The sequence below is a fragment of the Orcinus orca genome, chromosome 11, assembly GCF_937001465.1.
Source record: "Orcinus orca chromosome 11, mOrcOrc1.1, whole genome shotgun sequence".
In the NCBI taxonomy this organism is placed as follows: Eukaryota; Metazoa; Chordata; class Mammalia; order Artiodactyla; family Delphinidae; genus Orcinus; species Orcinus orca.
In genome coordinates this window covers 84,111,221-84,255,399 of record NC_064569.1, presented here as the reverse complement: position 1 = coordinate 84,255,399, position 144,179 = coordinate 84,111,221, and the positions used below count along the sequence as shown (strand labels likewise).

The 144,179-nt window shown below is 43.6% G+C and overlaps 2 protein-coding genes across 2 annotated transcripts in view; one reads left to right on the top strand and one right to left on the bottom strand.

The window, feature by feature from the left end:
• The window catches only part of ASCL1 (achaete-scute family bHLH transcription factor 1), a 2,772-nt gene extending 2,350 nt beyond the window's left edge, over positions 1 to 422 (bottom strand). Inside the window, exon 1 of the mRNA XM_004269451.3 lies at positions 1 to 422. This exon is cut by the window's left edge and continues 891 nt beyond it. The gene's annotated coding sequence lies outside the window, so the exon portion shown is untranslated.
• A 24,438-nt stretch (positions 423 to 24,860) lies between these two features.
• Positions 24,861 to 96,134, top strand: PAH (phenylalanine hydroxylase). The gene is made up of 13 exons (XM_004269452.3): positions 24,861 to 24,999; positions 32,372 to 32,479; positions 46,303 to 46,486; positions 61,842 to 61,930; positions 75,069 to 75,136; positions 80,155 to 80,351; positions 82,528 to 82,663; positions 83,721 to 83,790; positions 87,294 to 87,350; positions 89,694 to 89,789; positions 90,318 to 90,451; positions 91,849 to 91,964; positions 94,029 to 96,134. Exons 1-13 carry the CDS (start codon positions 24,940 to 24,942, stop codon positions 94,070 to 94,072), a joined length of 1,359 nt encoding a protein of 452 aa, XP_004269500.1. The 5' UTR covers positions 24,861 to 24,939; the 3' UTR covers positions 94,073 to 96,134.
• Positions 96,135 to 144,179: the final 48,045 nt, after the last annotated feature.

Here is a 144,179-nt window from a genome sequence, read left to right as displayed (position 1 = left end):
GGAGACTTCTTAGGGTGGGAGCAAGGAAGGTGCAACTGCTTCTCCTCCTCCCCCCTCCCCTCCTCCCTTCGCAGGTTGGCTTCGGGAGCCTCGCGTGGCGCTCGCGTGTGAGGCTGCCGCTAGCGCCTTCTTGTTTAAAAAAAAAAAAAAAACCAGCAGAAGAAGCAAAAGTCGGTGGTGAGCGCGCTCTGCTGAGTCTTCTGTTCCTCTCCCCTTAGGGCTGCGCTCTCTTGCGCCGGGTCTCGGTCTCTCCAGCCGCGGCTCGGGCTGTTTGTATTATTTTGTTAACCCCCTTTCTTTCTTATTTCCTTCTTTCACTCGCCCTCCTTGGCCGGCTCCCCGTCGCTGCGCCTTCCACGTTCCCTGGCCAGAAGTGAGAGAGTGCTGGGCGGCTGGAGTGCGGCCGCCTTTTCAATGGGACACCCAGCCCCACGCGCAGCCCTGGCCCCGCCTCGCCCCCCACTCCCCGCTGCTGCAGCGAGCGGCTGCAGCCCCCCCGCCCCCCTCCTCTTACCTCCTCTTCCCACCCCCTCCCTAAACTCCCCTCCTCCCCTCCCCTCCCCCCGCCCGTCCCCCGAGCCCGTTCCTTGCAAACTCTCCATTCAGCCGGGTTTGTTGTTGCAGTGCGTGCGCCTGGCGCGTGCCGGACTCCCGGCTGAATAAACAGGCGGCGCGCTCAGGGCGGGCGGCAGCCGGGGGTGGTTCTAGAAGGGGGGGTGGGGAGGGGGAGGGCAGCGTCGCCGACGGGCCAATAGCTCTGGAAATTGGGGGTGTATGGGTGGAAAGGTTTGGGGTGAAGTGTCCCGGGATTCTCCTGAGAACTTGGGGAAAATCACAGGGAAGGGTTTGGGCAGAAAATGTGACACGGGGCGGTGTGGAAGTTGGGGGCAGTGAGGCTCCATTTTTTCCTGTTTTCTTCTCCTACCCCACTGTCACTCTCTTGGGGGTTTTCGATGCTCTTGGGAGCGGAAGGAAATTTGCTACTGAAGTTCAGAGAGATGGGGAGGACTCCGTGGGACTGTTAAAGTACTGTTAAGACTTAGGTTCTGGTCCCAGGGCATCCTCTCACTAGCTCCGTGACCCTTAGTAAGTGACATCCACTCTGAGCCTCAGTTTGCTCGTCTGTAACAACAGAAGGTTGGATTAGATGGTCTCTAACGTCCCATCCAGTTGTGAAATCTAGGATATGCCCCCTACAACTGAACAAGTGTGGAGGAGGCCAAGAAGAAGGGAGGTGATCGCTTTGAGGGGTGGTGGTAACCAGAGCTGTAGGGAGACAGGTGTGTATGGCCGGGATACTCTTCCAGGATGACCTAGCTGCCTATAGCATCACCGCCGCGCCCCATCCCCCCACAAAAAAAAGATTATTTCCGGACCGGCTAAGGGGGTGTATAAAGAGAGGAGCTCTTTGGGGTATTCCCAGGGTGGATCTGAGAAAGGAGATGGGGGGAGGTGATGGAGCTTGGGGGTGGGGGCGGAGCAGCTTCGCTGGTTGTTCGGCGCCGCTGCAGGCATCTCGGCGGCCTTGGCTCAGCCTCCATCCCGCCCCAGGCGTGTGCCCGGCGGGCCGGTGGCAGGCGACTGGGAGCCGAGCCCGGCCGGGCCGCGTGCTGGCGCCGCGAGGGAGGAGGAGGCGCTTGCAGCCGTCGCTCGGCCGCTTGGACGGCGCCCACCCAGGCGCCCTTCCTGGGCCCTCGGCCCTGGCCCTGTCTGGCCAGAGCCTGGTCCAGCTTCGGGGCTCCTTGGGACGCGGCGCTGCGGAGAAAGCGGACGGAGCAAACGGAGCAAACTGTACCGCTCTGGTGGACGGAGAAGAAGGAGACTGGGGCGCGTCTCAGGTGGCGTCTACACAGCCGGGAAAAAGCAGAGTGTCACCATCCGGTTGATTTGTCCACTAGAAATAGGCAGTTTGGGTTAGAGACCTGGGTACAGGGATGCTCGTTTTGACTTATCCCAATAATTGCTTCTCATTGAACTTCCCTTTGTGGAGATGGGTCTCTCTCTAAAAGATCGTGTGGGTGACCGGGGAACCTCCTCTGGTATGGGCGAGTGCTGTCGGAACAATAGTGGTGGTGAGGGCAGTGGTGTCGGGGTCCCGAGGTGAATCACATCTCAGCCTCAGTTTCTTCTTTTAAAACAGATGTGTTTAGGAAGCATAGGACTGAATGGGGCCAACAGAGATCAGTTCTGTAAACTTCCCACCCACACGGCCCCCTCCCCTACAGTAGCCTATGGCCTGCTGACCCCAAAGGACCGGGGTGAACTCCGTGGGATTTACACCTCTGGCCTCTCCCCCCGCCCCTCCCCCACCCCAGGAAAGGAGATGAGAGGACTCCCGATTACATGTGTCTCCTCTTCCAGGAAGTATAGGAGGCCGTGAATCCTAAAGCAGAGTCGCATTACCCGCTTTCCAACAGGAGGAAGCCTCAGACCACCTGGCAGGATACCGCTATCAGGCACATTCCGCAACCAGCCCCAGCTGTGCGCCCCGGGTGCGGGCCGCTAGGAGGCATCCACCCTCCTGAGCAGAATAGGGGCTGGGGTGGGGGGAGCGGGGCGTGCGTGGCGTACGGGGCGGGTCGTCAATATCAACGCATCTAAAGGGCACTTTCCTTCACATTAAGCTGTATCCCTTCCAATTCAGACTCTATCCTTCCACACTTTACAAAGGCCCATAATCCTGGCTCTACCACCATTTCGCGTTGTAACCTTAAACAACCGCTAAGGCCCTCGGTTTCCCCATCTGTGCCAGAGCGGCGTCCGCCAGCTCATTTCGAACCGTATCTGCGAGCGGGGGAAATTTGCTGATGGCCAGAACGTGTTCTCAGTATCCTTCTAGGATGCGGGCTCCACGGGTGCACAGAGATGCTCCTTATCAGGGACTTCAAGGCCAGAGCCTACTCCCAACCACACACACACACACACACACACACACACACACACACACACACACAGGCGCGCGCCATGTAATGGGCGTTCAAAGAGAAGGGCCAACTAGTGAAGCCGCGCATTGTAGCGGCCCTACGCTTTGGCCTCCGCCCAGGAGAAAAGACAGCGGGCGCTGGGATCCTTCCGGCCAAAGCCACGGAACATTTGTCCTTATTCTTCCCGCCCCAGCCCCGAGCCAAAATCCCGTCCTCACCCTCCCCACTCCCACATCCTCAGCCTATTTCCTTACATGCTTTGCAGAACCTCCAGGAACCCAGGCTTTCTCTTCCTCCCACTCAACACAAAGAGTGCTCCCAGCCAGACGCTGTCCTCTCCACCTTCTCCAACCCTAAGGTAGAGCAGTCTAGAATCTTTTCTTAGGGGCTTAGCCTCGGCCCTTGGGGACTGTGCACTATCAAGGGTAGGTTTTTTTGGGGTTTTTTTTTGTTGTTGTTTGTTTGTTTGTTTTGTGGTACGCGGGCCTCTCACTGCTGTGGCCTCTCCCGTTGCGGAGCACAGGCTCCGGACGCGCAGGCTCAGCGGCCATGGCTCACGGGCCCAGCCGCTTCGCGGCATGTGGGATCCTCCCGGACCGGGGCACGAACCTGCGTCCCCTGCATCGGCAGGCGGACTCTCAACCACTGCGCCACCAGGGAAGCCCTCAGGGGTAGTTTAACATGTTCTTCCACTGAAATTGGCGTTCTGGTTGTTACACCAATTTGGAGCAAAGGACTGAGGCTCAAGGGCCAATTAGCATCCTGCCTCTGATTCTGTGACCTACATTTGACCTCCCCAACACACACACTCACACACCTAAGAGAGCTGCCCCACACTCTCCCAGGCCCAGGGAACTCCGGACCTTATACTAAGGGATAAAGCAGAGGCTAATTCGCTATCCAGGCTCTGTTACTTCAGAGCTGGGAGTTTGAGCAAAGAGCCGACACTCTGAGTTTCGGTTTCCTCATCCTTACATGCCCATGGTTATAGCACCTACCTCCAATAGTTGTGAGATTTCAAAGAGATGTATGTGGAGCTCTCAGAACTAGGTCAAATGGAAAGGGATTAACAGGAATGGCCTTTTCCAAAACGAGGAGGAAGGCCCTGCTCACACAACCCACCCAGGAAGGGTTTTGTGGGAAGAGGACGCCTGGCTGTCAGCTTCCTGGAACCGCACTGTGCTAATTGCTCCAGCCATTGGAGATCAAATGCCACCCTGTCCCACTGTCCTTTTTGGAATTACTGGGTAATTCCTGTCCTTTTTGAGGAATGGTGGTGATGCTTGCTGGCAAACCGGGGTGATAGAGATAGAAACCAAGTGTTTGTTTGTTTGTTTTAAACACAAACAGTAACAAGTCAGATGGAATACAGACAAGCTTCATGGCTGGCAGAGGGAAAGGGCTTCAGCAGAGCCAGTGGCCCTGCCCTCCAGCTGTCTGTGGCTCCTTTGACACCCAGTGGGCCTGACTCTGAGCAAATTTCCAGGCTTTTCTTGACCAGGACACTCAAGGTCCCATTTATCTAGAAGTGGAGGGAGAAGAAAACAGCTCACAAAAGGAGGGTTCCATGCTTTCATTCATACATGGAGTAGTGGCACTCCCTTTGCTTATCTGTCAAGGCCTGCAGGAGAATTAAATCTTTTGTTTTTTGTGAATTCATTTTGCAAATTCTTCCACACGTATCAGGGGTTACCATTCTTGTGATGGGGAGGCAGGACACTCACCCTCTTTGGTGTGTATTACCCATACTATAGATATCCCAGAAAAATGGGGAGGTTCCTCTTTCTCCTCCAGTACAATAAAGGCCTCAGTTTCTGCACCTTCAGACCCCTCTTCTATGTTAGGGGATCCTGAAGCTGGACCATACCTTAGATTAAAACTACATTCAACACCAGGATCTGCGTGGGGAGATGACTTTCCTAGTGATGCTTAGCAGTCGGCTGCCCGGGAGACCTGCGGTGCTGAGGCCCCAAATCTCCCGCCACTTTCTTTCCACCCGCAGCTGAAGGCCAGGCCACCTTTGCTCACAGGCTACCCTCAGGCTCCGTAACTGTGCACCTTCTCTCTGCGGAAAGGAGATAGGCCTCCTTTCTAAAAGTGCCTTTGGTGCTTTTTCTCTGGAGGGAGGGGAGTTCATACTGAAAGTGAAACTAGGTTTCCCATTGAATGAATCATTTAATACAATTATATTTATAGTGGATCCTGAATAAAAGGCAAAGGGAGTATGAAGATGAACGCAGGCCTCAGAGCCTTGATTTGAACAGGAGATTTTTGCTGCAGACTTCAATGTTGGTGAGTGTTAAGCCCCATAAACCCGGGGTTCTTTGAGAAAAGTGCGCGTGCAAGGAATTCAGAGCAGACACCCACCTCCAGTAGCTGTAACACAGGGCCTCTGTCCTGGGATGTATGCGGCTCCGAGCCTGTGCTTGACACTGTCTTACCCAGGGGAAATGAGAAGTTCATTACTGTGAGGTCTGCTGTCTCCAGTACACCCTTCCCAAGGTAAGTTCGGAAGCGGCGCTGCCCAGCCTGGGTTGAGTCTGACCAGCCTGGGATGGGCTGTTGCAGTCGGGGGCAGAAGTACACAGACCAGAGACCTGGCTGAGCTGCTTGGTCACAGCAGCCAGGCCTGCACCTGCATTAAGGAATCCATGCTCCAAACCAATGTATTTGCTTTTTCCATACGCCTTACAAAGGGGGGGAAAAAACTGGAAAAAAAAACAAAAAAAGCACAAACTATTATTTTCTCGTGGCTTTTTGGTGAAGGAGGGGAGGTCGGGAGGGGGAGGGGGTAATTTGCAGCCAACCTCACAAATCCTTTTGAAGTTCTTCAAATAAGGAGAAATAACGCTGCTAAGTCTTTATATTTTTTCTAAAGCCCCATTTACATTATGATTAAATACCTTCCTCGGATAAGCATAAAGAAAGTCGTTAATCTATATAGCTCTCCAAAGAATCAATACATTCGAAACTTTTGTAGGATTTGTTACACCCTATTTTGTTACAGTAGACCAGCTCCTCTCTGTCTAGGCACATGGCTCTCCTTCCCTCCCCCCTGCTTCCCCACCTCCTCCAAGAAAGGAAATAAAGTAAAGGTCTTTCACGGTAAACAAAACCAGCTGATTCTTCACAGAGAACCCATGAATAGCTGGAGAAGAAAAAAAAAAACTTACAATAAATGGTGCATTTTTTCTCTGCTGGGTATAGTATTCAAGGATCAGGGCAGTATTCAAACAGAGGTCCATTTTTTGCTCAGCAAGAGAGTTTAGAAAAGGAGCGTGGGGTCCATTCAGCGCTTTCCCCCCTTCACAATCGCCGGGTTCCATGAAACCTATCTTCCATGCCTTGTCGGAGTGTTTCTGGGGACCAATTAGTGCTTTGTTGCACGGCTTCTTTGCTGAATCTTTGAGCAGCAAGAAAAAGCGCTCTCGACTCTCCCCTTATTTTGACCATTTCAGTCATTACTCAGTGTAATAATTAATATGACAACTGGACGCTCCAGTTTGTATAGAAACACCTCAGCTACAGGAGCGAGCGTGCAGTGGGTGGTAACGAGCCCTCACATCAGCCGGGGAAGCCACACACACAAAAAGGAATGAATGGCCAGAGAGAAAGAGAAGGAATAAAGATAAAATAGTTGGCAGAACGCAGAGGAACATAAAACAGATGAGAACGGAGAGACGGAGGGGGAAGGGGGGACAATTAGAAAGGGAGGGGGGAAAAAAACACCCGATGGAGGTTAACTTATTTTGAAACTGTTTTCTGAATAGGACCCTGGACGTGAGTGGGCCGGCTGTCAGCCCAGCGCATTCCCCACCCCCACCCCCGCCCCCCCGCGACTTTCTGAACTCTCTTGGAACTCGGTGGGGAGGAGGGTTGGAAGGAGGACTCCTGCAGCCTTTGGGCTCTCCCCGAGGTCCTTCTAAAGAGTGCACCCAACACACCACCCAGCTCCTAGTTTGCCTTCCAGTTTTGCAAAAATCCTGTTCCCCGTCGCTCCAGCTTCGGGTGGCAATAGAGAAGATTGGGCGCGAGTGTAGACGAGAGTTGAGTGCTGCATCAGCTCCCCGCGGGTGAGTTTTGGGGAGAGGGCACTTCTGATACACCCCAACAACTCTGCAAAGCTGTCTCGTGGAGCAGCGCCCCGCGGGGCCCTGGCGGGGAGGGTCTTTCCCGGTAGCGCACAGCCAGACTGCGCGCTGCGCCCCGGGTCCCCGCAAGTGCGCCCCGGGGTGGCGATGCGCCCCGGGCTGGCGACCCGCTCCGTGACGGCATGATAAATAATTAGAGGGTTTAAGCGCGTTAGCCACAGCTCATGCTAATGAGCCAGATAAAGGCTCAGTCCAACCCGAAGTGACAGTTTGCATATAGCAGGGAAGAAAAAAAATCCGTTTATTTTTTCCGTATCTTGATTGCTTCTTCTCAAATGCAGGCGTCCCCAACCCCCTATTCATCCCCCTGATTCCCTCTCCTCACAGCCCCCCACCTCCTGCCACACACACAACACGCACACTCCACCCCCCTTTTGACCTTTCCTCTGTCACCCAGGCCCTGCCCGGCCGCCTGGTGACATCGCAAAATACCCGGGTGTCCCTATCTGACCAGCCGGGAAAGTTCACTCCCAGCGCGCCCTGGCCAGTCTCAGCCCTCAAGCGGAGATGGTTCGTGTGCCTTTCTTTACAAAATATGGAAGGCACCAAGGCTCGCATGCTGAGGGAAGGACTTTGGGGCTGAGGGTCAGAGGCCTCTGAGAGCTCCGGGGGCCCAGCAGGCCCTTGGGCGCCCTCTGCGCTCACCAGGGCGGGCGAGGGGCGCTGCCTGCTGGGGAGAGGAACGCAGGCGCCGCCCGGGGCCCTAGAGCTGGAGCTCCTGAAACGCTCCTGCCGCCTCCTGAAAACAGGGGCAGTTTGCCGAAGTGACTGAGGTCAGTCGTGTGTCCCCATTGTGTGGCCACGTGTCCTGTGTCCATCATCACCTCCCCAAAGTCCGAGCTCAGCCCGACTCCTTGCGGCGCGGCCGGGGAATGCTCTGGCCTATAAATCAGCCAGCGGCTGCGAGCTGTCTGCACCTCGGTGCAGACCTTGACGCTGGCCCCAGCCGGCCAAGGGGAAAGTTTGCTCGCACCAGGTTAGCGAGAAAGAGGCCGCTGCCAGGGCCCAGGGTCTACTTGGGCAACTGTGGGCCCCCAAAGTGGGACAGTTGAACTCTTTCCTCCCTGCTCCCCCTTCCCTAGACCTAGCATTTGCAGAGTCTTTTGGGGTAGGAGGTGGAGGGAGAGGAAGAGGGTAATTTCTGATACATGGTTATTCGTTGTCGTGGAACCTTAAATAAACAGCAACAAAAACAAAATTAAATGAGTTAATATTTGTAAAATGCTGAGAACCGTGCTGGGCACCGAGTGAACACTGTATATGCATTTCTCAAGTAAATATAAGCATACTGGAATACATCACAGGAGGTATGTGCTATTCATCTCAGATGTTAGAAAATATTGCTTTGATCCCAAAATGATCAAGGTTGACATGCTCACTGATTCGTCAAATAACTATTGAATATAATCAGAGATAAATAAGACAATCTGCCTTCAGTCAGCTTCTAGTTTAGTAGACAGAAAAGGAGGAGTATAAGACAAGAAGGTCCATTAAAACACAGTTTAAAAACAATGGCGAGCCCTCTGCCCTCTCCCCTCATGCTCTGTTAGTGTGTACTCTCACCCTCCCTCATCCTCCAGGTTACCCCCAAGTAAATACACGATCTAGGTAAAAAGCGGACTTGTTGATGCAAACACGTCCAACCCCTCTTCCCCAACCAGACGGTCACCCCCAGCTTCTCCTGTATGACAATAATTCATGAGCAGACACTAATGAAGTAAACACACCCACGCACACACCCGTTAACACCTGTAGTATCAAGTGCAGTGAAAAGGCAAGCCACTTGAAGTCAGACAGACTCCAGGTTCTGGAACTTTCTACCTCTGTGCCCTTGGGCAAATGGCTTACTCTCTCCTAGACAATTCTCCATCTAAAAAATAAGGGGACTGAGTAAAATGCTTCCCCTTCAGCTCTGACTACACAGACAATACAGGCACGACCACATGACCCTCTATTGGCAACAGCTTCCCTCTTTGAGCAGACAAACATCTTTTGCTGATCTTTACTGCAAGGACCTTCAGAAGGCACATGACCTCATACCGCTTCCTGATGGAGACCAGTCCTTGCTAGTGCCAGGATTATGGCTCCTAGGGGCCAGAGGCTGCATTATGGGGTCAGCATAACTTCAGCCCTGGGGGCCAGAGTAAGAGATGGGCCATTGGCTCATCAGGATTCACATGCAAAGAGAAGAAACTCACCACTCTGGCTAAAGGCGGCTTTGCTTGGGTCACAGGATTCCCTTTGACTTCCTGAGCAGTTTTTGGTTTGGGATTTGGCGGCCATGGAAGCTCGAAGTCCTCCTAGGTGGGTTGTATGAGTCTCTCGCCACCTGCCGGTTATTTCTTGAACTGCAGTGAGGACTGCGTGAAAATCTTGTAATTCCATTCATTGCAAGTTGATTTTACTAGTTCTATCCCATACAATTCACTTCAAGCACAGAGCACCGTGCTGTCTGTATCACGTCCACACAATACCTACATTAGAAATACATGACGTGCTGTTAATGTTCAGATTATGAAGCTTCATCCCAGACCCACCACGTCATAATCTGGCCAGTTGGCCTTTATAACAAGCTATGGAGTAGTCCTTTTGTACACTGAAGATGGAGAACTAGTACTCTAGAGGCATTTCAGGTGATAAGACACAGTCTCCATTATTCAGAGCTATGAAGAATTAATCTCTTCTGATAAAGAAGTTACACTAGTCTCGTGAATATACTTTCTCTGGGTTAAGGGGTGTCCTGCTGACTTCTGAAGGGGGTGGAGAGGATTGGTAAGTTATTAAGGGATGGTCTTTGATGCTGGCCCCGAAGAATTGGCAAAAATTTGCAGTGGGAAGAAAAGGGCCGTTGGAACAACTTACTGAGCACAGAGCCTCTCGTTTCCTCGACTTTTGAGACTCCAACAAACTTAACCTCCACTCCTCTTTGGCTATGCTCTTTCGAGGCTATATCTTGGGTGTTGTCTGCACTCAGAGAAGCTCCACCTTGGAAATCTTAACTTTCCATCGATTCCTTCTCATCCTCATGCTTTATTATCAAGTATATTCCTAACAAGGAAAGAAATTCGGGTCTTTTTTTAAATTGGGGGGTTGGGGGAGTTGCCCAAGCATATGATTATTTCCCCCAGCTTTATTGAGGTATAACTAATTGAGAAATTAAAATTGCATACATTTAAGGTGTACAACTTGATGTTTTGCTGTTCATGTCGCCACAATCAATTTAATTAACATACTTATCACCTCACATAATTACCATTTTCTTTTTCTTCTTTTCTGTGTGTGTGTGTGTGTGTGTGTGTGCGCACGCGCATGTGGTGAGCACACATAAGGTCCACCTGCTTAGTAAATTCCACACATACGATACAGTATTGTTAACTATAGTCACTTTGTTGTGCATTAGATCCCCGGAAAGGAAACTGTTTTGACCAGGGGCTGAAGAAAACTGGACACTTAGACCACACTCTCAAGGCTTCTGACCTCGAACCTTAAGACTCAGTGACCCAGGGCAGTGAACGGTAGGAGTGTCCCTGAAACACTTCTTACAGGCAGACAAGCAGCGAGAGCTATCCATGAAAATGACTGCAGATGACATAAATGCATCCACTAAATGCAAACAATTCAATAAATGTAACTTCATCTTAACTTCTCCTTAGCTTGATCTCAATGATGTCTGGGCCACTCTGCATGAAACGTATGATGAAGAGGACTTCAGAGTGGAAAAAGACGGCAGTCTTACCTGATTGTGGTTTAACTCTCTTTGGAACATTTTACAGAAATATATGTCTATATATGAACCATTGCTAGAGTCCCTCCAGGAGCCATGAAGGAGTCTATGTACGTGCAGGACCCTAATGCTTTAGCTTCATAAGCTCCATAATAAATCTGCCTCCAGTGCCTGTGAGTAAATGGTAGACATATATTGAATGAATGAATGAATGATTGAATGGCTGAAGTTAAGGAACAAGAGCATGGAATTTGGACTCAAGATAGCCTGTGTGACTTTGGACAAATCACTTAATTTTTTCCTCATTTTCAAAATGGAAAGAATAATTTGTATCTTACAGATAATGTATGTGAAAATACTCTCTAAATCAAAAAGTAAAATACAAAATAGAAAAATTGCTTTTAGAAACACCACACATAAAGGAAGGTCTAGGTTCTCCACCTTTAACTTAATATCCCAATGAGTTTCAGTTCCACAGGCATCTTTTCAATGGTTAGCCTGGAGAGCCCAACTCAATGGATCTCTTTGGTCTGTCAAGAGCAAACATGGAGCCGTCTCTGAGAATGGCACTCTCTCCATCGACTCAGCAGCCTAGGAATCATCTTTGACTTGTTTTTCACCCTCACCCACCATATCTAAATGGATACCTTCTAAGTCCTTATCAAATGCATCCTACTTTCTTCGTCTCTACCATCAGTACCATTCTAGTCCAAGGAACCATGGCCATTTCTCACCAGGACAAATGTAATCACGTCTTAACTGCTCTTGCCCTGCCCCCAACCCCACCTCCACTCTCCACACTTCAGCCAGAGTGATCTCGTGATAATGCAAATCTCAGAGAAACACCGTCTCATTACATACTTCAATGGCTTTGCAACTCTTTCGGCCTAAAGATTTAAAAAAAAAAAAAATCTTAAAATGGTCTACAAGACTCTGCATGGTCTGGCTTTCTCTAGCTCTCCAGCTGCATCTTCAACCACGGTCTCCACTGTTTCCACCACATACTTTTGCATATGCTGCTCCTTCTGCCTGGAACTTTCCAGACAGTTCCAGGTTCCTCCCTTCCTCTTTCATCTAGGTATGTTCTACTTCATATTCTGAGATCAAGAAAACCTCCTGGGGAAAGGCTCTTTCAGTATCATGTACATCTCCTTCATGTCCTCTGTGACAGCTGTAAATTTGAATTTATTCCTGTAATTTTATTAAGGTCCACATCCTAAAAAGAACATAAACTCAGGGAGGCAGTTACATCCTTGAATCTAAAACAGTGCCAGTATTGCAGCAAAAGCTTAACATACATTTTTAGGTTGTATGGATGAATCTCACTCACTTCTAGTCCCCCAAGTGTCTCCTCAACCTTAGAGTTCAGCCAGCTTCCCCCTGGTGAGACAGATGCAGAAGAATTAGAAAAAGAATCTATGTCTAAGATCATGCATGTGTTTTACCAAGAAACTGAGCATCCCATCGGTCTGGTAGGCTGTGGGCCTCAGTAGATGTGTTTCCCAAATTTCTCACTCAATGAGTAATGACTGCAGCCACCAAGAACCTAGCTTTCAAATGGTCAAACCTACCAAGGCTCTACAGGGAAGAGGGGTCTCTGAGTGGACAGGGGTGTGTATACCACCCTCACCTTCCACAGAGAGCTCTTCTGTCGCTCAAGAGTAAACAGGAAATGATGACGAGTATTTTTCTCAAGACTAACATCACCACCCCAGGTCTTTTGCCTCCTCTCCTACAAGACCACAATATCTCAGATTCCTCATCCATACAACGGGAATATTCAAAATCTCTCTCACTGGCTTATACAATAGAATGAATTAAGTAAGACAACCTTTGCAATATGCCTGATACTGAATAAATATTTAAAGGCAGAATAAATATTTGTCCCTTTCTCTTTCCAGAGAGGATGAGATGGAAAGAATAAAGCTGAAGGATAGCTCATTTATGTCTAATTAGAAATCCAACATGGCTTTGGGCAAGTTTTCTAGGCAAGCTACCTTCTTTCTTTGCAAATTTCCTTCCTCATAGACATTTAAATGGAAGAGATAACAACAAAGACAACCAAAAAACCTCTCTCCCAATCCCACAGTCTAAAGAAAACGCCTCTTTCTCATTCTTTTTTTTTTGTTTTTGTATTCTTCCTGACATATTTACACAATGGGGAATACAAAACTTTATATTTTACTTTTATTTGTCATGGGTTGGATTGTGTGCATTTTAAGTATGATAAATGTTTATGATTTAAAAAATAATTTGTATGGCTACTATGTGAATGAAATGTAATTTAATTATTTCCCCTGTTGATGAAGTTTTCACTCCCACCCCAAAGTTTTCTGACCTGAACATTTTTGTACATATTTTTCTACATTTCTGATTAAACTAATATGAACTGTGTACTTAGTATTATGCACCAGACACCATGCTTAGTCCTGGAATTTAGAAAGACTAAGATTTGGTCTCTAGTCTGAGAGTTCTTAATCTAGAAGGAGGAGACAGATAGTGAAAACAAGACAACGAGAGAATTTATGTGTTTAGTTACAGAAGAAAAGTCAAGATGCTATCTGAGTCAAGAAGGGGTGATGGCTCCCACCTGGAGGAAGTGCTTTTTGGAAGAGGCAGTACTTGCGTTGACCAGCTGAGCACCAGCCCTTGCCAAGCTCCACTATTGCGGCAGCTTCCCCTGGCTTTGACCTTGGATTTTTCTTAAACGGAATCTTACCCTGATCTGCTTGGATTTGATGCCATAGCTCTACTGACCAGTAGCTGAGCCCGCTCTGCCCCAACGTGTCTTCAATCCCTGACTGATATTGTTGTCCTGCCTCTGAGGCATCTGACTTCGATCCAGTCCTACTTGTGGCTTTGCTGCTGTCACTATTGTTGGTGGGATGGTGGTAAATGTTTAACAACCCACTGACTTCACCCCTGACTTGTAGTGTTTGCTGATTTCCATGGAGTAAACATTCCCACTTTGGCAGATTTCAAGCTATCAATGTACGTATGATGTTGAGAGGAGAGGTGTGGTAGCATATTATTATGTAGTATTTCTACCGCCCAGATAAAATGGGCATAAATAACCTTAAGAGCATGGATGATAAAATTGAGTAAAGTAATTATGAAATAATTAAATCTTGAGGATTTATAACCTTTGTCTTAAATGTAATTTATTTAATTTTATATAATTTAGTTTATAATCAGGGACGTGTTTAGCAACAGGCTCACAGAACTGAAGAATCAGCTCTCTCACAACTATACGAGCTGGCTTTAGTACCCCACTGGCTATAAATACGTGAACTGGTCCTGCCCACCTCTCCAGACTCAGCTCTTCCCTCTCTCCCCTTCCCTCTCTACTTCAGCCACAACTGGCCTCTGTCTATTCCTCAAAATATTCCCCTGTTCCTTGTATTAGAGATTTTGTGCAAATGTTTCCTCCAGTGGGACCCTTCTCCCCTCAAATCTTTGCATCTGGAGTGGCGCTGTCTCATAATTCAGTTCTCATTTCAAATATTACCTTGTTGAATAGGTCTTCCTTGTGCATCCGACTTAAATCAGCCTCTTCAAAACAGTTTATCTCTTTTATAATACCTCTTTTTAAGACTTGATCTCTTCTTGGCCATATCAGTAGTGAGTGTATCTTGTTTTTTTTGTTGTTGTTCTTTTCCTGTTTACTGGTCATGTCCCCAAATAGAATGTGAAATCAATGAGAGCATGGAATGTCCTGCTCATCACTGTCTAGAACAGTGACCAACACATAGAATATACTCAACAAATATTTATTTAATGAATGAGTGTATGAATGACAACACAGTGACTTCAATCTGATCGCCAAGAAGGATAATAAAGTAATGGCTCCAGAGTCTTAAGATTTTATATATGTACATTTAATAAATTTGATCAAGTGCATTTGGTTTACCAACTGATTTTATTATACCCCAAGGAAATGTCTAAGTTCTGCTAAGAATTCCTAGAATAGCCTGCCTTAATTTTTATTTTGATGAAAACCTCTTCATACATTAATTGTTAGTTTGTGTGGGCATTGATTGATAGCAATCTTCAGATTTCTGGGTTGTCTGTGTGGGAAAAGTTAGACTAAAAAGAATCAGAACATAGAAGTGAGGTTCTGAAGAAGCTCAGAGCCAGCTGCCTGTGCAGGGTGCAGGGTGGAAGGGTGGGATTCCTAAATTTTTCCAGTGAGACATTGCATTGTTCTTTAAATTCTGATAAGGAAAGAGTAGTGCTTGGACAGATAAATCCATCTTAAAGAACATCCCCACGTCTCTTCTATTGCTGGAAGTAGATTCAGTTGTGAGTGGCAGAAATTTCAAAATTATACATGGGTATAAACAAAATAGAAATAGAAGTTAATTTTTCTCTTATGTCAATGTCTAAGTCAGCAGTCCAAGGCTGCTGGAGTGATGGTCCATGGTGTCAAGAACCAGGCGCCTTCTATCTTGATCCTTCTCTATTTTTGCTCTGAAAAGCATGGCTCCCATTCCCACTTTTACCTCATAATCCAATATGGCTCCTCGAACTCCAGTCAGCATTTCTACATTCTGACCCGCAAAAAGGAGAAAAGCGAAGGAGAAGGGCAGCTTCCTTTAGGAACAATTCTTAGATGTTGCACAGACCACTTCTCTTTGCATTTCCTTGGTCAAATGTTAGACCTGTAATTACATCTAGCTGCAAGGAAGCCTGGGAAATGCTTTTATTTTGGGAGGCCTTGGGGCTGGCTAGCTAACATTCAGAGCTTCTATTTCCTAAGAGAGAAGGAAAGAAAATGGGGCAGCTCGCCACATATGCCACATCTTTGTTTCTTCTGCATCAAGTGGGTTGAGCAGTTCCCAAATATCAGTGTAACTACTAGGCCATGCCAAACTTCCAGAAATTGGCCAGTAAGGAAACAACAAGCCCAAATGAATTTAGGCAGTAAATTGCTCGGAGCAAAATAGGCAACATGTTTCAGGTTTACGTTGGCTCCCCTTGTCCCTCAAGTCCATGGGTGTCAAAGCAGAGTGAATCTGGGTGGGTGCTGAGCACACGCTGGATCTGTGTCACAACTGAGGAATACTGAGCTTAGGAAACTCGGGTCTTATTTAAGGGTTGATGGCAACTTTCCCATCCTCCTCTCCAAAGAGAGGCATTCTCTTTACCCTGGAACAACAAAAATCTTCTCTGGGGAGAGGAGAAAGATTTTATTATGATAGAATTTCTTCAGGGATGGAGAGGTACTCTATCTATTATGCTGATCAGGAAACAAATCTGCCCTTTGACCCAGAGGGAGATACTCTTTCCCACTTCCAAGGCTGTTTGCTGTGCAAATACCCTTGGAAAGGTAGTCCAAGACATGCAGAAATGCTGGGGAAATTACCTCCCAACATTCTCCTTTTCTAAATTCTACATAAATGCATGGCCCTAGTTACACACTTAAAGGAACATCTGAATTTGTTTGAGACCCATAGGCTCTGCTGCTACTCTAATGGTATGTTAAATGTCACGGTTTTGTGGTTGTTGTTTTGGAGTCTGAGACTCTTACAGGACACTCTAAGAGATGGTGAGGCCCATTTTGCAACCTTCAACTCATCACTCACTTTAAGGATTTATAAGAGGAGTCTAAGAGACCAACACAAACAATCGGAATAGAGAATTTTATTAGAGAGAGATTCGTTAGTGTGCTGTGCAATTTTTTCTTTCCATTGATAAGTGTGCTGTCACATTTCTCCTTTCTTTCCAGACATCTTTCCTCTTCACCTTATACCAAGTTAGGGTGGTTAAAAAGAACGTAACAGAGAGCTTGGCCTTTGTTCTCTGGAATTTGGGGGATGTAGGGACTATGCCTAACTCATGTATAAAGGCAAGAAACTCTCTAGCTTATTTGAATATTGAACATGGATGGATGGCCACAGTGAGAGCAAGCTAGACTCCACCATTGACAGGACAAAGGTATGTTTTACTTGAACTAGGCTGCATGGTGAGATGACCCCAAAGAGACAATTTATTGTGGGCTGAACCTCTCTAAGTCAGAAGCTATCATCCAGACCACAGAACCATGTTTAAAATCCCCCAATGGGAAATCTTCATGCTAAATACAAAACTCCCCCATTAAAGAAATAATCATAATTTGGATGTCTTTTGTGTGTGTGTGTGCCAGAGAACAACAATACCAGATTATAACTGTAGATGCTTCCATGGAGAACAGGTATCATCCACAGTGCAGTGTAACTGGGGCTGGGGGCAGGGTTTTGGGATAAAGCCCAAGCCTCTGTGCTGCCTGATGATTTAAAATGTAAAGGGCAGGGGTGTAACTCAAGGTATAAATAGTTCACAGAAAAGTAAATAGAAACCATGCTCAAAATAAAAGATATTTTAATTAAAACCATAATGAGTTTCTTTTTCCTCCAGATTGTCAAGGATTTTAAAATTTGTTAAGTGCAGAAGAGGCCTCATGGCTGGCCTAAAGGCCACATGTCTGGGTATCTAACATTTGTTCTGCTCCCACAGCAATAAGTTCATAAACGTTCTTGGCTTACGCAGTTTATATTAGCGTGAAGAGATTGATAAGTGGGAAGTTGGTTCTAGGTTTTGTGCTGTAGCGTCTTCATAAGCTTATGCAATGTATGGATGAGGTTAATGAGTTCTGTTTTTTTTTTCTCTTTTTAAAAGTTTTTATTATGGAAATTGACAAAAAATACAATAAAAGTGAGATAATAAAATAATTACCTATCACCTAGCTTCAGTAATTATCAATATTTTGTCATTCAATGACAGGCAAGGCTCTGTCCAGACGTGTTTTAGTCTCATGGTCATCAGGTTGGTGTGAAGGCGAGTGCCAAGCTTCCATGAGGTCTGATATGTCTCTCATTCACTCAGATATTACCATCCACGTGCGTGTACTCACTTGTGAGGGCTATAGCTCTGCTTCTCCCTAGATAATGTTGATAACCTTTTTGCTGTGAATCCTGACTCAGCTGATTTGTTTGATTTACTCAAGTGATGTCTGGTCTTTCTGTGTATCTGAACCTACTTGTCAAGATTTGTCAATACTGAGGTAAGCAACCTCATATTAGGTTGGAAAATTATAGGAAATAGACACTCTCACATTTTTCTGGTAGTATATAAATTGGTAGAACCCATATGGATTGGGAAACTACACATAATGATTTGCCTGGGATAGTTCCAATTTATATCTGTTGTGTCAGTGTAATTATCACTAGCACTCCTTTCACTATCAAAAAATTCCAGTTTGGATGATAAATTATATGGTTACCCTCTGGAGGATAATTAATAATTTTTAATATCTATTGAAGTGATAAATGTCCCACTCCTTTGACCCAGAAATTCTACCTAGAGTCTTTTTTTCATACAGACATATTCTAACTTATGTGTAAAATGATACATATACAAAGTTATTCATCACAGCATTATTTGTAATGGCAAAAGATTGGAAACTACAATAATGTTAATTAACAGAGTCCCAATTAAATTATGATAATTCATAGAAAGAAGTACAATGGAGCTATTAAAAAAGAATGAGGAAGGTATACGTAGTAAACAGGGTGATTTCAAGACATATTATTAAGTTAAAAGTTCAAAATGACAAGATATCATGTATATTGTGCTACTATTTGAAAGGAAGAGAAAGAATACATGTACACACACAAATACAAACACATATCTGCTTAAAAGTCTCTGGAAGAAAATAATAACATTGGCTGTCTTTGGGGAAGAGAATCTGGTGCCTGAAGGATATGGGAGTGTGACAGAATTTTCACTATTTATGCTTTTACTTTTGGATTTTTGATCCACATGAGTGTTTAACTCTTCAAACACGAATAGTGAAATTAAAAATCATATCTCAATGGAAAAAATAAATAACAGAGATAACCAGTATCTTAGTCAGTTTTGGTCTGCTATAATAAATATACCATACATAGACTGGGTGGATAAAACAGCAAATTTTTTTTTTCCTTACTGTTTTGGAGGCTGGGAAGTCCAAGATCAAGCTGCCGGCAGATCTACTGTTTGGTGAGAGTCCCCTTCCTGGTTTCCAGATAGCCATCTTCTCATTATATTACACATAGTGAAGAACAGAGAGAGAAGAAACAAACTCTCTCATGTCTTTTCTTATAAGGGCACTAATCCCACTCATGAGGCCTCTACCTTTATGACCTAATTATCTCCCAAAGTCTTCAGTTCCAAATACCATCACATTGAGGATTAAGCTTCAACATATAAATTTTGGGGGGACACAAATATTTCAGGTCATAACAATCAGCAAAGGAAAACAAATAGAGAGGATAACTTCTTAATCATAAGAAGAAAACTTGATCTATTCTTCTATAGAAAGGTTCAAAAGGAGGAAATGCAATAAAAGTGCAGGAAATAGAAAATATGAAATAAAATAGCAGAAGTAGGTCCTACCATAAAAGTTGTTATAATAAATGTAAATGGGTTAAACTTTCTAATAAAAAGATGGAATTATCAGATTAGATTAAAACACAAGATATGTATGTATACATACATACTTATAATCTATGTGTAAACGTTCGAATGTATTGTTTGTGTTCTACATCATTTTTGTCTGATTTATTAACTTCTGAAATGAGTATGTTAAAATATCTATATCTATCTATCTACCTATATCCAAGAAATAAAGAATACCTATTCTTTGCTAGCATGCCCGAACATTTACAAAAATTGACCACATGTGCTTGGCCACCAAGAAAGCTTCAATAAACTCCAAAAAAATCACAATCATAAAGACTGGGCTCTTTAACCATGATGTAATTCAGTTAAAAATTAAGAAATGAAAGTTAAAAATATCTCAAGTACCTTGAATTAAATAGTAGATTACTAATAACCCTTGGATTATTGAGAAAATTATATTCAAAATTTAGAACCAAACAATAGTAAAAAACACTGACTGTATCAAATTAATGAGACACAGCCAAAGCAGTACTTAGAAACATTTCATTTTAAATGCATTTATCAGGAAAAAAAGAAGGAAAAAACAAATAAGTGTTCACCTCAAGAAGTTGGGAAAAGAACAACAAAACAAGCTCAAACAAAGGCATAATAAAGAAAAGTGGGGAGAAACAATGAAATAAATGACAACACAAAAAATAAAGAGGAGCAGTCTTATGTAATGCTGACTCACATTGGACAAGTATCTGGCAGGATAAGAGAAGATTCAAATAAACAAAATACAAAATGAAACAGGAAAAATAAATGTAGACACAATAGAACTTCACAAAATAAGAAAAGAATGTTTTGAACAATAATATGTTAGTTTTATTGAGACCTTGACAGACTGAATTAATTTCTGAAAAAAATATAAAATGAGAAGAAACAGAAAACATAAATATGCCAATAATAGTTAAATAAGTTGAACTATAATCCATTACTTTTCCTGCCTCCCAAACTTTCAGGTCCAGTATATTTACAAGAGGTCCTACCCTACCAAATCTTCATGAAACAAATAATTTCTATCTTATAGGTTGTTCCAGAAATTATAAAAACAGGGAAAGTTGTACAACTCCTCGTGTAGGGCTACAGTAATCTTGATGTCAAAATAGGGTGATGATGGTACAAGTAATAAAATTGCAGTTTCGTTTCACTAATAAACAGAGATGGGAAAATCTTACATAAAACATAAGATAACCATATCTAATAGTGTAATAAAAATTAATATATCATAATTCAGGAAGGTTTATCCTAGTTTGTAAGAAGAGTTTAACATCTAAAAAAATCTACCAATGTGATTCATCACATTAATAGACTAAAAGGAATACGTCACATAATTTTCTCAGTAGATGTAGAAAAAGCATTTGCTAAATTCATTGCTTTATGATAAAAATAAGCCTCAGCACACAGGGGGCAGAGAGGGTTTCATAAACCTGATGATAGTTATAACATCAAAAACATACATTTAGCATAATATTGATGGAGAAACTTTGGCTGCATTCATAACAAACTGGGACCTAGCATGTACGTCTACTCTTGACTACTCCTGTTTAACACAAGTGTCCCTAGCTTAGCCAATACATTCAGAGTTAAAGCAATTAATGTCTCAGCTGAAATATGGAAGAATAAGTGTGCATTAATAGACAAATAAACTTTGGGAAAAAATACAATCAAGAAGGGAGACTTGACAACCAGATATTAAGATATACTACCAAACCATATTGTAATAATAAATGCAGTATGATATGGGCGCAAGAGGAGACATAATGCAATAAACCAATGGAATAAAATTAAGCTTTAGAGAAAGACTCAGGTATAAATGGCAATTTCATCTCAACTCAGAAAATTCTGACCTAAAAATTGGGGAAAAGTCTTTGCCCATGTTATTGAAAAACTGACTCATGATATGGAGGGAGAAGAAAAAACAACTGGGTGATTACCATATCCCATATACAAGAGATACAGAAAGATTAAAGATCTGACTGTGAAAGAGAAAACTCTAAGGATGACAGAAGAAAGAAGAGAATATCTTAGCAACTTAGGGATGAGGAAAGACTTCTTAAAAAGACCCCAATAGCACAAACCACAACATTATTTTAAGATGGATTTTTATTACATCTGAATTATATTTTTTCTCAAGGAAAGACATCAGCTGACAGTTAACTGAGAGTGATAGATTGGGAGATGGTATCTTTGTGACTTGAGAAAGGCATGAGGGTAATATCTAGACCATACAAATTATTCCTGCAAATCAAGACAAAAACCAGGAAACCCAACAGAAAAATAGGCAAAGTATTTGATAATGAACTATTGAAAGTATGGGAAATCTTGTGTGGCATGGTGTAGAAAGAGGTACTCAAACTCATTCGTTAGAGGAGGGATGCAAATTAAAAACAGCAAGAACATACCTTTTCTCACTGAGTAGACTGGCAAAGAATCAGACACTTGGAAAAAGCCAAATACTGAGGATACCCAGCAACAGGAACTCTTTTGCCCTACTTGTGGGAGTGTGGACTAGTACAAGCTGTTCAAAGGGGCAGTCTGGCAGTATTTTGTGAAATTAAGAACGCACGTTCCCCATGATTCAGGACCCTACCCTTCTATCCCAGAAAAATTCTCACACAGGTATATAAGCGGACAAGGATGAGGTTGCTTACTGCAGTATTGTTTGGGGTGGTGGAAAATTAGAGATAGCCTAGGTGTCCATCACTGGGGAATGGAGAAATCAAATGTGGTGGATACACACGGTGGAATACTCTACTCCAGTTAAAAGTACAAAGAACCAGTACATTCAGCAGCATGGCTACATCCTAAGAACATAGCTGAAAGAAAAAAGTTAGAAACCATGAAATCTATAGTACATGTATATACCATAGTAAATCTATACTACGACATCACTCATATCCATGAAAAATACATACACACTCCAATATTTCCCTGCATTTAACAAATCCATGGCTAAATATTAAAACATGTTAAGGATGTGGCCTCTGGGGTAAGGGAATGGGAGTGGGGAATGAAGATAAAAGAGAATGAATAAATAAAACAAGAGAGGGGCCTTGGAAGCTTTGATTTTTGGCCATGAACTCAGAGGTTATGATTAACTTACTTCTCTACCTGTGAGGTTAAATGAAAAGCGATTGATAACATGCAGTGATTGGGAAATCTTCAACTTCCAAATCAATGAAGGTCAGCCCTAAGTTTACCAGGTACACAACTGCACATCTTGCGACATGGTGCCCACCCCTTTCTGGCCATTCACAATAACTCAGTGGTCTATAGGCTGAATTCTTGAATGTTCCTTCTACATCAATTTTCTTAGGACTCAGCACTGCCCTTGTTCATACAGCAACACATTATATTCCATCCCAATTAAAATGATAGCTTGAAAATCATCTACAAAATTCATGTCACCATCAATCTCATCTTAAGTGAGTTTTTATCTTATTTCATGGATACGTTTTCCCTTTTTGCCAGAATAATTTTTAAAAGAAGCTATTAAGTGATTTTCTCTGAAGTAGCAGACAACTAGTTGCGCTCTCCTCCCAACACAGATCTGGGGCATTTTTATGTGAGAGGAAATTAAGAATTCCATTTTTAGTAGGTGTGAAAAGAAAAGAGAAGCGTGCTATTATTTTGTTGTCCTAAAAGTCAGTGTTGGTCTTATTTTAAAAAGGGAAGGAAGAGTATTTATGAGCCAGTGTCTTGGAATTGGGTGAAATGTAGTTTGACTTTGAACTACTTATCTAAACTTTCTGTGTCTCAGTTTCCTTATTTATAAAGTGGGGGTGCACGGTTCAAGTTTATGAGGGAAGAAATGAAATCATGCATGGGGAGAGCTTGGCAGTGTCTAACATACAATGTGCATGTAAGTAAGTAGCTGTTACTGCAGTTTTCATTCATTGCATGCCTGTTATATGGCAATACAACAGGCGCTGTCACATTCATTGCTCTCCTTGGTATGCCAGCAACATCAAGGGATGACGTGATGTTTGCAAGGCAATCCTAGGGTGCAGTAAAACTCTTCATTTCATGTCTACCACACTAGAAAACCACTGGAGTCAGATAAAGGATACCGATTCTCCTGAGGGTGGAAGTCAAGGTCTTGCCCTTCCATGTTCAAAAACACTGATCTTCCAACTTACCATGGAGAATATTAATCACACACCCAAGGACTTCTTTTGGACAGAAATTACACTTAACGTATATCTGTCTTCTTAGCAGCCAGTAGAAAGCCTGGCACATCACACAGGCTCAAAGAATCCTAAACAGCAACCCTTAAAGCCCCATTTTAAAGACAAAGAAACTGAGGCATGGACTTGACCAAAGTTAATCAGTGGTGGAATCAGGAGTTCATCTGTTTGTTTTGAATCCTGAATCGGAGATTTTTTTTCTCTTTTGGAAGGTGCTTGGTCATTCCGTCAAAGGATTATGGGAGGGGGGGCGGGTCTCTAGCAACCTCTATTATTGGCTTGTTTTCTCTTCGCCCATTGCCCTCTCCTGGCTAAATATTAGGCAGGCACTCAGGGTCTTGATGCCCTTGATATTTTCACATCCTTTCTGAACTTCTGACTCTGCGGTGCTCGTTTATATTTTGTTTTGCCTGGTGGCAATGAATGCCTCGTCTCAGTTCCTGGGTCTGAAAAAACGGAGGTGAATGACATTTTCCCGCCTACTAGCCCATCTCCCTATTTTATTTTCTTCAGAAGGCTTAGCTCTGCCTAAACTTATTTATTTGTTTGTTTTCTGTCTCCCTCCCAGAATGGCAGCACGGGTGTGGGCAGGAGGCAGGGTCCTCCACTTAATTCACTGCTGTATCCCCAGTACCACCTGGCATGCAACAGAGGGGTCCGCAGTAAGCATTTGTTGTTGCATACTTTTAAGCAATAACTTCTGGTTATGGAGTGTTTAACTATATGGCATGAACTGTACTAAGTGTTAAATGCATCACCTCATTCTTTCTCTTATCCACATTCTTAAAACATCCTGGCAAGACTGAGCTTGCGTCCTCTTCTGGGTGCTCCCAGCAGTGATGTAAACAGCTCCGGGACACATGGCTGCATTTCAACCCAGGTCGTTTATCTTATTATTCTCTTTGCTCCTTAGCCACTGTGCCCAGCGTTCACAACATCACCTATATGTGATGTTCTGAAGTCAGAGCACAAAAAAGGCTGTTTCCTTAGTGGTAACATAGAAAGGAATCCCCCCTCCCCCATCTCAGTTAAGATCTTGGCTCTGTTTCTTATAAAGGTTATCATCCGGCTGTCACAGGTTTACACCAATCTCAGAGAACCCGTGCCCAGGCTTCTGAGAGCCCCAAAAGTGCCAAACCTGTCTAATCGCCAGGGCACATTTGGCCCTGCGTTCTCTTGTTGGCCTTCCTCCATCCAAGGCGAGCAAACCAAGTCCGTACTCCCGTCACCAGCCACACCCTCCCCGGCCCGCTCCCCCTGTCCCTCCCCTCCGAGCGGTCCAGGCGGGGGTGACCCGGAGCTCGCCGCGTCAGGACAACGCCCACCGGGGGCGTGACTGTGGCGGGTAAGCGCGGCAGGAGACGCCTTGGAATCTCTCCTCCCTAACGCCAGGTTAAAAACCTCAGCACCACGTGCTGTTTGCACTGTTTGCAAACCCGCCTGCGACTGACGCTCCAGAGCTCCGGAGACCGCACGCGCTGGGAGCTAGCATGTCAGCCGTGGTCCTGCAGAACGGAGGCTCGGTCAGGAAACTCAGCGACTTTGGACAGGTGAGCCAGGGCGGGCCTTAGCTGCGCAGGGAGGGGAGTTTGGCCCCCGGTGGAAAGAGGTCTGAGGAGTGTTGGGTTTTCCTACTCCCATGAGCTCACCAGGAAGGCTGAATTCATTTGAAGATGATGAAAATGTCTAGGAAGTTGACAGATAACACGTGCTCAACAAATGTTTCCCAGTGAGAGGACATCTGTCCTGTGTGGCTTTCAGGGAAAGAGCACGGCTTGAGGAGTCAGGGAGCTGGCTTCCAGAGCTGCCACCAACTAGTCGCCTGTCTTTGGACAAATCACTGCCTGTATCTTCTGTAAACTGGTCCTTGACGATCTGGAGTGGCAGTTGGGGTCCATGCAGATCTGCTCTTCTTTGATGTTTATAACTGTTCTCAGCCAGGTATCAAAATGGCAAAATTATGAGAAATTGTAGCTTTTCTTCACCTTTGGGAGAAAATGGGGTATGAAGACGTCTCACACTTACTCAGACCTGAGGAAGAAGAAAATTAAAAAGAGGGGAAAATGCACAAGAGTTAGCCTTGGACTTGGAATGTAAGAGAGCCCTAAATGTGGCAGGGATAATGTCCAGGGTGTATTCCGTTCGCTAGAACTTTTGCCTTTCCCTTGAGGTGAACAACTGCAGAATACACTCTTTAATCGACTGATCACACTCCCAGATTCTGGGGTTCAGACTTAAAGCCCAGCACTGGGAGATAACGTGGGTCTAAGGCATCTGTCAACTGTAGGATTAGTGAGAACAATCTAGAGAACAGGGAGCCTGGACAGCAGAGGATGATTGATGTTTTAGTATAACTAGAGACTGCAGAACTTTGGACTAACTTTTTTTGAGTCCTGAAAGAAAGACTTCCTTTGAAAATGGTACGTAGGGCTTGGGAGACAGAACTTCGTGTTGAAGAGGGATGGCATGGGCGTCAGATCCCAGAACAGATGCCAGCTTTGCCATCGTTTAGCTTCTGTGCTGCTGGCCGTGGGGCCCCCGTGACTATGGCGGGAGGTTAGGGGCAGCGATCTGGTTAGGGAGCTCTGGGGACTAAAGTTTTATTTGTAGAGCACTTAGAAGATGGAGAACCACAAATTGTCACTGTCGATGACTGGGGGTAAAGAGGAGGGTTTAGAGAGTGCTCTGTAACACCCGTGTGTTGAAAGCAAGGGATTTAACTTTGCAGATCCTCAGATCTATTCATATGAAACATTGGAATAAAAATATGCACATTATAGAGTTAGTATGAGAATCAAGTGAAATAATGTCTATAAAGGTCTTAGCACACTTCCTGGAGCATAGGAAAATGCCAGGGGTGTCTAGCCAGAAATGATTTGTTTGTTCAACAAAATGCATCAGAACGTTGGCAGGAGGAACACACACTGAGTCAAGCACAGTGGCTGGTGGAGCTTTGCAGTGGTAAGATGCCAGACCTGGAGTTAGGAGTTGTGGGCTCTCATGTTCGGTTTACTGAAGCTATGTACTGGGAAGTCACCTAATCGGGCTGGAGAGGCTCAGTCTGGTATCTGTAAAATTGGGGGGGGGGTGCGGATTTTGAACTAGAATAGTCTTCAGGACTCCTTCCAGCTCGGACAATCTGCAAAAAAGACACATTTATGAACAGAACACACTAGATGTAATCCTGACATAAGGCTGGTCTCCACCTGCGAGCACAACAATCCTGCGAAAGATGTTCAGCTCATTCATCCACTCAACAAAGACTTACTGAGCACCTACTCTGAGCCAGGCACAGTAGAACCTCTGCCCTGATGAAAATTACATTCTTGTGGAGGAGACAGACAGTAAAAAAAAATTCACCAAATGAACATATACTTTCATGTAGAGATAAGTGCTGTAAAGAACATAGAACAGGGTGATGGATTAAAAGATTAAGGGAACTTAGAAATCACAGCTCTGAGTGGCACAAAGCCAGGGTTCAAAACCAGATGTGACTCCAACACCCTGTGTACTCCTCCACCACACTGCTTCCTCCTGTAGATAAATTCTGGAATACAGAGGCAGAGTATGTCCAAGGCAGGATGTCTGCATCTTGTTTTTGGGTGTCTTACACTGTAGATGTGTGTATGTATAATCACACATGTGAATACACACCTCCTCCCATGACCCCAAAAAGCACTACAATTGAAAGTCAGTGCCGCTGGAATATCCTTGCTGCAGATTAATTGCTGGTAATCGTGAAAACTGCTCTTCTCCAAAGATAACAGAATGTATTTATTAGACACAACCAAAGAGAATGTATTTCTATTGTTAAGGGTATTGCTCGGTGATCAAAATCCTTTCCTTCTTGGTTGCTAGTAAAGATTTTTCTCCCTGCTCTCCCTTCTTTTCTACTTTCCGAGCTACTTTTCTCTACCTTTATGCGTCCTGAGTGTACATGTCTTTCTAAGTCAACTCATATGTCTATTGGAAACAAATAAAGTATAGATTATGAGCCATTATAAACACGTTCTGGAAGAGGTTTGTCCAAGATCTCACGCTGATCCGCATAACAATGCTGGAATCAGAATCCACTCAAGGCCACACCATTTCACAAAATTCCACGGGCTTCCTTTCGTTTCAAGTCCCTCAAGCTTTGAAAAGGGGAGCTATTGTCCCAGTTGGGTCACTGGGGGGTGGATTAAAGATTTTGGAGTTGTTCGACCTGGGTTCACATGCAGACTCTGCCACTCGTTAGCTGAGTGTCCTTGGACAAGCCACTTAATCTCGCTGAGTGTATTCCTTCATTTTCAAAATAACAGCACCCATCTCATGGGGCGATTGTGAGGACTGAATAAGCTATTATATGTAAACTGTTTTTTTCTGCCAGTGCTAGTTTCTACCAATGGTGATGTTTATTAACTGTAAAAAGTACCAGATATGGCTCTGGGCACATGGTGGGTACTCAGTCATGGCCGGCTCTACTTTCAATATTAATAACAATAAAGAGTAGAGCCTTATGGTAAATGTGAATTTGCAGACACAGATGAGAAAAGTCATAATTAAAAAAAATAGGCTATATATTTATCAGTGGTTTCAAAATCTTGCATGGTTAAGAGTCCTCTGTGATGCTTTCGAAAATGCAGATTCTAAGATCCTACGCCAAATATTCTGATTTGGTAGGTTTGGGTGGGGCCCAGGAATCTGCATTCAAACAAGGAATCACGAGGTAATTTTGAAGTAGAGACCCAAGGAACACCCACTTAGAAACCCTGATCTAGAAAGTATATGGGGAGAATGACGAAAGTGAAAGGGGACAGACGTGGGTAAGGTATAGGCTGTTAGGAGTGGTATTGAGTAACCTTCTGGTGATTGGACCAGAGTACAGCCCTTACTATGCAAGAAACAGAGCCTTTAATGTGGACATTGTGTCTATAGCAGAGGGAATTCTATAGAATGAATGACATTTAGGAGCCTGAGTTCTTTTTTTGTTAATTAATTAATTCTATTGAAGTATAGTTGATTCACAATGCTGTGCTAGTTCCTGCTGCACAGCAAAGTGATTCAGCCATACATATACATATATATTCTTTTCCATTATGGTTTATTGCAGGATACTGAATATAGTTCCCTGTGCTACACAGTAAGACATTGTTTATTCATTCCATATAGAATAGTTTGCATCTTCCAATCCCAAACTCTCAATCCATCCCTCCCCCACCCCCCTCTCCCCCTTGGCAACCACAAGTCTCTTCTCTATGTCTGTGAGTCTATTTCTATTTCTTGGAAGTTCATTTATGTCATATTTTAGATTCCACATATAAGTGATATCGTATGGTATTTGTCTTTTTCTGTCTGACTTACTTCACTTAGTATGATAATCTCTAGATCCATCCATGTTGCTGCAAATGGCATTATTTCATTCTTTTCATGGCTGAGTAGTATTCCATTGTATATATATATATCACATCTTTGTGTTTTCTCCTTCATAACACTTCTTTTTTATTTCACTTTTTATTTTACATGGGAGTATAGTTGATTAACAATGTTGTGTTAGTTTCAAGTGTACAACAAAGTGATTCAGTTATACATATACAAGTATCTATTCTTTTTCAAATTCTTTTCCTAATTAGACTGTTACAGAGTATTGAGCAGAGTTCCCTGTGCTATACTGTAGGTCCTCGCTGGTTATCCATTTTAAATACAGCAGTGTGTACACGTCAATCCCAAACTCCCTAGCTATCCCTTCCCCTCACCCTTCCCCCACTGGCAACCATAAGTTCATTCTCTAAGTCTGTGAGTCTGAAATAAGTTCATTTTTTTTTTAGACTCCACATATAAGCGGTATCATACGATATCTCTCTTTCTCTGTCTGAATTTCTTCACTTAATATGACACTCTCTAGCTCCCATCCATGTTGCTGCAAATGGCATTATTTCATTCTTTTTTATGGCTGAGTAATATTCCATTGTGTATATGTACCACATCTTCTTTATCCATTCATCTGTTGATGCACATTTAGGTTGCTTCCATGTCTTGGCTATTGTGAATAGTGCTGCTGTGAACATTGGCGTGCATGTATCTTTTCGAATTAGAGTTTTGTCTGGATACATGCCCAGGAGTGAGACTGCTGGATCATATGGCAATTCTATTTTTAGTTCTTCGAGGAAACTCCATACTGTTTTCCATAGCAGGAGCCTGAGTTCTTAATCTGCCACCCACTGCCTGTGTGATGATCTCAGGTGGCCCATAGTCTCCCCATCTGAAAAATGAGAGTGTGGAACTAGACGAACTCTTAAGACAAGTCCACTTCTTTGAGTCAATTATCAAGTCCCATGTGGGTACCAGAGGCCAAATGGAACAAACAGATCAAGGAGGGATTGTTCACTTTGGCTAAGGAGTACATAGGTTTTCTGAGAGAAGTGAGACCCAAGAGGGCTTTTGAGGATGGGGGAGAGGGAGGAATGCAGTGCATTTACTCTAATGAGGAGTTGAAAGGGCAAGGAGGAACCAGTTTTCTGGAGGGGAGGGTCCTGTGGGTGAAGCTCAGGAGGTGGGGTACTAAGGGGACTTTTGAATATCACAAAGAGGTCTTGTATCCTGTTGGCCACGGGGAGACCCTAAAGAATACTGAGTGGAATAAGGACGCGAGCCAAATTCTGCTAGCAGGGCTCAATCACTGCAGATCACTAAGAGCTGGGTTATTGTGGTGGCAGTGGGAACCAAAGAAGGACCTGACCCCGAGAATTATTTCTGGAGAAGGTCAGACTGGACTTGGTGATTGGCTGGACACACACAGGAGTGGGAAAGTGGTGGATGACAGAGTTTCAAGCATGGTGCGTTCACGTCTGAATGGCCCCAGTCATAGGTGACACCATTGAGGTGCGTCAGAAATAGGCTCCCTTTCTTGGAGGCCAACAGGAGAGGAGAATGTTGCCAAGTGAATTAGAAATGGAAATCTTTTGTCATTTCAAGGAAACTGGAAAGAACTGAGGGCTCAGTGTCCTCTCCTAGGAAGAAGACTGACATCAGAGACTGCTCTGCGTGTCTCTGGCAGGGTTTACTAGAGACGGAAGGTAGAGCAGAGCCTGCAGGAAGCTGTGATTCATGGACAGCATGCTGGGATCCAGTGGCATGGGTTCCACTGCTAACCGTGCAACTCTGGACAAGTTACTTAACTTCTCTAAACCTTCATTTTGTCATCAGTAAAAGGGGCACTTGGAAAATAATAAAACCTACTTTCTAGATTGCTATCAAAATTAAATGAGATAGGGCTTCCCTGGTGGCGCAGTGGTTGAGAGTCCGCCTGCCGATGCAGGGGACGCGGGTTCGTGCCCCGGTCCTGGAAGATCCCACGTGCCGCGGAGTGGCTGGGCCCGTGAGCCATGGCCGCTGAGCCTGCACGTCCGGAGCCTGTGCTCCGCAATGGGAGAGGCCACAACAGTGAGAGGCCCGCGTACCGCAAAAAAAAAAAATTAAATGAGATAATCCAAATCAAATGCTTTTTATAATATCTGGGACATTATAGGGGCTTTTAATGTACGGTAGATTAAAATAATTTTTAGAAAGATAATATCATGGTCCATATAAGGATATATAGCAGTTCAGTTTTGCAATTCATTTAAGGCTTCCTCTAATCACACTTGCTGATAATTCTGGTTCTTCCCCTGCACCTCTGTTTCAGGTAAGGTTCTGGGAAAATCTGAATTAAAAGAATTTCAGCCTGAGGGTCATCCGTGTTCATACAGGGCTTATGATGCCAAGTTACTGAGACCCTGCCCAGCACAACCTTCTCATGGAGATGATGTAACAGCCATTCCACTAATTTCATTAACTTGCTTACAAGAGAGTAACTGTTCTGCATGGGTTGTTTTTCTTTCCCCCAGTTTTAGGTATATGCTGTTTATTTGAAAGCACACATGGAACTCTATGTATTATTGTAAAACTTAATTTAACACTTAACTTTAAAATTTTAAAAGATTTTGGCAAACCCTTTCTGGAATGGCAACCCTAGTCCCACCTTAATTTGCTGTCACATGCATGTAGAAAGTTGCTAGATCCTTGACATTCTTTGCCGTTTTAAGGCATCCATCTTCCAATAAGTTATATATGTGCTCTTATGTACTTAGTGACTCTTTTTCAACAATTGGTGTCTCAGACCCCAGCATCTGGGAACAAGTTTAATGTTCCCATGACATCTTTGCCAAAGGCCAAGAAATCATTCGTGGGTATTCTTAATATTTCCATCATTTTTACATATTTCTCTTAATATTATATTTAAACTATTTTATCTTTTTCATCATCTGAATACTGTTTTGACAGGGCTTGTCATGACTACAGATTAGCCTGCTTTCACACGTGAGGAAGTTAAGAAGCCTAAGCTATCCCAAAGTGTTCTGGTTGGTAAATGGAAGAGAGAGGATTCCAACCCATGTCTTTGGACTCAAAAGCCTGTGTGTGTTCTATTTTTAGTATTTTCCACCCTGTATTTCTCAATGTTTTCCTGGGACAATTATTGTACCATATTATACCACCTCTAAGATCTTTTTTAATTTATCTCGTATGTGTATGTATATTTGAACTTCTGATGAATGGGGCATCCTCTCATTCATCTTTGTTTCTCTCAGAGCCCTAATTGTACCTAGCACTTGGTAGGTGCTCATTAAAAAGGCAGTGAATCTATAGTGTAACTGGTGACATTTGTGAATAATTAGAGCTTTCTAAAGTTGAAGTCTGATCTAAGAGCACCACTGAACATTTTACTTCCCTTGATTTACTTCTTTTCCGCCACACATATACTTCTGTAGAGAATATATGTAGCCCATTGCATTCCAAGACTTAACCAGAAGAGGAAGTTCATGTTCGCCTCTCCCTTGGAGGCTTCACAGGAATGAATTGCTGAGCTGTGAAAAACATTTTACCCAAATGCATTTAATCCTGTAGGAAACAAGCTACATTGAAGACAACTCCAATCAAAACAGTGCCATATCACTGATCTTCTCACTCAAAGAAGAAGTTGGTGCGCTGGCCAAAGTCTTACGTTTATTTGAGGTAAGTGCTTTATTCATTTCCACCTTGAATAATGGCATAGCAGACTTCTGTGTTATCTTCTAGTTTGATGTAGCGAAAAGGACATAGGATCTGGAATTGGAAGACTTGATTCTCAGCTTAGGCTCATACGTGACCCAACTGTGTGAACTTAGTTAAGTCTTTCATTCTCTCTGAGCTAAGCCTTCTCCATTTCATAATTAGGATCATTCACAATCACTGGCTGCACACCAGGAAGCCAGTGTTGGACTCACTCTTCTTTCATCAAACTTTCCTTGAATTAATTACAGTCAAGCCTTCATGTTTGCGAGTCCTACATCCCTCGGATTCAACCAAAATTTCGATCTGGGTTTGGCTGAATCCGCAGGTATGCAGCCCATTGGTAGGGAGGGCAGACTGTATTCATTGTACCACGATTACCATCTTCTATAAGGGTCTTGAGCATCCGAGGATTTTGGTACCCATGGGGTCCTGGAACTGTTTCTGCATGGATACAGAAGGACACCTGTGCTATCCTCTCAGTGTTCCCGAAGCACTCTTTAACTTTTAACTGCAGCACTTATTTGCCTTGTGAAATGTATACATTTCTGTTTGACCCCAGGATAGTTTCTTCAGGCAAGGAGCCTTGTGTGAGTCATCTTTGTGTCAGACTCAGTTTTTTTTGGTTTGTTTGTTTTTCTTTTAACATCTTTATTAGAGTATAATTGCTTTACAGTGTTGTGTTAGTTTCTGCTGTATAACAAAGTGAATCAGATATATGCATACATATATCCCCATCTCCCCTCCCTCTTGAGCCTCCCTCCCACCCTCCTTATCCCCCCCACCAGGTGGTCGCAAAGCACTGAGCTGATCTCTCTGTGCCATGCGGCTGCTTCCCACTAGCTATCTGTTTTACATTTGGTAGTGTATGTATGTCCATGCCACTCTCTCACTTCATCCCAGCTTACCCTTCCCCCTCCCCGTGTCCTCAAGTCCATTCTCTACATCTGCATCTTTATTCCTGTCCTGCCCCTAGGTTCATCAGAACCTTTTCTTTTTTGTTTTAGATTCCATATATATGTGTTAGCATACGGTATTTGTTTTTCTCTTTCTGACTTACTTCACTCTGTATGACAGACTCTAGGTCCATCCACCTCACTACAAATAACTCAGTTTCATTTCTTTTTACGGCTGAGTAACATTCCGTTGTGTATATGTGCCACATCTTCGTTATCTATTCATCTGTTGATGGACACTTAGGTTGCTTCCACGTCCTGACTATTGTAAATAGTGCTGAAATGAACATTGTGGTACATGACTCTTTTTGAATTATGGTTTTCTCAGGGTATATGCCCAGTAGTGGGATTGCTGGCAGACTCAGTTTCAATATACATATTAAATGTTCAATTAAGAGTGAAATTTAATTTAAATATGAGCAAAGGAAATTAGACTTTTCAAAAACACTTTCGGGGGCTTCCATGGTGGCGCAGTGGTTAAGAATCCGCCTGCCAATGCAGGGGACATGGGTTCGAGCCCTGGTCCGGGAAGATCCCACATGCCGCAGAGCAGCTAAACCCATGTGCCACAACTGCTGAGCCTGCACTCTAGAGCCCACGAGCCACAACTACTGAAGCCCACACACCTAGAGCCCGTGCTCCGCAGCAAGAGAAGCCGCCGCAATGAGAAGCCCGTGCACCGCAACGAAGAGTAGCCCCCGCTCGCCACAACTAGAGAAAGCCTGTGTGCAGCAATAAAGATCCAATGCAGCCAAAATTAATTTTAACAAGAAGGTCTTTAAAAACAAACAAACAAAAAACGACACTTTTGCCTTAGATTTTAAGAAGGAATATTTTTGAAGCAAGTAATTTTTCACCCCTAGTACTTTAATTAAATTCTACCTGGTGACTGCAATGCATAAATAGATGGAGAAGAGACCAATCTCCCAGGCAGAGGAATGCCAGATAATTTAAGTAGATCCTCTGGAGTCAGAGAAGGAGAGCATAGCTCCCCACTCCTTAGGTCTGGGCCATGGAGAGTGACTTGATGAAATGGACTTTTCCCTCTGTGGCCTTCCTCCCCCAAACCCATAACCCCAGTCTAACCATGAGGAAAACATCAGGCAAACTCCAGTTAAGGGACAGAATACAAAATACTTGACCAGTACTCTTCAAAACTCTTGAGGTCATCAAAAACAAGAAGTGTCTGAGAAGTTGTCACAGTGAAAAGGAACCTAAAGGGATATGACAGCTAAACATAATGTAGTGTCCTGAGTGGGATTGTAGAGCAGAAAAAGGACATGAGATATAAACTGAAGAAATTCCAATAAAGTATGGTCTTTAGTTTGTGATAAGGTATCAACATTGGTTCATTAACTGTAACACTTGTTCCATACTAATACAAGACATTAATATTCGGGGAAACCAGATATAGAGTATATGGGAATTCTCTGTACTATCCTCTCAATTTTTTCTGTAAATATAAAATTGATCTAAAAAATAGTCTATTTTAAAGAAATTAAACTTGGATATCCAAAAGGAGGAAGAAAATGTCCGCCTGAATGAGAGCAAGACATGAGTGTACAAAAGAGAGAGAGTGCTGTCTGAACGACAAGCTGGTTGTAAGATAGAATATATCCGTAAAATGTAGGAATGTCACATTCTAGTCTTTGTGTTATACGGTTCATCAGCATTTTCCTCTTAAGAGGTCAGGCCGTAGTCAGGGTTAATAAATTAAGTAATAGTAAATTAACAGGATGTTTTCAACCTAATAAATAAGCCACAAGTAACTAAATTATGAGGATGAATGCACCCAAGGAGCATGGACTGTATGTGGGATGGTTGAATCCCAGAGTTCATTGACCTTGACCGGTTGTTTAACATGTGCGCCTTTGTTTACTCATCTATAAAGTAGGGCTAATGAACCATACCTCCCTGGGGCCATGAGGTTTTATGTGCTATGTGAGATGCATGGTATGACTGAGCCCACAGATGATGCTCATACGATATCTATTCCTTTCCTGTTTTCATGTGTGTTCTATGAAACCTATCAGAAATCTTTGAGAACATGTGAAGAGGAGAAAGATGACTAGAGACAGTCAAAAGCCTTGATTTAAACATTTTTTTCCCAAAAAAGTAAAAAAAAAACACCCCCAAACTTAGAATGAATTACTTAGTATATTTTGTGAACATTTATAGCAAATGGCAATGACCAAGAGTCAGGGCAGCGCCATTAAAGAAAAGCAGAGTAACTTAGTAGAACCAAGGGATTATGGTGGCCACAGTGTATCTGTGTACTTCATGTCTTTCATGGTATCTGAACGAGGTGGAGAAGTAAGTGTTAGATAAAATTACAAACAAACCCTTTAAACTGTGTAGTTGACACTAAACTTCTAGACCATATAAAATGAAATCAAAGGTAATAAATGGCAAAAAAAAGAAAGAAAAAGAAACAGGAAAAATCTAAACTACACTTTTGGGCAGTGTTTTCTAAGCAATATTCTGTTGAATGCCACAAGTTAGTAGATGTTTTACTAGAGAGTTACAAGGGTAAATATGGCTGGAAAATTCTGAGTCTAGATTTTGGAGAGCCATCATACCTGTGAAAATATTAAAGACCATGGAAAGCCCTGCAGAGTGGAAACCTTTTCAATGCTATCTTACTCAGAATTTCCCAGACATTTTTGGTCATGGAACCTTGTTCAAGAAAGACCTATTACCATTTTGCAGGCACTAGTGTTCCACTGAACTTATGCTATTTTAGAGTTAGGTGCTCCAGACTATCAGTTATAGCCTAGGTTTGGGACCCTGAGGAGTAGAACAGCATTGAGATTAAGACTATGTTGTCTGGAACAAAACTGTTTCGGTTGAAAAACCAGTTGTGCCACCTGTGAGCTGGGTCACCTTAGGAAAGTCATTTATCCTCTTGGTGGCTTATTTCCTCATTTATCAAATGAAGGTAATAATAAGCTTGCTTTATAGGGCTGTTGTGAAAATTAAATGAATTCATACATGCAAAGTACTTATTAAAGTATCTGGCACATAGTAAGAGCTCAATAAATGTTTGCTCTCATTATTTCTATGCACCATAATTTTGGAGAGTCATGGAGCATCAGAGACTCTTAAATTCTTAGCTCTATGAGAAATAGTTAAAGGATTAACGGGGTCTTCCCTGGTGGCACAGTGGTTGAGGTCCGCCTGCCGATGCAGGAGACACGGGTTCGTGCCCCGGTCTGGGAAGATCCCACGTGCCGCGGAGCGGCTGGGCCCGTGAGCCATGGCCGCTGAGCCTGCGCGTCCGGAGCCTGTGCTCCACAACGGGAGAGGCCACGACAGTGAGAGGCCCGCGTACCACAAAAAAAAAAAAAAGGATTAACAGGACTTCCCTGGTTGTCCGGTGGGTAAGACGCCGCACTCCCAATGCAGGGGGCCCAAGTTTGATCCCTGGTCAGGGAACGAGATCCTGCATGCATGCCGCAACTAAGAAGCCCACATGCCTCAAGTAAGACCTGGTGCAGACAAAATAAATACATAATAAATAAATTATTTAATTAATAATTTTTTTAAAAAAAAGGATTAAGTTTAATTGGCTTGAAGAGGGAAGATGGGGTGAGGAAACAAGAGGTTCATTCAAATGTTTGAAGGGCTATTGTAGAAGAAGAATATTAGTTATTTTTTATTACTTCAGTGGCAAAAGGGCAAAGCATAGAAATTATAGGAAGCATATTTCAAATCACCTGAAGGAAACATCTCTACTGTAGAAGGGTGCTGGAAGCCATTGATTTCAAGCATTATTACTATCAAAACAGCTAATAAAAGGCAGGGCAGAATCAAAGCAAAAATTATGGTATAAGTAAACTTACCTTTCCTTAATAAAGACAGAAGATAAAAATCTATTCCAAGGATTCCCTGGTTGTCTAGTGGTTAGGATTTGGGGCTTTCACTGCCTTGGCCCAGGTTCAATCCCTGGTGGGGGAACTGAGGTCCCGCAAGCTACACAGCATGGCCAAGATAAAAAAAAAAAATACATTCCAGCTCCTCCAAGATTGGCAATGGAGGAGAGACATTCCATATGGGAGAATCACCAGCTCTCTGTGAGTCCCTTGCTAAGTACTCCTGCAGTCACCTCCATGCTTAATGAGCACTGCCGTCTTTTCCTTAGATGATTAACACCAAAGTCATCATCCCATTAAGGGATGATGTTGCCTGCCAATGGGCTTGTGGTCTACTAGACTTCAGCTAGTAGCAACATCAGAATGCAACACAATAGGCTTGATTATTATAATGAAGATACAGATGTATGGTGTTTACATGTATTGGGTGGGTGGTAGGGACAGTGAAGCAGATGGTTTAGTGAATTGGGGCCAAACGATGAGAAACATACCCAACCCTCTATCTGCCAACCCACAAACATCCCACTGTCCTCAGCAGATTCATCTCTCAATTCTCTGCATTTTCCATACCTCTCTATATTTTTAGCTTCTACGTGCTCACATCCCACACCTTCTTAAAACAGTAGTCTCCTGAGAGCCTTTACTGCGAGTGGCTTAGTAATAGGCTATAAAATTAGAAGCAGGCTCCTGGGGGAAGTTGCAAAGAAGAGGTCTCCCTTCCTCTGCCAGCACTCCGCTAATCGTTTTACCGTGAATTCGCCAGGGGAGGGAACAAGCAAACAGGCAGATATACAGAGATCTAAAGTATCAATACATGGGTGTGTTCAGTTGTCATCATTTAATTGATGGAGACACACAGGTTCAGACTAAGCAAGCTGCCCAAGACTAGACACTTAGAGGTAAAAACTGCTTCCAAGTTCACCTTCCATTTTCATGGTAGATCGGTCTTTTGAAAACAAATCTATATATTTGTGTATAGTCTAAATGTGACATATACAGTCTATGTTTGTCGCATTCACTTTCTATGTGTGACCTCTGCCCAGATGACCCACGCCTTCCCCTCATCTGATAGTCAATGAGCTCTTATTTTCTCATTTATGCATTCAATTAACGCACTTTGAATATTGGCTGGGTTTTGTTTGTTTGTTTATTTGTTTGTTTTTATTGGAGTATAGCTGCTTTACAATGTTGTGTTTCCACTGTACAGCAAAGGGAATCAGCTATGCATATACATATATCCCCTCTTTTTTGGATTTCCTTCCCACTTAGGTCAGCACAGAGCATCGAGTAGAGTTCCCTGTGCTATACAGTAGGTTCTCATTAGTTATCTCTTTTATACATAGTATCAGTAGTGTATCTATGTCAGTCCCAATCTCCCAATTCGTCCCACCCCCGTTTCCCCCCTGGGTGGCCATACATTTGTTCTCTACTCTGTGTCTCTATCTCTGCTTTGCAAATAAGATCATCTATACCATTTTTCTAGGTTCCACACATATGCGTAAATATACAGTATTTGTCTTCCTCTTTCTGACTTACTTCACTCTGTATGACAGTCTCTAGGTATCGGCTGTTGTCAGACCGTATATAGGTGCTGAGGAGACTGCGAAGAGCCAGGCAGTCAGTCTCTGCCCCTTTAGAACGTGGAAGAGCTCAAGTTTCCATGAGCTTTCTTAATCCAGGCTTAGGGCAAAATTGGCCAGGGGAGGTTTCTTGCAGATACAATGTTTAAGCTGAAACCTAGAGGGTTGGCTACGGGAGAGGAAGGGGGGACGTACACTCCAGAATGAAGAAACAGATGACTTGAGTTGAGAGAATAAACAAGTGGCCAGGTCACAGAATCCTCAAATCCCCTTACCATCTACCAACCTCAGTGTTCCTGGAGATAGAGGTGGGATCGCAGAGGGGACATTCGGTCAGGTACAAGATGTTTATTACTCTAAAGTTTGGACTTTAAGGTCCTGCCTGTGACCCCTGCGTCTGGTGAGCAGGACAGAATCAAGAGTGTATCACAAGGGTTGCTTTTGGCCTTAGGTCCAGGGCAGTTATGGCAGTAAAATGTTTACAGGGAACATTCCATCTTTAATCAAAATAAGAAGAGCCTTGAGTTCCACTGGGGGGAAGAAAGTACTTACAACCCAGATGACTTTTTCATCTTTTTTAATCCCCCAAATATAGATAATGATATAAAGAACGCCCATGTAACTCACTCCCTGCTTAAGAAATACATCATTACAGAAATGACTACAGTCCCTGGGTATCTCTTCCCCATGCACATCCCTCCTCAGAGGTAGCTGTTAATCTGAATTTGACACATACTATTCCCATGCATCTTTTTTTTTTTTGCGGTATGCGGGACTCTCACTGCTGTGGCCTCTTCTCCCGTTGTGGAGCACAGGCTCTGGACGCGCTGGCTCAGCGGCCATGGCCCACGGGCCCAGCCGCTCCGTGGCATGTGGGATCTTCCCGGACCGGGGCACGAACCCATGTCCCCTGCATCGGCAGGCGGACTCTCGACCACTGCGCCACCAGGGAAGCCCCCCATGCATCTTTTTAGACTTTGTGATACAGAGATATCCATTAAGATATACAGCATGGTTTGGCAAGTTTTGTTTTATTTTTTTGAGGTATAGTTGATTTACAATGTGTTAATTTCTGGTGTACAGCAAAGTGATTCATTTATATATATAAAAGAATATACAAATGAATAAATATATAAAAAATATATATATATTTCTTATTCTTTTCCATTATGGTTTATCACAGGATATTGTATATAGTTCCCTGTGCTATACAGTAGGACCTTGTTGTTTATCCTGCAAGCTTTTAATCTTCATAAAATTAGAATCATACTGTAACCATCCCTCTGCTGTTTTCTTTTTGGGGAGAAGGTGGGGAACATTGTTTTGATATTGCACATATATTCTTGCTCATTTTCCCATATCTTCCATCGTGTGACCGTATTTCCTGTTGGTGGACGTTTAGCTTCCTCCCATTATTTGTCCATGCAAATGATGCTACCCTAAACATTTTGTGTAGGTTTGATGATCTAGCTATTGAGTAGAAGAACCTCAAATGGAAAACTGGCACTGTTTTCAGCTGCTGACCTGTTCAAAGCTGGGCATATTTGAGAAACAGCAACATGGAGCTGACTTTCTAAACTTTCATCATGAGGTTAGATCCCACGCCGTGGAAATGTAGACAGAGTGCTGTGGTCCATTGATGGTACATGACTTGTGATTGTGCATCAGTAGCCTGGACTGAAACAGGCCACGGGGCCATTTTGATTTTCTCTCTCCAGTGGCAAGAAAAGGGAGAAAGGGGAACTTGGGACAAAAAAGCTCATTTCTCTAAAGCCTTGAAAAGAGCCCGGATTAAGCTGCTAGCCCGGCTCTTCCCCAGGAAGGGGTTCCCTCCGAGTTGGACACAATCCCGACCACATGGAAGGGAGGGTGGGGGAAGAAATAACCTAACAAAGAGGGACAAGACTGAGGGAAGAAAAGACCAAGAGATTACAACAGAGACCCTTCCAGGAGAAGCAAGAGTGGGATCCCAAAAGATGGTCTCCAGGGCGTGAATCCTTCTGAAAGTTCAGCTGGAACCTGCCCAAGAACTCTCCTCCACGGTAGAGTGGGAGATGATCTTGAGCTCCCTCTAGAATTTAATTGTGCTTCTTCTGCTTTCCTGTTCAGCCCAGTGGGTTTAATTTTCAGACTCCTGGTCAGCTAGGGCTGTTGCTGGCCCTCTCGTGAGCAGAGATCAGTAAAAATATACAGGAAGCCCTGCCTGTACTTCCGTGAGACTTATCTTTGTAGTTACCATTTCTCACCCCAAATGTTGACGTAGTCCCCACACTGTTTCTGCCTTTGTCCCACAACAGTCCGTTCTTCTTCTTCTTCTTCTTTTTTTTTTTTGACTGTGCCATGCGGCTTCTGGGATCTTAGTTCTCTGACCAGGGATCGAACCCATGACCCCTGCAGTGGAAGCGCAGAGTCCTAACCACTGGACCGCCAGGGAAGTCCCCAGTCTATTCTTAAAATAGCTGCCAGACTGCTCCTTTGAAAACATGAGTCAAAGGATGTCTCTCTCTCTCTGCCCTATTACCTCTCATAGTTTCTTAATATCACTCCAAGTGAAAATTAAAGTTAAGATAACGGCCGATAGGTCATTCTTGGTTACTCCTCTGCCTCATGTCCTATTGCCTCCTGCCCCGTGCTCACTCTGCCCCTGTCACACTGGCCTCGTTGATGGTCCTCAGTCATATTGCACAATGTCTGACCCCAGAACCGTTGCACCTGCTGTTCCCTCATGTCCTACTCCCTCATTGACCTCAGGTCTATGCTTACATGTCACCTGTTTATTGTTTGAGGACTTCCTGACCCCATTGTTTAAATGGCACTTGCATTGAACCCCTGGAGTATTCTGTCCCTCTTTCCTGCTTATTTCTGTCTGTTCCGTCTGAAGGCAGTATATTTTATTTATTTATCATAGTCATTGTTTGTCTCTTCCTTCAAGAATGTAAGCTCCAGGAGGGCGGGGATTTTTCCTGCTTTTTTGTTTTTGTTTTGTTTGTTTTTCTTTTTCTTTGTTTTTACCACGCCATGCGTCATGTGGGATCTTAGTTCCCCGACCAGGGATCGAACTCTCACCCCCTGCATTGGGAGCATGGAGTCTTAACCACTGGGCCACCAGGGAAGTCCCCAGGTTTTTCTGGGTTTGTTCACTGTTGTAGCCCAGCACCTAGGACAGTGTTTGGCACAAGGAAGGTGTTGGATCGGCTGAGTTATGAAAACCTCCTGTCCGTTTGCTTGAGACCAATGACGTGGGACATCGTTTGTGACTGTCTTTGATGTTGCCCCCAGAAAGCTCTGAAACAGGCCAGGACATAACTTCATTTGCACTTATGCCAAGGCAACAGCATGTAGGGGGTCCAAGAAGCTCCCCCTTTCCCGTCTAGTCTCATCTAACAATATGCTCAGCACTTCCTTCTCCTTTCTAAAACATGCTCTCAGGGAAAAAGCTGAGAAAAGTTTAAGGTAAAGCAAATATGAAAGGGTAAAATGACTCATCAGCTTAATGTGTTTCAATTCCCAGGGAAATGTGTCTCTATACCAGGTTGAGAAAGGTAGTGTATAATGAGTTCTTACTGAGTATCTGTGAGCGAAGCCACAATTGTGCTAGGTACTTTCCCTCTTTTTAATTCTTATTAAGCTGCCAGGTAATATTATGATTTTTATTTTAAACACAGACAAACAAAAGTTGAGAATGGCCAACTAAAGTATCCAAAGGTAGTGAGTAGCAGAACAGAATCTGAACTCAGATTAGTTCCAAAGCTCACATGCTTTTCGCTGTACCGTTCTTCTTTCCTCGAGGAATGAAACGGAGGAGGAGAGGAAGGGGCCCTAAGCTGGAGGTCAAGAAAAGGTCCAGAAGCATGAATCTGTTTTCCACAATTCATCATATTCATTCTGTGTATCTATAGCTTTATCCACTTGTGACGAATCCCCTTTTAGAAAGATTTCCTCTTGGATGGGAGCAGAAGCGGGTTTCTGGTCAATCCTTGTTCAAATAGACTGTTCATTCCACTTTGCTTTTCTCTGGTCCCCACACTGTCTGTTCAAGAGTCCTGAGTAATCAAGTTGTTGCTCAGCCATCTTGTACACAGAAATTAAGTACTGGACAAATTGTGAAATTGTCTTTGGAATGTCTAACTCTAAACCTTTCTTGCCTCTGCTAAGATGTCCACGTGTATTAACACAAAGAATTCTTTCTTTATCCCTCCCCCAAGATGTGGTGAGTGTGTAGGGGTCAATTTTTAACCTGCATAGAGCCCTTGTTTAAAAATAAAAATTCATTTACTAAAAGGTAACTAAGATCATAATCAGGTTTGGAGGTTGGTTTCTAAAGCCTCCTTAGCAACCAAAGTTATTAGTATCTATCTAAGAATCCACACTATTAAACTGGAAAAACTCCACTAAGGAAATTGCATGCCAAGCTAGAGAGTTAATTGTTAACAAATTGATTCAAATGGGAAAGAAGTGGTTTAAAAAATTTGGCTGGATATTCTTAGCCAGAAATTTCACTCACATTTAAAAGATATAATTTAATTTTCATTATATGCGTAATATTATAAGACATTTGGCAAATAACTAGAAGATACACATAATCTCGTCATAACTCATCATGATGCATTTCATTCTAGCCTTTTTTTCCTTGACCTGGGCATAATTTTTTAAAACATATTTTAATGATCACATATCTATATCCATCGTATTTTCCCGAGTGTCTGTCATTATAACCATTTAAGAGACAAAGTTAAATTTTCATTATAAAAGTAATAAATGTTGTTTTTAGAAAAGTTGAACTGTGATAAAAAAGAAAATAGAAAGGAGACAAAAATCACCCCTAGGCCCATCATCTAGAGACTATCACTCACATCTTGGAGTGCTTACTGGCACTGTATTTTATGCATGTTGTTGTTGGTTCCTTTCTAATAGTTGCACAATCTCCACTGAATGATTACACTGCAGTCCACCTAACCATTCCCCTATTATGGGAATTTAGTCAGCTTACAAATTTAGGTAAAAGTTTTTTCCCATAAGTTAGGTCTCCAGAATTATAAAGGCTGAGTCACGGGGCACACATTGTCTTATGGCTGTTCCCAAAGTGCGAGTCTTCTCTCTGGAAGTGCTGTCACATCGGGAGCGGTGCGGTATGGGTGGGGAACATTATCAGCCTGTAGTCTGCCTGCCAGCCTTTTTTTCACTCTACATCCTTTCTTACCTCCTACGCCACCCGCCCTCCCACACTGTCTCGCAGATAACCATGCCGAAGGTGTGTGCACTCCTGGCTCTTGGCTTTGCTGTTTTCCCTGCTCTACACAAGGCAGAAATTGGTTATCTCTTCATTTGAAGTTTCAACTTAGGTAAATAGCGGGCGGAGCGTAACCATTCTCTATCATCAGGAGCCAAGAAGGATGACACTGCTCTTGGCTGCATTTAGGAGGTCACCTCTGTTTGCATAAAAAGCTTTGGAGCAACCGCTATCTCTCTGGCCTTCTCTCCTCCACATACTCTCTCTCTAGTCGGGACGCCCACATTGGGTTACCTGGTCAGGGGGTGTGTTCTCTGCAGCTGGTGCCCATAAATAATAGCTCCATCATGTACCCCTGAAAATCATGAGGAAGAAAGAGCAGGAAGGGTGCCTGCGTAGGAATGCTTTTTACTGTGTTTACTATACCCAGAGGTTTCATTTGGGGGGGGGGTTGGCATAATAGCAATAACAATGATAAAAGCTGATATTTGAGGGATGCTCACCGTTACCTCTGGCAGGAAAGGCTGTGTGGTTAGAAGACCAATGTCTGAGATTAGAGGAAAAGGGCCTCCCTCTCCAGCCACTTTTAACAAAGCATCTTTATCTCTGATTTCATTTTTTTACATGTTCCTTAACCTCTTCAGAGGTTTGTTGGGAAGGTCACAGAAAATAATTCTAAACTGTAAGGTGATATTCAAATGCAAAAAGGTATTGTTATTGTAATCACCCCTGTGCCACTAACCATCAAGAAAAAAGATACGCTTCTTGAACTACAAGGTCGATGAATTTCATTTCTTTGAAATTATAGAGTTATTCAAGTTAAACATTTTTTTCTGGGTACATTTTATCCATTTCAATGTTTGGGGCAACCCCCCCCTTTTTTTTATTTTAATAAAGTAAAGAGGCTTCGTTTTCTTCACAAAGAACCGTACTGTCAATGAAATGAGACTTTTGAATAAGTAGCAGATGAGTACCACACATTCAAATTTGAGGACCAATTTAAGTAAATAGTTCTTCTTAAATGACAAACCCCATAATAACTAAAGTACCACCAGCTAAAGACATTGAAGTTGAGACATTTTATTAAGTGAGTATTATTTTTGTGGCGTTTAATGAATGCCTGTACATGAGCCTTCCCTTCTCAATGAGGCCTCGTGTGTCCGCTCTATTAAATACTGTAATCTCCCTCATTCCATCCCAGGACTGCCCGTTCCCTTCATCCTGCTCTGCTTTGCATTTTTTCCTTAGCGTTTATCATTATAATCATTATAAAATAATACACAAATCGGTTATCTTTTATGTTTGTTGCTTGTCTCTTCACAACTTGAATGGAAGCTTTATAAAGGAAAATATCTTTGTCTGTTTTGTCCACTGATATATCCCAACCACCTTGCAGAGTGATCAGTACCTAGTAGGTGCTACATACACATCTGTGGCATAACTTGAATGAAAAGTAATTATATAAGAATATGAATGATATTATACTGGATAATTTTAACTGAGCATTTACTAAGTACCTGGCAATGTGCTTGTATCATCTCATCCAATGTTTCCAACAAATTTATGAAGCGGGTACCATAGTACCACCAAATTACAGGTGGAGAAACTGACGGTTAGAAATGTGAAAGTACATTTTATAAGGTCCCGTAGCCAATATAATTAAGAACTTTGATTTAAACCCAAGAAGCCTGACTCCTGTGGACTCTATTCAAGCAGAACAATGTTGCTTGTATTTATTGATTTATTTATTGAGGTACTATTACTGAGATTCTGTGAGATGTCATTCAGGAAAGGAGGTTTTCCTGTGTAAATATTTTTGGCAACCACTGACCCAATGAAATCTTATGTTTACAACTCTAAGCCCTGAGCAGATTTCCATGTGATTAAATTCTGTGGCATTTGAACTGTCTCCCCCACCTCTTGTGATTAGTTATTTGGTTTTGCAGAAGAAAAGGTAAACAACTTTTGCAGTGTTGAAGACTTTCTTCTATTCTTATATTTAAAAAACAAAAGACAAAAAAAAAAAAAAAAGAACTACTCTTCCTCATCTCTTCTCCTTTCGTTGTGTTTTGCTCTGGTTTTGAGTGTTTGGTCTGTGTCAATTCCAGTGACTGCCCCCTTCACATACTCCCTTACACCTGTTTTCTAGGAGAATGATATAAACCTGACCCACATTGAATCAAGACCTTCACGTTTAAAGAAAGATGAGTATGAATTTTTCACCTATCTGGATAAACGCAGCATGCCCGCTCTGGCAAACATCATCAGAATCTTGAGGCATGAAATTGGGGCCACTGTGCACGAGCTTTCCCGGGATAAGAAGAAAGACACAGGTAAGAGACAGCAATGTTGCAACACAGATGACCCTACATTCTCATCATAAAATAATGGCAAAAATAATCTCTACCGGGCTTGCCTGGTGGCGCAGTGGTTGAGAGTCCGCCTGCCGATGCAGGGGACACGGGTTCGTGCCCCGGTCCGGGAAGATCCCACATGCCGCGGAGCGGCTGGGCCCGTGAGCCATGGCCGCTGAGCCTGTGCATCTGGAGCCTGTGCTCCACAATGGGAGAGGCCACAACAGTGAGAGGCCCGCGTACCGCAATAATAATAATAATAATAATAATAATAATAATAATAATCTCTACCCTGGAAGACCAGGATTAAGTGAGAGGATATAGGTTAGGGACTCAGACGAGTACCTGGCATATTTAGACATTTAATAAATGTTCTTTTCCCCCTTCCTCAAGATAGCTGTTTCTTATATTAGTTGTCTTCTGCTGCAATTTTCATATATTTTTCATTCGTGGATTATTTTGCTGTCAATTTCGTAATTTCTAGAGGTAGGATGATTAGGGTATCCAGGGTGCTTTCTATATAAAGATAATTTCGAGACAAATTCTTTAGTTACCTCCATTTCATCTCATAGCCTCTCCCCAAGTCCTTCTCATGACATGTCAATTCTGGAGCTGGAGCTCCTTGGCTCTGTTCTTAGGTCTTTCACTGTCTCTCTGTCTCTTCCACTAGATTACAAGCTCCTTGTGGGCAGGGAGAGTCTCTTACCTATGTTAATATCCTCAGAGTTTAGTACAGTGCTTAATACACAGCTCTCAGCAAATGCTTGTGAGTGATGGCTAAACAGAGCAGTTGTCATGACTTCTTCTGCCCCCTTATTTACTTACTGAAACTGCTACTGAGTCCAGACTTGTTCTGCTCGGGTCATGTCAGGCCAATAAATCAGGAGACCAGTTGTTAGGGCAAGGAGTAACGACTTTATTCAGAAAGCCCTCAGACTGAGATGATAGCAGACTAGTGTCTCAAAGAACCATCTTACCTTATCAAATAATTCAGACCTTCTTTGAAACTAAAAAGGCGAAAGAGTTTGTTTGTTGCAAACTTCTCGGTGCAGGAATCCTTTGTTCTTGCAGGTGTCCACACAGGTCAGGTCATTATATTCCTATAAACCTCCAACAAAACAAATACTATTCTCTGTTCTGCAACTAGTTATCCCTGTATGTATGAACTCTTAAAGGTCAGAGCCCTGAGGATAGGCTATCCTGTATATTTCAGGCTATAGGCAACATTCTTTTACAAAACATGCAAAGCTATCGTGACTAAGCACAAGCAACAGAGTACAAAGGTTAAAGTAAAAGAAACAGCTCTAATATGGAGTCAGATTTGTTCTTCCCTATTACAAAATGTAATTGATGTGCCCTGGAGGGGAGTAGGGCGGTAGAGCGAAGGAATTAGGAGTATGGGCTTGGGGTTGGACAGGCTTCAGTTCAAGTCCTACTTTTTCCACTTATTGGCTTTGAGACCCTTGACAAGTCTCTTTAACTGCTCTGACCTCAGTTTTTCATAGGGCTTTTGTGAGGACTAAATGAGATCTTCCATAGTCTGTGCTTAGAACAGTGCCCAGCTGGATAAATGAGAGTATGTGATGGTTGTTAAATTGGTGAGCCATGCTAATACATTATTATTAACTAAAGGCTATACATTAGGGATCATGCTTTGTATTGTGTAGTTCTGTTGGTTTTGGTAAAGGCATAATGTCATGTATCCACCATTACACCTCATGCAGAATGGCTGCAATGCCCGAAAAGTGCCCTGTTCTCCCCCTGTTCATCCCTCCCTCCTTATCCCCTCCCCCTGGCAACCCCTCATCTTTTTGTCTCCATGATTTTGACTTTTCCAGAATGTCATGCATTATGAATATGGAATCATAGAGAATACATCCTTTTTAGGCTGTTTTATTTTTACATTCAGCAAGGTTCCTCCATGCCTTTTTGTGACTCGATAGCTCATTCTTTGTAATTACTGAATAATGTTCCATTGTATAGATGTACCACATCTTGTTTATCCATGGGTAAGGCTGTTAAACATTCATGTGTAGGTTTTTCTGTGGACGTAAGTTTCCGACTCATTTAAGTAAATACTTAGAAGTGTGATTTCTGAGATGAACTACTTTTTTCCCATATAATCAAAAACGTTTTTCTACTATAAAATCAAAAGCTTTTTTTCTTGCCCAAACATTGACGACTAGCTCAAGAGGATTTCAGGCTCTGTACCTGAAAATAGTATGTTAATAGGCAGAGATGCTTTACAATGAGACAAGACCCACCTCTTTGCATAGGCCATTGAAACATTTTCCAAAAGACACCTCCGAGGCCATCCTAGGAGACCTCCTCTCTTCCTGCTCGTGTCCTCCTATGGCTGTAACCAAGACAAGGAAGTCCATCCTGGGCTTCTGCCTTGGCCAAGGGTGCACAGCGATGCACAGGGTCTCTGGTCACTGGGGCGCGTACTTGGAATTCCTCCTCAAAATAACCCTATCTGCCTTCCTTCCTCTTCCACCTCCCAAGTGAGCTGCTGCCCTGATGACAACGGACTTCTCTTGCTTTTCCGGCCACCTGCTCCCAACAGGGGCCACAGGCCCTCAGGGCAAAGGGCCTGCTGAATCGTGGGTCAAGCTCTGCCTCTGCTCAGAGCAGGTAGAGGCCAGGCCAGCTGGGGCCCTGGGGTAGGAAATCAAAGCAACTGACAGGCAGGCAGGCAGCCCCCTGGGGAGGCAGGGAATATGCACAGAGATCAGCTGAAGGGCTGGCAGCCTGAACGGGAGGCTCAGAAATAGGATGTGGAAGAACAGTTAGGAGCCCAGACTCCAGAACCAGGATACACACTTGGTGTGACTTTGGGCAGATTACTGATCACCACAGTCTATCACTGTATCAGATGGGAGTGTGAGTCTCTGCCTCGCAGGATTAATGAAATAACACCAGTGGAGCATTGAGAACAGCACTGAGCATGTTTAAGGGCTTAACAGAAGTTCTCTATTCTTAGCATTATCATCCTTGTTATTATAAATTATGACCTGAGCACGGGAGCCATGAAAAGCCAGCCTGTACACAGCTACGTTTTCGGAGATTCTGGGAACTAGAAAATAACCTCACAGGTCAGGCGGCCCAACAGACTCCTTAATTTTTCATCATAAAAAATGGAGGCCATGACTTGCCTTAAGGCACGGAGTGAATTCTGTGCAGCTGTGGGCAAGCGGGTGTCTAACACTGCTCTGTACCTGGCACCGTGCTTGGAGCTGGAAGGAGAGAGAGTCAGCACGGCCCGTCCCTCGTGAGCTCATAGGCTGGCGAGGATGACAGGACAGCCAGGTGAATACAGAAGAGGGGTGGGCGCTGTGATGGAGACACGGCTGGTGGAATTGGGCCTCTTCTCCACTTTGGACTCTGAGGACCCAGCAAGTGTGAAAGTGAAGAAGCCAACGTTCTGACACAGAGGCACCACGTCATCAGTGTTGGGCTCGTCAGAGGTGGAACGTGGCACAGGTTTGATTCCCTGGTGGGGCTCAAAATGGCAGGGCGTTGATGTTTAACGTTGGATTGGTAGTTTACCTAGTGAGAAAAAACTGCTCAGACTAACCCTTTAAAACAACACGTGTTTCTCGACCCTTATTGCTTTGGATGGTTGTGCACTCTGTCCCGTATTGGCTGCCACTCCCTGACACGGTTTCCTGACCTTCATGTCCACGTAACGGACCGGCTGATCTCCACGCAGTGATGCTGAAACAGCCCAGTTTTGCACCTGCTGAGAGACACGGGCCCTTTGGGTGTCTGGGGTAGTTTTTGTGAACTGGAATCTGGGCCCAGAAACAGACCTTTTTAAGGGAAACAACCATCCCTTTGCAGAGTTGTTCTTTCCGTCCAGCTCCGCGGGAGGATGATTAGAAGAAGAAAGGCATCATCATAGATCCGAACCTTTGATTCTTTCCCTTGACAAAATGCCCTTTCTGTTGAGGGGCTCAGATCTCAGGGGCGGGTCTGACAGCAGGTTGAAGGGGAGAGATCTGAACCCCTCAAATCAATTAGGCTAAACCACTTTCCATTCTAGTTTTCAAACCGTTCAAAAGGCCGTGTGGGCGCTAGAAAATGAAAGTTTTCAGTTTCTTAATTGCTAAAGTTCCCCACCCAAAACAGCTTAAGGGAAGGCTAATTATGGTGACATGTTAAAGAAACCCCAACCTTCTAAAATGCCTCCTAGAGAAGCTGATGGGAGTTTAATAGGATTTTAATCCAGAGAGTCTTTTGAATACTTGAGGTCTATTCTCCGGCTACCCTCTCTCCTGATGACCTCAAATCCTTCTTCAACCCAACATGAAAGAGCATTAATATCTTCCATCGATCAATCTACTAATCCTTTTACATTTCCCTTTGAGTCTTCTGCATGACATTACATTGAGCGGGGGGAATGGAAAATTCCTACATGGAGGCAGATTGCAGCCAGGAGCAGCAGATGGACAAAATGACTTGGCTAGACAGAGGTGTAGGATCATCACCTTTTGAGAAATTTATCCGTTTGGCGTTATTTTCCAAGAGCAGTTGGCCATTGAGTAGATTTCGTTCATGCTGTGGTGGTGATTGTAAGGGTCTTGCTGTGACAACAAAGGGAGTCCAGACTGCCAGGACAACTGCGATTTTCTGTGGGGAGTAGAAAGGCTATTTATGTATTTATTCATCTCTCTATCTACTACCTATATCTAGCCTAGGGGCTTTTATGATTTTTATTTGTCTTCTTATTTGGATTAATTCCTAAAGCAATGATTTAAGTGGAGAAGACGAAGATTTAATTGTGAGACGACAAAGTAACATCATTATATTTATTCCTTCCCTCATATATGCCCCTCTCCCCTCCCAGCCCTCTTGAGTTTTTCCCTCTTCTGCTTCAACATTGCTGCCGTGAAAGGCAGTGCCACGATAAGGCTGCAGTTTCAGATCCATCGTGGGAGGGAGAAGGATAGGGTTCCTCGGAGGAGTCTGAAAAGCCCCTGGGATTTTGGGCAAAATGGTACATGTGCACCTGAGAGAAGATTTTCAATAGGGTCATTGTTCCCAAAGAGTTGAGACCCTGTAGAGAGAAGCTGCTTAGGGCAGGAGGGGGTCCAGATGGTCGGGGTTTTTCCCCATTTCCGTCACCTGTGCCTGCTTTTCCTCTCTCTCTCTCCCTCTGCTCCTCTGTTCTGTTTCCATCATCTTTCCTTTGTCCCCCTCCTCACTTCCAAACCTGCTCCCATGCATTTCACTCAGCCCCAAGTGTGCCTCAGGGCTGTAGATGTTCGTGGCCCCGGGCCTGCAGGAGACGGAGGGTCGGCAAGTTTGCAAAGACACGCAGGAATGATTGACAGCCTTTTCCAGCCTACGGGCTACTTCCGGCCTGTGTTGATGTTGCCGGAAGTCCTCTGGCAGCTGAGGATGGGACTTTTGTTTCCACTCTGCCTCATCGGGACAAGCAGACTCGCAGCTGAGAGGATAAGCCCATTGAGGGGAAGGTGGCATCAGCCCTGCAACTGGAAGCCGGTCCAGGGCTTGCTGCTTTGCAATCTGTCAGAGGCAGCTCTGTTCGCTGGCAAGGGAAGATCCCGAGTAAATGCTGTGTTTGTAGCCAGTCTGTTTGCCAGGTCGCAGGGCTTCCAGCTGAGGAAGATCATAAGATTGTAAGCAGGCTTTCATTCTAACAGGAATTCCTTATTTGCATGCCAAATCCAAACGATTTTCCCCTTAGGTTGTCTCATGGAAGCTTTGCCACAGTCAACTCAGATAGCTAGGGCAACAGATAACATGATTCTCATTCTCAACATTAGGAAGCGAGACAGTGGTACACTTGAACCGTGGTGTGGATTTTGGAGTCTTCACTTTTCCAGTTCAGTTCCAGAGCTGTAGCTGTTTTGGCCAAGTTACTCACCCTCTGTAGGCCTAGCTTTTCTCATCTGTAAGATGAAGATATCTGTGAGCCAGTGCGGCTGTGGGGATTCTGTGATACACTTTGCACAATGTGCCTGGCATGAAGGATCCATGCAAAATGGCCAGTAAACTTGTCCCTGAGTCTTTTCTAAGGATACCCGGGAATCTTACGGTTGAGGCAAAGCCAGAATCCCCAAACTCCTGATCTTTGGTAAAGAAGGGCCACCATGATGTGCTTTTTGGATTGTGAAAATTACAAAGAATTAGACTAAGAACCCCTTTTCTGTCTGTGACAGGTGTGTTCCCTCGACTGAAGGGGTAATACAGGAATATGAAATGATTTTAACTGAATGTCAAGTTGCCATTCATGCTGGATTGAGGGAGTATCATAGCAAGTCAAAAAGAGCAATTAGTTTAGAGTCGAGAGGCAGGATTTGAATTCCTATTCTGTACACTGCCAGCTAGGTTTGAATCCCATCTGACTCCCTAGCAGCTGGGAGACATCTTTACCTCTCCTTCCTCATCTGTGAAATAGACCTAAGACCCACTTGGCCATTTTCTAGGGCTCATGGGGTCTTCGTGCAGGACACTCTGCGTGTTAGGGTGTTTGATGGATTGAGTTGAACTTGCTTGAGTTGAACAGGCCCTTGATATTGTTCCTCCTTAAGCCTCAATAAGGGGGCAGCTTTATGATCTATAACCTCAGCTTAATGTCAGACTATTTGCCACCACCAGCTCCATCGGGTGGACACACTGACCAGGCTAATAACACAGAGGGAGTTGGTGGCAGTCACCCCCTCACTGGGGCCAGCCTCACCTCGCAGCCAGGGAGATAACTTCCTCTTTGGGATGATGTGAGGGGCCCTGGGAATGGTACCTCATTCCCAAAGCTGACTTCCTGTGAGCATGGTTTGGACGCTTGACATTATCCACTTGGCCGTGTGTTATATCGGAAACAGCCCTGGTCTAGGAAACAGCTTCACATTCAGATTTCCTGCTTTTTCCCTCCCTGCTTCCCTTTGCCCCCCTCCCTTTTTTCCTTCTCTTCCTCCTTACCACCCTGACAACATCTGTTACCAAAAGCAGTAACCTCTTTCTTGTTTTCATCCTCTTTGAAATATTTGTAGCCTTTGATGCCGTTTTCCCCCTAGAATTCTTTTTCCTTAGTATTTTATGAATTACGAGGCTCTTACTTATTAAAATCCTGACGATTGGGGTTTTCTTCCCTCTTCTCTTACTATTCCTTCTCAAAAACCAGAGTCTGCTTTACCACCTTCTTCTCTTTCATTCACATTTATGCCCTAATTCGGTTGATCATTCATTCATGCAACGCATATTTATCGAGCGTCCATTCGGTGGCAGCCACACGGAGGGATGCAGTACGGAAAACAGCACACGTGGTGCCTTGACTCACATGTCTTATGGTGTAGGAGGTAGTTGCTGTTTGGCCATGTCTATGCCGGGACAGGGAAGTGGGCGTGTGTCAGGAGCACCTAGGAGATACACTGAAGTCATTCTTGGGCATGGTGGGGAGAGGGGGAGCAGGGCCAAGGAGGGGCTCCTGGAGGGGGACAGACATATGGAAAAGGCTTTAGATGCATTCTGTTTGATCCAATGGAGGTTGTCTGTAACTCCAGCTGTAAGTAGCCAGTAGTCAGATCTCAGGGCAACGTGAGCGCTCAGAAAACAGAATTCAGTATTTGGGAATATGGTGGACAACCTGCCAATAGGCACGTTTATAAGATAAGTGACATCTTAAAAAGGCTATGAGGAGGATAGCTCCAGGTTAGCTTGGTGATTGGAATAAATGCCCTTTTCTTTATTCATTATTTCCCTTGTGTCTTTCACTCATTCCATCCATTTATTCATTTCCACTCCATTTCACTCTTTACTTCCTGCTAGGTTCCTTTTATTCATCTGGTTCTCATTCTCATTTTGACATGTGGACGGAGAGATCAAAGGCTTTGCCTGGGCTGTCAGTGATAAAAGTGGGCCCTGCCCTACCACGCCTCCGCTCCATCCAGGAGGCAGGGACCAGCTTGGCTCCGTCGGCCAGCGTTTGGGTCACCCGTTCTCGCCAAGACCCTCCTGAAGGGCGTTCCTTCTTCAAAAAAGAAAATAGAAGCTCCTTAAAAGAGAAAACTAACCCCCTCAGACGTCTTCATCTGTTGTGATCAGCACAGCAAAGGCTTCTCTGCCCAGCTGGAGGCCATCGGAGGCTTCGGAGGGGACATCCAGGAGCCTGGGAAGAACGGGTGCAAAACACCCTTCTATTCTGGGCCTAGGAAGCCGAGGATTTATGGCTCTCCCTGAGACAGCCTGGAGACAGAAGTCTGGGGCAAGCCTGGGTGCCTTGTTGGCGACACCCTGGGGCTGGTGGAGGGAGGGGGTTAGATAGGACCCAGGCTGCACCTTGAACTGCTATAAATTTAATGGGCCAGTTCTGACCCGCTGGCTGGGAAGCAGGCTCCAGCCAGGCCTGGGGGCTGCGGAAGGCTTTTGCTCCGGAGCACCCCTGAGCCAGCCGCCCCTCGGCGCCCAGGCTGAGCAGTTGACCCCGACTTAATGAGACCACGACGTGGGTGTCCAGGGCCAGCTCTCCCTCGGGCTGCTTCCCTTGGAGCCAAATCAATATTTATTAATGATCCGCACCCCGCCCCCACCCCGGATGCTTCTTTCCTCACAGAGGGCCTCTGTTGCACCAGCCTGCCCAAGCCATTCATTAACTGCGGAGCCCCGCAGCCCGCCAGCCCGTGGAGGGGCTCACAGGGGCCAGCCCACCGCGGATGTATTTGCAAAGGTCATTAATGAGCTAATCTGATTTAACTTTTCAAAACAGAGGCCTGGGTCGCTGGGGTCAGTCTGGATTCCCGGCTTTGTGAGTGAGACTGGGTGGGAGGGGAAGGGCCTGTGAGTGTCACTGAAGAAGAGAAAGGAAATGTGAAGGTGTCTTTGAGGAACCGAGGACTTAGGTGTTAAATAGTTACCTCCCCTAAAGCCAGGGGGGCTCGGGATGGAAGGTGGTGAGGACCCGAGGCTGTCCTAGGGATTTTCTTCAAGCCCTTCTAAATTCCTGTGTTAGTTTGTCATCTCCTTCCCCTCTCCAGGCAGGAGAACAGAAATCTAAAGTCAAGGGCCGCTCACCTGCACCTTATTCTAAACCAGCCTAGCGCAGCTCAGCGCACAAGTTCAGCGCACAAGCTACAGAGTTCGGATTTCCGTCCAGCTGGTGCTGTGATCTTGAACAAGTCGTTTCATCTCTCTGAGCCTCAGTTTGCTCATCAGTAAAGCGGAAATAATCGTGTCTACCCCCCTAGGGTTACTCTGAGAATTGAAACAGACAATGGAAGTAAAGCGCTTAGCGCAGCATCTGATGTATGGGAAGCTCACAAAAAATGTAACTTTAAAGGAAAAATAGGTAACTGTAACTTTGGGGCTGGGGAAATTAGAAGAGCCCAGGTGTCGAGGATGGAGACACAGGTATGAGCCCTGCCCCTGCCACCAGTGGCCTGCGGAACCTTACGTAACCAGACAAGTGTCCCTGGGACTTTTTTTTGAGAGGTTCAAGTGTAATGATGCCACAGGTCTACCTACTGGGTGTCAGTGGCTTCTCATCTTAACCGAAGAGTAGGTGAGCGATTGGCTGCCGCACCTGTTTCACGGATGAGAAGCCAGAAACTCAGAAATCAAGGAACTTTCTCTGTGGGAGGGATGGGTAGGAAAGCTGAAACTTGAACGCAGACCTACCAGCTTCCAGTCGGTTCTCTGCAGTCTCCTGCCTTTAGCACTTGCCGTCCGCACCCTGTTTTGCTTCCCAGCCGTGCTCAGCTGGGCCTCTTCCCCAGGCAGTGAGCCATGGCAGGACCTTGGTCCCCCCTGACCCCCCAACACCCAGAACTTGCCTCTCCTGGGTCTCATTTCCTTAAGCCCTGCTCGTCCCTGCTCCCCAGGCTGACAGCTGGTGAACTACTTCTCTTAATCGTCAAGCCCAGCCTGGGTCCTCTTTTCTACTGCAGAGGCTGTACCCAACGGCGGCCTCCGGGAGACAACACCTTAACCTCACATGAGGTCTGGGGAGGGGATGGGGGAACCGATTCAAAGGTAGGACTGGGCTGCTGCCTGGAGAAAGTGTGTAGCAGGCCCATCCCCCCTTATTACCTGGCTTTCTCTAATGATAATAATGATCACGATAGTGATAATAATACCAAATACTCGTAATGTGAGTATCTGTGCCAAGCACTGTCCTAGTCCTAGCTCATTTAATCCTCACACACTCGGAAGTACATACTCTTATTATAGCCGTTTTACAGATAGGAACCTGGGGAACAAAGGGGTTAAGTAATTTGCACAAAGTCTCAACGTCTCAAAGTAGCCCAGGTGAGATTTGGACGCAGGCAGTCTGGCTCCAGAGTCTGTGTGACTATAGCCACAAAGCTTTGCCACTTCTCTAGCCTGCTCTGTTCTGGGCCTTTTCTGGATGATCATGGGGCCCAGAAACCACTGAAGGCCCCTGGACTTGGGTGAGCACCCCATGGCCTCGCAGTGCCCCCTCCCCTGGGGGTCCCTGACAGTCTCCCTGACTAGGTCCTGGGACTTGCTAAGCTGCTTCGACCTTTGCCTTCTCTTTGTCAAGACTTGAATCCTTTGAGTCTTTGCAGCTCTCTCAAGTTCTCTGATATTTTTTTCCACCAAGAGGTCCAAACCAAGCCATGTGGCCCAACTACAAAGTGTTTTCCCTTTGGAGGAGAGAAGAAACAAACAAACAAAAGTCAGCCGAAGCTGAAAATATGCTGCTCTGCTGCCCTCTGGCGTTCAGTTGGGAGCCGGCCAGCTTGGTTCACCCAGCTGTGAACCAAGGCGGGGACAACAAGGCTTCTCTCCGGAGTAGAGCCCTGTTTCTTGGGTGAGAGAAAGGGAAATGGTGGGGGCCATGCATTTTGGATGCTGAAGAAATGCAGTGGCTCTACTTCCAGAAACAAGCGAGGCCGACACATTAGTTGACTGGAAGTATCAATATATTTTCATGTGTCCCCTGGCCAGCCTCAGCCCTCCATAGTTGGAATGTGAAACCCAAAAGGGACTGCAGCGGCTAGTGAATCCCCCAGCTCGAATTTTATACAGGGGGAAACTGAGGCCCAAGATCAGGAATCCTGGTAACATCAGAGCCAGATTGAAAAGGAGCTTGTAACTCCAGTCTCCCTTCTTTCCTCCTCTTCCCCTCCTCCTTTTTTTTCTTCATCATCATCATTAAACTTTTTCCCATCCTAATTGTAAACACCGATTGAGCACTTACTGTGTGGGCCGGTCACTCTGCTAAGATGTGTCCCATTTCCTATAGCATTTAATGCATGCAATGATGGCAATAATAGGGACAGTTTTAATCCATTTTGTGGCTAAAGAAACTAAGGCTCTGAGCGATAAAATGCGCACTCAGTTACACAACAGAGTAAGTGGTTCACTTCCTGGCCTTGCGGAAAGACTTTCTACTCTGCTCCCTGCACTATATTAACGGCAGAGTAAAAAGGAAAAAAAAAAAAAATCCCTGGAGCTTGCAGCTGAATAATACTAGTACAGACGTACCTCTTCTGTTGTGCTTTGCTTTACTGTGCTTCACAGATTCTGTGTTTCTTACAAATGGAAGGTTTGTGGCCGCCCTGTGTGAAGCAAGTCTATTGGTGCTATTTTCCCAACAGCATTGGCTCACTTCCTATCTCTGCGTCCCAATTTGGTAACTCGCACAATAGTTCAAACTTTTTCATGATTATATTTGTTACGGTGTTCGGAGATCAGTGATCTTTGCTATCACTACTATGACTCACTGAAGGCTCAGATGATGCTTAGCATTTTTTAGCAATAACGTATTTTTTATTTAAGGTATGTACATTGTTTTTTCATACATAATACTGTTGTACGCTTAATAGACTACAGTATAATGTAAACATAACTCTTATATGTACTGGGAAACCCCAAAATTCGCGTGACTCACTTTATGGTGCTATTCTCTTTACTGCGGTGGTCTGGAACCGAACCCACAATATTTCCAACATGAGTCTGTATTTACTATGTACCAGACACTGTTCTCAACAAATCACACATATTAACTCTTTTAAACTTATGTTGTTTCTACAAAGTATACTTTATTATCCCCACTTTACTTATGGGAAGACTGAGGCACAAAGAGGAATAATCTGTCCTGGATGCCACAGAGGGTAAATATAGAGACAGCATCCAAGCCTAGGCTGTGTGGCTCTGTTATCCAGGCCCTTAACCATGACCAGTCTGTGTCTCCCTGAGGCAAATAGGGAACCAGATCTGGGACAGATCTAGGAACAGACTCTGGCTATTACAGTCCCCTTGAGCCATGGCAAGGTCGTGTCATGTCTCTAGTTCCCTCACCCTGGGGTCTGGAGACGCAGGATGTTATATAAAATAGTATCCCCATCTCCTTGCACTGCTTTGTTCTTCTTCAGGAACTTCCCGGCATTGTTATATATTTAAATTTATTTATTGTTTATTCCTTGTCACCCTCACTAGAATATAAGCACCACAGGCATGAAGACTCCACTGTATTCACCTCTCAACGTCCAGTGCCTGGTAGTAGGGGATGCTCAGTACATAATCATGGAAACGCCTTTGGCAGGGCTAACGGCCACCCCGCCCCCCCAAGTCAGAAAGGGGTACAGCAGGAAAGGGCTGGGGGCAGCTGTTACTGCCAGAATTATGGATTATTTTTAGGCAAAAGGGAGACTATGAACGAGTGGGGATGGGCTGCCTTGGAAGTGAGGTAACAGGGCGACAACATGCTAGAGAACCAGGAAGGGTCTTGGAGGAGATCCCGAGTCCTGGCTGACTGCAATAGGATGTCCTTCCTCAAGCCCTTCCAAACTCGGGTAAGGAATAGACCCCATTTTCAGTGCTGACAACAGAGGTCCATTGTGCAAGGGAAGGCACTGGATTCAAGGAGAAAGAGAAGCTTGAGGAGAATTCAGGGGACAAAGTGGGAAGTCAGGTCCCATGCTAAGTGAGCAGAACATGGTGCGGAGTCATCCCAGACTCCAAAGTCTAGCCTTTGGGACCGCAGAGGTCCATGAAGAGACTTCCCTCCCTGTTCCTCAGTTTCCTCTTCTGTAAAATGGGGATAATAATAACTCCTACCTCATGGGCCTGTTAGGAGAATTGGGTGAGGTACGGTATGTAAAGTGTTTAGGACGGTGCCTAGCACGCAGCAAGAGCTATATAAACATTAGCTGGAATTACTACGTCTGTTCCCATTATTACTATCATAGGGAGCTCACCTTGAGAAGTGGGCTGGTTTTAGGGGCATGGAAGCCTTCAGGTGGGAAACTGTAAACACAATCGGGCCGTCAGGCTCCAGCCCTCACAACCACTGTGCGCCCCACCCCCATACCTGGCAGGACAGATTTTGCGATCCAGAACTGAGACCACAGAGTCATCCAAGCCCGAGTTCCAATCCTGAATCCACTGTTTCCTAGCAGTGTGTGTATTTGGGTTTGTCACTTAGCCTCTCTGTATCTCAGTTTTCTCATTTATAATATGAGCAGACCAGCAGTACCCACCAATAGTACAAATACTAAGTAAAGTATTTAGAATGATACTCAGTGTTAGTTTTTATTACTAACATAGGAATTAGAAAGCTTAGCATCTCAGATCTATGGAAACGAGGCTCTAAATGGACCGTCATTACTGCTATTCAGATAAGCATCTTCTTTTGGTGGAATGCAGCTGATTCCCGTCTGATGCCGTTGTTATTATAGACCATGGAAGACAGTTCCCCACTCTGGCCACTAGATGGCACGCATGTTCTTTCCTGCCCCACCCGAGCAGGGCCAGAATCAGAAATAACGTGCAAGAGATGGAAAGCTACCTTTTTGTGGGCCACTCGGCTGCACCCTTTGCCTGCATTCTCATTTACACCCCGCAACAATCCCCAGATTAAAGGAGATATTTCACCAAAAATGCTAAGCATAGAGGCTGGCACGTGGTAAGGTCTCAAAAAATGTTTGGGATGCTTTCTATTGCTGTTGCTGCTATTCTCCGTTTCACGGAGTTGGGACTGAGACACAGAGAAGATGAATAGGCAGCTGGGGCCGAGATTCTAAGCCAGACCTAACTGGCTGTAGGTTCAGCATCTTTTCCCCTAAACTTTCCTCCCTCCTTTCCCTCCATGCACCTAGAACTACAGTGCACTCCTGCCTGGTTCCTGACTGCTTGGAACTTACAGTTCAAAATGTCCTCGTCTGTTCATTCTTAGGATGACTCCACTCCCAGTGTGTCTTCTTTCTTGAAGGCCACATACATTTAGGAGCTACCACCTGCGCTTCGCCCTGGGGTCCCTCTGCAGGACCCAGTCACTGTGGGTCACACAACGCAGACCCCATCTTCTCTCCCACTATGCTGCTGCTTCAGAACAAGCCCACAGAGTTTTAGGTGCTGCAAGGCATCGTCAAACTGCCGGACTGCATTCATTCTATGTCCCCGGTGGCTTTCAAATTGGCTTTGGCATCAAACGGTTTTGCTGGGGTCCCTGGGGGCCCTTTTGGGAGGGAGACTCATGATAGAAAGATGGGGTCAAGAGAAGAGAGCTCACGGGCTCATCTGTGCTTACAGTAGAACAGCTCTGTTTTACCTAATTTATATTCCGGAATATGCCTGAAACACATATGACATGAAATATTCTGCTGCTACAGTAAACCTTCAAAAACCACTCCACTATGCCACGATAGGTGGAAAGGAGACGAATTTTGAGATAATTCAGAGAAAATTTCCAGGAAAGAGAGTATGTTTAGGAATGTGTTTTCAAATTAGTTTCCAAGGTGCTAAGTGAAATAAGTCAGACAGAAAAAAAAAGTTAAATACCGCGTGGTATCACATCTAGGTGGAATCTTCCAAAAGAAAAAAGGCAGACTCATAGAAACAGAGAGTAGGTAACTGGTTGCCAGGGGCTTCAGGGTCGGGAGATAGGGAGAGGTTGCTAAAAGGGCACAAACTTTCAGCTATAAGATGACTAAGGTCTGAGGATCTAACGTAAAACATAATGACTGTAGTCGATAACACTCTATTGCAGCAATGAAATTTGCAAAGAGAGTAGAATCCCCCCCCCGCAAAAGATAAATATATGAGGTGATGCACGTGAATGGGGAGAATCCTTTCACCACGTATATGTCTATCAAATCCCCATGGTATATGCTTAAAATACCTTAAATTTTTGTTGATTATACTTCAGTAAAGTTGAATAAGCAAATAAGTAAATAAAATTAGTTTCCAAGGAAAATAAGATTTGACTTTCATGGGTTAGCTGGGACCCCACTTGCCACCACCGTGGACTTTAATTGGAGCTGGTCCCAAGCTTCTGATCTCGGTGAGGCCTTTGGCCGCGTCCTGCCAATCTGCTGCTCAGGACTTTGCCCTTTCTGTGTTGCAGTGCCCTGGTTCCCAAGAACCATTCAAGAGCTCGACGGATTTGCCAATCAGATTCTCAGCTATGGAGCGGAACTGGATGCAGACCACCCCGTGAGTCCATGGCCCCTCTGATGAGATTCTGTTAGTACCTTCCCTGCCGCACTGGACTCCCCGCCCTTCCTTTGGAGCCATGTGTCTTTGTTTGCTTGTACCACAAACAGTTATTGAGTGCCTACTTAGACATCTTCAGCAACATTGTTGTCATGGTTACTATTGTTGAAGCAAATACAGATCATTATCTACATCCAGAAACTACTGTTTATGTATCATATATGTATGTAAGTGATGTGTACACACACACACACACACAAGCACACACACATATGTAAACTATCTTTATTTCTGACTTGGTCCCACTCCAGAGGTTTAAATCAAGCGTTCGGGAAACACTAAACTACTAACAACTCTGCCAGGTACAGTGGAGCTGTAGGGAGTGGTGACACTGGATTTCAAAGCCTGAGAACAAGATGCTAGTCCAATAAGGAACTGGGAGGCTTTAGGAGCTGAGGGTACAGCATATGCAAAGGCTCAGCGTTCTGAAAGTATCCGGAATATTTGGGGAATGCCTGGCTGGCGTGTTAGGTGTGAGCGTTTGAGAGTGTCAGATTATGAGCCTGGGCGGTGGGTTGTGGTCAGAACTTAAAAGATCTGATGTATCTGACAGAGAACTCGGACTGTGTTCCGTGTCCTTTAATATTTCTAAGTGAAGGACCAGGGTCAGGGATCTTAATCATTCCCCTTTTCTAGGGCGGAGGGTTCCAGGGAGGAGCAGCCCGTGGGTGAGAAATGCCACCATCATGTTGATGGTCTTTTATTCTCTGCCCAGGCAAATGGTCCCTCAATCTTTAAATGACGTGGAAGCTGTTTTCCTTCACAAAAGCGATGGTTACTGTAACTTCCTGGGAGCCTCTGCATTTCATCAGGACTCTGTTTTCTTCTTCCATTTATGTGGTCTTTACAGTTGAGCAGGTCGTGAACTTGCTCTTCACAAGGGCTCTTTTCAGTAAGCAAAACAGACGTTCCCATTTTACAGACAGATTCATTAAGGCCCAACATGAGTAAATAACTTTTCTAAGGTCCCATGCTGAACTTTGGATCCTTTGACTCTTACCTCAGTGCTCACGGTGCCTGAGGACAAACGTCTAGCCAGTGACAGAACTTCAGGCCTCTTCACAGAGACAAAGAGCAAGCTATTTCGGGGGTAGGCTGGCCTTTTAAAACATGAACAGTTGTTGTTCCAATTCAAATCGTAAACCCCTTAGAGTGGACTCGAAAATACAGAAAAGCATGAGGAAGGGAATGAAGATCATCCGTAATCTCTTTTTTAATCTTATTTATTTTTTATTTCTCTTTTTTCTCTTGGTACTATTCTGCATTTTTTTACACTGACAAAGTTGTTTTATAAACAGAAGCAAAGGTGAATTCCCCCCCTGCTCCTAGGCTTCAGAACAGAAAAAACAAAAATCACCTATTACACTGTCCAAAAATAATCGATATTTTATTTCTTTATTTAGACAGACATGAACATATATGTGTTAAATGCAGTGCCACAACTTACTAACCAGCCCCCAACAGCGAGCTCGTAGGAGGTTTTCAGTCTTTCACTGTTATGATAATTTGGCAGTGAATCTTCCTGCCTGTGTGTGTGAACTCCCAGAGCTTCTTTGATTCTTACTTGTGAAGTTACTTAATCTAAGGATAGAAATTGGATTTCAGGCTCCCCACCTTTAATTAATTAATTAATTAATTAATTAATTAATTTATTTACTTATTATTGGAGTATAATTGCTTTACAATGGTGTGTTAGTTTCTGCTTTATAACAAAGTGAATCAGTTATACATATACATATGTTCCCATACCTCCTCCCTCTTGCGTCTCCCTCCCTCCCACCCTCCCTATCCCACCCCTCTAGGTGGTCACAAAGCACAGAGCTGATCTCCCTGTGCTATGCGGCTGCTTCCCACTAGCTAGCTATTTTACGTTTGGTAGTGTATATATGTCCATGCCACTCTCTCACTTTGTCACAGCTTACCCTTCCCCCTCCTCATGTCCTCAAGTCCATTCTCTAGTAGGTCTGTGTCTTTATTCCCGTCTTACCCCTAGGTTCTTCATGACATTTTTTTTTCTTAAATTCCATATATATGTGTTAGCATACGGTATTTGTCTTTCTCTTTCTGACTTACTTCACTCTGTATGACAGACTCTAGGTCTATCCACCTTATTACAAATAGCTCAATTTCGTTTCTTTTTATGGCTGAGTAATATTCCATTGTATATATGTGCCACATCTTCTTTATCCATTCATCCGATGATGGACACTTAGGTTGTTTCCATCTCCGGGCTATTGTAAATAGAGCTGCAATGAACATTTTGGTACATGACTCTTTTTGAATTATGGTTTTCTCAGGGTATATGCCCAGTAGTGGGATTGCTGGGTCATATGGTAGTTCTATTTGTAGTTTTTTAAGGAACCTCCATACTGTTCTCCACAGTGGCTGTATCAATTTACATTCCTACCAACAGTGCAAGAGGGTTCCCTTTTCTCCACACCCTCTCCAGCATTTATTGTTTGTAGATTTTTTGATGATGGCCATTCTGACTGGTGTAAGATGATATCTCATTGTGGTTTTGATTTGCATTTCTCTAATGATTAGTGATGTTGAGCATTCTTCCATGTGTTTGTTGGCAGTCTGCCTGTCTTTGTTGGAGAAATGTCTATTTAGGTCTTCTGCCCATTTTTGGATTGGGTTGTTTGTTTTTTTGATATTGAGCTGCATGAGCTGCTTGTAAATTTTGGAGATAAACCCTTTGTCAGTTGCTTCATTTGCAAATATTTTCTCCCATTCTGAGGGCTGTCTTTTGGTCTTGTTTATGGTTTCGTTTGCTGTGCAAAAGCTTTGAAGTGTCATTAGGTCCCATTTGTTTATTTTTGTTTTTATTTCCATTTCTCTAGGAGGTGGGTCAAAAAGGATCTTGCTGTGATTTATGTCATAGAGTGTTCTGCCTATGTTTTCCTCTAAGAGTTTGATAGTTTCCTCTCCCTGCAAAAACTAGAGGTGAAGTCAGAGCATTTGGATGCCGGTCCCATCTTCCTGGGTAGGATGCAACCCAGTCCCATGGGGCCCTGGGGATGGCCAGTGTCATACAAGGAGAAGCTTTACATCCCCTTTGACGAGTCAGTGTCGGGCCGTTCTGCCCTGGGAGCAAAACATCTCCAAAAATACTGTTTCTAAGAAAAGCTGGCCACCCTTGACCCTGTACCTGGTATGGGCCCTGTCGGGTGTTTTCTCCTCTTCCCCAGCTGCCTCCTCCTTCCCTGTCTCATGTCCCATCTGTTGGCCACGTGCCTGGCTCACAGGGAACAGTGGGGGAAGAGGCCAGTCCTCAGATATGGCCTGTTCCCTCTCTTTATCCTCTTGTCTCCTCAGAGGCAGTCAGGGCTGGACTTAAAACTCCTCTGGAATTCATTGTCTTTACAGATCCAGCCCATGTCTTTGGGTCCCTGGGCTCTCCATGTCATGCATTTTATCACAAAACTATAATTTATCAGGTACACAGTCCCCCTGACGAGGAGGCCAGGCTCTCTCTGTTCCTTCCTGTGGCTTCTCATCAGATCCCGGGAACTCACAGGCCAATGTCAAGAGTAAACCCTCCAGGGTGCTTCCCTGCAGCCTCTGGGCCTCACAGGGCCTGGCCCCGCCATGAGGAGTGGCTGGGGTGTCCTCCCCGAAAGAACCCTCCGTTCCTTGTGGTCCCCTGGTGTTCAGGATGACCTCCCCCTGACCCCCTGCCCTGGCAGCGTGCGCTGACATTGGACCCAGCAACTCACTTCAGGGCCTCCAAAACAGCCACTTGGAGAAACGAGGCCAAGGAAGATTGTTCCTGAAAGGCAGGGTAAAGGGCATTTGCCTTTCAGCTTGCTCGTGAAGCGGGACCGTGAAATGGGGTAGCTGACCTTCTTTCTTCTGCCAGCAGTCTCCTGCCTTCTCTCCTTCCCTTCTTCCTTCCACAAACATTTATTAAGCGAATGACATTCACAGCTAGCATTTCTTACACGTGGACTGTATGTCAGGCACTGTGCTAAATGTTTTACCCACATTTTCAAAATTTAAATGTTAGAACCATCCTGGGAGGATTGTATTTTCTCATTTTCAGAGGAGAAATCTCAGATGAAGAGGGCTGTGTGGCCTCACGTGTATGTGAACTGTGTCCCAAGCCGCGTAGAGGAAAGGGGGTGGAAATGATTCCTAAGACATGGTTCCTGCCCTCCAGGGGCCTTCAGTCTCGGGGTAGAGCAGGGAGGGGTGCCCACTCTTCCCAAGGGATGCCGGAGGGGACTGGGATACAGCTTGGCAGGCGGAATTCAAGTGGGTCTGTGGGATTCCCATTTCTAAAACGGACTCTCCTTTCTCTGACCATCTCCCAGCCTCTGTGCTCCTGTTCATGTCATTTCCTTTCTCTGGGACACTTTTCCCTATCCTCTCACTTCTTTCCCTGCTGGCAAACCTCTCTTCATCTTTTAAGGCCCAACTCATATATCTAGGTTTCCGTAAAGCCTTCCCCCTACTTCTTTGCCCAGGCCAAGCTTTTCACACTGATGCTGCAGAACTGTGTGCACTGTGTTTTATACTTTGAACACAGAGCATCAGATCAAAATAAACTCACTACCTCATAGGACTTCTACAAGGGTCATGAGCATGATTCTCAAATTGCAGTCTTTGAAAAGAAATTCATGATCAAAGGGAGAAAGGCTGTATCCTAGAACCTCATTTTAAGCATTTACAAGTCCCATTAGAGGCTTTGGAAAATCCTGTAAAAATGACACCCATTCAACCAATGCCCCTTAAGTTTATTTACCCATGGAACCCCTTTTTCATGGAATACTATGCAATATTATCTTAAATGGTAAGTGTTCCATGGAACACAGCTTGGGTGATATTTGGTTAAATCATAACACACAAAGTACATGATTAAACACCAGGTTTAATGAGTCAGACAGCATACGGTATCAGTTCTAAGTTCACTATCAGTTCTAACGTTCAGTCCAGTTGGGGGACTGGAATGGTTAGGGAGGACTTTGGGAAAGAGGGAGATCTGAGGTGAGCCCTCTAGTAACAAGGTCAATAGGGCCAACTGTTTATCAAACAACCCCCAAATCTCTATGGATTTACCCAATAAAAGTTCATTTCCAGTGTTGGTCAATAGGGAAACTGCTTCATGCAGTCTTGACAGAGACCAAGTCTCCTTCCATCTAATGGCAGAACCCTCATCTGGGTCCTGGAAGCTGTCTCCATTCTCCCAGGCATGGGAGAAGAAAGTAAAAATTATGCCTGGGAGGTTTTTATGATCCAGGATTCAAGTTGACTCACTTAGCTTCACTCGAATTCCACCGACTGCAGCTCAGTCACAGGGCTGCTACTTCCTGCAAAGGAGGCTGGGAACAGTGGTTTAGCAATGTTCTCTGAAAGTAAGGGGGCTCAGATATTGGCGAGCACAAGGAACCTCTGCCACACAGACCCAAACCCCAGAGCTCCCTCCTCCAGTTTCCCTGGCACCTGCTGAAGATCTGCACAAGGGGAGGCTTTCTGGTGGAGAAAATATTAGCTAATACAACTGCTTTTCTGTGTCTCTTTCTACTTCTTGATCTAAATCTCTCAAACTGCTTTTCAATCTTTCAAGGCGTGGATATTGACTTTCCCTACTCTCCAGAAAGAGCCTCGCTCATCCCCAAGAGCAGGTCTTTCCAGTACGTCTCTCCTTCCCTCTTCCTTTGCCCATCCATCCTTCTCCACCTGAGAGCCCTGTCAAAGTCTGTTCTAAGGATTAGTCAGCTAGCTGAGTCATCAAAGACTTCCTTTAAAAAAAAATTATTTATTTATTTGGCTGCGCTGAGTCTTAGCTGTGGCACAAGGGCTCTTAGTTGAGGCATGCATGCGGGATCTAGTTCCCTGACCAGGTATCGAACCCAGGCCCCCTGCATGGGGAGCATGGAGTCTTAACCGCTGGACCAGTGGGGAAGTCCCTCATCAAAGACTTCTTGCACTTCTACTAAGCTGCTCTGTCAAAAGCATAATTTTTAAAGAGATACAGGTAGATAGTGAACATCTGTCTAAAATCCATTGACCTGGTTAGTAAGGGAAACAAGATGACAAGGATGGTGCAAAGGAAGATACAAGAGACCAAAGCATATATATGGTCATTGAAAAGTAGGACGCCAGATGAGACTGAAAAGGTGAATACACATGACTAACGTCCTATAAAACAATAAGCCATCACCATGAGTGTTTTCTACTGGAAAGAAGTCATTTGCAACTTGATCATAAAATAAATGTTTTGCAACTTACCAATCTTCTAAAAGTCAACATCTAACTTTGAAGAGTTTGGGCCTTACTAAGTAGTCAATTGCACATCAAACAAATATACCTGCCCCTAGAGCATACAGTGAGCTTGTTAGCCAGTGATCTAATAGGACTTTGAAAAGGCACACAGTAATTTTTTTTGCCTAAGTTTTGCGTAATTTTTCTTAACAGCTCCTACTCAGGAGTATGCTAAGTACGCTTTGCCCTGAAAATCCAGTGATAAGTAAGATAAACAGATTCCTGAGTTTAGTAATTATTAACAAATATAATGATTGAAAGGAGAAGCACTCAATTTGCCGAGGGAACTTATTGTAGAGGGAAACTAATAAACTTCAGGACAATCAAGGTAGGTTCCTAAAAGCTGAAACCAAGTTGGAAAGACCAAGTAGTAGCTTGTTAGTCTGAGAGAGTGTGAAAGAGTGTTCCAATCACAGGGAACAGCATGTGTGAAGGCCTTAACATGGGAAAAAGCATAGTGTGTTCAAAGAATTCAAATAAGACTGATTTGGATAAATTTGGAGACGTAGTATACAGGCAATTGTAGTTGGAAACATAGGCAGGGCCAAATCACGTACAACCTTGTGCACAATGTTAAGGATTTTGGACTTTATCCTAAAAGTGGTAAGAAGCCATTGAAAGTTTGTAGGGCAGAGAGAGACCCTACCAGGTTGGTATGTTGTAAGTCTCCTTGGGCTGAAGTGAGGGAGGGGGTTATGAGGAACAGACAGAGAAAGGCCACTTGGAAAGTATTTGTAGTAGTCCAGGAGAGAAATGATGGGGGCCTGAATCAAAGTGTAGCAGTGAGGGCTTCCCTGGTGGCGCAGTGGTTGAGAGTCCACCTGCCGATGCAAGGGACACGGGTTCATGCCCCGGTCCGGGAAGATCCCACATGCCGCGGAGCGGCTGGGCCTGTGAGCCATGGCCACTGAGCCTGCGCGTCCGGAGCCTGTGCTCTGCAACGGGAGAGGCTGCGAAGGTGAGAGGCCTGCGTGCCGCAAAAAAAATAAAAATTAAAAAAAAAAGTGTAGCAGTGAGATTAAAGTAAAAAGGATAAACTCAAGATATTTGAAAGGAAAAATGGACAAAAATTATCAAATGTGAAGAGGAGAGAGGTAAAACAATTTCCAGATTACTGACTTGGGAAGTCAGGTATCAGAATCTTTTCCAGGACAGTCTTCTTGGCCTTATTGGTGGTGACCGTGGCCAGCCATGCAGAGTGGGCAAGAGGAGGGGTTGTGCTCAGCGCCATCCTTGTCTATTGACTTGCAAGTCTTTGGTGAGTGTCTATGGCGTGGCGATGGCAGGTACTTAAAAAATACGACTTAGAACTTCTTGTCTCCTGTGTACCATCCTTCCTCCAGTTGGTGTGGGACTGATAGAATGCAGAAAGACTCTCACTATTGCCCTAGATGCAAAATAAATCGCAAGGTAAGAATTCGGCAGGTGCTCTTTTAAAAGCCCAGGGATGGGTGACGGGACTGAGTGAGCCATTCCAGAGTACATCCTTTTCATATTCTGAGCCAGACTTCTCAGCTTGTGGATTTCCCACCATTGTGCACAAATGCATCATTTTTTCACTGTCTCCTTTGTACTCGGAATTTTGCATGATACCCTGCTTACATTACCTAATCTAATCCACCCGACACTGCGAGGTAACTACCGTTACTAGTTTCATTTTACTGATGAAGAAACTAGGGCTCTGAGAGGTGAACTAACCATCAGGCCATGCTCCTAGGGATTGAATGAGTGAGTAATCCAACCCAGTGTGTTCAACTTCAGTAGTCTAAAGATGGCATTTCTGAGGTTTCATCTCTGCCATGATATCAAGAAATGATAAAGATCTCAGTCTAGAAGAATACTCACTCGGAAGACTTTTCCATATGGTTACTGTCTCCCCAAAATCCCCGCTGAAGCAAAAGCACAGACTTCGACACCACAAGTAACACAAATGCTGAGATTAAGGAAAGTGATTGCATGTGGACCGCAGGTGATGTTACCACTTCGCACCCTGTAGAATTCTCTCCCCTTTCTCCCATCCATTTCTCCTCTCTTCCCCCTCTCCCTCCCCACTCCTTCACCAACAATATATTTTCCTGTCAAACATACTTGGTTACATGCAGTGCGACCAAAATTGCTGCTATTAGCTTATTTGAGACAGGATGATTAGTCATCACCAACTGTAGCTTAATTCAGAGTGTATTCCACATGTCTGCGGAGGCCCGTGGTCACCTGGCAGCCCAGAGGATGCAAGACCCAGTCCCTGAGAGATGGACCCCAGACTTTCGCTGCTAACTGAGAGAGCAAAAGTCTGTGCCACCTATTTGGCAGGGTCTCTTCGCAGGCTGATAATGAACTTCTTAGAAACTTGAGCTGGCAAAGGACCACGGTTAGAAACCTTCCCATATAGAAAATCTTTGTATTATATTATATTTGGATGTGTTGATGTAGCTCAATGTATGAATCTGCTGTCACCTCCCATAATAATCTGAGATGGATTTTTAATATTATTTTACTTTTCTTCTAATTATAAAAGGAGTAGGGATAAATTAGGAGGTTGGGATTAACATCTACACACTACTATATATTGAATAGATAACCAACAAGGACCTACTGGATAGCACAGGGAACTATAATCAATACTTTGTAATAACCTATAAGGGAAAAGACTGAAAAAGATATATATGTATATGTATGTATAACAACCACTGTGCTGTATACCTGAAACTAACATGATATTATAAATCAGTTATACTTCAAATAAATAAATAAATAAAGTGAAACAATAAAATAAACTCAAACTGTAAAAAGGAAAAAGAAATCCACACTCACAGTAGAAAAATTCAAAAGCCTAAACAGTACAGAAGAATAAAACAGTTCCCATTTTCATACCTTTTGTTGGATTTGGTTGTATTTATTCCATCATTTCATTTTTATGCTATTTATATAATCCCTCTGACACAGTTGATACCTACTGGATATATAATTTTATATTAAGCTTTTTTTTTTCACTGATGGAAAAGTCTTTAAACTGCCTAGACAAAGTACATTGAAGATTAAAGATAAATGGGAAGAGAAATTACCATGGGCATCCCATTCTGGAGACAGTATAATGAAGTGGAAATCCACTGGGTAAGGGAATTCTTCGCTTGTCTCCCTGGTTACCCGTCTCAGCCCTCAAACCTCAACTTACCACCTGGCTAGGACCAGAAAACCCAAGTGGAGGTACAGGTTCTGCAGTTTAGGGACCCTGGGCAATTGGCTCTACGGGCTTCACTTTCTTCATTTCTAGATCAAAATACAAATATAGATATTCTCCAAGGCACCTCACAAGCGCAAAAGTCTATGCTTTGTACTTAGGGGCTAGAGAAGGCCATGACTGTTAAATAAGACTTGTAGGTGAGGATGACTGTAAAGGTCAAGCATTAATGATTGACAAACATTAACGTTATATTCTGCGTCCTAAGTATGGAGATGTGTTCTTCATTTAGCCCAGTAGACAGGTTCCTAAAAGGGTGTGTTAGAGCTGCTTGGAAATCAAAGGATAGTGCCCAATCTTCTTACTATATCATCCCACAGCAAATTACCTTCACCCAGTAGAACTGGGCCCAGCACAGTTTTAAGTTTTCAGATTCCTAAGCTTTTCTGTTTATTCAAAACCATTCAGTGCTTAAGAGAAAACACTCTAGTTATACTTTGTAATGACCATGTCCTGGAATCTTTTCTAAATTGAATAATCACTTAATTTATCTGGGATTTAGTTTTAGAACAAAAAAACGAAACAGTATGGTAATTTTACTTTACTTTTCCAGTGTGAAACGTTTACATTTCTCTGTTTCTCAAAATATATCCTGGGAAACAAAATAGGGAACTCCTTTCTTCCCTCCCTCCCTCCCTTTGTTTATTCCTCCCTCCCCCTTATGCTTTTCTTCCTTTCCTCTTTCAGCAAGTGTTTGTAGTTCTTTCTGTGTGCCAGACTCTATGCCATGGATTGTCAGGTGAAATTACATTATATACATGAACCCCTGGGTTTTTGGAATTATTGGTCGAGCTGGATTTTAAAAAAACAAAAAAATAACCAACCAACCAATCAAACAAACAAAAAAAACAATATCTGAAAGTCAGGGAGTATTTATGCTTTAAAAAAAGTCTTTACATATTACTCTCCGCGACATTAGCCTTTGTTTTTGATTCACTAATGTCTTGGTTTGGAGGGACGGTGGGACAGAGAAATTTCAAGCTAAAGTGATGGACGGCATGGTTTATTGGTAAATGCTTGGAGGGAACAAAGCAAAGTTCTACAGTGGTGACACCAGTGTCTTGTCTTACTAAAACTCAGATCACAATCAATTTTGGGGGGAAAATGACTTTTTTCTAGCTTTATTGAAATATAATTGACACAACATCGTGTAAGCTTGATGCTGATTTAATACATGTATATATTGTGAAATGATTACCATAATAAGGTCAGTTAACAACTCTATCACTTCTCATAATTACTGTTTTTTTCCTGTGGTAAAAACATTTAAGATTTACTCTCTTAGCAATTTTCAAGTATATAAAACACTATTGTTAACTATAATTGTCGTGCTGTACATTAGATCCAGAACTTATTCATCTTGTAACTGGAGGTTTGACCCCTTAACCAACATCTCTCCCTGTTTATCCCACTCTCCATCCTCTGGCAACCACCAATCTACTCTCTGTCTATGAATTTGGCTTTTTTGGATTCCACGTATAAGTGAGATCAGACAGTATTTGTCTTTCTCTGCCTGACTTATTTCACTTAGTAAAATGTCCTCAAGTTCCATCCGTGTTGTCAGAAGGTTTCCCTTCTTTTTTATGGATGAATAATATCCCATTATTTGTATATACCACGTTTTCTTTATCCATTTATCTGTCAGTGAACACTTAGGTTGTTTATTATGTCTTGACTATTTGAATGAGGCTTCAATAACATAGAGGTGCAGATATCTCTCCAAGGAAGTGATTTTATTTCCTTTGGATATATACCTAGAAGTGACATTGCCGGATCATATGGTAGTTCTATTTTCAATTTTTTGAGGAACCTCCATATTGTTTCCCAAAGTAGCTGTACCAGTTTACATACCCACCAATAGTGCACAAAGGTTTCCTTTTCTCCACATTCTTGCCAACACTTATCTCTCGTCTTTTTGATAATAGGTATTCTAACAAGTATGAGATGATAGCTCATTGTGATTTTGATTTGCATTTTACTGATGATTAGTGATGTTGAGCATCTTTTCATGTACCTGTTGGCCATTTGTATGTCTCCTCTGCCTATTTCTAAATCAGATTATTTGATTTTTTTTCTATTGAGTTGTATGAGTTCCTTATATACTTTGGATATTAACTCCTTATCTGGTATGGTTTGCAAATATTTTCTCCCATTTTATAGGTTGCCTTTTCATTTTGTTAGTTGTTTCTTTTGTTGTGCAGAAACTTTTTTGTTTGATGTAGTCCCACTTATTTACTTTTGTTTTTGTTGCTTGTGCTTTTGGTGTCATATCCAAAAATTCATTCCCTAGACCAATGTCAAGGAGCAATCTAGAGAAAGAAGAACAAAGCTGGAGGAATCACATGTCCTGATTTCAAACTATATTACAAAGCTATAGTAATCAAAACAGCATGGTACTGGCATAAAAGCAAACAGACTAATAGAACAGGATCAAGAGCCTAGATATGAACTCATGCACATACAGTCAACTAATATTTGACAAGGGAGCCAAGAATACTCAATGGAGAAAAGAATAGTCTCTTCAGTAAATGATGTTGGGAAAACTGGATATTAACATGCAAAAGAATGAAATTAGACCCCTATCTTACACCACTCACAAAAAAATGAATTTGAAATGCATTAAAGACTTAAATGTAAGACCTGAAACAATAAAACTCTAAGAAGAAAATATAAGGAAAATGTCCTTTTAACCAACTGGGATCATGTCCATCTCAGGGATGTGACCTCCCCCCACACCCCCAACACTGAAAGACACACTTGGCCTCTTTTCACTCAGAAGTGTGGTGCTTGCCAATTGCTGAGGAAAGGCTGCCTGCAGGTCAGCCTCAGAGGAGAAATTATTATCATCCTTTCTATGTACTGAGGCAGAATCTCAGTGAGTTGAGCCCCTGCCAAGTTGTAAAGGTTGACATTTACTGAAGTGAAGTGAAAAGAGCAAGAACTGGGTGATTCAAATCCTGGCTTCAACTTCACCGGACTGCACTTCTCTGGGTCAGTGTGTATTCTAGAAAGAAAGGGATAATCATACTGGTCTACCTTACACATTTGTTGTGAGAGTTATAAATAAAATAAGTTCGTAGCACGCGTAGACTAGTACATAATAGACACTCAATAAATGGCATTTTTTTCTAAATTGCAATAGCAGTAAGCATGTACTTGTTTGTCTCTCAAGAAGTCAGGAGGCAGTGCTAGACACATGCCATTGGTCAGGAATTTAGCAGCTATTGTATATCTTCTTCATAGACACTCATCCTAATAACTCTGCCGAGTTTAGCAAGTTTACAAGTTAGAATGCTGTAGATCAGATATCTTTAAAACCTGGACACTGTTTGCACTTTGGAATCCCAAGGCAGAGGCTCACACTGAGTTGAAAGCATTGCTAGTAATGCGTCACTCACGATATTTAGTGGGAGAGCTTACCCTCAGTTTAACTGAGACTTTATTTTCAGAGTATAATCAGGGGAAGGAGAGATGCACTCTCAGAGCTCAAGGACCCCCACTCAAAACATGCATAGATATGCCAGGTCTCTCCCACGAAAGCCTGGAGAAATCAAGTATCTCCTTTCTTCCTAGGGCTTTAAAGATCCTGTGTACCGAGCAAGACGGAAGGAATTTGCTGACATTGCCTACAACTATCGACAGTAAGTCTGCTCTTCAGGGTGGGAGGTGGAGCAGGGGGTGGGGGGCGTGCCGGCCTCTCCCTCGCCCAAAGGGAAACTACCGGTGTAGAGAATCTCCCCTGTGTGTGTATGTATATGTGTGTGTGTGTGTGTGTGTGTGTGTGTGTGTGTGTGTTTAAACCCTCCCTTGAATAACACACATTTTAAAAAATGGACCGCAACACAAAACAAAATTACCCTCTGTGCCAGGGCCCAGCTCTCTCCCAGGCTTTGTTGTGTAATTACGCAGGGATGTCTGAAGTAATTATAAAAGGCCTCAGTCCTGAGTAAAATAGCCTCTGGTATTCTCCACATTGAACGGGAAGCTGGCAAAAGAGAATCTTTTACATTCAAGAGGGAGTTGGCTGCTTTACTGAAATAGTGAAGCATTGGAGGTTTCAGGAGAGCCAAGCCTCAGGGTTCGACTTTCATCTGATCTGACCCAGATGTGAAGGGCAATTTTAGGATGAGTTTATTTTTTTCTATCTGGGGTTCTGTGCTCCTCCTCTACCAGATTTCAGTCAAAGGAAAATGCAAATGTCAAATATGTTATTTGGGAAGAGAACCACATTGCTATTTTGAGTCCTCAGAAACTACAGAAACGCTCCCATGAGAAACTCAGTGTTTTGGGACCTGAGCTCCCTTCCTGAGTTAAGAGTGTGAAAAAAGACATGCCCAAGAAGAAAGGAACAGGTTGTTCAGAACACTGAGGTGATGGTATTTTAGCAGCTTTGCTAGAATATGAGGGAGATAAAGGAGATGCTAGGGCTCTGTATACTGAATAAAAGCCTACCTTCCAAAGGGAAAGACTTCCAGAGAAAATGAGAAAATTCCTTTCTCTGAATGAGTCCTGGTAGTAGAAAGATCCAGAACAGTGCAGGCCTTGTTTATATCTAGACCCAGCTGGGCCTTGGCTTGTGGCAAGCAGGAATCACAGAACATGGTACCTCTCTCCCCTGTCCCCACCGTGGCCCCAGCATGGACAGGTAGACACCATCAAATCAGGTACAGACAAGAGTCCTTCTTGAGATAGTCAGTAATAATAGGTCATATTTACCATCTCCTTGCTATGTCTGGGGCTTTGCTAAATGCTTAGTTTACATTATTTCATTTAGTTTTAATAATAACTCCCCCTTTTTCAGGTGGGAAAACTAAAGCTTAAAAAAGATTAAGTAACTTGCCAAAGTTATAGAACTAGTAGGTGGCATAGTCTGGTTTTGAACGCAGGCTTGTTTAACTGCAAAGTTGTTCTCAACCACTTCCCTGAGTGTCTGGGGATCTCTGAGTCAGGAGACCACACTTCTTCACATAATCCAGGAGCTGCTTATGAGATACATTCACTCCTTCTTGGCTGTTGGGATTTGAAGGGAAAAACTCAAATCCACCTCCTTTCCATAAAAATGTTACACCTGACAAAGAAGTATGGAATTGGTTGAATGCCTTATGATTCTGGATGGTCATCGGATAAGTTAAACTGGTTTTTGAAAACTATTCATAGATGGCTGGTACTCAGAGGAATACCAGAGATCTTCCAGTCAATTTTCTACCTTGTATAGATGAATCCCAAATGGTTAAGTGATGTACTCAAGGTCATATATCTCATTAGGGACTGAACTTGTCCTCCAATTCAAAGCCTATTTCCAGCCTCATCTCAGCTCATCTCTTTTGAACTTTTGATGCTATTTACTACCCCTTCCTTCTTTGCAATTGTCTTTTATCTCGGTATCTGGTACAATCAATTCTCATTCTTTCAAGATTACTCGCTTAAATTTATTTGAGACCCCCAAACTCGGGGCACTTTCACACTCATTCCCAGACATGCACAGAGCAGGGAAAAATGTGAGTCCCCTGCCACATTTGTTGAATTTTTGTTCTTTTTGTCGGTAATTTTGCTGTTTAAAATGGCGCTCCAGCGTAGGGCTGAAGTGCTGGCTAGTGTTCCTAAGTACAGGACGGTTCTGACGTGCTTAATGGGGAGAATGTGTTAGATACGCTTCCTTCAGGCCTGAGTTGTTGTAGTACTGTTGGCTGTGAGTTCAGTGTGAATCTATCAACAAATACGTTAACCAAGGTGTCTTTAACCAGAAGCACACACAAGACAAGGGATTATCAGTTGTGTCCTGCATTTCCCGCAGGAGCTATGGTTCAGTACTCACTCAGAGTTCATGGTGACTTTATGGAACAGAACTGCCGCCAATAAGGAGAATCAGCTCTACTCTGCTCTCTGCTGGTTTCCCTCCTTCCTCTTTGAGGCTTCTTCTCAGTCTCCTCTGGCCTCCTCCTCCCACCCCAGAAACTGTCATGCCTTTCAGGACTCAGCTTTGACCCTCTTCCTTGGGCTCTACCACCCTCCATGCCAACAGCCCCGCATTCTGTTCTCTAGCGCCTTCCCAGTCATCCTACCACATGGGGCTCAAACTCCTGCCCCTTGAGTCCTAGAATCACAGGATCAGTTGATACAATGTGTTTACTGTGTTTGAGGACCCATGCCAAGAGCAAGACAAACAGACTCTGTGTCTTCTGGGGGATCATTGAGAAAGACAGACAATAACAAAAAGAACAATAAATGCAATAGGTATGACTAAAGTCAAAACGCAAGTGTCATGAGGCCACATAATTAGGAACTTTAATGTAGACCAGGGGAATTGGTTAGAGGAAGTGATATTTAGACTGAGAATTGAAGATTGAGTAGGAGTTTATCAGCTGAAGAGAACGAGGATAGTGGATGAGAGGGCAGGTCTGGTTAGAAACAGGGCTTTTGTTTTATTAGTAGATGTATCAGTATATATTTAGGGCCAGAGCTGAATTACTGGAGACAGTAAGGAAAATTAAAATTTTATGTAAGAATACACTAAATGGACTATAGGGATTTATATCTTTCAGCTGCAAGTCAACTCAAACAAAAAGGAGGCTTTTCTTGGCTCCTATAAGTGAAAAGTTTAAGGGAAGTAGTTGAGGCACAGGTGGGTCTGGGACTCAGCGTCTCATTCTCTCTCCCTTCCCCTGACTCTGGTGTCCTCTGTAGTGGCCTTGCTCAGAGGCACTGGCCTCATGTCTCTTGGAGGTGGACCCCAGCACTGCCAGGCTGACACCACAGCCCAACCAGAGATTCTGTCTCTTTTCAACACAATCAACAAAAGTTCTCTCATTGAGTCTCATTGGCTCTCATCAGGACATGGGCCCATCTCTCAGCCAGTCACTGTGGCCAGGGAAATGAGACACTCTAATTGACTGGGCCTGGTCACATGCCCACCTCTGAAGGTAGGAGTGGTGGAGTCTCCTCTTACCTGAACCTGCAGACTGAGATGGGAGAAGGGTGCTTTACTGGAAGAATGGGAATGGATATTGAACCCCTGGCACGGTAAATGTCAACCAGAGGGACAGCTCGGTGCCTAGGACGTTACTAACGCTTGAAAATTTGTTGCAGAAATAGCAGATACCTTTCTTTCTAAATGAGAATCCATTATCATGATAATTACCAACTATCCAATGGTATTATTGTCAGCACCAGTGTTACGTACTTTATACATAGCATTTCTTTTTAATTTAAAATTTTTTTTTTATTTTTTACATCTTTATTGTATACATAGCATTTCAGTTAACTCTCTTCCATACCCTCCAAAGAGTTAGTTGGCATTAGCCCATCTAACGGCTATGCAGACTAGGCTCAAAGAGGTTTACTAAATTGCTTGAGGCCATTCAGCTAGGCAATGGCGGAGCGAAGCAGTGAACCCATCTCTGTCAGTTTCCGAAGCCTTTTCTTTCCCTGCATCGGCGCTTAGCCCCGAAATAATGGGGCATCCATAGGCAGGGGCTTTCCTGATGTTCTTTTCAGTCCCTACGCCATTACAGAACCCTCTGGGCTTGTCTTGCTTTCGATACTGAAGCAACAGTCTGTCTTTTTCCCCTAATCCCTGCCCATGTTTCCGTGGAACATAATGATGACTTTGCTTTAATGTCCTTGGAAGAGCGACAGCTCTGCAAGGGCAGGAGGGACCTAGTTTGGAGCCTGAAGATGATCCATAATTCTAAGGTAAACAGTCTCGCCTTGTCCCAGACACCGTGTACCCTGTTAGGAAACAGGCCTGTAGCCCAGAGAACAGTCACGGGTCTTTGAAGTCAGGCTTTGTTTGGTTTTCATTTGTTTTCGCTGTTCAGAACACAGCTCACTCTTAGATGGTTTTCGAAAGGACCTATCGAACTAATGACTCTCAAATTATAGTGTGTCACCTGGGAGCTTATTGGAATCCAGATGCCCGGGCCCTCCCCTTCCCCACAGGTTCCGGATCTGAGGGGCAGGTCCAACATACATACTTTAATAAGCTCCCCGTACTTTTGTTATGTCATAGCGGAAGATGCTAGGTAAGCAGATTTGCACCTAGCATGCATTTAAGTACCTTTATAACTTCCTAGGGGCAGAAATATCAAATCCAGCAAGTACATGCCCATTAAACAAGGGATCTCAAACTCATGGTACACATATTAAATCCACTTTAGCCAACAGGTAGAATTGCTTTAGTTTGCTTGAACTTGGATGCCTTTGTTTAGAAAGAGGATGTATTCTTCACTTGACTCAGCCTCCGCCCTCCTATTATCTATACCTGCTACTTCACACATTTATATTACAGGCTCCTATTATCTATATCTGCTACTTCACACATTTATATTACAGGCTCCCGAAGGTAAGTGAATTTCCATACTGGGTAAAGAATATGAGATAGGAGAGCAGAAAAGCCACGTGGTTTCCCAAAGTGAGAGGAAATCCTTGGTGCAGTGGATGAGGTGAGAGCTTGTATCCTTGCTTAACCAAGTCACATGAATGTTTGCTATATCAAGAAATGGAATTTTCCTCTTTCAAATCACTTATGAAATATGAAATCCGCTGTGGTCGGGGGCGGCAGCTCACAGACTCTGAACCCGTCTCCCTCTGCTACGGCTCCTTCATCCTCTACTCTTGCACCTGCCCTGCAGCAGACAAATATTTCATGTCTGTATCCTAGTGGGCAGCCCATCCCTCGAGTGGAATACACGGAGGAAGAAAAGAAAACATGGGGGATAGTGTTCAGGACCCTGAAGTCCTTGTACAAAACCCATGCTTGCTACGAGCACAACCACATTTTCCCACTTCTGGAAAAGTACTGTGGCTTCCGCGAAGATAACATCCCCCAGCTCGAAGAGGTTTCTCAGTTTCTGCAGAGTAAGTCCACATCAGGGTCAAAAGGTCGGTGTGGGGAGGATGGGGAGGGGAAGAAAAGTAAATGGAGGTGAGTGTGTTCATGCTGATGCAGGCAGGTTGCTTGTCCCAGGAAAACCGGGATTGCACAGGCTCCGGATGCGCAGGCTCAGCGGCCATGGCTCACGGGCCCAGCCGCTCTGCAGCACGTGGGATCTTCCCGGACCGGGGCACGAACCCACGTCCCCTGCATCGGCAGGTGGACTCTCAACCACTGCACCACCAGGGAAGCCCTCTGAAAGGATTTTTTAACACTCAAAGCCCAAGGTGCCTCGTCCGGGTTCTTCCTGCAGCTCCTGCTACTTTAACGAGCTGCCTGCAGTGTGCGTTTGTGTAAGAAAATGAGATTTGTGCCGAGATACCTGAGCTCTAAGTCTATGCATCTGGTATCTGGAAACTTGCTTTGATCCTCTCTAGTTGGGAGAAACTACCTCAGTTTAGTCATCTGTCAAATGGAGACTGTCAGCCTTTTAGGTTTTCTCCTAGGGAAATTGTGAGAATGAAATAAGATATTGAATGTGAAAGCATAGTGTTACCTAGTGTTACGGCAGGTGCTCATTGAATTTGGGCTTCGTTGGAATCTGAGTAACTCAGTGGGTAAATTCGTTATCGGGTTGACCTGCCCATCATTTCCAGGGGAGATAAGTGTTCTCCTTTCTGCCAGGTGGTGTTGACTCAGCAAAATCAAAATAAACAGACAAAACATATTAAATGCCTATTACGTGCCAGGTAAAATGAGGGAAAGTGGGGATACAGATCACAGGGTTATAGAAAGAGTTTTCCGTGCCTCTGAACTATGCAGAGATGCTATGGCCAGCTCTGGGGCAAAAAGCCAGGGAAGCTACGTGGCAGGGAGGGAAGTGGTGACTAGGATAGATTGGGAGAGGGGGCGGCTAGAGGACCTTTTGAATCCCTTCCATTTAGAGTCTTTACTTCTCAGATAAAGAGAGGAGCGGGGGCCCAAGCAGAATGAACTTCAGCCTGAGGGTCTAAGGCATGTAATCGGAGGGACAAAGGGGTCTTAAAGACGTTCTTTGACTAATTACACACGTTGCTATGGCCAATAACAAGAATACAGCAGTAATACTAGCAGCTGGGGAGGTATAGAGTAGCAATTAAGGAAACAGACTCTGAAGCCAGACTGCCGGTAGCTGTGACCTTGGGCAGGAGCCTTAACCTCTGTATGCCTCAGCTTCCCCATCTAGAAAGTGGAGATAATAAGAGCATCTACCTCCTAGAGTTAGGATGAGGATCAATTCATATATCTAAAGTGCTTAGAACTGTGTCTGACAGGTGGTAGGTATTATATAGTGTTAGCTATTATTACCATGATCACTGTCATTACTATTCTCCTTCCAGGTTTGGAACAAATTGAGAGACAGATATAGGAACCAGAGAGATGGGTGATCAAAATGTCAGCTGTATTACTGATAGAAGCTACTTAGAGAATGTGGTATAGAGGTGCAGGCAAAATGGATGTCCTAATATTTCACCCCTGGATTAGGTAAACTTACTCGCCAATTCATTGGTGCAGTGTGTAGTCCATTGACTGGCCAACAGCAGACCAGAATGAGCTCCTGTGTGGATCGTGAAGAGAGAAAGGGCAGAGAGGGTTACATTGAGAATATTCATTTCCTCCTCTCAAATCCTTCAATCAGAGAAGTCACTGCTCCTCATGGGGTGTCCTGTGTGAAGCACATATAGAAAAGCTAGAAGTGTTCCTTTCATATTCTTCCGTCTTGGGAAGTAGAGTGGGAATTCCCCACTCTGGAAACATGAGAAGTAGGGAATAAGCATTCCACCCTAACAAACAATAATGAAAGCTAAATTTATTGGATGTTTCCAATGTGCTAGGCTCTAAGTATTTTATATTTATGAGCTCTTCTGATTCTCAGACTAACCCTAAGAAGTATCTACCCCCATTTTGCAGATGAGAAAACTGAGGCTCAGAGAAGTGAAACTCCTTGACTCAAATCACCCAGCTAGAAAGTACTGGGGCATAGCTTTGAAGCCAAGTCTGCTTGGCATCGACACCCATGCTCCTGGACAGTTGAGTGTACTGGTTCCCTCCCTAAAGGTCTTCAGGCCCTTTTGGCTCCCTGTGATGGGCTTTCAGTTTTCTTTCTCCTTTGCTTCCCAGCTTGTACTGGCTTCCGCCTCCGACCTGTGGCTGGCCTGCTTTCCTCTCGGGATTTCTTGGGTGGCCTGGCCTTTCGAGTCTTCCACTGCACTCAGTACATCAGACATGGGTCCAAGCCCATGTATACGCCTGAACCGTGAGTATCGTCCTTCTGCTATCGGTGGCCAGCCACAGTGAGTGCCATCTCTCCCCGCTCCAGGTACACTGTGGGCTAGTCCATGGGACCAGTTGCCTGGATGACAACAGTACGACAAGGGAAACTCATCTCTTCTGGGGATTTTCTCTGTCCGAATAGATTGTACTGATTGGAGATTTAGGTATCTTGTGACTCAAAGGTTCAGATCTCCTCCGAATGAGAGAATGAGAGCTCACATTCAAATTCCAAAGAGACGGTAGAAGTCAGAGCTGTGGAGTGCCCAAGGGGAACAGGAACAAGTGACAGCCAGGCTGTCTCAACACCTCCTCATTCCTGAATCACACCTAGATGATTCTAGTCTCTCTTTGCCTAGATTGTGTCTTGGCTGGAGGTAGTGAATGACTGGCCACCATGCTTTTAGCCATCTTCTTAGTCAAATAGAACTTAAGCAATTGATATGAAAAGTCAGCAGGATGCCCCAAATGATCTTTCCCAGCCTGCAAAGTTCATTACTATAAACCAGAAAAGACCTGTTCCTAATAAACCTGGTGCCGAAAGTGTTAAATAAATGTTAAGTTTTCTTCTCTGACCAACGGCTGCCCTCTCCAGAATAAGAGAGGACTCTATTATTTTTATTACTATTATTATTTAGTTCCCATGAGGAATAACTAACTGAGCATATTGTATCTGCCCAGGGATGTCAACACCAACGAGAAGACTTGGGATGGGAAGTGGTTGTCCACAGCTCGCGCAGGCGTGTGGGAGGATGCTCATAGGAATATTGCCTCTTTTGTTCTGCATCCCACTGGGCGTACACTGAAGACCCCCTGGCTGCCGTGCCCTGCCCTGTCCCTTACTTTTCTTTCCCCTTCTCCCTTTTCTCTTGTACCTTGTCTCAACTGATAGCAAGCTTTACACACCACTTATTCTTAGGAATGAGTTTGCAAGACTGAATGAGTTGCTTCCTTTCTTCCACCCATTCCTCACATAGAAAGACTGAGTCTGTTATGGCTTATAACCCTCCTCCCCTCCAAGCTTTGTGCTTTCTGTTTTTCAGTGACATCTGCCATGAGCTGTTGGGACATGTACCCTTGTTTTCAGATCGCAGCTTTGCCCAGTTTTCGCAGGTGAGGAACTGATCTCTCTAGCCTTCTACTTACAGGGGTGAGACCTGGACTGCTCAAGATAAATTGAATCCATGCAGGGGCCTTCATGTCCTCTGCAAGGGTAGAAACCAGGTACAGTTCTGTGATCCCATCACAGATGGGTATGTGGTCCCATGGAGCTGGCCAATTGCCAATCCCAGGGACCACAGCATGGAATTGGTGACTCAATCCTCCTCTGAATTGTGTGTTATTGACTTAGCTAATCTCACTTGTCCTACCAGGTGTAGTTTAAGAGCCTTTTCATCCATGACAACCTCCCTGATCCCTATGCAGAAGTAACCTTACCATCTTCCAAGTTCTCTGGGCATTTTTTTCCCGTCCTCTTTAGGGCCTTTGCCACCTTCTACCCTGTCAGGCAGTCAGTTTTGTATATGCTTTCATTAAGTAAGATGGCATTTGACAAGAATCCAATGCCCATAGCCTGACTCATAGTTGACAAAAAATAAAGAGCCAGTTGCCTCATCACCATCATCAAAGCAGCAGGCTAGGCTTTGATTCATCTAGCACAGTGGTGAGCAGGCCCGAAAATGCGTTTTGGATGAGTGAAAGGATCCTAGTAAGTCTCTCCTGGCACCGAGAGGCGGCCCCAAACCATGACTGGGTAACTGCGATCATGCGAGAGTTGAACGGTGCTGCTGGGGGGCACGTTGCCAGCCCACCCTGTGCGTGGATCACAGAGACGTGGATCTATAAAAGCCCTCCCTGACAGTTTTCTTCCTCACAAGGAAGAATAAGGATCAAACGGAATGACCCATGAGCAAGGGCTGAGCCACGTGTGTGTGAATTTCACAAGCATTTCCCCTCAGTAGAAAGGAATAACTATTTGCACTCTTGAATGAAGAGGCTGCCACTGAGTAGCTGAAACAAACTAACAAACAGCAGAATTAACTGCTTGCTAACCAAGGGAAAACTGCGCTTGTTAGACACAGCCTCTGGAAACAAAGACAATGATTGCTTTGATGTGGGTTTGGGGGGATTGTGAAGTTCAGAGATTGTTGGACTTTTAGAAGTGGGAGTGTTTAGAAATTAGGTGAACTTTAACCATGGAAGCGTCACCATGGGACTTTCAGCTGACTTTCAGAAGTGCGGTTCCTGCTGCTAAGATGTCATTGATTGCTTGGGATAGCTTTCAAACCAGGATTTGTTAACATGGCCAAAGGAAGATCAGTTTTTTCCTCAGGGAATAGGAACTTTTAATTCTCATCACCAGAGGTTATTCTGCCCAATCAGAGGCCAAGTGGCCATTCTCCCCAAGCCGGTTCCATTTTGGGGACTCCCCACAGATGACAGGACAATTACCTGAGTCAGCAGACAGAAGCTACTGGGTCATCAGTGTTCACGGTTCCAACTTTGACCTGGACTGTTCCAAGGCAGGGAGTCATTTTGAGTTCCCTGAGCATATTCCTTTCTGATCTAAAAGCAGGACACTGGAGTGCAGGATGGAGTGGGGATGAAGCACTTTGGGCCCCTTGTATTAGGCAAGATCTGGGCTCACAAAGAATGGTGACTATGAGAACAGGGCACTCTTTCAACCTTGCATTTGTCTATGACTTCTGTTCGATTCAGGACCGTGGCATGTCTGAGCTGGGTGGATGGAACACAGATGGGGAAGGGGCAGGAGAATGGGGCCAGGCTAAGTCAGTGTCTGAATTTGATTCACTCTAAATCAGACAGCATTTTCTTTGCATGTAATGGGCTTGACCAGGGAGGGATACAGAGATGAAGACCACGTACCCTCTTGCATCCAAGGGGGCCCGGTCCTTGGTCCTTCTCTCTGTCTGCTTTAAGTACCATCTCCACTCTGATGATGAACACATTTATATATCTAGCCCAGACTTCAGTCCCAAAACTGAGACTTACACATCCAGCCATCTACTCAATATCTCTGCTTGGATGTCCGATGGACATCTCTATTCATCCTGTCCAAAATGCAATTCCTGATCTTACCACTCAAATCTTCTCCACCCACAGCTCTTCCTGTATTAGTTCATGGCAACTCCATCCTTCCAGTCACTCAAAGCTAAAGCATTATTGACTCCTCTCGGACATACCCCACAATCAATCTTGCATAAAATTCTGTGTTTGACCTCCAAAATATGTAGAATCTGACCATTGCCCATCACGTCCACTGCTACCAATTTCATCTCAGCCCTATCGCTTCTCATGCTGGTGACTGCAGTAGCCTCCTAACTGGTCTTTATGCCTCTACACTTGACCCCCTACAGTCAACTCTCACACAGCAGTCAGAGTGAATCTTTGACGGCACAAATCAGATCTTGCCACCCTTCTGTTCAAAACCCTGCCTTGGCTCCCCATGTTGTAGAGAGGAGAATTCTAAGCCCTAAAATGGCCAAGGAATTCCTACATGATTGAGCTGCAGATCCCTCTTTGCTGTCACCTGCCACCCCTACCCCTTACTCTGCTCTAGCCACAGTGGTCCTTCCCCGTTGTTTGAACCAACCGGCATTGCCCCTCCTTCACGAGCTTTTCCACGGCTGTACACTTGGCCTGCACAATTCTCTTCCCTCAAATATCAGCAATGCCAACAACCTCTCTTCCATCAAGTCTTTGCTCAGATATCGCCTTCCCAATGATGCTTACCCTGGAAGCTTATTTAAAATCCCAGCCTCCCCACCCCACCCCCGCTTTCCTGGTACTCCGGGTCCCCCCTTGTCCCTTCCTCCTTTTGTTTCTTCTTTCCAAAGAACTTACCACCTTGTAACATACCTGTGTATATGCTTATTATTTCTGTCTTTCGCTATCCACTTAGACACTATTTACAAGGTCAAGGATCTTTACCATTTGGTACACTGCCTGCCACATAGGAGGCATTTGATAAATATTTTTGGAATGAATAAATGCATATAGTAGGAAAGAAACATATATTTGTATATATATGGTATGTCTGATACAAGGTAGGCTGGAGCAAATGCTGTGAAAGAGACAGAGACCACTAGGGGATCCTGGATTTGGAGCTGTGATGAGAGGTGGTCCATGACATCTCAGACTCTCCAGCTATGTATATACCTGGACAGATGTCAAGCGCTTCTCTGCAAGTCTCCTGTGGTGTGTTCAGGGTACATGATTAAGTCTCATCTAGTGCTCCAGGAATGTTCCGCTTGAACTATGGAAGAATAATCAGGACATGAAACGTTAGATGCCACCTATCGCCTGACCTTGAGCAGGTCGTCTCCCTTCTCTGTGCCTCTGTTTTCTCTTTTGCAAAGTGAATACAAAGGACCAAGTGATGGATAAAGGCTTCCCCCATTCTAGAGATCTGTGATTTTATGAAATGTGGTCAAGGAAGATTTGACAGAACAATTGAGAGTCTATCTGGGCCCTTCTGAAGGCATCTAGCCACCCATCTCTTTCCTGTGGTCAAGTACGAGGTTGGACCCGAGGGTAGAGGTTGAAGATAGGCAGACCCCAGCCATGCCAGTGACTTTGTTTCTCCACAATTACAGGAAATCGGCCTCGCCTCTCTGGGTGCCCCCGACGAGTACATTGAGAAACTCGCAACAGTAAGTTCTCTCTCTTCCTGGTGGATGGTGTCAGGGCCTCAGGTCTTTGAAGCTTTGCTCCTTCCCTGAAAGCCAGGTCATTTGCGGAAAAAAATCAGAATGCCCTGGGTTACGTTTGCACGAGTGACATTTCACATTTTGACTTCTTAATGGTTCGATTGTGAAATCAACTGTATGCAGACATTTAATTTTAAACAGTGTCTTGAAAACACCAACAGGCTATAATGATAGTCCTTGAGAACCCCCTTAAGTGGGTGGGAAGCTGGAGTCACAGCTTTGAAGAGGGAATATTTACTCTCTGCCTTTACACTGGAGCCAGCGTTAAGATCTTTCCTTTCTCAGACACCAGGTAGAAAAGGGGGTGGGCTTTCCCCTTCTAACTGAACACTTCCTTCCCCAGTGGATGTGATGGCTCATCCACTGAAGCCATGGAGGCAGTGACTCTGCACAGCAGGCCTTTCCTTCCTACAGACCCCTTTCCAACTTGCGTGCATCCCTCCCCAGCCTCTAAGCCACATTTCCTATAATGTGCTCAGCTGGGAAGATGAGAAATAAAACTTTATAATGGAATTAGGGACCGCAGATGAATGCAAATATATCATGAAGATGTATCAGTTTAGAAGTTTATGAATTCAGTTTATCAGAAGGCCCAAAACTCCGATCCTTTCTCACTGACCAGCTGCTCTGAGACCCTGGGCAAGTGGCTTTTGCTTCCTCATCTCTAAAAATAGACACAATCGTTTATATTCTGCCCATCTCAAAAGTATATCATGATCATCTTGAGGGTCTGAAGAGTTAAACTTGTGTGAATATGAGTTTTTAAATGCCAGATGCTGTAGTGATACAAAAAGCAACTTTCAAAGAAAACTGCAGCGCTTGATAGAATCTCTCACTTGTAAGAAAAAAAGAAACTCAAATGCAGAGCATCACGTTACTTGCTGTAACAATGATAAAAGTACTCATTACCAACATAGCTTCTCAAAAAAAAATCTTATTATTGATATACTGAGCTGGAAACAGTCTTGGGCTCCTTGCTCTGCCCTTGAGATGCTGTGCCACTGTATGCATGTAGCTTGACCTCTCTGGGCTAAAGACTTCTCATCTGTATGTGCGGAGGTCAGACTAAGTTCTGACAGCCTTCACAGGTTTAGCATTCTCTAGTGCAATCAACGGACTTAACTAGAAACCCACAGCTAATTCTCCAAGACTGTGACAATCTCTAGCACTAACTGGGCCTTGGCTTTCTCTTGGCCCTATTCAGTAGGGTGATGCCAGACTTCCAGGACCTTATTGCCCAGGCCATTTATCTAGGGCACGTTGCACTGGGAGCTATTGAAAGAAAAGGATTTGGTTTTGGGGGAGGATAAGTGCAGTGACTGACAGGGTTTTAACACAGATTGTTGGATGGTGGGGATATTAAATAATAACCTCCGAACTGAGAAGGAACTTTGAGGCCAAAAAAGGAAGCAGGAAACTCCATAAAGTGCAATGATGAAGTTTATTGTGAGTAACTTACACACAGGCAGGGCCAGGAGGACAACAGCCCAAAGGCATTTGCAGCCTCACTCTGCGCCACGAGAAGGGTACAGGGGGATTTAAAGGGACCAAAACTAAAGATAGAATCTGACTACTAAGGGAGAAGCATGTCCGCTCCGTCAGGAGCCAGGGTTTCTTCATCCCCTCAGGAGGTCTCATGACCATTATTCCTTGTGAGCCATTAACCGTCTGCATCAGCAAAATTTTTCATATCAGGTGAAGTTTTTATATCAGGCAAGGGTAAAAGTAGACGAGAACTTGTCTGGTGCATTCCTTGTGAATAGGCTAAAGCTCAGTGTTGGAGAAAGGGAGGGGTTAGGACCGCAGGCTTAGATGGAGCTGACAGAATGGAGTCAGTGTCGTTCAGCCGCACAGATGGTAAGATGCCCCCGCACTGATTCTATCATGACCCAATCCCCTACCTCCCCCGTGGAGCCTGACGGGATTGTCTGGTAACTCCAACCAACTTAGGGGAGCATCTCACTCTAGTTGATGCCATGGAGAAGGCAAAAGGGGTGGAGGAGTTCCTGTCACAGAGAGAGTTGCTTGCTGGGAGTATCCTCTGGGGGCTTCCTCGGTACTCCTCCACTGCATCCCATCCCATCTTGCATTCAGCCAACTCCTGATTCAACAGGTGACTGGATAGGGTAAGACATAGGACAGACACAAAACCATGAGCCCAGGTCATGCTGATTCAGAGAACAGACCTGCGCAAACTCCCACCTGGGCAGTCCTGTCCTTGGCCCTGGGTCATCTGCTGCCTTTCCCTTCCTCGAGGTATGCTCTCAACTTGACGTTCCATTTCAGATTTACTGGTTTACTGTGGAGTTTGGGCTCTGCAAGGAAGGAGACTCCATAAAGGCATATGGTGCTGGGCTCCTGTCGTCCTTTGGTGAATTACAGGTATGACCCTAACAGAAACCAAGGATGGATCTGAAAGTGGTGGGTGCAGCAGACCATTCTTTTTCTCTTTGCGCTGTTGAAACCCATTTGTATTCACTTTGAAATTCAACCTGGGGGCTTCTCCTCAAGTGATTGATCTCTTAGCGGCTATGATTTGGTCATGACTGTGGGTGTTAGAGGTAGTACACAGGTCTCCAGTGCAGAGGGGCCTCCTGAGCCCGAGGTTGACCTGTACATTGGGATATATGCAAACACATACCGGAAAATGTGGTTGGCCCCCACGTTGTCTATTGATCACCTTACTTGAAAATGGTTGGGGTAAAATACTCCTTTCTATCTTGACTGCTGGCTTTAGATGAGCTATAAAGGTTATCTAGTATATGCCTAATAATTCAGTTGACTGCATGTGGGCTGGGGTGTGGAAGGAATCAGGATGAGATGGGAGGGGGTGCACCAATGGCCTCTGGGATGCGGCAGGGACCACCAGCCCTGATTTAACCATGAGAACTTTCCATCTGGGACCTGCAGTATTGCTTGTCAGGCAAGCCGAAGCTCCTTCCTCTGGAACTGGAGAAGACCGCTCTCCAGCAGTACACAATCACAGAGTTCCAGCCCCTGTATTACGTGGCTGAGAGTTTTAATGATGCCAAGGAGAAAGTGAGGTGAGGTGACGACCAAGGTGGGTCAACGGCTCTTGGGACCCTCCTGATTTGTCCTGTTGCCCCTGATCTGTGCGTGGCTTGGAGAGTGGACTCCAATGACTACAGCAAGGGCATGCATCAGACCACGTTATCCCCCAGCCTCCCCACCTTTGTGTCTTTCCACTCTCTGTTGAGAGAAGCTCTTTCCTTCACGGGACCCTATTTCATAGCCTATTGGCTGAACTGTGCCGAGCCCTGCAGACAAGCCTGCCAGCCGATCCTTGCTCATTGCCGACCCCCAGTCCACACCTGAACTCTCCTATGTACAGGGCGGCCACAGAGGTACCCACACCGAGCAGCGCTAGAAGGCTTCTAACCTGGGGAAGTCCCTGTTGCTTCATTCTCCTAGATACTTGCATAACTCGCCCCCTCCCCTCCTTCCAATCTTCACCGGCATTTAACCTTCTCTGTGTGTCTTTCTCTAACCAGCTTATTTACAGTCACGACCAGCCCTTTCCCGCCAGCACTCCTTATCCCCTTCTGTGATTTATTTTTCTCCTTAGCACTTTTTTTTTTTTTTTTGGCGGTACGCGGGCCTCTCACCGCTGTGGCCTCTCCCGTTGCGGAGCACAGGTTCCGGACACGCAGGCTCAGCGGCCATGGCTCACGGGCGCAGCCGCTCCGCGGCATGTGGGATCTTCCCGGACCGGGGCACGAACCTGTGTCCCCTGCATCGGCAGGCGGACTCTCAACCACTGCGCCACCTGGGAAGCCCCCTCCTTAGCACTTATTAATGTCTAAACTCTTGTATGATTTAAGGTCCACGAGGGTAGGGATTTTGGTCCTTTCTGTTTCCTGCTGTTTCCCTGACCCTAGCACAGCGCCTGACACATAGTAGGCCCTCAGTAAGGAATTAGCGAATGTGCCAGTCTCAGAGCCAGCTCAGCAAGAGGCTGATGGAGTGGTACCAGGACTCTAAGACTCTCAGGCCTCTGGGATGATGGCCCTGCCATCAACCTGCTTGAGCCTCTCTGCTCCCAGCAGGAGGCAGGCCAGGCAGAGGGTCTACCAGCACAGGGCAACCATGATGCCATTTTTTACCACTTGTTTTATACCTTATCAGTGATGGGTAATAAGTGTGAGTCGTATAGGCCTCTGGGATCCTGTGAAGCTGGGCATGTCAGCTTTCAATGCACTGGGCTTAGGTGAGCAAAGGCAAAATGCTAGCCCACAAATGCGCTGGCTTCCCAAGAGGACCTCACTAAAGTTCCATTTCACTTCTCAGCCTGGTTCTAAAGCCCCTGTTCTAGTGAGGTTTCAGTGCTACCAAGAGCCAAGTGAAATGCAACGGAAAAACCTTTTAAAATTATTTTTCCCCAGATGGTACCCTTCACTTAGATCTATGGGTTTGGTTTCAGGAACTTTGCTGCTATAATCCCACGGCCCTTCTCAGTTCGTTATGACCCATACGCCCAGAGGATTGAGGTCTTGGACAATACTCAGCAACTTAAGATTTTGGCTGACTCCATCAATAGTAAGTAATTTACACCCTTTGAGGCCATTCTCCCATAACTAGAGGAATGTGTCTTCTTACCTTCACCATAGGAACGATAAGAGATGTATTAAATCTTTAATTAAGAAGAAAAGCATCTCCAGGGAAGCCACTGATTTACTGCAAGAGAAAAACTTGGCAAAAAGGCCAGCATTGCCTTGCGTGTCCTTTCTCCTTTGACCTTCCTAGATTCCACCCCACCTCCTACCATCACACCACTTTTCCACTCTGGCTTGTCGCTGCCACGTCCTTCTTTCTCCTTTGTATCTTTACCCCTTTCTCTCTAAGTGTCCACTGGATCTTGCTCTGCCTGGAATACCAACCCCTAAGGAATAGGTTCTATCTACTTTATCAACCATAGAGTAGCTCATCTATTGACTTTTATTCTTCCTGGATAATGAGGATGTTATCATAGTTGCTCTTAAAAAAATCACAGTGTTATTTGTTCATCGCCCGATTTTTTTCTAGCCTTCAGACTCCCCTCCAGCAACACCCACCATGCTTTCCCCTGGGCCCTGGCCTTCGCCCATACAGTTCTTGTTTAAAATAGTCTCCCTACCACTCTCATTTAGCGGTCCCAACCCCAGTTCATCTTTTAATCGTTCATAGATATCTCTTCTGATAAAAGACTGGTTTGGGTGTCCCTCCTACATCTTGGCATTCCCACAGATCCCTCTCTCAGAGCATTTATCATTATATTTTTTTTATAATTTGGTAATTGTTTACTTGTCTCCCCAACTAGACCTGAGCAGAGAACTGTGTCAGGTTTGCTGTCAAACCCCTAGCAGTTAGCCCTATTCCTAAAAATCATATTAGGTACTCAAGAGCTATTGAATAAATGGCTAAAACCACCAAAGGATCAAGCCTAAAGGGAGGAGCTCTAGCCCAAGTGGAGGTTTCTATCTCAAACAATGCTAACGAAGGCCAAAAGGGCAGGTGGGCTTGAAGTATCCCTCTCATACCCCTCTTATGTTGCCTGAGGCCACTTCTAAGACGTAGAGCTGGCCCATTATAGTCATTCCTCCTTAGGTATGGCCCCTGCAATCAGCCATCTTGAAAAAGCCCAAGGCTGATTCTCCCCCATAGACACCGTTTGGACACTCGGCTGGAACAGATCTGCTCACCAAAGAGGCCAGCCAAGGGCTCTGGAGGCTGGGGTGTGAGATAGAAGGGTCAGGCCGTAGCTGTTTTCTCTCTCTCTCTCATTTCCCCCGAGGAAGCAAAAATAACTCCATAGACTATTGTTTATAAGGAAATTTTTAAAATCACAGAACAACAAATTTAGGAACTGAAGGGTCCTTAGAGCTACGTGACCTAATATAAGGCCCCATCACCGCTCTGCACTTTCCTCAGGATCTAGGAAGGAGGGAAGCTGTTGTGTCTCCAAGGCCCCTTCCACTTCTGTGAAGAGTCTATGTCCCTGTGGCCCCTTGGCATGTGAGAACATGTCATGAATGGAAGCAACTCCATCGTACCCTCCTTAGTCCAGTGGTCTGGCAATCTAGGCTGACTTACCTGCTTGGACCATGCCTTCTCAAACCTCGTGTCCCTTAGAATCACTTGGAGAGCTAGAAATCATTTGGAGAGCTAGTTAGAAATTAATAGTCCTGAGTCATATCCCCAGACTAAATTCACTGAATGCGTGATATGACTCAGGAGTTTGTATTTGTAATAAGACCCCAGGTGATTCCGACACAGCGGGTTTGTGTGGCTTAGGTTCTGTGGCTTAGCTCCTTGCAAGCATCTGTGGTTGGTCATGTAAAAGAGAAACAGAACAGCTAGTGATTTCCCGGGGAGAAAACGAATAACTCCTTCCCTGAGAAACAGCCTATGGAAAAGGGAAACTAATTACATTAATAGCTCTAGTGCCTCCTACAACTTGGAATCGCCTGTAACAGCCCAAATCCTAGGACGCCAGCTCCTTGAAGGTTGCGGTGGTACCTAGTATAGCCACACACCCCACTGATCCCCTAGCGTTTTACACACTGTGGACACTTGAAGGGTGTTTGTTCATGGTATGAGTGGCTCCTTTGTTTTTCTTTGTAGGTGAAGTTGGAATCCTTTGCAGTGCCCTCCAGAAATTAAAGTGAAACCATGCACTGAACCTGATCTGTCAACTTGAGAATCTGTTGATGGAAATCCAACTACTTCTTTCATTTCATCTGAAAAAGTCTGAAAAGCAAACCTTAATTCAAGATAACAGCCTTGAATCCTTTCTAGAACAAGATGGAGGGTCAACAAATAAATCAAAATAATCTGAAATGACAGCATGTTAATACTTACCCCAAAGCATAATGGTAGATCTTCTGGGGTCATCTTTGATTTAGAGATGATAATCCCATACTCTCAGTTGAGTTAAAAATCAATAACCTGTCACATTTCATCAGAGTTAATGAAAATTCGGGACCTGCTTCATTCAACCTTCCTAAATACTTTTGTTATTTGCTCTAGAGAATTCCTAAAGGAGTATATATCACTCGTTGTGAAACACAAGTCTGTCAGAATTGAATTAATACCTTTATTGGAGTATAATTGCTTTACAATGTTGTGTTAGTTGCTGCTGTATAACAAAGTGAATCAGCTATACATATACTTATATCCCCATATCCCCTCCCTCTTGTGCCTCCCTCCCACCCTCCCTATCCCACCCCTCTAGGTGGTCACAAAGCATCGAGCTGATCTCCCTGTGCTATGCAGCTGCTCCCCACTAGCTATCTATTTTACATTTGGTAGTGTATATATGTCCATGCCACTCTCTCACTTCGTCCCAGCTTCCCCTTCCCCTTCCCCATATCCTCAAGTCCATTCTCTATGTCTGCGTCTTTATTCCTGTTGCAAAGGTCATTTTCTATTTCAGGGAACTATGATTCTAATTACTGCTTTGTTATTTTGCCTGTGGAGATTTTCTTTAATTCAGGAGCCTATTAAAATAGTTATAAATATTAAAGTTCAAAGTGTAAAATCAAAACATTTCTGTATGCTTTATTGTAATCATAAATGCTGCCGTGGAGAGTAGCAGAACTCCCCACCTAACTCCTGCAACGTGCAGTGTCATTCTCCAGTTGATTGTCAAGTCTGCTTTTGGAGACATTTTGAAGACCCTTAAGATGCAATAGATGTTAATTAAAAGCCTGGCTGGTAGATATTCAGTAAATATTCATTGAATGAATAGAGGAATGCATTATTAAACATCAAATCTTCTACAGATGTGAGAATTTTAATTATGTTTAAAAAAACTTTAAGGGTTACACAATTTTGTAGTTTCAAATATTTCTTGGAATGAAATAGCCCTCTCACTGCCCTTAGAAATATATTATCTGGATAAACTTGTGCTGAAAGAATGATCAGATTCCCAGATTTCCAACCCATCACAGGGGCTCATTGTGATAATCCAAGTCAGGTCAACAGATTTTTACTTTCATTGGTTGTGCATTTTACACGAACACATGAATATGAGAAACAGTGGGGAGAGTGACAATGGCTTAAAAGCTTTGCTTTAAATTTTCACACCACTCTACCGTATTATTTGGGAAATAGTTAAAGGATTTTTGTAGTACTTCTTCAAGTGTGATTCTCAGACCAGTTGTATCATCATCAACAGTAAATCCTAGGTGCCGTCCCAGCTTACCCAAATAGAATATCTGGGGATGGGACACAGAGACCTGTGTTTTTAAGTACCCCAAGCGATTCTTTTATGCTCAGTCAAATCTACTGGGTACATCAAGTTTGAGAAAACCTGACTTCTGGTGGTCAGTTCTGCCACTTGCCAATTAGGTCACCTTGCATAAGTCACGTCCCCTCTTTGGACCTCAGTTTAACTCTAACAATGAGGCGTTAAACTGGATGACTCAAGATCCCTTCCAGCCTTGAAATACATTTCACATGCTAACATGTGTCTTTAAACAACTGTCCCTAATGTATTAATAGGGTGTAATAATACCTGCCTAAGTATGCCAGCAGGGTGGAAAGAGCAATTTGGTCTGAATGTGTCTGAGGTTTCATTGCTTTGAAGCTGGGATTTTCTTGTCTGTATGTATTTCCTCATGCCTTTGAAGAACCCATTGACAAGCACTGATTCTAAAAGCGGAAGTGGGCTTTTTCTCTGGTGTTCCTTTAGTGCCCAAATACTCTGCAAAGGGACTATTTTGATAAATGTTTCTTTACATTAAATGCAAATTAGAAAATTTCTTGACTCTGGAACTGAAATATTGTATAGTATTTTAGACTGGAAATTTTATTTTATAGTGATTTTTAGTCCTACTGAAGATAATTTAGTGTGTTCTAAGTCAAAGCTTAGGTTTAGGTTGTAATTTTGGCAGGAAGAAATTACACACTGAATGGAAGATATAGTCTCTGAAATTTTCATGTGTTACTCAGTACTTTTTATCTGGATATAAAAGCTATAGCGATGGAATTCAATATATTTCCATGTGTTAGTATTACTATCTATGTAATATATAATAAGCGAGCAGTTTTAAAAGAAACAATGTTTTACTGACAGCTAATCTTGGTGTGTCCAAACAAAAGGAATATATGGAAGAATATTAAAACTGCATAGCATTAGTGTTCAATGAGTTTTTGAAAGGAGGAAACTAAATTTTAATTCTAGATTTCTAAGTTATATCATTTAGTTGTGCTTCGAAGAATCCACCACTAAAGTATCAGCTTCATAAATACAACAGCGTTGATTGTCTTCTTCACCTCTGAAAGCCTCAGCATGTAGCACATGGTAGGTGCTCAAAATCTTTTAAAAATTTTTCTGAGTTGAATCACAGGGAGTGTAGTGAAGATTGTCTCTCACAAATAAACTATTTTGCAAGAAAAAATTGATAAACAACTAAACTTGCAATTTTCCCTTTCAAAAGCTATTGAAAGTTTTGCATCTTAGTCTAAGCTATGATTTTTTTTAAAGAAAGATATTATTCCTTGTATAGGCTAGGTTATGGCTAGATAGTTTGTATTTACACTGCTTCAACAACTGACATATGGTAGTGCTTAATAAATGTCAATTAATAAAGGGGACAAAATTGCATCAGTGAAACTTCTTAGTTATCCACAATGGGGCTGAAATGGTCAGAAAGCAATGAGCGACTTGCCTAATAATTGCACAAAAAGCACAGAGGAGACAAAAGAAGAAAGCTTAGTAAAAAATGAACTTTTCAAAAGAAAAAGAAAGAAATGTGATCAAACCTTTCTCTTCTCAATGGAGTCTGCACCTCCACACACAGTCACTGCTTTTTAATAGCTTTCCCGTTCAGTTTCAAAAACCATAAACAGTAGTAGGCTTGATACATGCTATAAATGAACCTAGTAGTTTCTGTGCCTTGAATTTTCTCCTCATTTGTAATCTTGCAACGTTGCTAGCTTCAAGGCACAATTTACCTTCTCACCTGTAGTAAGCACAGTTCCTTTAAAGCAGGGGTCCCCAACCCCAGGCCGAGGACCGATACTCCGCCTGTTAGGAACCGGGCCGCACAGCAGGAGGTGAGTGGCAGGCGAGCGAGCGAAGCTTCATCTGCCGCCCCGCATCGCTCTCCATCACTTGCATTACCGCCTGAACCCTCCTCCCTCCCCACCCCGCTCCCCGCCCCCATCCGTGGAAAAATTGTCTTCCAGGAAACCGGTCCGGTGCCAAAAAGTTTGGGGACCGCTGCTTTAAAGAATAAGCTCAGAGTGATAAGCAATTGCGGAGAAGATGGATTCTAGCCCTCCAGGGTATATACAACTCTCCTCTATAACATTATTCATAATTGTTCAGGGTACTCTTTAACAATATTTGTTTTGTATATTTCTTGCACATTGTTTCTTTTATGACAACAATCTTTAAATAATAGAACATTTATGAAAAATAAAGAGACAAGAAGATGTGCTTCTCTGAGAGATGGACTTAAGTCTTCCAGAAGAAGGAGATGATACTGCAGGAAGCATAGTACCTGCTCATTTTCAGGTTTGTCGAAATGGATGAAAGGTGAATGGTGATTGGCTTGAACTGCAGTCTGTATTTTTCCTCAGATCATTCTTAGGAGGTGGGTGATGCCCAATGAGAGTAAGTGGATCCGTCTCTTTCATGGAGGTTATTAAAATTAGTGCATACTTTGGATGTCTATGGTTTATTCTTCCCAGAAGCAAATTAAGGAATATCTATTAAAGAAGAAATAAACTTAGTCCTCTCTGAGGCCTCTTTATTCCTAAAGGTTCTCAAAGAAATGTCAGCTGCATCCTGTCCTTTTCTGCAATGACATTTCAAATGGAGAGAGTGCTTGCAAAAGGCTGATTTCCACTATTCCTTGTGAGTTGGCAGGGGAGAGTGGAGTTTGGACTTCGAAAGAAGTGATCAGGAATGTATATTCCTTTGTGTTTTTGAGTTTCTCCCTTATGTCTCTGTTTTCAAAATTGCAGCCCTTGGGTTTCTTTGAAAAGTCACTCATCCTATCACACACACACACACACACACACACACACACACACACACACACACACACACATATACACACACCATTCCTTTGACCTCTAAGAGATTTTATAAAAGATGAGTTGGGGCTGAGTTGAGGTCTCTGCCAACGAAGGCACAGAGAACATATTTGAAGGAGAACATGTTTTAAATCTGTTTCTTAGAGAGCCTCCAGCCATTGGCACCACCCAGAAGTAGAGAATCAGCCTGGGACAACAGCATTACTTGCAAAGGGTAACTGTTGGCCTAGGAAGGCTTTCAATCTCCTCCAGTGTCCAAATACTCCTCACGCTGCCAGCCCTAAAGCTGTGGAGCCCAATGAGCTCTGTTTCCTTGGTCTAACAAAAAATCAAATTTCCAGCAGAAACGAACACACCATTGTAAAGCAATTATACTCCAGTAAAGATGTTTTTTAAAAAAGAAATAGATGATCTTTGTGGAACTATATTTATGGACAAGAATTTTGCCCCTTAAACAGAATAAAAATTAACTATCTAAAATTGGCACACACAAAAAAATCAAATTTCCGAGTGAGGAAGGAGGAAACAGAACCTTTCCCAAACTTTCCATTCCCAGAATGTCCTGGCGAAAGGGAGAAAAAATCGCTTCCCAGCGCAAAGGGCAGGCTGGGATTATAAACGAGCGGTTTTATGACAGTGAAGTACCAGGTAAGAGAGCTAGAACGTGCCTGAGGCTGGAGAGGAGGGAGAGGAACAGACCATCCGCGCCTCCCTAAGCCGCGTTTCTCAGCACCGCGGACAGTACCCACACCCAGCGTGGAAATTACTGGCCTGGAAGAGGACGGAAAAGCCCGAAGTCTATCCTTTTACTGAGCAAAAGTAAGGAGGGGGTAAAGAGTCTAGAAGGAGTAAGTACAAAGATCAAGAGGCATGACTCTGATGGTAGTCTTCCTCATTACAGACTCTGAATAAATTTTGGCTGAATATTGGAAAGGCAAAGTGGACAAGTGTGATGCGGTCCCCTCGGTGACAACGTCCAGTGTTTTGCACTTTATACAAATGAAAGTTGGGTATCGTGTTTTCGTTAGCGGTGCACTCCCACGTGATACTATTTGAGATCGGAAGATGTAGCATCTTTCAGTAGCACTTCTCTGGCGACCCCAATTCAAGTGCCAGTTTTTCCATCAAGTTGAACCTACTTGGACAGACTCTTAATCTCCCTGAGTCTCAATTTCCTCCTCTGTAAAATGGGGAAGAGAAATGCCTACCTTATAAGATTGTCACAAAAATCAAATAACATATTTTGTTTATAGATGCCTCTCAACCACTTTCAGTAACATTCTAACAATTTAAAATGTTTATTATGCTGGCATAAAGCACAAATGAACTCCCATAAGAACTGGTTATTATTATTATAGTTGTTTGGGTCCAGCAAAATGATCCCAATTGACCCCATCATTCCAAAGAGATGGATGATTGTGGGGGTGCCCTACATAAAGACTCTTTGGCTTACACTTGAGAAAGGAGTTTGACTAAAGCAGAATTTAAACCTTTCAACACAATCCAGCTGTACATACTATATACATGAAAGCTGTGAGCAATAAAATAATGAAATGTGCATCAACTTGAAGCTAAAACTATATCTTGAAAAAGATAACGTTGGAGATTGAGATGCAAATTTCCTGTTTAAAGCTCGCAATAGACCTTCACTCCTTTAATCCCATTTCTGACATTCCCACACCTTTGTGCGTTCTCTTTTTCCTTCTGGACCTATGGCATTACCAGCACTCTTTTAAACCATGACCTCCAAAAGGCCAGCATTCACTCTGCTGCTAATGCCACTCTTTTCTGCCGGGAATATCATGTTGTGCTCATTCTGTGACATGGTTAACATAAACGAAATTGTCTTGAAAATCATCGTTCTCTAGATATGTTGTTTTACTGAGGAACCAACACAAGAAAACCTACCTTCACTTTGCTGCTCAATTTTAAGGTCGCCTTGGGACATGGGAGTTGGCAGGCTTTTTGTCTTTCCAGAGGCAGGAAGTAGAGACCAATTTTTAAAATAATAGTAGTTGGTACTATGGTCAAGCCATCTCCCGCTCTGAACATTTTGCTCCAAAGCCGACCCGAGAAACAGCCAATGTAGAGGGCCAAATGGAAATAACAATTCTTGCAAAATAGAAGAGAATGAATTAGTCCCTCAAAGATGCGGACGTTGTAAGAAAGCATCCTCATAAAAGATGAGAATAAATGTCTCCAAAATCTGCCATCGGCTGTATACTTTGACAGAGGGAAGAGAGAATCAACCAATATACAAAGCTTTAAAACGCAATTTATTACACTTTTCGGGTTTTATTCAACAAGTATTTATTTGCCTGTCTACTTCCTGCTCAGCCTGGGACCAGGCGCATTAAAATGATTACTGCGAGGACAACGCGGAAGTTGGTTTAGCTGGTATGTTTCCACCTTTGCACCACCCCATTTCCAAACCTCCTTTTCTCTTCCCTCCCAGGAGCTCGCCGAACTAAAAGGGAGCACTACCCCTGTTTTAGTCCTGGCTCAGATTCAGCTCGGATGGAACCGAAACACACGCTCCATTTTTAAGGGGTTCAAACCTCACCGATCCAAAGATCTAGTTTCTATTTGGTGAAATTAAAGTTGCATCCCCCGACACACAGACCAGGGCCGTGGGTTTTAAGCCATCCCAGACTCATTCCACCCTGCAGCTTCCAGGACCAGGTTGGCGGCTTGGGGATGGCGAGTAAAGCAGGAAACGACCACGTGGCTACGCAGCCCTCACCTTCCGCTTTTCCGCCTGCACCGAGAGGCAGGGCAGGTAAGGGTGCCCGAGGCGGAATTGCTTCGAGGAGGAAGCAGGGTGAGAGGGTGGGAAGCGACCACATCGTTTTAGTTCACAAGGGGAGATAGCACTGAGGGGGGAAGTGAAAAGAAACTTTCAGATTCGCCCTGGCAATTGACACACGGTTGGGAGGGTGCGGAAACGCGGCACGCAGACTTCAATTAGGCCGCCTGCAAGCGGGTTAATTAAAACCATTTCCGGTACCACAGCCCCGGACTCCATCCGTTTCAGCGGAAGATGGGCAGGCTGCTGTTGGCCTCAAGTATCCGCGCGTTGAAGTCGGGCAGCACCACGGAGAGCTACCGCTTCCAGGTCCCTCTGTCCTCCCAGCCCGGGGCAGTCTCCAGTTCCACCCGGGAGGACTGTGGCTCCGGAATTGGCCCTCTCTTGCTCTGCTCTCCCCACCACCGCCGGTGACTTCTGGGAGCCTGGAGTCCCGCCTTGAGCTAAGTGCCCAATGAAGGGTCAGAACCAGAGAGCCAAGAAGGGGCGCCCCATGAGTACCGAGGTCTGCAGCGCTGGGAGCCCAGCTTCCGCGCCCGAGAGGCAGCACCCAGGGAGATGACAGAGGGGAAAAGGCGGCCGCAGGACTCAGGAGACGACAGGGCGAAGGTGACCTTGCTTTTCCCCCTCGAGGGCGGCTGCCTTGTCAAAGGCTGCCCAAGTCATCAAGGTACCCCTTCCCTTCAAAGTGAGGGAAGGGAGAGAGATGTTCTGGAAGCCTCTCTGTGCAGTGGAGCTGAGATTTCCCAGGACGCTGAGCTTTCCCAGGTAAGCTCAGTCCCTCCGTTTTCCCCTCCACACCCCATCCCTCTTAACACGGCTCTTTGTGGGGTGGGGTGGCCAGGTGTGGAATTCCCTCACCCGTATTAGTCTTTCGTCCCAGTGTCCCCATTTCGCCAACCACTGGGTGATTGCCTCATGCCCACCTCCTCTCTTTCCAGATCCCGCGATCCCCAGGTCCTGTAGAAAGAACTGAGAGGGAGGCCTGGTTACCAGGGCCCAGCTGGGGGTTGAGGTCTGGGGGTGCTTGCCTTTTGTTGGAAGGTGGGAAGAGAACGTGAGATCCTTCTGCTTCAGACTGGTCTTCTCTGCTGGCTTCCATTCTAAGTGTAGAGGCACAGCTCAAGGAGAAAAAGGCTTCCTGTTCATCCAAGACTGAAGAAGCTTTCCACAGATATAACCTTTGTTCAAGGAGCTGCAGCTTTCTTTGTGTATGTGGGGTCGGTGGGTGGCAGGAAGCACGGGAAGCATATTTCAGATCAACTGAGCAGCATCTTCTAAGGTTTTGATCTCTGCGAACCCCAAAAGTACTCAGGGCTGGCCCAGGAGACAGTGGTCAGGGTGGAAGGCTGGACCAGGTTGAGGGGGGCGGGGAGAGACAAGGGAGGAGGGAGGAGGGAAGATTCCCACTGGATTTTCTTCCCGGTTGGGTGTCAGAATGGGAATGCAGACACACTCTTGCCTTTAGGGATTTATAATTTAAATTATTGCTACTGGTTGTGGGCATCTAAACTAGAATCAGAAGCAGGAAGTATTTGTGGAAGGGAGTCTAGGACTCTGAAAAGAAAATATTCAGTTAAGCTTTATCTGGGTGGTTCAAGGGGGGTGGAAATCCCAACCATCTGACACCTTCAGGCAAGTGCTAAATGCTCTAAAAAAACCATGAATTGGGCGATGTAAAAAACTACACCAAGGTGATTTCTGTAGCACTGTTTGTATTAATAAATATTTTGAAACAAGCCAAATGTCCATCGATAACAGATTGTTTAGATAAACTATAATCTATATACAGGAGCATTGTGCAGGCGCTCAAAATAAAATGAGGTAAATCTGTAAATACTGACTATCAGGGAAGTCTAGGAGATACGGTTAAGTGAAAAAAAAAGCATGATCACATTTTCATTTCTTTAAAAAAGGCTGTCAATGGTGTACATGTATGTACTTAGTTTATAGGTATGTTTTTACGATCACAGAGGAAAAAACAAAGACTCGTGAGCACCAGAATGTTGACAGTGGTTACTTCTGAGGCTGGGATAGGGGGTCAGAGACTGCTCTCATTCTTCACCTTATATAGTGGTTTTAAGAAAAGAAAAAAGATGGTGCAGTTAAAGACAAAATTTCAACTTTTTCGGTTGATTTTATTTTCTTTACTTCAATATTTTCTGTAGAAACAAATACCACTGGAATGAGAAAAAACAAGTACATGAAGATGTCAATTACTGATACATCTCTCCCTTTTAGTCCTTGGAAGCAAGGATCCGCTGTCTAGAATCCAAACCTGCTCCTAAGGCTAAGGGTGCTTTGTCCCAGCTGGAAATTTACATGAATATGACATTTCTAAGTTCAGTGTCAGCCTATTTTTTTTTTTTTTTTTTTTGCGGTACGCGGGCCTCTCACTGTTGTGGCCTCTCCCGTCGCAGAGCACGGGCTCCGGACACGCAGGCCCAGTGGCCGTGGCTCACGGGCCCAGCCCCTCCGCGGCTTGTGGGATCCTCCCGGATCGGGGCACGAACCCGCGTCCCCTGCATCGGCAGGCAGACTTTCAACCACTGCGCCACCACGGAAGCCCCCAGCCTATCTATTGATGCCTTAAAACAAGAGCTCAGAAATACACAAGTTCGCCCAGAGGCATATCATTGTATTTCCCTGTTCATACTTTCTGAATCAAAACTGAGTAGAGATACCATTTTCCTATTCACTGAATATACGGCCTCAAGCAAATTATTACCACCTTGTGCTTCTGTTTCCTCATCAGTAAGATGGGAACACAACAGGAAATGCCTCATGGGTAAACCTCTAAAGAGTTTCGGAGAGTGCTAAGTGGCAGCATTAATTATCAGTGACGCTGCCTAGAAAAATGCTAATCAAGGGGCAATAGAAAACTGTTGGCAGCAACTTGGATTTTTTTTTTTTTTCTGGATAAAAATACCCAGCATAACCAAGAGGGATGGAGCTAGAGAAATGGGAATTGATTAAGGAGCCTGAAGCTACAGTCTGCCTACTTAGATGCAATAAGATAATGGGTTTAGAGTCAGACCCACTGGATTCAACTCCTGGCTTTACCACTTACCAGCTATTTACATACGAGCAATTATGTTACCTCTCTGTACCTTTCATTAATTACAAAATGACAACAATAATAGTGCCCACTTTCTACAGTGGCTGTGATCATTGAGGCTAATCATTAAGAAGTGTTAGCTACTATGTTTCTCTTGCCGTGTAAAATCAAAATTGCTTAGACACTCTCAGTGATCCACCCATATCCCTGTGCCCTATCCACTTCAGTGCAGGAAGGCTGACTCCCAGCTGCCAGCTCCTGCATTTCTTTTCCTGAAAGTTTTAACTGGATTCTAAGGCACTTTGCCTGCTCTATGGTAGAACAAAAATGCCTAGAAATTAATAACCCTCCATCAGTCTTCTACCAATGACCAATAAGAGTTGGTAGAGGATTTTTTTAAATGTATATATACACTGGCTCTCAGAGTTTCTTCAGTGACGTTAAGCTCAGTTGCCCACAGTAAGAGCTGCTCGATAACACTCCCTTTAATGATTGCCTTTCCTTCCCCATCTCTCTTTCCTAATTTTCTATCTTCAGTTCCTAAATAAACTATTTGCACTAGAATCCTTTTCTCAGGTTCTTCTTCTGGGAGAACCCAAAGTAAGAGAGGAATGTAGTGTTTCAGTGATGACTGTGGTGGTGCTATGTGATGCTCATATGAGCTTCTATATTTTCTTCCACAATCGCCATCCTTAAACCTTGTTCTATGACGTAATTGCTCTCGCTTTACTCAGATGTCTTCATTTCTCTTTCTTAAATTTGCTTGGATTCCAGGGAAAATATAAGCTCCCGACAACCGCCACCATCTGGCAACCAAGCATGGACACAGTTTGGACCGCTATCACCCTGTTTGTCTGAAATTCATTCCAGAGCTTACAATTGACACTCTCCAAAGTTCTAAAATGGGACTCCATGCAGGCTTCTCATCTGCACTGAGAATAAATACAATTATTGTCCCTGGCATGCAGGAACCTGTCATGTAGGCAGACCCCTATCTTTCCTAATAATAAAGCTGGAAATGTGAACGTGGATTTAGGCCAATGTGTATGTACCACACAAACGCTAACCCCAGACGTACAGATAAAGGGAAATTGAACTCTCTTGTTCATGAGTACCTGGGAAGGAAAAATTCCACATAGTAGAGTTGGTAGCCTGTAGTCAGACAGGCTGAGATTTCATCCTGGCTCTTTCACAACCAGCTGTGTAACCTTGAGAAATTTATTTAATCTTGCTAAACTTTGGCTTTCCTCATTTGCAAATTGAGGATAATCATACTTACATAGCTCACAGGGTTTTTTTAAGCAATTAAATATGCTAATACATATTAAGTACTTAACACAATGGCACATGGTGTCTAAGAAATGTTAGCCCTCGTTTTAACTATTAATAATAATAACAACAACATCTTGTAGAGGAACCATAAAGGACCGTATAGCACACAGTACATTTACAGAATCTGGACACGGGAAGGAGACCATAGACATCCTGCAGCCCAGCATTCCTCTGAGATAAAGGGAGGTAACACTCTACAGCACACATATTTGGCTCCAGCAAGCAAATGTCGTCATTTGTTCAGCACGTGTTAGATATGATTGCTGGCGCTGGTGTTGCTGTTGGAACTACAGCCGAAAGGTAGAGCTAGTTGATGGAAGGTATTAAGGCTACAGGCCAGTGCAGAGCCTATTCATTTTCACCCAGCAAATAGCCATAAGTAACACCTAGCACCAGCTGAAAAAAGGAGACCATCTCTCTTCTCCAGGCCAAGAATGTGGGCAGGGACCTAGCTACCTTGGAAGGGGAGGCAGGGCTCCCTGGGTGCAGTTTGCCAGAGGGAAGAGTGGGTTTCATTAGTGTGGCACTGAGATGGAAGTACATAGGAACAGAGAAGGAGCATGGCTTCTGCCTCGACACACTTACCGGGTAGAAATCTTGATTGGCCGGTTGATCATTTCCCAGGATAGAATGTGTATCCATAATACGCAGGTCCCATTGCTGCTGGTGGAACACACACTGGCATCTGCCCTAGTAATTGCTGCCCCTTATCTCCAAAGGCCCACATTTGAGGCCCTATTCAGAGTGAACTGCTGGAATTCTTTCAGAAATTTTAACCTAAATAGAGCTGCACTGCCTTATGGCCTATCTTATCACAGTATTGCTTTCTAAAGAAACATCATACTGGTGGTAAAGAAGTACTGTTGAGCAATTTAATTCCTTACTGAAATCTTTGGAAAGGGCATCTAAAGGAAACTGTTTCTTTCCTTACAACAAAATACCCTGATGCTCCACAAACGTCTCTCCTTTCTCTCTCCTGTACTTAATATCTCTCAAACACACACCCCGTGAAACTTTTCTTTCTCTCTCTCTCGTATTTACCTTCCTATCTCCTTCCAAATTTCTGGCTCTAAAGATAACATAGTATCATGGTTCAAAGCATAATCTCTGGAATCAGACTGACTAGCTTTGAACCCTAGCACTGCCATTGTTTGTTTGTGGCCTTGGACAAGTTGCCTAATAACATTATTTGACATATATTGACTTTTACCTTGTGCCAGGCAGGTTTTAAGTAACTTGCCCAAGGTGACTTAGCTAGTTAGTGACAAAGACAGAACTTGAGCTCAGGTGGCTTGACTCCAAAGCCCATACTATTTGAGGCTATACTACACTTCTATGCTATGCCTCAGCTTTTCATCTTTAAAATGGGGATAGGGCTTCCCTGGTGGCGCAGTGGTTGAGAGTCCGCCTGCCGATGCAGGGGACACGGGTTCGTGCCCCAGTCCGGGAAGATCCCACATGCCGTGGAGCGGCCGGGCCCGTGAGCCATGGCTGCTGAGCCTGTGCTCCGCAACAGGAGAGGCCACTACAGTGAGAGGCCCATGTACCGCATGGCAGGGAAGGCAATGTACTTGTGAGTGGTAAAGCTGTAAATACATTAATCTTCTCAACTGAAGTTCAGAGAAGCTAAGTTACTTTCCTAGTACTGTAGTCCCATTAGTAAATTGCTAAAGCGGACTGGATTTAACTTTAACTCTATACTGCTTCTAGACTAGGCGTTCAAACCCATACTCAGCCATCTTCTAATGATGTGATATTGAGCATGTTTCTCCACCTCCCTGGGCTTCAGTATCCTCATCTTTAAATTAAGGATGATAAAACCAGTCCTGTCCACCTCACAAAGCCAGGGTAAGAATAAAACTCAGATATGACAATGCAACTTGTAGACCTTCAAACGGCAAGGGAATGTAAGTTTAGGTACCAGTGGAGCCTTCTAGAAGCTGTGGCACACAGTAGGGAAGTGAACAAAGTTTGGTGGACATACCAGACACCCTAAAATTACCCAAGGACACCATAGATGGCCATTCAGTCTACTGGGAGATCTATCAAGAAGACCTACTGAGGAGCGGACAGGGGAGGGCTGCCAAGGTACCTGAGGCCAGAGGTATAGGAGAATCAGAGAGCTGCCCCTGCTTCACATTTGAGGATGGGAAGAGAATCTCTGTTTTACTGAAACAACAGAGTACTTCAAAGAGGTTACTTATGGAGAAGAAAGAAGCTTCAACAGTTGAGCTCATGGAGAACCCAGTCACCTATACATCCAATCTTCCCTCATCCCCTGTCCTAACAGAATCACTAGGATTGCCTCCCCTTAGGGACCAGGTTGCCTCAGTCAGTTGTTCAAAAAATATTTGTTAACGCCTATTATGTGCCAGGACATTATTCCAAACAATGCAAACCACTTTCCTGCTTTTGTGACGTCTGCATCCTGATATATGGGTAAGGAGGCAGGAGGGGAGACATAAAATAAAGAATGCAATTATTGGGTTGGCCAAAAAATTCGTTCAAGGTTTTCCGTACCGTCTTATGGAAAAAACCTGAATGAACCTTTTGGCCAACCCAATATTTTGTGTGATAAGGGCTATGAAGAAAATAAACATCTGAGTGTTCATTAAAATAATTTCTGATGACAGATCACTCTATACTTTTGGCAAATAATCTGAAGGTGTTCAGATAATTGAGGGACATTACTATAATAAACCTTATATTCTCATTTGCCTACTTACATCAATAAGGTTTCTTAGTATCTACAACTATAAAATTTTTTAAAACACACAAATAGAATCAATACTGGTTCCTGACTCATTCTAGCAATAAGTAAACTAGCTCTATATGAACTAATGGAGGTAGAAAAAAACCCCTCATTTATCTAATTAATAAATGCATTTCCAATTAAAGTGAAATTTTGTAGATTTTAACTATTTATAAATTGTGTATTAATAATATTTGTACATTTTACTCAATCCAAAAGAAATATTTTAACACTTAGGATCTTATAGTTGCCAGAAATTTTTTAAAAAACATACTTTTAATTTATATTCATATTTTTATTGCAAAGATCAATAAAATGCTTTAAGAAATGAAATATACTGCATTAGGATAAAATTCTGCATGCAATATGGAATGGAAATACGACTTTTTTAAAAAACAGAAAGATACACATTTTCTAACTATGAGCAAAGTATTTATTCACATATTTTGAATTGATTATGATGAGTACCAAATTGCAGTGGAATTCAGATTTCATTAGATACCTACAGAAGTATGGTCTACAGTTTTATTTTAAATGTCAATATTTTAATACACCAGGAATTGTATTCTTTGCAACATATGATAAAATAATAACTTCAAAATATATAAGGGGGGGGCTTTCCCGGTGGCGCAGTGGTTGAGAGTCCGCCTGCCGATGCAGGGGACGTGGGTTCGTGCCCCGGTCTGGGAAGATCCCACGTGCCATGGAGCGGCTGAGCCCGTGAGCCATGGCCGCTGAGCCTGTGCGTCCGGAGCCTGTGCTCCACAACGGGAGAGGCCACAACAGTGAGAGCCCCGCGTACCGCCAAAAAAAAAAAAATATATATATATATATATATATATATATATATATATATGGGGTATATGGTTTTAAAGAATTCTTTTAGGGATTGTGTGAGATAGACGTTTGAATAAAGACTGTGTGTGTTATCTGTAGGCTGCCTTATATTTAGCGGCCCCTAGAGGGAGTCCCTTCCCAGTTCCACTTGAGGACAGCTTAGAAGGGTAGAGAACTCTCACTTGCATTGATTGTTCCATAAATTATTAGAAACACCCTGGATGGAAAATTCACTGGGAGGGAAAGGCTGCATAGTGGAAATAGCACTAGATCTAAGGTGAGTCTTGAGTCTTCTCGTAACTAGCTCTTTGGCTCCCTGAACCATAGTTTCCCCGTTTGAAATATGGGCATAAAACCTACTGTCCCTAATCCACAGTGTGCTGGGATATAGTGATAAAGAACACAGACCCCAGGATCTGACTGCCTGAGTTCAAATCCAGCTTGGCCGCTTACCAGCTGGGTGACTTGAAGTATGTATTTTATACCTCTGTGCCTTCTGTCTGTCATTTAAAAGCATAATCCTAAAAAGCGTAATAGGATCAACAATAGTACCTACCAAATAGAGTTGCTGTGATGATTAACCAAATTAATATTTATAGATAGAGTGCTTTGAATAACCCTGGCACATAGCTATTATTAGTACATATTACCTTAGTTATTACTATTATTATAATCATTCACATGTTTACTGACATGTAAAATCAAATGGGCCCTATGGCTGCTACACAAATAAAAGAAATACTTAATAAACTATATTGGTTGTGGTGCTTTCAGCAGCAAATTACAAAGCAAAGCTGACTAAAACTGGCTTAACCTATAAGAGGATTTATAATTTCCCATAACAGGAAGTCCACAGATGTGACAGTTGGGGCTCCAGTGACATTACTTTGGCTTTGCCCTATGAGCGTGCTTTGTCTTTACAATGACATCCTTCATGCTCACGGGATGGTTACTGAAAGAAGCTGAAGACCTTGTTCTTCCCTTCCACCATGGTCTGAATGTTTGTGTCCCCCCAAAATTCGTATGTTGAAACCCTCACCCCCAGAGATGATAGTATGAGGAGATGGGGCCCTTGGGAGGTGCTTGGGTCATGAGGGTGGAGCCCTCATGAATGGGATTAGTGTCCCTATAAAAGAGACCCCACAGAGATCCACCTTGCCTTCCACTATGTGAGGAAACAGCTAGAAAATGCCAGCTATGACCCAGAAAGAGGGCTTGCACAGAACCCTCTCACTAGAACTCTGGCGCCTTGATCTCAGACTTCCCAGCCTCCAGAACTGTGAAAAATACACTTCTCTTGTTTATAAGCTACCCAATCTGTGGTGTTTTCTTACAGCAGCCTGGACAGAATAAGAAACACCTCCCATCTGATTGGCCTACATAAGATAGGTGCCCATCTCTGGATCGAAAACATTTGTTAAGGGAGTACCATGCACTGACTGCCTCAATCCTGGTTGTCTGAACTGATCGCTGGCAAATGGGATACTGTGGCTAGATTAGACTAATCAGAATCCAGCCCCTGAAACTGGAGATGTGACTCACGTGATGTCTTAGTCAGGGTCCCAGCAGGAAGCAGATGACATATTAAAACTAGGTAAGTGGCCTTTCCTGGTGGCGCAGTGGTTGAGAATCTGCCTGCCAATGCAGGGGACACGGGTTCGAGCCCTGGTCTGGGAAGATCCCACATGCCACGGAGCAACTAGGCCCGTGAGCCACAACTACTGAGCCTACGTGTCTGGAGCCTGCGCTCCGCAACAAGGGAGGCCGCGACAGTAAGAGGCCCGCGCACCGCGATGAAGAGTAGCCCCCGCTCGCCGCAACTAGAGAAAGCCCTCGCACAGAAACGAAAACCCAACACACCCCAAAATAAATAAATAAATAAATTTATTTAAAAAAAAAAAAACTAGGTAAGTGAGGAAAATTTAATAAAGTGACTGTTGATGAAGTTGTGGGCAAAGTTGAAGGAACTCAGCAAGGGACGGTGCAGTGCCCAGGGGCTAGCAACTACAAAGGGCCACTACTGCCCCTCAGCCTGAGGAGTAGGGAGCTCTTATTAGAGCATACACACAGAGAATGGGATGGAGAGGGCTGAGCAAGAGGATCTTTGTCTGTTTATAAAGGAATGCTGTCTACCTGCAACTACTTAGCCACGGATGAAGCCAACAGAATAAATACCCCAACCTTACTCGTCTTCCAGTTGCTGAAAGCCACAGTGCCAGGACCCATTAATGCCACCAATGCATGCCCATCACCAGGTCAGGCACCCAGGCCCTAGGTCAGAGTGGAGAAGGATAAAATGCGGTTGGAGGAGCAATTGGAATAGTGAGCACGAAGGAATACTGAGCACACTCAGACTGCTCAAGGGAGGGGAATGATACCCAAACAAAACCATGTCCTGGTAGGAAAGAAGAAAGGAAATGCTGGATAGAGAACTAACAGGATTCACCAGAAGTACCCTTGTTCGGAATAACATTGTTCTGGGGACTTCCTTGGTGGTCCAGCGGTTAAGACTTCGCCTTTCAATGCAGGGGGTGCAGGTTTAATCCCTGGTTGGGGAGCTAAGATTCCACATGCCTCATGGCCAAAAAACCAAAACATAAAACAGAAGCAGTATTGTAACAAATTCAATAAAGACGTTAAAAATGGTCCATATCAAAAAAAAAATCTTAAAAAAATAACATTGTTTTCTTTCTTTTTCAAATATAGATTATCTAAAATTGCAAACATCTCTTATTTGTAAGTAAAATGTATCCCCAAGGGAGCTGCACAAGAAGATAACAAAAGACCGAGCTGCCACTACTTGATGAGGGATACAGGAAAGGGGGATGTACTGACCTTTCAAAGAAAAGTGAAGAAATCCATTCCCATCAGGGATTGCAAAGAGAAGTGGCTGTTCCCTTGATAAAGCCAAAGAGGGCAAGCCTAATGAGGCCTAAGCCAGTTACATGGTGTAATTTACTGAATGGGGTTGGCTGCCTTGCAATGTTTCAAAGCAATTTTTTTGTAATACATGATTAGTAGGAAAGGATTTGGATGTTGCCATTTTCCAAAGAAAACTTGACTACACTTAGTAATACAGAAAAATATTCTCCTTGGAAATTCTCATGTTTCTAGGCAAGGCGGTATCGTAAGTCAGAATTTACACAATGTATTATTGCCTAATGTATGAGGAGTAATTCGGAACTAAATGTCAAGACAGACCATCCCTAAGGGACTCCAAGAGTAAGTGGTAACATCAAGTGCCCATCAAGGGCAAGGAGAGTCGACACCAGTGGTTCTCAACACTAACTGCCCTTTAAAACGACTTGGGGAGCTTTCATTGTTTTCTACACCCAGACTCCTCCCTAGAGCAATTAAATAAGACTCTTTCAGGGAGGTCCAGGAATTGGTACTTTTTGAAAAGCTCTCTGAGTGATTATACTTATATCTCTGGTAGAGGCAGCATGCCCAAATCAATCAGATCACTTGCTTTGCTGGTTAATTCATCAGTTCAATCCAAATAGCTAACCTGGAATGTGGTTGTGCCCTGCTGTGTCTTGCAGCCAGGTATTAAGGCCTTACAATACAAGGGTTGGGACCGGAGGCTCTGAGATCAGGCTGCCTGGGTCAAATTCTGAGTCCACTCATGGGCTTATGTGACTTTGGGAAAGTCATGTAACACTTTTGAACCTTAGTTTCATAATCTGTGAAATAGGGGAGGGGCAATGGTAGGAATTACAACATAGACTGTTTTGAGGATTAACTTAGAAATAACTTCATGTTTATGAAGGTTTTAGTGCAGTGCCCGGCACAGAGTGTCTCTCATTAAATGCAAACTATTATTAATGTGTCTAGATTTAAGCCAACTGGATGTCTCAGAAGTATCCCCACATTCTGCCCAACTGGCTTTCTGGAGTTCTCTATGGAATGGGCTTGGGAAGGTGGGGATGTTAAAGTAGTGGACCCTTCCAACTCAAAGTCTAAGGGTCTATGAGTTGCTTTGGGGGGTCGCTTCGCATGAAAGGCAAGGACGTTAACAATTAACAAGTAGAAAATGACTATTATTCCAGCCAATGGTAGTCACTATTTATTTAATGTGCCAGGCACCATGTTAGGCACTTCACATCTTTTCTCACTTAATCCTCACAAGAATCCTACAAAAATAGAAAGTATCCCCCATTTTGCTGTTGAGGATCCTTTGGCCCAGAGAGGGTGAGTAACTTTCCCAAGATTATCCAGCTACGAATCTACTGAATTAGGATTTGAACTCAGGTCTTTCTGGCTTTGTAGCTCATCCTTTGTCAACTGGGCCATGCTGCCTCTCTTGAATGACACTCCTCAACACTAGGACTGCTGTAACTTCTTCTTCTAGAATGAATGGAACCATGTCCCAAGGATAGAGCTTTCTCAACTAATCTCTTCCTTTCTAGGATAACACAGATCTGGAGTACAGAAGCTAAGAGCATACATTAAGGCTTTGGGCTACAGAGAGTAAGCCAACCACCCAGGCAGTGTTCCTGGGTCCAGAGCTTTTCCTGAGAAGAGAATTATTTTCCTCACGGAAATATTTTTTATCTTGTAGGATGAGCCAGCACGTCGTGGTGCTCCGTGGAGAAGAAGGGGCAGTGTCTGCTGGGGGTGTTCTGCTGAAGACCCACTCTCATGGCATTCAGCAGTGGAGGGTGATTAGTGGGTGGATTAGCTGCTCACAGCCCATCTCTAAGATGTGAATATGAATCAATGCATAACCACTGAGAACCTGCTCCTTACCTACCACTGGGCAGGGCTCCAAGCCATTGTGATCCCACTTTCCCCTGCCCCAAGTATAGACACTTGGCAACACCTACATTCTTCCTAATTTTGAAAAGTGCTTGTGTGAAAGTTCCCAAAAAGCTAACATTTTAAATCACATTTACATATTTTTAAATAACCTCACTGCAAAGACAAAATAATAATAATAGCCTAGTTTTATTGAGAGTTTTTATGTGCCAAGCTTTACATGTATTATTAACCCATTGAAGGGTTAATAATTATCGGGTTAATTAACCCAATGCCCTGTGAGGTACTGATCCAGTCTTTCAGGTGATGAGACTGTAGCCCAGAGAGGTTAAGTAATTGCCTGGTGGATTCTGTGGTAGGTCTCTGGTATCTATCAGGTCCCAGCAGGAAACAGAAGAGATACTCAAACTGGGTAAATGGGGAAGAGTTTAATATTGGGACTAGATACACTAGATAGTGTGGGTAAGGTATAAGGAAATTGAAAAAGGTTAGGCAGTACCTTGGCCCTAGGCATAAAAGGAAAGACATCTGCCATGACCTTGAGTGGGGAGAGGTAGCCAGGCCTCATGGCCCAGCATGGAGGGAGCTGGGAGAACAAATACCCCCAATTACTCTCCTCCCGCCTACCTCCCTCCAGTCTCCTGCAGTGCTTTCCATCAGCTGAACCCAAATGGAAGTCAGAAGACAAGAGATCCTTGATTCAGTCCATCCAGGTTGACTTCCCTGGGGCACAAGACAGGATGGAGATTAGAGAATGGATCTGGAGGAGAAAACAGAAAATACTGAGTGCACATGTGATCTCAGTTTGGATAATTAACTCTTCTCTTTCTAGAATTTGAGATTGGAAACACACAGAAACTGTCCTTAAAAAGGAATACTGTTCATGGTTCATGACAGAATGTCCGTGAATTTCTGCTGCTGAAGAATCTTGAGTTTTCTGCTTCCATTCCTTCTACACATTGGCTGCTCAGCAATCCAGGATGTTTCTGACAAGTCTCTTATTTATGCCTAACCCAGTCAAAGTCATTTAGTGTGGCTTGTAACAAAAGGTCCCTAATGAAACAATGCCCAAGTTTTCTCCCGGTCATCCTAGCCCTCTCTAGTGTTGGCATTTAGATCACTGCATTTATGTCTATATTCCCAACTGTGCTCAAGAGAAGAACTTATGTAAGGGGTTTCCCTGGTGGCGCAGTGGTTGAGAGTCTGCCTGCCGATGCAGGGGACGCTGGTTCGTGCCCCGGTCCGGGAAGATCCCACATGCCGCGGAGCGGCTGGGCCTGTGAGCCATGGCCGCTGAGCCTGCGTGTCCGGAGCCTGTGCTCCACAACGGGAGAGGCCACAACAGTGAGAGGCCCGCGTACCACAAAAAAAAAAAAAAAAGAAAGAAAAAAGAACTTATGTGGAAGAAGAGGAGGAAGAGGGAGGAGGGGGAAAAGGAGGAGAAAGAGAACAAGAATGATTTTAAGAACTTGGAAAGTAGGAACTTCTTCGATGTGCTCCTGTTGAGAACCACTGGTCCTGTCACCCACTTTCTCATATAGCTCTTTCAGGAAAAACTTAATCACAGGGTTGTAAGTTTTTAGAGCTCGCTCTTCTGGTTAGCTGAATTTGCTAGTTAACTGTTCAGCACCTTTGAATTTTAATTCTAGTTGATACCTTTGTTTAAATGCTATTAGCTTACTTCCCTTCATTAGTGTGTAGTGAATCATCCCAGAGAAAAAGATTCCAAGCCACATTATCTGACATTTTATATAGATCTGGAGCAGTTGCTTAACATCCCTACAGAGCAGATTGGAGAGACACAACTCAGTTGGATTTTCTGCCCCTCGTTGAGAGAAATCAACCAGGCAATCATTTATTCTGCAAACATTTGTTGATCACCTGTGTTGCGCCTGCCTGGAGTGGTCCAATCAGGGCATATAAAAATGAAAACAATATCTTTTCATGGGAGGAGTCTTACAGCCTTAGCCCTTTAGTGTTCCCTCTGCCTGGTAATATCTATTTTACTCTCAGTATTTTAACAAAGAACTCTTTTTCAAATTATTTTAAGATATGTCTTATAAAAAAAACATTTGTTTGTGTGTTTCACTTTCACTGCACCAGTGGAGAGCTTGGCTTTCAACTCCAAGTTTCTGGCCAAGACCTTTCTGTCCACCTGGGGGCAGCATATCCTTACATAGAAAAGCACCTTGAAGGAAACGACTGGCTTTCTGAGCTCCTGGCTTTCAAACACAAGCCTTTCAAGAAGTGTTTCCCAAATGACTGACCCAATAAATATTCACTCTGAAGAATTATCTTTGAAGAAAGGGTTCCATAGTCAAAGAAGTTTAGGTAACTCTGGTTTAAGTAACGTTAAAAGGTGTCTTCCCTGCAAGACCTCTCAGAAACTTTAAAATACTTTTGTGGTACAAAGTCAACACCAGGGCATGTTCACATTGTGCCTGGCACTGTGCGAAGTGCTTTACTTACATTGATATATTTAATCCTCACAGCCATCCTGTGAGCAGGGACTAATACAATTCTCCATTTTACAAATGAAGAAACAGAGGGACAGAGCTCCTATGTGGTAGCTGAGTTTCAAACACAGGCCATCTAGCTACAGAACTTGCATATTTGACCATTACACTATAGTGTTTGCAATGTGAGACTCCAAGAGGAAGAATTTAATAGTCACTGTTTCCTACATGTATTTGGCTTTGGAACTCTTTTCTTCCTGCTGGTCAACACAGAGGACTGGTGTTTCACAGAACACGCTGTGAGAAATGCTTCCATAATGTGATGACAAATGCCATCCCTCTTTAAAATTTAACCTAAATATAAATCCACGGGCCCAGTATGTAACTGAATGGTTAACATTCAGTTGAATTCTGATTTGATGGGAAGGCTCCTGTCATGTTAATCTCTATTCTCAAAGCTAATGTCACTAAACCAAGACTAAAGTATGTATTTAAAGTATATCAAATACCAGTCAGAATTGAATTTTCTTGGGAAGAAAAATACAAAGTAGAGAGGTGAAACTAGAAAGCCACAGGCACAGAAGCTAAACAGTGTGGAATGTTCTGGGGAAATGAGGAAATGCTCACCTCTTCATGGGAATCCAAAACTAAGACTGAGATTCTAAATAATGTTGGAGAATTAGAGCTGGAATAAGAGTGGCACCTCTGACCAACACAGGCCATTTTAGAACAAAGTTAAAACATCTGTAAAACAAAAAATGTCGCTCGCCATCCAGTTATACAAGTATCAAATCATTAGCCACTGCAGTCGTTGACCAATAGTTCACCCTGAAAGGAATTCAGGACAAAAAACAGGATGAGGCACTCTGTGCTTTGGAAAAACAGGCCCCTTAGAGACTTGATGTATATCTCAGGAAGAATTTTAGTGAACCCAGATTGTTGCATCTTCCATAGAAACACTCTAAAATCATTAACTGAGATATCTATACCTTGTGACTAGCAGTAATATTTTACTGAGATTCATGCTTTACTACATGTATTCCCTAGTCAAAAATCATATATATACTGACTTCTCCTCTACCTGTTGGGGGCAGTTCCCTCAGAGCTATTGAGAGGCTGCTCTTCAGGCTATAGTCCTCAGTAATATCCCTAAATAAAACCAAAACCCACCGCTCTTACATTGTGCATTTTCCTTTCAGTGGACAGCTTTTGATGAGCACGAAGGGACCAGAGCAGACTTCTTTCCTTCTCCTGGACGCTATGAGGATCCAAAGCCATACTACCGCTAAGGGCCCCTTATGCCCATCTGCCTCCTTGGCAAGTCCAGACGACTCAGTAAGTCTCTCTTGTTCTCAGATCTCCCGTTTTGGTTGACGATCCTGAGTTTTATTCTGTGGTGGATAAAGAGGTACTTGACGTAGTTGAAGGACACCGAGAAAGTCTTTGGTCATTTATAGGCAGTTATTATTTTAATAAAAATGCCTCTCTTCTAGAAGATTCATAGAAAGGACTTTTTGACAAGTACAGGTTTCTGATAACTTTCAGATCATACCACAGAACTGGATAAGAAATTACAGAGTTATAATGAAAACTCTGATGGCTTCATAAAACTGTTATCAGAAGATCAACAAGAATTAGTTATGTAAGGCTGAACGATAATTTTATGACTTTTTGCCTAAAATATTACTGGCTTTTCATCTTTGTTTTCCAGATATAAGGAAACATTTCCCCTTAAACTAATTATAGCTTACACCAATTTGGTAAATTATACTTTTGTAAACAGAACTGAAACCTTTACCTTTTTCTCTCTACCTGATCCCTCCAGAATTGGAAACTCTTAGTGAGCACTCTTATTTTCATGGTAATATGGTTATTTGCATAAGTTCAATAAGAATCTGTTCTTCTTAGACATAATTGGGAACATTGGTTATGTCACCGTGGCTTTGATTGGAATGATATATTTGAGAATATACACAAAATCAAATATGACCAGGCAGCTTCCAAGAACTAAGGTGGACTTTATGGAGCCATAAAGCCCCTTGGAAAAATGACCTGATACCTTGCTCACAGGGTTCCCAGCATCCTTACAAGGTGGATAAAGGAAGTCATTTCCTGGCAAATGCAAGAACCTCAAAATATTTGGGGGACCTCAAGAAGAGGGGAATGCACCCAAATCTGTAGGTACTGCAGGTAAAATCTGATGTCAAGTATTTGGCGTGGCTTTCTTTGCCTTGAGAGGCCTTTTAAAGTTCAATCTGAGATTCCTTATGAAAAGTTCCAGGAAAGCCAATTTAAAAGAGCCTATGATCAATTACACTTATGTAAGTAGTCAAACCAAGTTTATGGAAACCAGGCATATTTTGTGGAAAAATTTGTCTTAATTCAGCTCTATTTGATAAAAATGAGGGTTAATTTTAGAGCAAAAAAATGTTTCAGTGGATATTAAGTTCTAGTGTTGTTAATTGACTTTGCATTTGGGTGTTTACTGCCTAAACTCACTTCCTAGGTGGCTCCTGGTAACTATGTTGCATTATTGTAAAGCTTAATTGAATTAGGAAAAACACATTCTAAGCTTGTTTTTGAAGCTTATCTTTTATTTAAGGTAATTTATTTTTGGATGAAGATTAGATGCCCTATGACCTGCAACCAGGAGATTATGTGTATCGGAAAAGACATCATTTAAAGGACTCCCTCCAGCCTAGATGGAAGGACCCTTATCATGTACTCTTAACTAGCTCATGTGCAGCGGAAAAAAAAAAAACAGAAGGAAATTGGCTCTTGGATTCATATTTCTCACATTAGAGGGGACCCAGCACTGGACTGGTCTATAGAGAGGACTGCTGACCTCAAATTCACCTTAAAATAATGCTCAAACAGAGGAGAAATGACACCCATGCCAGGACCAGAAGATGACACCAGAAGTAGACAGCTATCCCAAGGTGCTGGACCTGACCCATATGATTATTTATAGTACTTTCTTGATTTCTTGGACATTTTGCCTATGAATAAAATGCTTTTCTATCATGGGCACGACCCTATGCAGAGCATAAAAATTAATCCAATTGTTGGGTTTATGGTCAATTATCTACATCTAGTACTTCTGGTTTACTTTGGTGGATTTCTCCTCTCCAAGGCTCTGATTACATGGTTCTTAGAAAATTAGTTTCGAAGAAAGAAGTTATAGTTCTATTCAGGACACTATTGATATCATTAGATGAGATCCCCTCTTTTAGCCAGTCAATCCTACTTGCTATGACTCTGGCCATAAATATGAATTTTCTTTAAAAGTTACTCAAGCTAAATCAGAGCGATGAGCTAAGTTTCAGTCAAAAATCATAACCACCCATTTATTATGAGGGACTCTCCCTCAGTTATGGGATGGATACATACAGGCTACAGTCACTTAAGTTTAAAGACCCCCCTTATGTTAGAGCAATTAGATCATACTAAGGGTAATCAGCCTAATAACACTGGGAAATTGGGCTAGATCCCTTATGAACAATTCCAGTATATCATTACCCTTAAAAATAGCAGTGGGTACGGAACAGACTGGATCAGACGACCGGGGATATACTTGGCTGCATCTAATGGAAATCCTTGGCTTAAATTCTTACTTATGACCTAAGTTACGCTAACTATGTTATATACTGTATTCTGCCTACTTTATAAGATTGTTGTATCTTGTATTACCTAATGCATAACTGAGTCCCTGACAAAAATAATGATGACTAAGAGACTCAAAGTGGTTGGCCAAATATATAGTTCCATATAAGATTAAAATTATTGTAATAGGGTAACTCTAGATGTGGGAAGAAGCAACAAGGGAGAATCATTTCCTGGACCGTAACAGACTGGTAAGGCCAGTGGCCCAGAGACTCTTATGGCTACCATTAACAAGATCCAGTCCTGTCATAGCAGATTGAGTGGCCTATCAAAGAAATCCTCACCTGACTTAGGAATTAGCCTTCACAGCACTGTGAGACAAATTGGTCATGAAATGCTTCCCACACCTTGGTCGAATCTATGACCAAAAGGGAAGACTGTAAAATAAAGAATGTTGCCCATCATCCTGTTCTACAAAGATTAAGTCATTAGCCACTGCAGTTCCAGAACGACAATACACCCTGAAAGGAATTCAGGACAAAAAAACAGGGTGAGGCACTCTGTGATCTGTAAGAATAGGCCCCTTAGATGAATAGATGTATATCTCGTGAAGAATTTTAATGAACTCAGATTCTTACATCTTCCCACACATACAAACACTCTAAAGTCATTAACTGAGACATCTTTGTGACTAGCAGTAATCTTTTACCCACATGTGTGCTTGCCTGCATATACTCCCAAGCTAAAAAGCATATATATACTGGTTTCTTCCCCCTACCTCTTGGGGCAGTCTCCTCAGAGCTACTCAGAGTGTTTCCCAGGCTATAGTCCTCAGTAAGGTTCCTGAATGAAACCCAAACCCACAACCCTTACGTTGTGTGTTTTTCTTTCAGTCAACACATCTAAGGGATAGTCTACCAGATAAGACTGGTAGTTACTTTAAGCAGTATTTTCTAAACCTTAGTCATTTATATACATACTAACTTCATGATTTTTTTCCTATCAGGATACCACTACTACTATTTATCCAGTATTTTCCATAAATTGTCTTATACTTTTATATAAATTAATTTTTTAAAAAGCTCATTGTTTGAGAATTCATGGTTTTGAAGGAATAATTATCTTTTTCTAATATGTAAATGTAAAACTGAAGAAATAATTGTGTTCCATCTAAAGTGATCTGTGCACCATTATTTTGGAAATGCTTTTCTAAAGGATAAACTCCTTCCACTGCTGTGAAAAAAGAAAAAGGTAGAATTGAGACTGCGTTTTAAAAGGTTAAAATATATTTGAAGAATAAGACTGTTGGTGAGAGATGAAATATATATATATATATATATCTACTTTGAGGTGCAATTTAAAATTCCTTTCTAAGGTTGTTCTAAAAATATTATCTATTCTTTTGCTGGTATTTTAATACTGTGTTTGAATAAAAGATTACCTACTTTCATAAATGGATTATCTTTTTCTTAGTTCTAATCACAGCAATGAAAATATCAAATATACTTGAAATAAACTGTCAAACCAAAAGAATGTTTATTATATGGGATATTTTATTTATGAAAACCTATATTGCAGCTTTGTGTTAATATTCAATATCAGCTTCATGGCAATTTTGAATTTTTGAAAACTCATATTTTGCTTCTAACAAGTACAATATATATTAATATACTACAAAGTTCACTTTACCAAACAGCATTTCATCTATCCATAGATTAATCATGGCACCAAACACTTTTCCATACTGTATTTGACACAGAAATTGAGATACAGATAATTAAATCTGTTCCAACAACATGAACCAGAAGATTATTTGATAAAAACAAGAGACAGGGACTTCCCTGGTGGTCCAGTGGTTAAGACTTCACCTTCCAATGCAGGGAGTGAGGGCTCAATCCCTGGTCGTGGAGCTAAGATCCCACATGCCTTGCCACCAAAGAACCAAATATAAAACAGAAGCAATATTGTAACAAATTCAAAAAAGACTTTAAAAAAAAAAGAGAGACAGGGCTTCCCTGGTGGCGCAGTGGTTGAGAGTCCAGCTGCCGATGCAGGGGACACGGGTTCATGCCCCAGTCCGGGAAGATCCTACATGCCGCGGAGCAGCTGGGCCCATGAGTCGTGGCCGCTGAGCCTGCGCGTCCGGAGCCTGTGCTCCGCAATGGGAGAGGCCACAACAGTGAGGGGCCCCCGTATCGCAAAAAAAATAAAAAGAGACATTTCCCTATAGCAATACTATACAATAGAACTTTCTAGGATGATGGGGAAAGTTTGACATCTGCATGTGTAACAAGTAGCTACTGAATTGGAATTGGCATAATGTGATGTAGCCCATGCCCAAGGCATGAGCAATGATAGTCATATACAATCATTGCTCATGATGACCAAAATTAACCTGAATAACCAATAAATGTTTCATTATTTCTGTCCAGACCCCAGATTTATAGAACCAATGCTAACTTAATTTAGCCAGAGTCACATACCTGTCTCTTGTGGTAATGTTATTTTCAGACTTTCTAGTAGGCATAAATTCTATTTATTTTCTTTATTGCCACTTGGTAGTACTATAAAAATTGTAAAAGCAACTTGAGTTCATTCATTTGATAAATATTTATTGCAAGCTTATTCTTGGCAAGATCCTGGAGATGCAGGACTAAACAAGATAGAAATGGTTCCTGCCTTCATGAAACTTAGACTCTAGCTGGATGAGGCTTGGTGGTATCATTAATGTTCATCAATGAGAAAACAACCTTGTGAAAGCATTGTCCAGATTGTTCAGAAACTAAGGTGTCCAGAACTCAGACATGTATGCTTAACTCCGGTACCCTTGTGGGAGGAAACTAATCTAAACCAGAAAGTGAGAATCTATTTACAAAGTGTGTTTTATCTTTTTCCCTACTTTTCAAGTGATGATGCCTTTCCAAGGGTTAATTATACACCCCAGAAGATTTCAACTTGGTGAACCCCATTTCTTTCTTTTCTTTTTTCCTCCCTCCCTTCCTTTCTTTCTTTCTTTCTTTTTCTTTCTTTCTTTTCTTTATTTCTTTCTTTCTTCCTTCCTTCCTTCCTTCTTTCTTTCTTCCTCTTTCTTTCTTTCTTTCTTCCTTCCTTCCTTCCTTCCTTCTTTCTTTCTTTTCTTTTTCTTTCTTTCTTTCTTTCTTTCTTTCTTTCTTTCTTTCTTTCTTTCTTTCTTTCTTTCTTTCTTTCTTTCTTTCTTCCTCTTTCTTTCCTTCCTTCCTTCTTCATTTATTCATACATATTGACTTTATACTCTGTGAGGAGAGTTTCTAAAATTATCATGAATGTATTTTTTGTATAACGTTTTGATGGCTCCACCATGCAGGGTTAGAGAATTTATTGCTCTATATGTCAGTTGCCTTGGCATTTTGAGGCAAGTGAATAGAGAGGTTAAGGCTTAGATCTAGCCAAACATGTACTCTGTATCACAAATGGATAATCTTAAATGATAGAATAGAGCCACCTGTCTACCTCAGATATACTAGTCAATTTGATGTGCAAGACCTATGCTTCATAGGCAGGGAAGTTACAATTTATAAAATAATAAGAGTTGGGGCTGGAAAGCCATCTTAAAATCTTTCTCCTGAAAGATAATATGCAAAAATCCCAGGACTAAGTAGACAATACGAACACTTGTAAACGGACGGCGGTGGGTAAGACCCCTGAGGCTAAACTGCTTGTATTCCTATCAAGCTAGCTCCTGGCTAGATTTGTTGCCTGTTAAAATCCATTAGCCAAACAAAATTAGGGGTGTTTCGTCTAGTAGGTGCTACTAAAGGCATACCTAGGACCTAAGACTTTTTTAGAGCCTATAAACATGTTTGAGACCCAAAAAAAAAAAAGTTTTGACTCCAAAACTTACAAAGTGTAACATACCAACCAATCAACTGCAATTCAACTATTTTGTAGCTAATTTAAATTATATTTAATTTGGGATATGGATTATGGTTGATTTTAACATGCTTGATAGATTTGACGGGCCTAAAAGAGTAAGAATACCTAGAACTCCAGAAAAAATGACAATACCAAACTTTCCTCTTTGTCATCTTGAGTCACCAAGTTGCTAGTTTGCAAGCCCTGAATTATGTGCTGGTTGTCCAGATAAGAATGTCATATCTAGGGAGATCAAGTGAATTGGACAAGTTCCCATAGCTACACAGAGGCATGTCCCCAACTAGAACTTTCATCTCTGAGTCCTGCATGAGGGCTTTTGCACCCAGTGTCATCTACATCCGATTCATCGGGATACGTGTTAAAATGCATATTCATAGGCTCTACTGAATTAGAACCTCTAGGGTTCAAACCCAGGAATCTGCATTTTGTCCCACACAAAATGTATCATTTTACATTTCCAGGGACACAGCTATTTAACTAGTCAGCTCTGGTCAGTTCATTGAGCCAATTTGTTTCCAGTGAGTTGATGAATTGTATTCAGTTGACTTGCTGGTATAACGTGGACACGAAAGTCTAAAAGTTGTGTTTTTTTTTTTTTCTTTTAAATGGCCCTAAAATGGAGAAACAATAATGCTTAGATTTTTTCTTCAACTGTGACATTGGATCAAGTATTTCAAAGCTCTCTTGGAAGAAGAGCCTTGGACCTGCTGGTAAAAATACCAGGGGACAACTGTCATGGAGGGGAATTGTGGGCCAAGATGAAAATGCTGAAAGGTTCAGGGCTAAGCCACTCACCCTTTTGGCCTCTGCCTTTTTGACTTTTTTTCCCTAAATACATTAGTTCAAACTGGTGAATGTACAAATGTATGGAATGTTCCAAATATGTAAGTACAGGCACTGTCCTAGGTGCTGAGGAATCCATGATGACCAAGACAGACACAGTCCTTGACTTAACTTTGCTTACAGTCTAGCTCAGAACAAGGTAAACAAGAATTTAATCCCATTTCTGCCAGTAATAAGCTGTGTGACCTTGGGTAGGCTACTTCACCTTTCTGGATTTCCATTTTCTTATTTTAACCTCTAGCTCAGCATAGCCCCCATAGGAAGCACCAATGGCCTTAGAGAGTGGTCGGCTACCATCTACACTGACATTTCGTTGCTGCTTGTGCCTCTCTCTGTCTTCCTACCAGTCAATTTTTGTTTAATTCAGAGCTAGACCATGCCAGACCAGTGAAATGGCCGTCTTCTCCACACGACCCCACCCAGGGACCCCTGGGGCCAGTTACATCAACCTTTTCTCGAAATTTTCTCTCTAAATTAATTCATATGTGCTCTGGCTATGTGAGAGCATCACATCCATTACCTCATGGGTGTGATGGCTCCAGCAAAGCCCCCAGGGAGCTGTGCAGCCCACTGCAACCTCCTCCAAGGGCTTTCCCTCTGCTGTGCCACCAGTCCATGAAAAGAAAAAAAATGACCCCAGAGTCCACTGATTCACTTCCAGAACAGCCCCAGGGCTAGAACAAACTGTGGTGGCTGACTGGTGGCAAGAGGGAGGTAGGATGCCACCACAGAAAAGAAACAGTGACCTTTGTGGATATTAAGGGAAAATATGCATTCTTCCAATTACAAGGCTAATCAAGTCTGGCAAATTCTGATGGGGGCATTTTTATGAACATGTGAGGTTAATCTGGGCTTCCCCATTACTGAGTTAGTCCAGAATACACACTCTGGGTTATATACTGGGAGTAATAGTAACACATAATAGCTGTTGATTTAACCAGTATATGTGGAGCAACCATTATGTGCTTAGTATCATTGTGGGCATTGGGGATACAACGATGAACAAAGCAGTCTTTGCCTTCACGGTACGTACATTCTAGTTCAGGGAGACGGAAAATAAAACCAAACTGATTAACAAAAAGCTATATATTGATATGACATAATTTCAGGTAATGATAAGTGCTATGAAGAAAAGGGAAGCAGGGCAGGGGATAGGAAATAAAGGAGAGGTGGCGGGGTGGGGGGGAGGAAAGACTTCTTGACTGAGGCAACATTTGAGCAGAAACTTAAATGAAGGTAGGGGATGATCTAGAGGCAGATATCTGAGGAAAGAACATCTGACACAAAGGAAAGAACATAACAAAATACCTGGCAGAGGCTGCTGTGTATTTTACACACATTATAAATATTTGCTGAATTAGTTCATACAGCATGAGACAGGTATTTCTACCAAACTTTGAGAAAACTGAGGTTCAGAGAGGTTAAGTGATGTATCCCGAGCCACACAGCAAGTTAAGTGACAGAGCTGTAAGGTGGCTCTACCTCAGTGCTGTCCCTTCCTATGTCTAACTGTTCCTGGGATTAGTCATCCCTAAACTTCCCCTGAATCCCCCCACATAAGGCACACCACCCTAAGTTTCTACCAGCTCTGAGTTCTGGAATTTGATGCAAATCCCTAGAGACAGAGCTTGGTATTAATACCTGACTCCCATAAAAGGTTAGATAAAGAGCCCCTGAGAAACCACCTGCAGGCTGTGCCCAAAGATGTTTGGGTCTGAAAGCGTCTGGAGGCATTGATGGAATTTGTCCTCATGGTACTGTGGGAGGTCAGCCTCTCCCAGGCACTTAGTTAGGCTGCTGCCGCCATTTCTTTCTTTCCGGGGAGAAATGGATGTCTGGGGGAGATGTCAGTTACACCCTCCCTGACTAAGGAAATGTGCAGAATGGAAAGACAGCCATTACCCCAGGCTGGCCATTGCGCCCTTAGCAACAACAACCATGTACACACTCACACACAAACACTGCACCAAAACAAGCAAAGGTCACTCTCTCTGGTCACTTCCAAGAATGATCTCAATTTTTCATAAAACAATGTTTATAAATTAGATGGAATTCCGGAGCAGTCCGGGAATAGAAATAACCATTTTATGAGGTTTACTGCCACTACATTATTGCTTTTCTGCCCTGAATGAGCAAAATAGTGTGCATCCCGCCTCTTCCAGAGCCAAGCAAAGACCTTTTACAAAGGATCCAGCCAAGCAAGTCTGAATGGGGAGGTATCCTTGGTTCTAGTAGGGGCTTCCATTCACAGCCTTTTGACCAGAAGCACCTTGAAGTCAGGGGCTGTGCTCTATTCATTTTTCCATTCCAGCACCAAGCACAGTCCCTAGTACAACATAAGTATCTAAGAAATGATTTTGATTGTTGAATGAGTGACTATGTAACTGAATCAATGAATGAAAGAACAAATGAATAATTTGATCCCCAGGGCTAGTGCCCAAGAAAATGAAGATACTCAACAAGACTACAAACACTTTTGAGCCCTTGTTACATGTCCAAGCTTTGTTTGTGATGACACTGAAGAAGTAGCCCATGTTCTTCAACCTGCTTCCTGCTCTCACTGGCTTTTCCTTGGTCCCTCAGGGCTTCCATGCTGCTTGCCGTAACTCTTGACCCAGGCTGCTCTTCAATCCTAACTCCAGAATATACTTTCCCTCTCTACCCGTAAAAATGTCCACTGTCTCAGTCCCCTGGATGTAACTGGCTGGCGTATTGATGAACTAAATGCCTTAGCTGAGTTCCCTCAGAAGCAGAGCTTGAGGCAAGGATTCTAGTGCATATGGTTTATTTGGGAAGAGAAGCTGGAAGAAAAGACAGCCAATGAAGGGTGCATTATTAAGCCAGTTACCTTTATGGACAGATGGACTTTAGTCCTATGTGAGAACTATGAAGAATGGCACAGGAAATATGTCACCTTACTACAAGTTATTCCACCAGGAAGCAAGAGAGTGTGGTATTTGTTCACCATCTTGTTGGTTGCTGGCTGAGAGGTGTTAATTCTCTGGCGCTTCCAGGCTTCCTTGCACGTGTGCAGATTGGCCTTCCTTGGCTTTGGAGAAAGCACTCAGACAGAGCAATGCTGATGTCTATAGTTGGAAGTAACTGGAGCACAGTGAAGTGGTAAAGCTGAAGGAATGTGGGTGGGCCACTGACCGCACTGGCCACCCTAACTCTTAAAGGGAGAAATGGATGATCACATCCACCACAAATACCCTCCTAGAGGCACCCAGCTTTCTAAAGAATAGCTTGAATGGGATAACGTCTTAACACAAATGGATGCCTCTCTTATTCAGGCTGGAAGATGAGAGAGGGAGTTGAGATTTGGTGGTGGAAGGGCGCAAATGAGTCTCCACTTAGATATGGCAGATGCACCAGCTTTTCTTGGACTTCTGGGTGAGGTGAGCTCAACTTTTGTAAAAGAGTTATAATGCAGCCAGTATTCTTTACAGGAGAGAGGTCAACCAGAAATTAAGTAGCCTCTATCAAACCTGTGCATGGAAGCAGTACCTGGATGCCTTTCAGCTACTGGAGAAATTCTGTGGCTACTCAGAGGACCACATCCCTGAGCTGTAGGACGTATCTAGGTTCTTAAAAGTCAAGCTTCCCTTCTTTTCTCCTCCTTCCTTGATCACAAACCTATGAGAGAGGACTGACAGTTTCATGGAGTTTTACTGACATTAAAACCGGAAGGACACTGAGAAGTCATCTCCTGCAAACCTGTCATCTGACAGCCTGGAAGCTGAGGCCCAGAGTGTGGAAGTCACTTGCCCGGCATCACACAGTGGTGAGTGAGAGGCTCGTTTTACCAGGCAGAGTCCAGCCAAGAAATGAAAATCGCTTGATGTTTGTCAAGCAAAGAGGGATTTGACACAGGGCAGTAAATACTTTCAAAACCATTGGAGAGGCTAATGGGGCAAGAGTCAGGAGGATCGTCACTAGCTTTTAAGCCGTGCTTCCAACAGCCATAGAACTTTGGAAGCTGTCCAGAGCTTGGAAACCAGTTCCTTCCACAGACCTGAGGCACATAAATGTCAGGAGACCACTGCAAACCCTCCTGTGCTTAGCATCACATGCTGATCCTTCCAGAAGAAAATGATGGCTTCCATCTCTCTTCCACCTTCCACATCTGCCAGTCCATCTGGCTGGCGGACTGTAACTCATACGTAGCAGTGTGGTGAGCTCCTGTTTGCAGGTATATGTGCAAACCTAGGTGGTAGAGGGAACACCTGCTCAGTGGTGTATGCTTTTCTCAAAGAGCAAGTGAGGAAGAGAGGTGGGAAAGAGGGCCACCAACGGCTGGAATTCCATGCCTGGTCCCACCCTTGGCAGCAGACCCTGACACAGGAGTACTTCCAATGTCATTCAGTCCATCAAGTTCATTGTCTTTGTTTTTCTGCCTCCCCCATGTATGTCAGTCTATAATGCTCTATTATGGGTGCGAAGTGACAAATCTTAGGGGAAAACTGGGGTTCCTCGGGACCTGTAGTGGCTACAAGTGGAACAACTTGATATGGGAATCCAGAAAACCTCCCTTGGTGGAGTCTGCAGGTGTGCATCAGAACTGTTTTTAGCACTTCGTTGGTGTGGAGGAATTTGGAGTGACGTGGCTTGTTGATATTCATAAATTTAGGGTAACTTGGCTGGGGTTGTGCCTCTTACACTGATTTGATGCGTGGCTTTAGACAAGTTACCTCAGGGTCCTCAGCTCTAGGGGGAATGTTGTTGGGCTACATTGTCTGTGTCCCCAGTCCTGACATCCTAGTATCGTGACATCAAAGCATCTTAATTGTAAGGTTGCAACATGGTCCTGAACCCCAAAGTATGGCGGTTTCACAACAATCTGGAGCTTTCTATCTTAAGGGGAAAAGTTCTGTCTAGACAATTCCCACCTGATCCTCTCTCCCTTAACCAGAGTTAGAACTGACTCTGTGAGGCCAATGGGGTCACTACAGTGTTTGGTTCACAAACAAGTGTGTAAATTATAGTAGACAGTATAATTGTGAGCTATCCATTAGAAACCACTCCAGGGCTCTGAATCCTGTGTTCAGAGCAGCCCTTGTGCCAAACTTTGAGACGAGGCTTTTGGGAGGACAAGATTCTCACTTCTTTTTAAGCATCCCATGACTTCCTCTTACCCTGTTTTAAAGTCTTCTGGAGGCATCACATGTTCCTAATCTCTTTCTCACTAATCCACACTTATCAAGTGTCACTTCTTCCAAGGTTCTTGCTCTCTGTTCTGAGATGAAGGTGGCATTATCAGATCACTAAATCCCTGTTAACTGATTACTGCATTAATGTGTGATCTCATCTAATTTATGAAATATCAGAATCAATTTCAAATGTGGTGATCAGGGTGGATTTATTATTAGTACTATTGTTGTTATTATTACCAAACAACGATACTATTATTGAGCAATAGTAATAATTACTAATGATGGTGATGATGATGATAGCACTTAACCTCTGCAGAGAGTCTTGGGGTCTTCAAATTCTTTTATTAGTTATTTTCAAAGGAGGGAACTAAGACTCAGATCAGTTAAGAGATTCACCCAAGATCACCCAACTGATTGGCTGTAGAGCTGGAAATAAAACCTAAGTCTCTTGGCTTCCAGTTCATGCTCTTTTAACTCCATATATCACTGCTGGGAAGAAAAGCTTACAGAAGTTCCTGAGTAAAGCTGAATGAGGAAGACGGATGAACTGAGTAAAAGGACTGAGGCCACAGTGGGTGCCTATGTGGCATTAGACAGACTTGCAGTCTTTCATACCAAAATACCCATCGTGGTTCACAGGATGGTCTGATTTCTGAGTTTTAGAGGGAAACACTCATTTCTAAATCCATCAGTCAGGTTTCCTGCTTAGGAAGCAGTCAGGGCCACCATCTCTGTGTGGGTTGGACACTGCACAACCCCAGGTGGTACCATTCCCACGATTAGGCACTGTAGATGTCTGTATTCATCATGAAAGCTTTCTGGAAGACGACAGTAAAATGTCTTGTTCTAAAAAATCAGTGCATTCTGACAATTTTCTGAGAGCTGGAAGTGGGGTTTTTTGAGGAAGGGAAATTTTTTTTTTAAATCTCATTCACTCAAAGCTGGATAGGTGAGTGCTTATCGTGTACACAGTCTACGGTCCAGAAGGATGGAAGATATGGAAAAGAAATGTGCCTTTCATTTGTGTCCTTATTGATTTACTCATAGTCCATTCATTCATGCATTATGCATTCATTTAAAAACTAGACTTGGGAGGATAGCCTGTGCTGGACACTGTGCCTGACACTGGGATGCTTAAGACCAGGTTCCTGCTCTTGGGGAACTCAGCCTAATGGAGACTCAGACAGGTACCCAAAACACCCTATAGTAGTGGAGTGTTTTACGGAAACCCAGAGGCAGGAAATGTAACCTAGCCTCACGTGGGAACAGACAGGGTGGGGAGAGTCAGCGAAAGTCATTTTCCTACCCAGGCGGCCTGAGGGTGTTCCAGGTGGAAGGAACAGCGTGTGTGAGTCCCTGCAGGTAATAGGCTGTGTCCTCAACACCTGACATGTATTAGCTCATATAACCTCAGGACAACCATAGCAGGCAAGCACTATTATTATTCTCATTTAACAAATAAGGAAAGAAAGGCACAGAGGGATTAAGTAACTTGCTCGGGGTTACACAGCTGATAAAGAACAGACCTAGCATTTGAACCCAGAGAATTCCGCTACAGAGTTCACACCCGAGAGGGACACCATGGGGGTTTTAGGAGAACCCAGTTTGGCAATTGTTCAGTGCTGGGGTTGAAGGTGGTGAGACACGAGGCTGGAGAAGTCCGTGGATATGAGTTAAGGGGACCCTTCGTGACTCGGGTGGTCTGACTCAGGGCTGGTTGTAAGAACATGAGCCTTATCTTTCTTTAGCTCCAGCTGGTGACGTCACCTTCTCTTGTGGCTGCTTCCCAGAATCCACAGCCCAGTCTCCCAAGGGGCATATACCTAACAAACTGTGAGGACCCCAGGAAATTACTCATCTTCCCATTCTATGTCTGTACTGACTCCAGAGACATTTCCCAGAAGTTGCTTTGTCAATTTTTAAACTAAATTTCCATCTCTTCTTTTGTTGCTATGAAGCTCTTTTCCCCTAAATGTTGAGTGATGGGAAAAGGTGACCCAGAAACTAAATTTCAGTTATTTGAGGGCTCTGGTTTAGATTGATTCCAGCTAATTGTGAGTTTACTCTATTGGGTTATTTTATGATTTAAGTTCCAAAAAAGCTGGAAGGAATGCATAAATTTCAAAAAATCTGTTACTTGCTCTCTCGGAACTTCTGGTCTATTTGGTCAGAGTCGAAATTTATCCTTGAGAGATTATTAGAGAAAAATCAAATTAAAATTTAGCTGAAAAACAACTTACTCTGTACCTGTTATAATTGTCCATTAAAATCACTATGCAAGCTCTTGGCAGCGTTCATAGGCTTTGATCAAATGAACAGAGAGCACTTTTTTTTTGGCTCTAACCCGGGTTCAACAATTGTTCAACCATCAGATACAAATACTCAAATATTAAAACACCAGATCATTGCACAGGTACAATGAGCTACAAAACATTTTAGCAAACACTAGAGTACTCCCATGCAAAACGTAGCAAAAAGATCTTAAGAAAATGTCCCTCTGAAAACCAGTCCAGAGTGGGTATTTTGCTGTTGATCATGGAAAGCAAAGAGCTATCCCTTTGGTCCATTTGCTGTTTGGGTTAGCAGCCCATATGGTGAAAAGGGTACTGGCCTGGGAGTCAGGGGAGTGGGGAGAAGAACTCAATACTAAACCCAATTCTACCATTACCCAACCCTGAAGAGTCCCTTTACTTTGGGAACATCAGTTTCTTATCTAAAATGGATTGAACTCTATGATCTCTTGTTTCAATGGGGAAACAAGACCAAAGCTTTGATATTGATATAGATAGGCAAGCCTCAAGTAATCTTACATTAAATTTAATCAGGGCTCCACAAACTTTTTTTGTAAAGGACCAGGTGATAAATATTTTAGGCTTTGCAGACGCAATATTGTGATTTGTAAGAAATACATATATATTTGGTCTTCATCCACAGTTACTGGCTCACAGGTCCCAAAACCGTTGGAATTTCCTAAGCTATAAGACTAATGGGAGCATCTTTTGTTATGATGTTTGGTCTCCTGTCCTCAGCTCCTGAAAATGTTTCAGAGCCATAAAGGTAACACAGGTGTCTTGTTATTCATAACTAGCCCCTTTCCACCACAACTGGGTTTATGTTAATGAAGATGACTTTGGCCAAGTACCTAAAGATGGAGGCTGGTTGCCAAGGGAACCAACCTGAATAAAGGGTTGGAATTTTCAGTCCCACCCCTTGATTTCTGGGGGGAGAAGAGGAACTGGAGGTTGGACCTAAGGCAAATGAATTAATCAATCATGCCTACGTAATGAAGCCTCCATAAAAACCCAAAAAGGAGGGGGCTTGGAGAACTTCCATGTTCCACCATGTGGGGCCCTAAGCTCCACGAGGACAGAAGGTCCTTTGTTCGGATGTTGCCCTATGTATCTCTGCATCTGGCTGTTGACTCATATCTTTTAATATCCTTCATAATAACTTGGTAATCTAGTGAATAAACAGGTTTCCTGAGTTCTGTGAACCGTTCTAGCAAATTAATCGAACCAAGGAGGGTGTCATGGGAATCTCTGATCTATAGCCTTCGGTCAAAATTACAGGTAAGAACGTGGACTTGCAAGTGGCCTCCTGAGTTGGAGGGGGTTGTTGGACCCTCCAACTTGTAACCTGGGCTTATGTTTGGTGTCTAAAGTGGAGGGCAGTCTTGTGGGACCGAACCCTTTACCTGTGGAATCTGATTCTATATCCAGGGGGACACTGTCGGACCTGAGTTGAATTCTCAGACGCCCTGCTGGTGTCTGAGAATTGCTTGTTGGTGTGGGGAAGCCTACACGTGCACAACACACACACACACACACACACACACACACACGTTAGGATTGGGCCCAGGACCCTAACTTAGCGGGCCATAGTATTTGTGTCACAACTACTCAACTCTAATGCTTCAAGAAAGCAAACGTAGACAGTACACAAGCGAATGGGCGTGGCTGTGTCCCAGTGAGACTCCATTTACTAAAACAGGCAACAGGCAGGACTCCAGTTTACAGCACGATGGAGAGGATGGCTGTAGGGATATGACTGGGATAGGGGAGGCCCAGAGCCGTGCTCCAGGCCCAGCGTGCAAAGGCCACCAAAGCTGCCCAGCCCATTCCACCTGCGAGGGACCAGAGAACAGACTTGGGGTGCGTCTCCCTCCGGGATGGGGATGAAAGAGTTAAAGAGGCAGGGGCAGACACAATTGTTTCTTTCTAGGGAAACTATTTGGACTTGGGGCTTTGCTCTGTCACACAGCTGGAAGTCATTACTGCTGAAGTTTTTTAAGTGAAAAAGTTTTATTTAGGCCCTCGTGAAGGTTTACTTAGGCCAAGGGTGAACTCTGTGCTCACATCGCTGCCGTCCCCGGCCAAGGGCTTTGGTCAGTCCTGCCTTTGAGCCATATTCTTGAGCCTTCCTTGCCCTCCTGCTGACCCTCTTGCCACCTGGCCTCGTCCCTCTCTCCTCCTAGCCTCTTTCATAAACTATCAGTCCACATAGATCTTCTCTGGCAAGTGAGACCAGCCTGTGCCAGCAATACGGAGAATTGCATAACTCAACAATGGGAATGTTCACCTTCTTGTTAGCTGATGTCCAAAACTGCCAATGTTTTAGATTAACTCAAGAATCTCTCACCTGGAGCCTTGGGTACAGACACAGTGGGTGGGGTTCACAGACCATCGAAAGTCAGGTCAACACACATAGGGAAAATCAAGTGGAAAAAGTAGACTCTTTTTCCTTCTTTCAGATTGATTTAAATAAAGGAGACAAAGGGGTGGTTTGCCTAGTGTGAATGATGGTAAGCCTCTTAGTGAACTAAAACCCAGCGAGCAAATGCCCTTAGTTAACTAGACACCTTTGGTTCTTTGTCTTTTTTTCTTTACTTTTAGGCTAAAGAAATAAGGGTAAGGAAGCAGCTGGTGGCAGGGCTTGATAAGCAGTGTTTGCAGCTACCCTCCTAGTATCACTGAGTCTGGGATCCCGTCTACACACCCAACTTGGCAACAGTTGGGTAGAATTGTTATAGTTTAAGTTCAGAGTAACCCTCTTTGGCACTGCAGGCTCAGAATCATCACAATTCAATGGCATTTTCCATCCTGTGTGTCACCAAAACAAGGGGGGGGGGCCCTCAGACTCCTAATAGGATCATCTGTAAGACTGGCAGAGAGGGCGTCTCTGGTGAACCTCCTAGCTCATCAGAAGATTGCTAAGAGGAGCAGCCCTTTCTCCAAGCACTAGGGTTTAAGAGCTACTAACTTTAGGTAACGGTGGGTAACCCTGGGCAGGTCAGCTGTCCTTTCAGAAATTCAGTGGCAGAGCTACGTGTGGCTGGGATAGAAACAGTGCACAGAGGATCGAGAGGCAAAGATTTGGGTCTGAGCCCTCACCCAATAAATTCAGCATTCAGTATGCAAAGTTGGAGTAAGCCAACCAAAATATTCCAGAGTCAGGAAGGAGATAATAAGAGCAGTCATGTAAGTGATGACGAACATCTGCTGAGTCCTTACAACGTGCCAGGAAGAGTGCTAAGCACTTTCCAAGCATTAGGTGAAGCAGATGCAGCTGCTCCCATTTTCCAGAGAGAAACTGAGGCTCAGAGAGAAAAAATGGCATACGAAGTGGCACATGGTTACCACACAGTCCAGTCAGAATGCTGACTAAGGGCTAGCTGGTTGCCAAGCCCATGTCCCTATCTCCATGCTCTGGGTGGACAGGAGAAAGGACCCCCGAATTAGATGTGGAACCTGGATTCTAGACAGAGCTCTGTCACTCAGTAGCTGGGTAAACACTTCCTCCTCCCCAGGCCTCCAAATCCACCCTTACAGAGGAGCTGTCCCGGTGAATCTGGGAGTGTCCCAGTGGCCTGGGATTCTGTGTCAGAGGTGCAGCTCATTCTCTTCTCTATGTACAGACAAAACAGGCTTTTAGCTGCAACCCACTGAGGACTGCTGTCAGGTCAGGGCTTCCTTGCCAGCCTCACTTTTCGGTCATCAGACACCCCTAGTTCTCAGTACACTCTCTGAACCATAAGTGCCAAGGATGCTCACCCTGCCCCTGCCTGCTGTGTGATGTGCACCCTTCCAGGGCTGAGCCCCCAAGGCTGTTCTGTGAACACTCCTAGGAAGGGCGACCACCTTACAGGGGCACCAGGCAGGGCTGTGATTCAGGATAGAGCCAGGGTGGAGATGGAGGGGTTGACAATATATTTAAATAGTCTGGACTTCCCTGGTGGCACAGTGGTTGAGAGTCCGCCTGCCAATGCAGGGGACACGGGTTCGTGCCCCGGTCCGGGAACATCCCACATGTCACGGAGCGGCTGGGCCCGTGAGCCATGGCCGCTGAGACTGCACGTCCGGAGCTTGTGCTCCGCAACGGGAGAGGCCACAACAGTGAGAGGCCCACGTACTGCAAAAAAAAAAAAAATTTAAATAGTCTGAACAGCTACTATAAGCATCCTACATGATCCCTTGTGATCCAACCACTCTCCTGGTGCCCCAGAACATTCTGGAAGCCAGCCACTGGAGAGTTAATACCTGGCCCAGCGACCTAATCCGGTCTACCACTGATGTCAAAACTAATGGGTGGATGCCACCAGAGCAGTTGTTGAATATTTTGAATACCATCCCTGGCCCCAAGCATGGGCAGAGCAAGGGGTACTCTCTGGGAAATTTTTCCAAGGATATCAGAAAAGCTCCTTTCTCCATCCACTTGCTAATGCTTAAAACCAGACAAAACTTTTACTGCAATTAGAAAAGATTCTTACAATTTATTCATTTATTCCTTCATCATTGCTATTGTCTGAATGTTTGTGTTCCCCCAAAATTCATGTGTTGAAATCCAAACCCTCAAGTTGATGGCTTTAGAGGATGGGCCCTTTGGGAGGTGATTAGGTCATGAAGGCAGAGTCCTCAAGAATAGGATTAGTGCCCTTATTAAAGAAGGTCCTTCTACCTACATGAGAAGATGAGAAGGTGCCACCGATGAACCAGAAAGCAGGGCTTCATCAGACACAGAATCTGCCGGCACCTTGATCTTGAACTTCCCAGCCTCTAGAACTGTAAGAAATAAATTTCTGTTGTTTACAGGTCACTGAGTCTATGGTATTCTGTTATAGCAGCCTGAACAAACAAAGACAATTCAATATCTGAGACACTCCTATTATGTGCCAGGTACCTGATTAGGCTCTGAACAAACAGCAGAATACAAGGAAGAGAGAGAGAGAATAGAAATAGAGAGAAAGAGAAGGAGAGGGAGAAAAAGAAAGACAGATATAGACAGAGAGACAGAGAGAGACTGGAACTTGTCACTTACGATTGAACATGCAAGCACTTGAGGAATGTTCAAGATTCATTTATTCAGCAACAATTATCAGCCCTAACAATGCAGCAGGCTGTGTTCTAGGTGCAGGGAAACCGCAGGGAATGAGACCAGGACCCTCCATGCCTGGAGTTTCCTTTCTCATGGAGAGAGACAAACAATAAACATGAACCACTTGTACTGATAATACAGTAACCGAAGAGAGTGAAGGAAGAACAGCGAGGGGACCTGACGTTCAGGCTGTCCAGGGATGGCTGTTTTATTATGATAAAGATGATTTTGTATCCATCTTCAATATTTCAGCTACTATTTAGTAACAGACTGGTAGTACCTATAATGTGACCGTATCAGTCCAGGGAAATACGTCACAGCAGTTTGTAGACTGTGAGTAGTAGTACAAACTATTCATAGCCTTCCCAGTTATCTCGAGACACGATGCAAAGGTTTCAATAATAAATTGTGTCTGTTAACTTTCTAAGATTCATGAGGAGTTGATGAGTGCCTGAATTTCTGATGCCTCTGAATTATCGTTTTGAACCATAGTTGTTATTAATTATATCAATTGCACTGAACACTGAAAGTACAGAAAAGACTGAGCCGAAAGGATGTTTGACCCCAGATACTCTTTGTAAGTAGTCCTTTCTCCTTATGAAATTATTTATATCACTTGCTTTTCTTATCACTTCATTTTTTTTTAAGTAGGACAAAAAGTGTCTGTCTAATGGAAAGGTCTTGTTACTTTGGTTCTACTTAATCAACTGTTGTGGCCTCTCCCGTTGCAGAGCACAGGCTCCGGATGCGCAGGCTCAGCGGCCATGGCTCACGGGCCCAGCCGCTCCGCGGCATGTGGGATCTTCCCGGACCGGGGCACGAACCCGCGTCCCCTGCATCGGCAGGCGGACTCTCAACCACTGCGCCACCAGGGAAGCCCTTGTTCCAAAATTTGAGGTGAACTTCCTCTACTTTTCTGATGAAGTCCGGTCAGGACTATTACTCAAAATCTGGCGAGCCGTAGAATGAGCCTGCTTTAAAACTGTTGAAAATCCCAGGGTCAGCTCCAGAAAATGTTGGGCAGAGAAACCCATTGTCACCTTTGAGTTTCAATATTGAGAACGCTCACTTCAGTGCCTCTTAATTTTAGCTTTCATAACATTGGCACTACCAAAGGGTCCCCATCTCAGTTGATAATCCTAGTTTTTTTTTTTGCTTCTCTCTGGTTATCATGCCCTGGCTTGAGAGGGGAGCTTGAGGAAGAGGGGCAACTTGGTGCTCCTGACTATGAACTTGATTTGATCCATATCCCTTAAAGAGAAACTTTAAGTGTCAGGGCTTCCAAAGCAGATTTCCTGTTCAAACAGCATTGGCTGCCATGTCTTTAGACAGCCTGATGGGTAGAGCATAGAGGAACTCATTAAATGTCTGGGACTGTGCTGGATTCTTCTCTTTCATAAATGTTCCTTGGCTACAGGTAAAGAACACTACTAAGCAAGGCAAGGTCTATGAGAACTAATTTTAAGCCGACAGACTTCCTGCATCCTAAAAAACCTTTGATTTTGGCTGTCTGTAGGAAGTGGATATTTCCTTACAAGACCATCAAACTTGGGATGGATATTCTCTTTCTTGACAGCTACGTACTTTGAGCCACTGGGAAAGTGTACTTGCTCACTCAGATGGATACAATATTCTATTTTTGCATTGTGCAGAGACATGATCTATAACCCAACTGGGAATGTATTTTTTAAAATTACCTGTTTCCTTTTATAAATATTGGAACATTCAATAAATAGTTTTTGAATACCGAATCTATGCCAGCACTAATTCTAGACCAAAAGTTCTCAAACATTTTGGTCTCAGGATCCCCTTACACTCTTAAAAAATTTTGAAGACCCCAAAGAGCTTTTGTTTATGTGGGTAGTATCTATCAATATTTATCAATTTCTAAATTAAGACTAAGAAATTTTAAAAATTGATTGAAGTCAATAATTCCATTACATATTAACAAAAATAACATTGATAAATTTTATAAAAGAGCTCTATTTTTCAAAACAATAAAATAACTAGTGAGAAAAGTGAAATTGTTTCAAAGGGAACCCTCTTGCACTGTTGGTGGGAATGTAAATTCATACAGCCACTATGGAGAACAGTATGGAGGTTCCTTAAAAAAACTAAAAAGAGAGCTACCATATGACCCAGCAATCCCACTGCTAGGCATATATCTGGAGAAAACCATAATTCAAAAAATACGTGCACCCCTATGTTCACAGCAGCACTATTTACAATAGCCAAGGCATGGATGCAACCTAAACACTCATCAACAGACGAATGGATAAAGAAGATGTGGTACATATATACAATGGAATATTACTCAGCCATAAAAAGGAACAAAACTGGGTCATTTGTAGAGATGTGGATGGACCTAGAGACTGTCATACAGAGTGAAGTATGTCAGAAAGAAAAAGACAAATATCGTATATTAACACATATATGCAGAATCTAGAAAAATGGTACAGATGAACTTGTTTTCAAGGCAGAAATAGAGACCCAGATGCAGAGAACAAACGTATGGACACCAAGGGGGGATAGGGGGAGTGGGATGAATTGGGAGATTGGGATTGACATATATACACCAATATGTATAAAATAGATAACTGATGAGAACCTGCTGTACAGCACAGGGAACTCTACTCAGTGCTCTGTGCTGACTTAAATGGGAAGGAAATCCAAAAAAGAGGGGATATATGTATACATATAGCTGATTCACTTTGCTATACAGTAGAAACTAGCACAACATTGTAAAACAACTATACCCCAATAAAAAAAGAAAAAAGAAAGAATGGAATAAAAACAAGTGACATTGGTTCACATTTTTGTGAATTTCTTTAGTATCTGGCTTTGTCTGACAGTTCTGTCTTTGCACTCTGCATTCAATCTGTTGTGATATGTGTTTTGGTTAAAGTATATTTTAAAAATCTGTTTCTCATATACTTACGTAACTAGAAAAGGGAAAGTGATTTGATAGCCTTTTTGGATAACTGTGGATAATCTTTGATGCTAAAATAAAACTCAATTAGTAGTGAGTTCTTAAAAGTTAGCAGCAATGAGGATTTTGAAACCATATCAATTAATTTTTCATACTCTATTACGTTAAAATCCATTGGTCTATCTTGCACTCAGAATGGTTCCTTTTACCATGCGTAATTTTGTAACTTCATGCGTTGTTCACTGTGAAAATGGTAGTTCCCTGAGTTATTCAGGTAGTCTAAAAGTTGACACATTGCATCACACTATATATGCTATATTTTTTAAAATCACATATTTGTTAATATCGCTAATTTCATCAGAAAACATCTTTAAGTAGTGGGAAGCTGTCAAAATGATGATGACAGATGCAAGTTTTCCAAAATTCTAATTTTCACTTGAAATTTTGAATTTTATCATGGGCAACTATACTGTCAGCTGTTTTCCTTGCAGTGGCATTTTAATTCATTTTTAAGAAAATGTCTGTCGCATACCCAGATATAAATAACCATAGTTTGACCGTTGGTCGTTCTTTCAAGTAACAATGGTGTTTCATGAAAAATGCAGCTAGTATAGCTCATACCAAACAAGCACACAAATGCTTTTCTTCAACACAAAGTTTCTTTGTCACTCAAGGGGTACACTTCATGGTTGCTTTCTTTCCATCACATAAAATATTCAAAGGATGTGTACTCAAGGGTCACAATTTTAAAACAATAATTTTTATTGCTTCATCAAGGACATTCTTTAATGAAACTAGCTTTTCCCCCCTCTAAGGACATTACAGTGAGGAGCACCATAAGTAGTTGTACAGTTTAATGCCACTGTTTGATTCGTGCTAGGGAGTCATCAGCTCTACCCACCACTGCTTTCATATAACCATTGCAAAATGTTGACATAATGAAAAAGACATTTCATGTCTAAGTATTAATATGAAAACGGTTTCATCGGTGGTTCATGGGCCACGCTTTGAGAACTACTGTTCAAAGTACTGAGAATACTCATAAAGTTCCTGCTATCATGGGAATTACATTTTTCTGGAGGCCAAGCCTTGAGGGAGAAGATAATACACAAGTAAATGCGTAAGCTAATGTCAGGGAATTAAGTGCTAATATGAACATATAGCAGAACAGTGTGCTAGAGAAGAAAGACTAGAACAAAAGGATTACCTTCTATTGGATGGTCAGGGTAGGCACCTTTGAGGGGATGATCCTGTAGCTGAGCCCTGAAAGACAAGAAAGAGCCAGTCATATAATGATCTGGAGGAAGAAATTTCCAGGCAGAGGGAAGAGGTAGCACAAAGCTCTGAGGGGGTTGGGTTTGGTGGGTTCCAGGAAGGCAAAGGAGGCCAGTGTGACTGAAGCTAGCAAATGTGGTGCCTAATGGCAGGGGATGTGAATATAGAGGTCACATCCATTCATAGGCCCACCTGCCAAGTGGCATATCGGTGTGCTGACAGAGCATGGAATTTGCATTCATGTTATGGTTCTGTTATTTGCTAGTGGGGTGACCTTAGTCAAGTTAGAGTCGTTAGGTTGGGTTTCCCAGGAACCAGGCTCTGAGGTGGAGCTTGGCATGCAGGATGTTAACTGGGGAGGCCCTGGGGGTCCACATCTAAGAGAAATGAGAGAAGGAGAACTTGGAAGAGGCAACAGAGGCTCAGGAACCGTAATGAAGTTGTTACAGTAGGTTCAGAAACTGTGAATCTGGGCTAGCCCTTCAGAGATGTCCCGAATCGAGGCAAGGGGATGAACCTTTCTCCCCTTTTCTTGACAAGTCAGTAGATGTGGGCTATCCTGGGAGGCAGATCTGCCTTTGCTCAAGATCTTTCCTCCTTCCCTGGGGAGGGACTCAGTGGTGACCCACCAGCGGCCTGCAATTTTGGCAGGAGGAAGGGGGTGTCTTGGTGCTAAGGGGAATCTGGGTGGCACACTGCAACATCCACTACACTTAGCCTCTCTGAGTTTTCGTGTCCTTATCTATAAACTGGAGATAAAAATCAGAATAATGGAGTGACTCAAATAGGATAATGTATAAGAAAGGATTTTATTGGCAACGTGATTATGCAAATGAGGGTTGTTGATGTTACAGGAGATTTATGTGACTTTAGTGTTTCTGCCATGAATCCTTTATGATATTTGAACCTACTTGTAATAGTTGTGTCATATAGGAATTTATCTTCTGAATAGCTGGACTTTCTGAGATAACATTATTTTAACAAGCCAGCAGGTGAGATGCTCTGGAATCATTCCTGAATGTCAAAATGTAAATCATGTTTAGTTGTTTTTCCATACATACCCCTATATATAGCCTTTTCTAGTTGATTAAAAATCATATTTATCGCCTCTTGTTTTTCTCCTCTAGGGACTGTTGTCATGAATTACTGGATCATATTCTCATGTTAGTAGATAAGAAATTTGCCCGGTTCTCACCGGTAATTATTCTTTTCATTCATTATTGTCTTGCTAATAAATTTAGTAAAACTAGGCTAGAGATTTCTTGCAGGAAAAGAAAAGATTCCATGATAAATAAGTTTGGGCAGCAGCTGTTTAAGCAGTTTACTTACTGCAAAACTTCTTGGGGCCTTTAATAAGCTAATACATTGTGATCCCTAAGTATGGAATATTGTATGAGGCATAAGACAATGTACAGTGCAAGAAAGCATAGAGTTTTCCTCCTAATAACTAGAATTCTGAAAAGCTGACTTTGAGTCATTTTGGTTAAAACTGAATATAATGATTACAGGGCTTCAATGAATCTCAAAGTTCACCTGTCATCTAGTTCATCCACATATCTACCCACCCTTATGTTATAGATGTTCAAACAAAGGCAAATTCAAGAGTTTAGTACAGTGAGGTATTTCTATTTCCAGGAAGTAATTTCTGGAGAAACATACTAGGCTGAGCATGATCCAATATTCAGCCCATCACACTGTCAGACCCATCATCACCTCTTGGTCCAGGCAAATCACACTCCCATGTGGTTGCTGGACTGTGCGGAGGGACAACAATTTCACTTTCAGTTTATTATTTGGCTCCTCTCAACACACCAAGCAGAAGTTTAAATTTTATTTCAAGATGTGAATTGTAAAAACAAATTTTATTCCAATCAAAGCCTAGTCAATTCTAGTTTCTTAAGAAAATACTTGGCTGTTGGCAACCCGGACCTGGTTGCAAGGCTCAGACATGGTGTGGACAGGGCCTGGGATTAAGACCTTATGATTAAATAATGGGTGAGAGGAAGAAGTGGAATTTGAAGGGAAAGTAGAGCAAATGTGAAAGAAAAGCAGGTATCATTTGATTTCAGGCTATTGGAAAAGCAAGTGTAGACGCCTGTGTTAACTCTTGTCCCTCTTGTTTGCTCACTAGAATACTGGACTGAATTATCTTAGATCACTTAATGCCGATTGTAAAATTTAGCAAGGGTAAGTGTGCATCATGGTTGATGCACATGTGAGGAGATGGGGTAAGAGAAGACTTTTTTGGTGCTATGGCCCATAAAATTAGCCATGCATGTGCTGTTCTTTTCTGAAGAGTGGGGAATACCAGACTAGGAGCCAGAGACCTGAGTTGAAGTCTTGGTTTTGTCATGGGTTGACTGACATTGTCTCTTGGGCAAGTCACTTCATTTCTCTGGACCTCTGGGTCCTCTTCAATCCCAGGTTGAGGCTGAAGTGGATGAGGTAACTTCCAGCTCCAACATTCCAGATTTCTTTGCCTCTTTGCCTCTTAAACATTTCTTATGTTCTTACACATTGACCCACTCCCCCATTTCTTGTAGGATCAAGGTCAAAGTTCTTCAACTGCTGTTCAAGGCCCTCTAGCTTCTGACTCCATCCTCCCTTGTCAGCCTCATCTTTTAAGCTAACTTATTCTTCC

Coding starts and splice junctions, on each gene's coding strand:
- PAH (XM_004269452.3), top strand. CDS start 24,940: ATGTCAGCCGTGGTCCTGCAGAACGGAGGCTCGGTCAGGAAACTCAGC. Junction 75,137..80,154: donor ATTGCCTACAACTATCGACA/GTAAGTCTGCTC, acceptor TCTGTATCCTAG/TGGGCAGCCCATCCCTCGAG. Junction 83,791..87,293: donor GCTTTGCCCAGTTTTCGCAG/GTGAGGAACTGA, acceptor CCACAATTACAG/GAAATCGGCCTCGCCTCTCT.